Raw genomic sequence first — 144,179 nt, 5'->3', positions numbered from 1 at the left:
TGGGATCCCCTGAAATATGTCATAGGCCTGATGCAAGCGGTAACCTCTGGTCTATAAATCTAAAAATACCTGTGTGGAAGAGTTAAAAACAGCAGTTTGTAGAACACTTGAGGTTGGCTGCAGAAACATCAGAAACCACATACACACACACAAAGCTAGAAGAGACATTTTACAGCAAAAAATGACATAGCCTGGTTAAAAAAGGACATATTATTAGTGCCTCATTTTTCTATCAGCACACACTGAATAGGGGCCAAATCTTTTCACAATTCATTATTTTCATAGTTAATACAACTATGTGCCGTGCAACCCTGACGTCTTTATGGACTACAAGGAGAAGTGACGCCAAAATCTGGGGAGGATGCCTCTTCTTTTCATCTCAACACAGGTGAAAAAGCTGAGACTCCTTTTTGGCAGCAGAAGCATGATGATCGTCATGGAGTTGACCAGTAAAACTCCAAAGCAGATGGAAAATTTTAGTCTGCCTCACCCAAACAATTTTTTTCTCTCTTTCAGCTCCTCCATGACAGCCTTGGTAGACTGATAACACTCTGCTCTCCTGGATGGTATGCAGACAGATGCTCTACCCCCCTCCCATCCCACACCTTTTTCCTGTGAACCTGTCTCTGGATCAGAACTCTTAGAGGTTGTCTCCACAGTCACCATTGGATGGAAGACATTGATGAGTCTGGGCTTACACATACACACACATGAAGTCACATAGCACACACAACCTTGGACTCAATGCCTTCTTTGGCTCCGTTACAGTTCAGCTGCAGAGGGTTGATGTGCACGTGCCCGAGTCAGGCTCGATACAGTATTCTGATTCTGATTCTGATTGGTCAATATAGAAGGTGTGGGTTAACGTCACTTCCCCTCTGGGACAGGCCCACTTAAGTTGGACTGGATGGCAAAACAAACCCCACTTAGCATTAAAAATGATCACCTAAAAATGAATGAATGAATGAAAGAATGAGTGAGTATGGAAAAGTCTTCCCGTGTGAACTTTTACAGAAGTTTTTTGTTTTTTTCTTGACATCTTTTTGTTTTATCCCCAACCGTCTTTGGCAGCAGCAATATCTCAGAAAGTGATAAAAAAAAAACGTGTTTTTATTGTTTTCTTTGTCCCCTCATGCTACCTTTTTTTTTATTTTTTTTTATAAAGATGATGCATCATTTTTTCCACACAAAAAGCAGCCAATAGCCATCTGAAGGCTCCCTTTACACAGCCTACAGAGGACAGGTCCCTCTTTCACATCACAGTATAAAAGGCAAAATGGTGGAGTGAAGTTGCTGTGCTTTCAAGAGGGCAGCAGATAGTCACAGCAGTAATTTGGAGTAGGTGTGAATATGAGATGTAATAAAAAGAGTTGTGATCACAACTTTAGTTATTCTATGTGTGTGATTTTTATGAAACTTCTGAGGCCAAAACGTGATTGCAGAAGTCTTCACAGGCTGACCTTTACTTTTGCAGCCTTCAGAAAAAACTGAACTTTATTTAAACATTTTTATGAATATCATATTCATTTTCTAACAGGACTACTTTGCCAAATGCTGCTGAATTCTTCAAACCTCACATTCAAGGCCCTTCTTTGTTTTTTTTTTCTGTGGCTGTATGTTCTGTGTGTTCACCTTCCTCCTCTTTATACCTTTTTCCCTGTAAGTGAGTCAGTTTGACACCTGGATTTGGGGATTATTAGCCCAGCACAGCCTGCAGTGGTAGGAGGCATTTTCAGATGGAGATTAATTTTACCTTTTTTTTATTATTGTTTAATTTTTGCGTTAATATTATAATCATTTTGTGTGTAATCTCCTATGGATCATTTTGTGGACTTTTGTCAGCCCCACAGGGTCAGCTCAGTGTGGGGCAGAAGGATAGGGGGTTGTGCGTTTAGATTTGGTAGTCTTCCTAAAAAGAAATTGACAAATCATCGATTCTGCTTTACAAAAATGCAAACTTACCCAAAACCCCAGCCCCTTTCTACTCTAAGAGACTTCTAATGGACCCATCTAATCCTCAGTGGCTTCAGAGTGCCCCCTCCTCAAGACTGCCACCCAAAAAAATAGAAAGTGCCAGTTGAAAAACTTATTGTAATACTTAGAGCTAAAGTTAAGTCACACTAAAGAAAACACAACTATTGGTTAATAATTACAAAGCTGGAGAGCAAATTCACTCCACCTCATGGATGTTTGATCCCAGACGAGGCCCCATACGTTACTGGAGATGGATCTAACAGTAATCTACACAACAACCCATGGGAAAATCAGAGAGAACACTCTCAATAATCATAGCAAACCAAATCATTAAAGAGAACACTATATCTACAAACATCAAAATCTCTCAAGCATGAACCTTGTCGTGTAATCAGCTCACCTGCAGGGAAAAATGTTCACCTAAGAAGGAGGGTGAAACAGATTTATTTTTGTTAAGACTTTGCAAGGTCTTGCCACTTCATAGTTCAGTAGATCTTTAAACGGTGTATGTAGCCTCCTTGGATGTAAGATCAATACACTTCATCAGTGGTCCCATTTGTTTTAACCTGTGTAATTGGGAGCTGGAGCATGAAACTGGAACACTGCATTTGTCTGCAGGAACTTCTGAAACTGTTCAAAGAAGCTTTAATTAACATTTTTCAGTCTGAAACTAAAAACTGTCACCTGTTACCCCTTTACCACCAAGCTTGTGCTGGTGCTAGTTCCAGGCCAGTACCTGACTTAGCACTGCTTCTTTGTGTTTCCAAAGAAAAAGAACTGGCTCCAGGTGCTCAAAACCGCTGCTTAGCAAGCACCAACTCTTTGCTGGACTAAGCACAGACTACAGTGACATACTGGTGTTTTACTGCGATGCAACGACGTGTCCCCAACTTGGCTCTTTGTCAATGGAAAACCAGCCTGGTTTTCCTGGTTTTGTGATTAGAAACATAAGCACTAGCACCAGCACTGAACAAGCACTGGTGGAAAGGGGGTATCTGTCATGTTAACATGGCCCACACCAATCACCCGAGATTAGCACCATCACCGTGACCTGAACATCCTGTGTGTATCATCTGCATGGTCTTTTCTTTTAATATCAAGATTAAATTCACATGTGGCCTGAATCGAGATTTACAGAAGCTTCTAAATGCAAAACAAAAAAAAATAGCTAATTTTCATTTGTCATCACTGAGATAGCATTATAAACACAGTTCTCATGTTTCTACCAGTTGATGTTGGCTTCATGATGACAGTTGTACCTAACAGAGCTTTGTACTGTTCTACCAAACAGAGATAGATTATCAGTATAAAACACCAGACTTGATTCTTTAATAACCATGGCCACAAGAAGCAGCAATAATCCCAGATAAGATCCCCGGGATATATTTAAATATTGCTCATTTGAAGCACCAATATGTAAGAGAAAGATTAGCAAAGTCATGTGATTTATCATGTCACCTCCCACTAACATTAATTACAAGCCCTAAAGGGATTTCACAGCAGGCTATTTGAGTGTGTTTAACTGATTTTGCAGAGATAACTGGGATCAGAAAATAATTTCTGATTATGCAACACATGACTTAGTTTCATGTGTGTTGTAATGTCTTACAAAATCAGCACGTTTGTCAAGGTTCTTCTTCGCCCTTCTCCTTGTCAGAGCGGACAGGCTCTGTGTGGCCGGCCATGGACGCAGCATCAGCCCGGCAGAGAAGAGGAGAGGAGCCTTTATTGATATGCTAATGCTGTTGTTCATTAGCTGTCTTTAATTAGCGTATGTGCTGCTGTGAGCTTCAGGCTAACTACAGCCACGAACACCTGACCAAGGAAACACAGAGGAGACACACACTTTCCAGACAGTCTGGGACAAACAGGGAGACAGTCATCCTTAAATTATGTGAATCAAGAGGAAAAGAAGAGGAGGAGGAGGAGGACAGGGAGAGAAAGAGGGTAAAAGTTTAGCTTAATAATAAAACAGATTTTCAGAAACTTTAGTTGGTTTTTGTGAGAGGGAGTGACAGCATAGACAAAAAGTCTCTCATTCAGTATTCAGGAAACTCAATCAATCCTCTGCACAGTTTGATGTGTTGCAGAGGAACTTCATTATTTTGCATATTAACCAGGGCCTATGTTATTTGATTTTGGGAGTAGTGTCTCTCGACCGCATGCAATCAACACATTGATGAGCCAGCCTATAACCAGACAGGGAAATCAGCTCCGTAGAGAATGGCTGAAATGAAAACCTGTACTCCGCTCACTATCGATGGTTTCAGGAGCACACTCACAAACACAGTTTTGCATTTCGCAATGATTTATGACCTTTCCTTCCGCCCGATTGAGTTATTGACTTCCTGTCTGGTCTTATTAACAGATGTTTGTAGATGTAAATGAAGGCAAAGTAATGATAACATTTTCCAGGTGCTACGAAACTGGGACAAGAACTTTGCAAAGTGACAGTCTGACTCCAGACAGACTCAGGAAAGGGGAGAAAAACTGCGGACCACTCACTGCTGCTGTATGGTCAAAAAATATCTGCATCCAGTTCTTCTGAACTCTGCTTTAGTTTTTGCCTTAAGAATGTATAAAAATGTACGTCTCACTTACATAATCTACTGATTTCTGAAAAGTGCACACAGAAGAAATGCTAACCTCAGCAAACTTCCAGCCTTGGGACGAACAGAGTTTAGACTCTTTATCTTAATAAAACAAAACAGATAAGCTTTTACAAAAAAACATCCTTTGTGTACTAAATAAAAATAACAATTTTACCAAAAGTATTTGTAAAGCAAGCTGTAAAAAATTGAGTTTATTTCAAAAATAAGCATCAAAACCAAGAGGGGTCAAGCTGCAAACCTCCACTCTCAGCCAACATTTTTTGGAGGCTCTTCTCTGAGACCCCATCCACTGTCAGATGGAAGGGACATAAAAAAAAGAAAAAAAAGAAAAAGAAAAAGAAAAAACAACAACAGCATTTTACTGAGTTAACAAAGAGTTTACAATTAAATGGAATTATGAATTTAAAACCTGATGTTCATTTATTGTTTTGTTACACATAACTGAATGAAGTGTGCCATCTAGTGTCTTGAAGTGGTAAAAGCTATAATTTGAGCCATAGCCTTCATTTAACTTTATTTTGTTTTCCTATTGGAAAAAAAAAAGCCTGTCAGAATTTTGACATTTGGAGTTTTGAGTACTGAGACTAACTTTGATATGTTTTTGCAATAAAAGCTAAAATTCTGGTTAAAAATCAAAGTTTTATCAATATGTGCTAACTGCTAGCAAAGGAATGTAATTTTGCATATATGTACATTAGATATTATCAAGCTAGCACTATTATTTTCCATATTGCTTTTGGTATATTAGGAGATGTATAACATGTTGAATGTATTGAATAGGAGTCTCGGGTGTGTACATTTCTTTGCGTGTCCAGGTCTTCAGTAAAACTTTAAGCGGAAAACCCTGAATCAGAGTTTTCTTGGGAAACTGTTATCTATCTGCGAAGCTAAGATACCTGGGGCGGGAAACAAATGAGGAAGTTAAAATGAGATCATTACAGCAAACGGAGGTGCCCACCAATTCATAATGTGTTATTGAAGACGTGTGTTTTATAAGTTTTCTTTTCTTTATGTAACACTATCAAGGACTCAGGTTAACCAAGGAAATCAAAAGGCAGAACAATTGGATGTGTCTACCCAATGTAACTTTGAAGGCATTTTTTATTTTGAAATTTTTACTCCATACCCTGACGTCACTTCCTTCTGACAGTGGAGAAGTGGAGCCACCAAGAGAGTCGGCTGAGAGTGTAGGTCTGCAGTTGGACTGTCAAAACCAAGCATCAAGACGCTGAGGCTGGCTGAAAGTACCAGAATTCACCAAGCCAAAACAAGACAAGTTTTCAGAGATAAGAAGTATTACCTACCTGGCTCTGTCACAATTGTAAGGACAATAAACAAAGAAGAAACCAATTTTCGAAAAACTAAAAATGTATTAAATAAAAATACAAAAATCCCAAAAGACTATCACAAGAAAAACACCTAAGGACAAAGAGTACATGGACATACGAAACAGTAATGTCTGCGAGATAGTGGTCACACTAAAAATTGGATATCATGATCAAGGGCAGGAGGCAAACTAAACTCATCACACAGGGAACAAGAACTACAGAAAAATGTGAAACACAAGTGAAAAATTTAAAGACAAGGATCTATAAAATACAGCTTAATCGAAGCATAACAGACACCAGTCATATATCATTTCCTATTTACATTGGATACCAGCTGTAGCAGAGCCAGCACAAAATTCCAAGCACATACCAGGATGGAAGAAGAGCTTGATTTGAAAGTGCACTACTTCAACAAGGGACGTACATATAGTGTGATTCTTTTTGCTCTCCTCGAATCATGACATTCACATGTCAATTGAAACCCTTAAATCATGCTAAAGCAATCTTGGACTACACAGAATGAGCGGGTATTCTTCATTGAATGTTGTTAAAAGGGAAATATTATCAAAACTTGACTGGGGCAGTACACCTGTCAAATGATAACACAGGTGTCCTAAGGCAAGGTCAGGGAAAAGAACAGCAAAAGCTTGCTTTATCTTGATTTTCAGTATGAATGTAAACCGTGAAAGCAGGGCCTAACAATCCTTCTGACTTTTTGGGTTTTGAGCAGGAGGTGTCTGAAAAGTTGCTGGGACCTAGACAACTGTTTGGATCCCAAACAATGTGGATAACTCCTAAGCAAAAACATGGTCTGTGTATCAAAAAGAGTGATGGATTCAGCTGACAGTGAATTCTTGTGATGGCCTCGAGACCAAAAAGGGCTTGATTTGATGGTGCACTACTTCAACAAAGAGCAAACATACAGTTTGCTTCTTTGTGTGGCTGTTTGGATACCAAACAATGTGTGTAGCTCTGAGCCTAGAGAACTGACAGAGGAACAGGAAATCTCCAAGCAAAGAGGCACCTGTCCAGCCAGGGATTCAAACCAACGTCTTGGTGTGAGGCAGCTGTGCCAGCCCTAGTTTACCTATGTACCCAAGACCTGACTTCAATGAAACTGTCAGAGGGTTAAAAAAAAAGTGCTTGTTAATTTTCTTGAAATTAGAGTTAAGTGAAAAATCTCTTAATTAAAGAAACGTAAGTCAAATTTTTTCTTCCCTTTTTGGATTTTTTTTTTTCTTTTTATTTTAATTGAGCTCTCGATTCAACTGGGAATGTCTCGGAATAAGACATTCCCCTAGAATTGTCAGGTGCATGTGGTTATATTTAGCCTAATGAGACAGTTTTTAAAGACTGTGCAGTGAACAGCCTCACTACAGTTAAACACATTCTCAACTATGAAAGATGTGTTGAAGTAGAAGTGCTCAGCAGTGATCAGTAAAATCATATCACCCAAGCAATGTCTCTCCAGAGTTATGTGCCTCTGTGTTTTTTCCCTCAGGGGGGCCACAGGCAAAACCAGAATAGAGCCTCAATGAAACCTGGGACTGTGCAGGTTAACCTTCAAATCTGCTATTCACCTAGCAACAAAGCACAGCCTGCTCCATTAAATGTTGACTAGAGCACTTTAAAATGTTATAACTGTCACTCAAGTGTTGAATCACTATGTTCTCATACTCTTCAAAACATGCCTCTGACACCAAACAAAAAGGATGGATGTCTGACAATCCCTACAGATCCCTGACGGAGTGAGACTACATGGAGACATCAGTCCCTGTATAATGTTTGGGAGTGTAATTGGATTTAAACGTTAAGGATGAGTTGTATCTTGAAGTTTTAAAATCAGTCTATACTTATTTTAAATAGGAGGAAGTGTGCTTTTCTATATTAAACATATGGATGGCAACAATTCTGAATGTTCAGACTAAAAGTGAGCAGATTTTCAAACCTCTACATCTTCATATGCTGTAGAAATTTCTGGATCTATCTGTAAACTGATCAAAATGCACTGTTCAAAAAATAGCACAAGATCTTCATGAGACTTGATGGTTCATGGCGGGGTCCTCAAACACCAAGGTCCTCAAACACCAAGGTCCACCGATATTTCTGCCTCCTGAGGGCAGGCCAATCAGGGAAGGGGTTTGTGGAGTGTGGAGCCTTTAAGAGATGGCAGCTTTAACAAAGTGCTCTAGACAGAGGCTGAAATACGGGGTTTCTTAAACAACAGTGTGAGAAAAATAAGGATTTTGTTGAGTGTTCAGGATGTAAGAGCCATATTTATGTTTCTTTCGTTTAGGTTAAGCTGTGTTCACGGTTTGCCACTCGGTGTTGCTGTATGACAAGTGTAAAAAGGACATCGCTACTGTGCAAGGGTGTGTGTTTGACCCCAGAAGGGGCTTACAGTTTTTGACAGCTGTAGTTGTAGGTGGCGCTAGGGAATGTGGCTGCTTGTGTCATCGTTTTGACAATTCTCCATGTTTCTTCAATAAATGGACGTATTACGCTGCTAAACTGATGACACGCCTGCAGAACTTTATTTAACAACAACATACAGCAAAGGTATCAACCTACAGGTGCAACGCGTCAACCTGATTACTCCTGGAAAGTCAAACACCTCAAAAAGCCGAAGTATTAGGCTAAGCTTCTACACTGCATGATATGTAACTTTTTTTCTGTGAAAGTTCTAGGAACTCTGAGAACAAAAAAACATCAGAAAAGATTAGTCTAGAAATTTATCGAATGGATAAACTTTCCCTCTTCTTCGCTCTTTCTCTTTAAAAATTGTTCACTGCTTTAATGTTATCATGGGAAAATCTCGACTTTCCTTTACTGTATGAAGAGTTTCACCTCACCACCCACCCTGGCCTGGTATCAGAGTTAAGCTCTGTGAACTGAGAAACCCATCTGTCTTTGACTGGACTGAATCCTCTCAGTCTGACACCATGATCAGAGCCCAGACATCTCTGATTATTATCTTTCGTTCAGAAACTCTAAACTCATGTGTCTGAAGGCAACAGCAGGCTCCAATCTGCAGCAGAAAGGATGAACATTTTCGAAACTGGTGAAAGTAACAGACCAAATAATGTGTCACTGTGTTTTTACCTGTTTCCCCCTCAATGCATCAAATGTATCTCTTTGTTTTAATGATTTGGTGGAAATTTAGCGTGTGGTATGTTAAATGTAAAACTTTGCCAACAATTTCTGGATGTCTGGTTCAGACTGATGACTGATCCAGGAAAATTTCTCAGAATGCAACGGGCCAAAGCTGTTTGTCTTGTGTTCCTGTTTGTTGCGGTTGGCTCTTAGATCTGGATGCATTACTACCATCTACTGGAATTAGTAAGCATTACACATACAAAATGATAACACAAACAGTAGGAGGTTCGAGAAATAGAAGTGAAGTGGTGCCAAAGATATACCGGCACTTATCATCCGGCAAACTCCTTGCATTTTAATAACTTAGTGATGTGTTTAAGGATGTACCCATAGTTTGTTTTGTACATTTAATATATAATATACTCAAAATCAATAGTAGTTATTGTTGACTTCTTCCACATTTTTTCCCCATATATCTTAGGATATTTTTCCCTTCGTCATTTACTGAGTGTACTCACCATGAACACCCTCACTTGTTAATGAAGCACAGTTGGCCTTCAGTATTCAAAAGACACCTTGTATGTGGTGATTGGCAGACCCGGTCGTTCTTCTGCTCTGAATTTTCATGGTTCTGGATGTGTCTGAAATGCATCACATCCAGATATGAGCCCCAGCTGCACCTAATCCTTCACACTGATGCTGAAGCTAATGCTTGTGTTTGTGACGATAAAGTCAATGATGATTTGTTTGTGTGGGGATGATGTCAAACTTAGTTCTGATTGATTTGGCAGTAAATGTAGTTACTGGTTAGTGCAGATTAGTACCACAGCAAACATCTCTTTTAGCAAAACAAACCTCAGTCGGTCAATAACCAGCTCCCATCATGCACTGAGCAGTTGCAATCTGATTTCATGCTGTGCTCAGAAGAGCAGAACTTGTGTAGTTCGATCTCCCTCTGCATTATTCAAAACTGGTTCACTGAACAAAAACATACAGAATAAAAAGTTTTCAACATATTTTGCCATTTCCACTTGCTCACCATCAGTGCTGACCTCAGTGGCAACTGTTTTTTCTCGCCCCTGTCCCCGTAAAACTCAGCCTGTTTTTGTAGGGTTCTTTTTCTTTTTTTTTTTTTTTACCCTGTTGGAAATTTTTTCCTTCTCATTTTAGCTTATTACAATCTGCAGAATTAATCTGCCTTATATTATCCTATTCATTCAGGATTTATTATAAGGTTGTTGTTTTTTTTTAATCTTTATTGAACACATTGAGTGTGAGACTCATGTACATTACTTTACTCTTGACTTTATACCACCATGATAATTCCAAACATTACTCTAATTACAGGCAGCTCACTTTGTTCCATGGGTTTATTGTCCAGATTCAGTTTGGTTCGTTATAGTTTCATCAATAGCACTTCAATACACACAATCAATCCATCCACTCACTCACTGTTCCATCTGTCCAGTTATTTTTCATCTGTCCAGCCATTCACCCACCCATTAATCGATCTACACTCATCGTCCCATCCATCTGACAACCCATCAATTATCCATCCTCCCCTATTCCAACAATCCATTCATGTATTCATCCATCTGTTCACCTTTCCATCAACCCAACCAAACATACATCCATACATCTACATATCTGTCCACCAAGAAAAAAATATAAGAAAAGAAGAGAAAAAAGTGCTTTATGATTTTGGTTTCTTATTCAAATTATGGAAAAGTAGCATTACTCAAGAAAATAGGGGACAGATTCAGAATATTTATTTTAAGGGGGGGGGGGCAAAACAAAAACATGGGTTTAATATGAACAAACAACATGTCTAGCTGGTGTGAGGTAATTGGGTTTCCTCACTGATGTCTATTCACAGAACTGCACTTTCCAGAAGTTCCAGTTTGGTTGCTTTCTCTGTTTCTTACAGGTCCTATGTATGTGAAATTATCATGCTAGCCAACCTATTAGCTATTGGTTAACCTAAAAGTTGCTAAATGGTGTAAATCCTGTTGGATAGAGGAACAATGTCATGGAGGATGTAAAATGAGTAAAAAAAGCGGGTAAAAATACCTTCTCTGAAAGTCTCTTTAAACCAGAAAAAAAATAGTGGGCCACATTCACTAATACATATGTAGAAATGTTCCTACTCTGTGCTCGAGTTCTGTGTTCACGTAAATGACCCTTTGGATTCATGACACATATACATCAGCTTCTCACCACTGTGCGTATGGTAGCGCAGCGTTTCCCTAACTTGTTTTCAGATGACTAACATTTTTGGGAAAACAAGCCATGACGACCCAACCCAAAATGTCATCTGTAAATTCATTGACAGGATAACTGTCAAAGATTAAAAATGGGTTCTTTAATAATGTTTCTGCATCATCTTACATCTTTTGTACCAGCAGACAGGCCTTACATATTTGACTAATGCATTACAGCTTTGTTGGGCTTACACTCTGGAAATACTTCCATTTTTACTATACGTGTTAGCCTGCTTGCTTTTCAGAATTGTAACCCAGTCATGTGATATTCAGGTCAAGATATTAAGATGCGATGTTCATTCAGAATAACGGTAACAGTACCTGTCCGTGCCTCTTTTTCAGCGTGATGTCACTGCACAGCTGTAACAAATAGTAACAGCCCCGTTTCTGCAGCTGGTGCCTGTCCAAGATCCAGTAGTAACTTTGGACTTACAAACTCAAAGGCGTTTTCAATCTGACCTCAAACCTTTCTTTTGGAAACTAACGATCAAAGTAACTAATGGGTCAGCTCTTTCATATGTGTCATGGTGACACAGTGACAGTTTTTTCCTCTGAGTGCTGTAAAACAGTAGGAAACATATGGTGGTTTGGCTTTGATTGTTTGAGTAGCACCAACTCATGGCTCCAGACTTCTGAGAAACAGTTCCATGTTTCCAGTGACATTAAACACTGTGGCGATGACCCTTAACAATGAAAACGTAACCAGCTATGACAGTGTGAGGAGCAAATCATCATCAGAATCATTGTAAATTGACAGGTGTGTGCTCACAACCTGCAATCAGCAAACGACTGGGCCCCAACTCGTCTACGCAAGGACATCTGTTCAGTGCATCTGGAACAGGCACCACCGGCAACATGCATGTTGCCAATGCCAGACACACAGCTCACTCCTGGCCCCTGATTGGAAACCTTTGCGAGGTGATCAGTGATCAGTTTGCTCTCCTGGTGTGAGGTAGATGGAAACTGGTGTCCAAAAAAACAAGGCATAAGAACAGTCGCTGGACATTTATGTGAACAAATAAATTGGTATGAGTGGACAGTGAAGTGCTCACTTGCCCAGAAAATGCTTAAAGTGAGTGAGTGCAGAAGCACAAGAAGTTATTTCATGTCTCAGTGCGTATTTTGAAACATGCTGTGTGACATCCCTCTATCAGGAACATTGAACTTACCATACCTAGCAATTTAATTAACATCTAAACAGACATTTTAAAATGAACATTATGATGTTTTGAGTTGTAAAACTAAGTCTTTAAGGTTAAAAATTGTACCTATGATAAGGGTGAATATGCGTCCATATCATTGTTGTTTAATACATTTAGTCAAATCACAGTTTTTATTTTTGAATTCTGTTAAAAGGTTTCTTTTTTTACTGAAAGCCGCTGAGCATGTCATGCATTGAGTTAGAAGTGTATGTGTTTACATTTTCGGCGAGAGTTGGTCGTCATTGTTTGCGCGTATGCATGATCTGAGGAGGTTTTACATTTGTTCAGAGAGTAAGAAGAGATTCAAGTTAGAAAATATTGATGAAACACAGATTCGTGCGTCAAAGGTTCGTATGCACAATTCAAGCACAAACTTGAAGGTTGAAGGTTGAATTTATTGTCCCCGTGAGGAAATTCATTTGCAGTGTAGTAAAAAAAAAAACACACAAAAACACAATAGCCATACACAGTCACATACACTGTCCTACTAAAAAAACAGAACTCTGAAAGACAATACAGACAATATAAGAATACAACTCACTGTACATTGTCCATTAAAAAAGAAAAGTACTTCAATAGATAGTCTAACACTAAATGTCTGTGGTCAGACCAGCTGAGTCAGAATCTAAAATAAAATCTGTTTACAAATTATTTCAGTTTATTTAATTGTAAAATCAACTGTGGAATAAATGGCTGCCTGGACCTGTTTTTGGTGAGGGCTGGGCACTGGTATCTTCGACCTGAGGAGAGCAGCTCAAACTCTCTGAACAAGGGATGTTTTGAGCCTGAAAGTATTTTTTTCGGCTTTGTCCAGGACCTGAGGTAAATAGATATCGTGTAGGCTGTTCAGAGTAATGCCTTGAATTTTGCTTGCAACTGTAACCAATTTTCTAAGGGAGCTCTGTAGCGCCTCTGTTAAAGCCCCATACCAACTAACTACGCAAAAAGTCAGAGCGCTCTCAACAAAAGCACTGTAGTTAAAATACCCACCAAGTATTTTAAGCAATTCAATAAGATATGCACTATATTCCTGTGGAATGGTAAAAGGCCCAGAATGCGTCTTGGCAAATTACATCAGCCAGTTGAGAAGGGTGGCCTTGGCCTCCCTAAATTACTATTTTATCATTATGCCTGCAGCTTCAGGCACCTAGCACAGTGGTCACTGCCCCCTGAAAGAGCTCCTCCTTGGTTTATTATGGAGCAGTCTGTATATCCGTCACGCCATTCTCTCTCATGTATAACAGCTAGGTTACCTTCTGATCTCAAGACCCATCCTATCATCTCTCACCTGCAAGATGTGTGGAGGAGGGTCTCCTGACTGTTCAAAATTAACCCTTACTTAAACTTATCAGCCCTAAACCCTAAACCACGTATAGGAAATTATATGTTAGTCTGGAAGGAATGGGTAGCGAGGGACATCCACACCCTGGGGAATTTATATGAGGGCGGCACATTGAAGTCTTTTGAGGGACTTGCTCAACACTAAAAGTTACCAAGAAATCAGTTCTAGAGATATTTGCTGCTGCGACATTTGCTGGTGAGCACATTCGGATCTCCTCGGCTAACCCCCATGGGTGTGGATCTCCTGAAGCACGTCTTGGATCTGTTTGCACGGGATCACGAGGCATCTAATTACTATGCCTTGTTTATGGACAATGACTTAGATCGTAGCAAGATAGTCACAGCTCTTAAAACAGTTTGGAAAGGGACTTGGGTTTCACTTTTGACTAGGATGAATGGGACATGATCACAGGGATCTCTAAAACGGTATCCAGGGATATTAAAACCAGGTTGATACAATTGATCGGCAGGCAGATAATAATGAGGGGATGGAGGTCTCAAGAAGGGCCTTCATTCATTAACTGGCTTCTGGAATTAAGTAAAGCTGCTGTTTATGAAAAGATTTCTTATAACCTTGTAAATGGAGGTGGAAAATATCTCAGTAAGTGGGGCAAATACTGAGATTTTAACTCCTGGCAAACTGTGGAGGGAGGACATATACAGGGTTAGTTATTTCTAATCTCGTGGTGAGGGACTGGACTGACCGGAACTAATGGCGTGGAGTGGTTTGAGTTGCAGGGGCTGCAGCAGTAATGTACACATCTTAGTCCCCTTGGGAGGCTCTGACCTGTTCGTTCTGTAATAAGCTGTTTCTTTTTTTTTTTCTTTCTTTCTATATATATATATATATATATATATATATATATATATATATATATATATATATATATATATATATATTTATTTATTTATTTACTTTTTTTCCCCACAACGTTTGTTAGGCAGTGTGCTTATTTGTTTTTTCTGTTTTATCATTCTGTTTGGTCTTTTGTCTGTCACTTAAGCCCATAAGTGCAACGGCACTGCGGGTGGGTTGTGTATGTCAACTTAAAAATTGTTCAATAAAAGTTTAAGTCATAAAAACAAAAGCACTGTAGAACATCTTCAACATGGTTTTGTCAAGGACACCAGTTTCTTAAGAAAGTATCATCTCTGTTGGCCCTTTTTAAGGATTTGGTCAGTATTTCTGTCCCACCTAAGTTTATCGTCCAAAACCATACTTGAGTTTGAAAACAAACTTGAGCGTACGCACAGTCTGTGAATGAGGCCGAACAGGGTGGAAGCATAACAGACACAGATCTGGTGTGAATCCAGCATACTGCAAACGACTGGTCTCAGTATGCCAATTTAAAGGACGTCCTATGGATCCTGTCGACTGCCTGTCAGTCAGTTGCCACCAACTAAGTGAGCAGTATTAACCTCTTTAACTTACTTTGATCCACAGGTAGAGCTTGACTGACTTTTGGGATGTAGTTGCCAGCTGACAGCCTGATTAGCAGCCTCTTCAGGCTTAACTTGTCAGTTGTCACTCAAACTTGACAGATTTCAGTGATGTTTTAATTCTGTGTGACACAAATTACTTCCTCAACTGAAATGTGTCATTCAAAAGCGGGGTGGTGTTTCTTCCGTCACAGCAGCAGCAATAGCTGTGAAGAGCTGCGTTGATTATAAGTATAGGTAGATTATAACGGTAACATATTTACCACAAACAGTTACTGAATTTAGAGCACACAATCTGAAACAGCTTACACTGTGGTACATTTTTAAACCAAACTTTAAGATGCACTGTAAATAAGTAGAGTTTGATGGACAGAGCCCAGAATGTCCCACCAGGGCCACCATAGCAGAGAGTGACAGCTTCTGTTGAAACTTCAAAATATGCAGGTTTCAGTAAACACTACGCAGTTGATATCCTGTTATTATTTATGCATATTTGTGCGTTTGTTGTCATTCCTCTCATCTGATTGTCACTTTCCACAGATGTGTTGTGTTGTTTTGTCATTCACTCTGTTGTGGACATGCTGTGAGAGCCCACAGCGCGTCATTTACTCTGACAGCCTTTCCTCTGTCAGCCTTCTCTTCTATCTTCCTCGTCTCTTGTCCCTGCTCCTCCTCGAGGCCACTCCGTATGCAGAAGAGACGCTCATGACGGTTTTCGCTGTGAGCGGAGGTATTCTGTGATTTCTGATTTAGCTTTGAGCTTCTGCAGATGAAGGAGCCCGCCATTCTCCCTGAAGCCTGACAGCCCTGTTAGGACATGATGAGAGGCTCAAAATGCAGAAAAGACCAACATTTTTCTGTCATTCTCTCAGACAACTGAATCCAGACATTCATTTTATCTCAGGAAACCTGGCTTTGTTATTCCTCCCCTGATTCCTTCCCTTCTCTTCTCCTCACGCCCCCACCTTTTTTCAGTAATACATATACATTTAAACATGAGTCTGCCTGATTCTTTGGGCACTCTCACAGTAGGACACCAATCAGTGTGATAATCAAAACATGTCACCCTGAGGCCTTGTTGCTCAATGATTAGAATTTTCTTTTCTTTCCAAGCCAAACCATCGCTCTTCATTCCTCCTCTTTTCCCTTTTACTCTCCATTCATCCTCACTTTGTGTCCACCTTTGCAGTCAAAACCTGCTGTTATAAAGGCCTTGAATGAATGTTTCAAGAGGTTGGTGTCTCCAGCTGCTGCTGGTCACAGAAATTTACGATGAAATTAACATTTCACAAAAAGTTTAATGAGAGACACGGCAGAGAAAGGAAAGGAGGAGTAGTTTGGAGAGTTAGAAACAGTGTCAACGACAGTGCAGAGATTTTACTGAAGATAGTGAAGCAATCACACCAGTGTTTGAAGTTTGCAGAGGCCAGATCTATTCCCAGATAAACTGGATTAAGTAACAGATAATATGTGAAGCTCTCTGATCTCATAGTTAGATATACATGGTCTCCAAACATCACATTACCAAGAGAGCCCAGGCAGAGTCAGGGTGTGAGCATCAACATGCAAATGAATGCGTGAGACGTGTAGATATGCAGTGTTGGGAGGGTTACTTTTAAAATGTATTCCCCTACAGATTACTGATTACATGTCCTAAAATGTAATCTGTAATGTATTCTGATTACTCAAGTAAAGTAATGTATTCTAAATACTTTTGGATTACTTTTTGGATTACTCATTCATTCATTTCTCATGTCATCTCATTAAGAGTGTTTATGTGGGACACTGAATTTCTTTTTCTTTTGGCACAACACCGGTATGTTGTCTACGGGTGGATTTTAGAGACCAAAAGAACGAAACGCGAATCAATCTGACGGTTCTGAACTGTAAAATACAGACAATTCAAATCCCTAGTGCAAAGTAACAATTGTCTCTATATCCACCACCGCCCTCTCTCCTCTTCTTTGCCTGCATTTCAGGTAGATTTCAGAACGAGCATATATCTGCAAGCAAAGTTGGTGGAGCACCTGGCTGTGATGTTACTGCCGCTGCTTTAAAAACACAAGTAAATTATTAACCATAACTTTGGTTTTACTTGGCCTATCAACACGACTTAAAACGTGTATGCAGTTTGAAACGGAGCATCAGCAATATTTCAATGACTTGGAAAAAAAATCGCAAACTACATATTAGCTAGCGCTAATTAGCCTACTCACCTCAAGATGCTTCTTCAGTTTTGGCATGGGGTCCCTCGATGCTGAAAGCAGCTTCGTTGATGGTAAGCAAAGCTTGCATTGCACTGTGATGTTGCGACCTTCTTTCAGAGGTTTGTAGGTAAAATTTTCTCTAAATTTCCATGCCAAAAATGTGTTTTTGCCCTCTCCCTTGTTGTTCGTCTCACCCTCTGCCATTGTTTTCATTTGGTTGTATGTGGAACATGTATGCGCATTGACTTGCAGCGCACCTAATGCCACCTGCATCCGCCCAGTGAAACCTGCGTGTGGTGCGGTAAAAAGTAATCCCTACAAGTAATCCGTTATTTAGAGAGAAATTAACTGTATTCGAAATACACCAATTTCAATTGTAACTATAACAGAATACAGTTAATCTTCTTTTGTATTTTAAATACGTATCGCCGATACATGTTATCAGTTACTCCCAACTCTGTAGATATGTGACATGGGCCTTGCTTTTGGCATGATGCATAACTACACATTATGAAACTGTCTTTCATTGGCTATGTATGTGAAAAAGAGGCAAAATGTAAAAAGTGGGGGGGGGGTATTTATCAGTACAGTTATGTAGCAACGTGACATCAAGCAAAGTTGTAGGAGCCTGCTACATGTAGCGACATAGTCAGCCCAGTGCTCCAAAGTATCTGTAGGCTAATGTGGCAACACGTAAACACTGTCAGTTTGTGAATAGTTTAGTAGCAATTTATATTTAGCACAGCTGACAGCCCGGTGCTCTATGACAAGGGCTTGACATTAACACCGGCCAAATGCGGGTGGATTTCGGCAGTGGCTGGTAACACCGCCACTCCCACTGGCCACTTTGGCGGGTTGAATTTTATCTCAAACATGGAGCAGAGAGACAAGCAAAAAGATGACTCTGATGATAAAAGCTCTGAGGAAATTTAATTTACCTCTCCTTCATTGTCATTCTCATGAAAAAAGAAATGATTTTCTGATTACAATCGTTAATAAATATTTAAGCAGACAGTGTCTCTTGCTGAGTTTTTATCAGTTCAATAATCCTCTTTACCATTTTATTATAAGCAATAACAAACAACTATTTTAATTACTATGCCGTAAAAGACTGCATATTTTCATATGAAAGGAGCACAATGTTACACACAACTTTATCAAAGCTGAATACCTGATTAAGGACCTGTGGATTTTAACATTGATGTAGTCTTATTTTGAGTGTGCATAGGGGTCATTTACATTTAAAGAGGTTGTAAATCTTTTTTAAGTAAACTTTAGCATGTCATCATGGGCTTTAATCATATTGAACATAATTATCCAATAACAAATTGTGGCCAGTGAAAATAATGAGTGGCTAGTAACTCAGTGATACCACTAGCCTCAGTGGCTGGTGAGCAAAAAAGTTAATGTCAAGCCCTGCGTGTGTAACATTACTGAATCCTGGTTAGTTATGTCCTGCCAGTCATCTACCAAGCAGAGCTAACGTAGCCTCACTCTTCATTTTATTGGCAGACTCTAAAGTTTAAACAGACCACAGACCACTGTTGACTGTGGGTTGGAATGAACATTATCACAAACAGTTTAGCCCCTGTGTTATAGAGTGATACAGCCTGAGTCTGTATCACTCTGTATCACTGTACCACTCTCCCAATTATTTGTCTTCTGCTCTTTTGTCCTTTTTCTGTTTGACAGTTTGGCTCCTGTGTCCATCATCACTACGAAATTAGCCATATAAATTGTTTTAGCAGAGAAAAAAAAAACAGATCTCTGTGTTTTATCTCTTCTTTCTACTAAACTTTGTCAACCAGCGTGGTGTTGTCATAAAGACCTAGACGGTTGAGAAAGTCATCAATCCAGTCCTGGTCGACCAGATCAATACGCTAAGAAGTAGCAAATTAAAATAGCCTGTAACCAGCAATATTAGTCCTAATAATCTCATTTTAAAGTGTGGCATATATCTAGAAGGGAGACTTTTCAAGATCACTTTCAAACTCCTCACAGCCCCTTTAAGAAAGTAACAGCACAACATGTTAGAGCAGATCTATTAATATCAACACATTTGAACCTGTTAAAAAATGTAACCTTTTAAGTTATGACAAGGGCTGGAACTTGAAGTCAGTTTTCAACAGTGACTCCGACCCTTTGCAGAATGAGTTTCAGCTTCTTCTCTCTGGACAGAGATTGTAGAGCTTGGTCTTTAAAAAGCTGCATACTAAATGACTGACTCTTTTGAACTGTGAGTCTTGAGCATATCATTCCTGCTGAGGATGGAGCGCTTTGTGAATAAAAGACGAGCAGGAAAACACGGTTGATGTGAAAAACACCTAAGGACAAATCAAAGTGCCTTGGGAAATAATGAGGCACTGAAAAAACTGAAACTTATCCATTATTATTACTTCACAAAGCTTACCATGAACTTTTTTTTTACCCCAATCGGCAGATTTCTTATTTCATATTGCAAGTAATTCAGGTAAGTTTCTAGACCTGTGAGGTAAATGCAGCTCATATTGTCTAATGAAACTGTTTTTTATTATTAAAAAGAAGAAAAAGTTCCTGGATTTCAGTTTTTGCTGTTGCCATGTAAATTCTCTCAGTTTCCTATTCACATCGCTCTGTCTTCTTTTTGGAGTCAGGCCTCTTCAATACACTCTACAAGAGAAGCATTTTCAACAAGGCAGCACAACTCAGCAGAACACCTCTCTGAAATTAACAAGTCTTGCACACTTCACTGATTGTTAATTCTTTTTTTCCCTAATGACAGTTGTGCAAACAAGGGAAAATACGTCTTTAAAAAATCTCATAAAACTAGATGTGCGAGTAACTAAATACATTTTCTTCAGTTACTGCGTAGCTTTGTCTTGTTGTCTAACTTTATTTTTATTTTTTTTAAACAACGACCATTGCTTGAAAACTTTTTGTGGGGAGTTTTGTACCTCACCTCATTTTACACCAGTTACAGCAGGAAGGCTCCAAGCTGTCATCAACAGTATGCCTGCAGCTGATTGGCTGACATCTATAGCCCACCAATCAGGTGAACATGTATAGAGAAGAACACGCTTCTCGTGCAGTTGGATGGTCAGCATTAGCACCAGACAACTGCTAAATCCCCAAGGCATCAATATTTTCATTCACATTTTAATATCTTCCAGATTTTGTCCTTTTTGCTTCATAAGTAAGATTTAAGGGCTGCCCAGTGGCGCAACACTTGCCACTGCTGCTTTGCAACAAGAGGGTCACCAGTTTGAATCCCAGTTCAGCCAGTCCAGGCCTTTCTTTGTGCATTACCTATGTTCTCCCTGTGCTCTGGGTAATCCAGATTCCTCCCCACATTCCAGAAACATATTGTTAAGGTACCTGTTGAGTCACCTGCAGGTGTGAGTGTGTGTGTGAAATGTTGTCTGTCTCTGTGTCAAAACTGTGATTGACTGGCGACCAGTCCAGGGTGTACCCCTCCTCTCACAGTAAGACAGCCAGGAAAGGCTTCAGCCACCCGTGTCCCTGAATGGGATAAGTGGTAGAAAATGAATGAATAAAGTAAGATATATTCCATAATAAGTGGTATGTAATGCAAATTAGAATCTTGCTCCATTTCTGTAAACATGACCCTGATGCTTAGACGAGTCCCATTCTGTGTGAATAATTTATTCCTACAGCTAAAGAACAGCTTTCTCTGATTCCATGGGCAGCATATTCTCATCAGCCTCATTGTGAGACAAATTAACATTAATGTGAACATTTCCAGCGAAGGTAACGTTTGGCAAGGTGAAGAAGACTTTTGTAGGAATATTTATGAATCGTCATAAATATTCATTCAGCTCTCTTTCTGTAGACGTAGCAGTTGATGCAACTCTTAACATGAATTACATAAATGTCTCAACTTTACGCATTATGGTTGTAATCACCGCCTCTTCTGGCTGAAGTGACTTTGTAGAGATCAGACGCTCGCTGTTGCTCTAACCAGCTCTGCTGTTGCTGTCTCCTCTCTGTCACAGATGGTTGGGGTCCTGTAACTTCTCAGGCCTCTTTCACATTGACTGTAACCACCAAGTTCTCAAGACTAGCCTGGAATGGCTGCAGTGTGTTCTGATTTTAAAATCACTTAGATGTTTTTAACCCAGTCTGGGTGAAATGTGTGAAACTCTTAACTGGTGATGTGTGATAAGATTTTCTCAGATTTTTTTTTCTGCTATTACTGTGCATCTTCAAGTAAAGACCAGGACCTTTATCTATAATCACTGCTTACTCTAGAAGTAAAATACTTACTATCTGCTGAGTTGCTGGCAATTAGGTTGAAGTTGCCATAAATCCAATTATGCTGAAATTCTTCAGTGGTTGTGATTACATTATTATTACATAAAAAGAATTATCCCTGTATGATTTCTATGTCTAAATAAATTTAATAATCTAATTTATTAATCAAACTGACTGAGGCCCCTTGTGACCCAAGTGTCAAACAGTGGTTTTATTTTGATTTATTTTGGTCCCCACCTGTGTATAATGTAAATGTAAATATGCTTTATTTGTACAGCCCTTTCCAACCACCCATGGGTGGACCAAAGTGCTCTACAAAAGATTATGTATAAAAACAATAAAAAAAACAAGTAAAAACAATAACTAACAAACTAACCAAGTACAAGAATAAAAGCAAAAAATAAAATAAAATAAAATAAAATTTGATTTAAATGAAATAAAATAAAATAAAATTAATTAATTTAAATTAAATTCATTAAAATTAGTAAAAGTGTCACCACTTTACCAGGTATCAAAAGCCATTCTTAATAAATGTGTTTTCAGTTTGGATTTAAAATGGCCCAGGTCAAAGATGAGATGCATTTCTGTGGGGAGCTTGTTCCAGATGACAGTCCATCTCTAAGAGAGCAAGAAATGATCCTCCCTCTTCATTCACCAGCAGCTCAGTTCAAAGACCACTGCCACTGAATAACCTCCAGACTTGTGCCAATGCACTGACGGTCACTGTCAGCCCAGACACAGCGCTGACCAGCTGCTTCATGCGTGCAACGATGGCTCCCCATGGCTTCAAACTTTATTTTTCAGATACGGCCACTCTGCCGGCAGCACGGGTTAAATCCTCATTTAAAAAGGGCGGTTTGCACCTGTAATTGATTGCGCACGCAGTCTCAGTAGATCACCTGCAACACACCCACAAATAGCACCTGTAGTTTTTCAGTTTGTATATGCACTTCAGCACTCATTATTAGGGATCTTAGAAGATCAGGCCCGAAGTGCAAGAAAATTATGGATATTTTTTAAACTGTAAAACATTTACAGCTTCTAGGCTAAAATAGCACAGTACCCCTCTTTAAGGCCTGGACCACACCTATATGGATATTTTTTGACTCTATATCTTTGTTCTCATTTAATAAAAGAATCTCTTTCCACACCACAGAAATATCTCTGTCCATACAAAGAGGCAAAACTGAAAATGATCGCCTCTGAAGCCTGCAATGCCATGCCTAGCCGATAGGTGGCAGGTTAGCAAAATGTGAAAACCACAGAGGAAGAATGTTATGAGCATGTGCTGTCAGAAACAGGAAGAAGACGCAGTCAACGGAGTAAGGAGATAGCGAAAAAAACAAATACAAAAACATTTTGTTCATTTGTAGAGCTGTAATGAGGGCAGAAAGTGCAAAGAGCACAGAAATAGGGCAGTAAATGTCGGCCATCGTTCTTATTGTTGGCAACCGTTACTACAGTGACTTGTTGCTAGGCGCTTGACATCGTGCCAACACCAGCTTCGTTTAACACCACTACATGGAGTCACTCAACCAGATATTTTTATTTTTCTTCACTTTTTTATCTGTTTTAGAAAATCTCCCTATCATGTGGGTGAAATTGCCATGTTCGTGTGGTTGAGAGGCCCAATTGGACAGAAAAATGTGCGTTTAGGAATATACCCATATTCCTGTGGTCCAGGCCTAAGAGTCTGCCTCCTAATTTAACTCATCATGTATGTGAATAGACTGCACAAAGCCCTGATAAAACCTGGAAATTAGCTTTTATTCACTGCTAACAGGCATGATCAGGATTGGCACCCACGACTGTTAGGTGGGTTTAGACCAATCTGAACCTAATATTTAACATATTTGATTAATTAACCGAACAAAACTGAACCTTGCCTTTGCCTGACTTAAGGTTTAATCAGCAGGTTGATTTAAAACGTGGCTGTGCAGTGTCCATCCACCCATGACAGAGGACTGAAGCTGTGTGAGTGTTTCTAGTAAAATGTTGAAATTATCACTTGGATAAAATTCACAATTAAAAAATCCAGAAATGTTTTTTTTTTTTTTTTTTTTCTAGCTTTACAACATGTGTATGGCTTGCTCTCAGAATAATAAATGGATTTCAACACAGTTTGTAAAACTATGCACCATGATCCTTGTTTAATAAAATGACAGCTAATGACTGTGACTTTGGAAATGCCATCGTGAAAGGTTTGGAAAAAGAAAAAAATGACCTGTACCTTTTCCCTTCCAATGTCTATTGGTTTTTGAGTGGAATAATAACTGTTCCAGCTTCATAGGGTTATGGATGTTACAGAGTGTGGAGTCATGTGATAAAAATGATAATAACAGGTGATATTGATGCCAAGTTTCAAGGTTTCAAAAGCTGGATGTGCTTTCAAGCAACCTATTGAACAGTACTAACAATGTGCAGGTATATGTGAACATAAATTATATTTTTATTTTCAGCATGAAGGTACTTGGACATGAATGTATCGTCACAACCTTGCATTATTGGGAAAATCAATGAACCTTGAAAAATCCAGAAAGCTCAACACAGAAGCTTTATTCATAACCGAACCACGAGTCTTTTGTGCAGTTTCATCCTTCCTGTCACTGTGTGTTGTCTCAGATAAAGGGCCGCCTTTAAACCCTCTTTGATCTTCAAGGAGACTAAATAGACATCACACACACCTCCTGCATGCTACTTAGCATCTCATGAACAATGGAGAGTGTATGAAAGAGGCAGAAGGCAAGGCAAGTTAATTACATACATATTTCACTCACTGTTCGTTTCAAAGAGCAGGATCAGAACAGGAGGAAACAATGAGGCGAGATAAAAGCAGCAAAGATGAAGCCAATGGGTAAACAAATCAGCTAAATGTTCAAGAAAATGTGACAGTAAATGCAAAATTCAACAGCCTCGGTTTAAGAGCTGAGACAGTAACAGGGAGTCAGATTTCACTATTTATTACGGCCGCGTGAGACTAAACCCTCATTTGTCACATTTTATCTCACAGGGAAATAAGGCAGTGTTTGACTCAGGGGTTTTTATTGTACATACAGGTATGAGGTTTATTTTTACCCTCAACATGTGGGTAAACAAGCTGCACTGCATTTCAGTGACACAATGAAAGCACAACTGGAGGCCTGTGCTCAGCTTTCATGAGCCGAGGCTGTCAACGGGCTTTTTGGAGAAACCTGAGAGGAAGAAAAAGTTGAAAGTTTCTGTTGAAAGGAGATGAATACTTTATGATTTTCAAGGACTCGTAGGCCGTACAGTGAAGAGACCTGAATCAGTCACTTTTTCATGCTGACGTTTTTTACGACGCTCGTTGTTGCACCCCATGTGACATTTTCAGTGGTCGGTAGTCACAAGGTAAACCAAATTGAGTAAAGCACTTGAGCACAGTATTTCAGGATCTGTTCTCAACTTGAGTTTTCTGTTAAAACTTTTCACTCCTCTACATTTCTGTTAAAGCTTTCATCTCTGTCACCTATGCCCAGAGTCACCTGATGAATTCAGAGTGAAACTGTTTTGCAGGTTGTTTGTTTCAAAGAAAAACACCCACACACTGTTCGACTTGCAAAGAATAAATATTTTAATTGTGCAATGTTTCGGTCCTACACCTTCATCAGGCAAACAATTGGATTTTTAGATGGAGCGTGTTAAATGTGTGTGGTTTGTAAAAGTGGTTTAGTCATGTCTTCACACTGAGCATCTTGATGGTTGCATGTAGAGCAGATGTCAGACAGGTCAGACAGTTTGTGTTGTGGTGGTAATACTGGTGACAGCAGAGCAGGATGGTGATTATCCACCTGAGCGCCCAAATTACTTATGCTTGAAGTTTTCTTTTTTAAAGATGAATGATTTGCTTTGCACAAACTTCAACACTGCTACAAAAATTCACTGTCCAACCTCAGAGTGGATGTAGAGGAATGCAAAACATCTTTTCATTCTAAAAGTTAATAAAAGTTGAATTTGCTCAATAAAGCACAGAGCAGAGTGGGAGAACAATGAAGATGCAAGCCATCCCACAGGACAAGTTCAGTAGCCTGTGGGGTCCAAAATACAAACATTTATACATCCAACGGCTGCCCTTTAAGTAAATGGAATGTCATACACAACTCATCCAAACGGTGTACAATTTTTTTCAAGAAAATCAAAAGTTAAAATGCAAAAGAAGTACCTGCTTCACTTTTAGAGTGACTAGCTTGTTATTGAAAATATTTTTTGTAAAATGCAGAAATTCATTAAAACAGGCTCATCTATTTAGTTTTAATGACATTTTGAGTTTCACTCATTATATCTGAAGTTATTGTTCCTAACCAGAAAATGAAGCTTAGCAAAAGTTCAGTCAGGAAGACTGGGTGCTCACACTCTTCTGTTCCTTCACTCACTCTTTCCCGCTTCTCTCTATCAGCTGACCAGGGGGTGTGTCAACTTTTCTCTCTATCTAATCACAGTGACTCTGCTTCAATCGTAAGCCAATCATTCAATAGCTGTCAAAAATTTAAATGCCATCTCTTCTGCTGTCAGCTGTCTTTCAGGTAGGGGTGGGCTATACCGGAAATGTTGGTATCGATCCGATACCAAGTAAATACAGGGCTAGTATCGCCAATACCGATACCGATACAGATACCGATACCAATACCGATACTTTTTACATGAAATGTAATGATCATTGAATAATTTTGTGATTTTGTCTTCAGTTGGTTGATTATGATTATGATTATAGTAAAACTCAGCGCAAAGATTTTTGGCAACAAAAATGCTTTTTTTTTTTCAACTAACCACAACAATAGAACAACATTTTAAGTGTAGGAAAGTAATAAAATAATTATTTTACCACAATTGTTAAGGGAAAAAAAAATCAAAGTTGCTAAATAACAAAAAGTTCCCTCCCATTTGCACAAGCGGCAGACGTAGGAAAGTAAAGTAAATTGCTGGACGACATAATTCAAAATGCCATTGCACCCCCTACATTGATTATTTTGCTCAATGCTTTATGGGCTCTAACCACCAAACTTTCTTTGCATTTATTCATTAAATCTGTTTAAAACACTTTCTGGTGTATAAGTCTCTCCTGATTCAAATGTATCCAGTGGTATCAGTCATCCATTTTTTCTAACTTATCCACAACAATTTAATAATATTCTGTATGGTTTATAAATGTCTAGCTCTTTTTAATGTGGCAGTAGAAACTTGATGAAAGACATGAAAGCTTATTCAAGTCAGAATCGAGGTCAAAATCTGTATGTCTTTTAATTTTTTTTATTTTTATTTATTTATTTGCTGAAGCATTCAAGAATGCATATGTGCTTATAAAAGCCTTTTGGCCAAACATCTCTTGCTTGAATTGAAGGAATATTTGATGAGGAGAAAACCGTCATTAGGCCATGACCTTTGTCCACCACTGAACATTCTCTCTGCATGTGTTTGTAGGCCATCCCCAACAAAGCTGGGCTCTTGTAAAACTGGTCAATTATGATGAGATTCTGTGTACAACTTCAAAGACCTGCTGAGGCCTCAGTTGGATAATTGGATTGGTAATTAATAGTTAGTATGAGTGCATTGCATGTGCACAGAAGAAGACACACTTCATTAATCATTTAGAGGAAATTATTTTTTAATCACTGTCATTGAACACACCAACATAGCACAAACACAGGGCACACACACCAATGGAGAGATGTTCACTGAGGAGGCTGGACACAGAATGCATCCTGTGCTGATGAGGGTGGTTTGCTCCTCAGCTGTGCCTGTGAAGTTTAAAGTGAGATGATATCCGAGAACACGCCAGCTCTGTTATTTTCATCTCTAGCTCTGTTCATTTGACTGAGAGCTCTCAGCCTTCAACATGGAGCAGAACTGTTCCTGTGCTTCTCACAATAATGATCCTCTCTTCATTCATGTTGGGCTGTAAAACCATAAATCTGTTGACCCCTGGCCGGGCTGCACTCATTACATCAGCTGGTTGTTGTAGTAAGGCAGAATATAATCTGGTGTTGACTTGGTATATTTAATTTTAAAGGCCAACCTGTAGTTTTGATGTTTTTTCAGGACCTGACTCAATGTACAGCTTAATCTATGCTGTGTAAAATGATGCATTCTTGGACCAGCACCTCGCAAAAATGAACTTCCCAGTCACCAAAGTCAGATTCAAGTTGAGCATGGTGGTGAATTCATTTTCATGTTCAAGAAACCAGCTGAAGATGGTCTGAGCTTTGTGACATGAAGCTTTATCCTGCTGAAAGTAGATGTGTACACTGTGGTCATAAAGGGATGGACATGGTCAAGCAACAATACTCAGGTATACTGTGGTCTCACTTTATACTAACTTTTTTGCTTTGTTCTGATTCAGGGGCAAAAATTTAACAATTGTTGCAGTCGTCACTTGGTTCGTTGTGTGCTCATGGCAAAAAGTCTATTGCAGTCCAAAGTTGTAGACCAGGGATAAGCAACCTTTTCCATGACTTGTGCCACTTTCAAATACACTCATGCCTAATATGCCAAGACTTACTTCTTTCATAAAATCATGGACAGTTGATAAGAAAGTCTCCTTGAATGGTTTTCCAGCTATGCAGTAAGAAATGCTATGACTTTCTTTTGTTGCCTGGTTTTTAACAGTACAGAAAGTTTTGAATGTGTTGCTTTGTTTTGCATACTTTGCTAACACTGTTTTACCACTACAAAAATGTAATTGCAAGCTAGCAGACTGATGTCCTAATAAATTTGTGGTAACACACTTGGAAGACACATGTGTACCCTTATAATGTCAATCATTTAAATTTATTGTTTAAAGTTTTTTGTTAAATATTAGCATAGGAACATTATTTGTGTGCTCAATTTCTTCAATGTCTTAGCTCCTTCCACCAGAGATGCATGGGCTAGACACCAGGAAATGAAGAGAGGAGAGAGGATGGAGGAGATTTGTTTTAGCTCAATGGGACATCCTCTCCTCTGGAACGTCACATGAAGTGACGTGTTTCATTGATGACGGCATCAGCTGATCACCTCTGGATCATCCGTCAGTCAGCTCTAACAGCTGTTTGTGTGTCTGCACATGTGCGCTGTAATAACTCTGATCAAACATAAACAGTAACAGATTTTTTTGTTCCTTTAACCCAGTGTTTCTCAATGTTACCCCAATCCAACACACCCGATTCAAATGATCAGCTCGTCATCAAGCTCTGCTTGTGCCTGATAATGAGCCATTCATTTGAATCAGGTGTGCTGGAGAGGGGTAACATCTAAAACATGCAGGGCAGGGGGGCCCCAGGACCAGAATTGAGAAACACTGCTTTAACCTGTTAAACACACGTTACCATGAAGAAAACCTGCTCTCTGTTTATTCTGTGTGCTGTTTAGAAGCACAGGGATCACTTTACTTTTAAATGTGTAATTGTGAGGTTATTTATGAACCATTTAGCCCTTATCTACATCTGATCGTGAACTCTGAAACTTATTAATAAAACCCAGTTTATTGTGTTTCAGGAAGATAATATTCATTACATTTCAGTTTTCAGTATTAATCCTCCGATATATGATTTCATGATGGCTGTGTTCAGTATTTTCTGCTTTAAACTCACAACAAACACTTTATCACAAGAATTATGATCCGTTTCCGAATGATCCTTTGCCTGTTTTCAGCTTGTATTTTCTCTCTTGTTGAACTCTGTTGTGTTTGTGAAGTTTCATGTAGAGAAATCTGAGCCGCTGCAGCGTCCAATCAGAGAGTGATATTGCATGTGGGGGCATGTCTGTCAGTGAAAAGGCTTCAGCAAAGCCAGCTCTTGTGTTGCCTCGATCATAGCTCCTCCAATCAGTCTCCTCCATCCTCTCTCCTCTGTCCTCCAAGCACAATTGTCACTTTGGGACAGTCTTCAAAATGGTGACTGTTAAAGTACTTCCAGTGCCACAGAGGAGATAGGACAGAGGAGGCATGAAATAACGCATTGAGACGCACCCAGTGTCTACTTGATGAAATGCATTGAGTTACTGCCACATGATTGGCTGATTAGAAATTCTTGTAAAGGTGCAGTTGAACAGGTGAACCTAGTAAAGAAGACATGCACATTTCTGACCCATTTATTGCAAAACAACTACAGGAAAAAGCTGCCTCTCTTTCCCTTCATACTACATAATGTAGTGAACCAGAGAAGAGAGAAGTGGGAAGGGAGAAGGCTCTGGGTAATGTGAGGTCAACGCTTGAAATGAGGCTTTCCAGGTAATGTCAAGCTGTTAGTTCTTCAGTTGTTGTAATGAAGCAGAAAATCTTACCATGGTCCTCAAAGTAACTGTGTGTGAGTAAGTTATTTAAAAACACATGTAAGCTCTGTCCATTACTGGAGCCATCATCCAGCTAAAAGCCTTAGGGATCATCTCAGAGGCTACATGTGGTTGTTTTTACCATGGGCAGCTGGTTGAATAACAGACTCCAGGTTATTTTTATGGTTTTAATGGAAGGCTCTGGAACCACGAGTGCTTCATTTGGCCGTGTGATTACATTTTAATCAAACTTAAATGTGCTTCTTTAATCTCAAAGATATTAAACACAACTTTATTTATTTATTTATTTTTCTCTATAAAGATAAAATCTGGTCTTCAAATTTTCTTTTTGTGCTCTAAATTTAATTTTAAAAGGGGGATGTGGGAGGTGGTGTTTTAATCTCACCTGTTTGCAGACTGAGCTGAACTCTGTTGACAAAATAAAACATTCAATATCTGCAACATTTTCATGTGGTGTCATTCTCACTGAACCAAACCGTTTAGACGTTTAATTAGAGTCTCGACATGAGGGGGACAGAGCAGTGGAGACTCTACTCACTCCAACACACACACACACACACACACACACACAAACACACACACACACACACTCTCACCAGAGAGGACTGTGCAGCAGGCTTACAGTCTTGCTCTCCTCTGAGTCTGAACGAAGCGTTTGTCCCTCAGATTAATTGTGGCCCACTTATTTTTAATTAAAGTTTCTTTGTGTGGCTCCGTGCTGGTAACGTGGGAGTAGGTGTTAAGTAAAAGGAGTCTGTCCTTGTTCTGTCACTGCGCTTTAATCAACACGAGCTGACAAGATTTGGTCGAGTTAACCAATAGTCTATTCAGTGCTTCTCGGAGTAGACAGTGGCCTGCAGCATCAGCTTTTGTCAGGTTTTGTTGGAAAGTGAAAGAGAAGTAGCTAAAGAGTACAATATGATAAAAAAGTGTTTTGTCAGTTTTTATGGATTAAGAGCTCCTTCGTGCCTGGGAACTTATCGGCTTTCTAATTCCTTTTGTATAGAAGAGGCTTCGTTTATCCCCTGTAATATTGTGTTCTCACCATCAGTGAACTGAGAGAAAATCGTTTCATTTCTGAGAAACCAGACACTCCGGCAACCTGAGGACATCAGCTGACCTGTTGGCTGAAGAAGGTGTAGCTCAGGTGTCTGACATTTTTGAAAGGAGCTGGCCCGTGTTTATTATCACTGCTCTGTGTGCGTCAGAGAGACTTCTGTCAGGGTCACTCAAAGATCTTTGGCGCCCCCTACCAGCTAACACAACAGGAGAATCTCTTGTTCACCTTTCAGGAGTGATTGAAAGCCTCACACACAAATAAACCCAAGCATTCTCTAAGAAGAGGTGTACAGTCCACTGAGGTCTGAGCAGGACTAGATTCTCAGGTTCTCTTTGAGCTGCTAAATGTTACCAGAAGCTCTCAGCATTTAGTTTTTTTTGTTTGTTTGTTTGTTTGTTTGTTTGTTTGTTTTTAATTCAGTCACTGTTCCCTATTAACATTTCCTCTTTTACTTTGAGTCATTCATTTTCATTTAAACTGAAACCTTAAGCCCACTTCACCCAATTTTAAAGTCTCTGAATTGACCATCATCAATCTTAAATTGGTTTTAAAATTCTTTTATTGTAGTCTCTCAATGGTTTTACCTCTTCTTATCTATTGGATTAGCTGTGACTTTAGTCCATCATTTTATTCTTTCAAAATGTTATTTTGGAATTTTTAATGCCTTAACCAGAGGGGATGGTAAATAAAGCAAGGAGAAGGAATATTTTTATTTCTTCTGTTATTTATTAACTTATTAAGGTCAAATTTTACTCTTGTTTTAAAAGTGAAATATTGTCTTTTTTGACACTTGGATATTTTTTTATTTACTTTACCAATACCTACCCTTATACCCTTGGCTGTGCCCCTTTTTGTTGATTAATACATGAAACACATGAAATAATGGTCAAAATAATTTGGCTCTTTTAGCAATAATTAAATGTTTGCACACTTAATTGTATATATATATATATATATATATATATATATATATATATATATATATATATATATATATATATATATATATATATATATATATATATATATATATATATAAATGTAGATTGGGGAAAATAAGCATTGAACGTGTCAACTTTTTTCTCATCACATTTATTTCCAAAGAAAAAATCACAAGTTCAGGTCCATAAATAATAATTATGTGGAATTAAGTGGGAAAAAAGTATTGAACACACCATGGAAAGGCTTTATACTCTGGCAAGGAAATGCACCATAACACCTGAAATCTGTCAGTAATTATTACTTGAACTTCCAATTAGTGCAAACCAACATCAACTGGCCTAGAGCAAATTGATGGTCCTATAATAAAGGTTGTTTTTTTTCCCCCAAGCAGTTAAATACAACACACCTCATGATGGGTAAAGGCAAAGAGCTCTCTGAAGACATTCACAACCTGATTGTTGCTCAGCATCAGAATGGAACTGGTTACAGACTTATATCAAAGCACCTGAATATTCCAGTTAGCACCGTTGGGACCATTATTCACAAGTGGAAGAATTAAATTGAATTGTATTGATTTTACTTTGGTCATGTCAGCACACTTATACAACATCACACATTGTCAATAGATGATCACATTGTACATGTCCGAAAGGGAAGACAGGAGAAGCAGAGCTTATCTAGTACCACCTTACCACCAACAGGCCACGCACAGGAGCTCCTTGCAAAATTTCTGACCAGGGAGTCAGAAAGATAGTCAGAAGAGTACTCAACAAGCCAAGGACCTCCCTGAAAGTGCTCCAGAAAGACTTGGAGGCAGCAGGTACAATTGTTACAGAGAAAACAATAGGCAATGCACTCTACCGTCATGGCCTCTATGGACGCTCAGCCTGCAAGACTCTATTCCTCAAGAAAAGGCTCATTGAAGCTGGTTTAAAGTTTGCTAAACAGCATCTTTACAAGCCTGTAGAATACTGGGAGAATGTTGTCTGGTCAGATGAGACCAAAATTGAACTTTTCAGCTGTCATACTACATACCATGTTTGGAGGAGAAATGGCACTGCACATCACCCAAAACACACTAAACCAACAGTGAAGTTTGGAGGTGGAAGCATCATAGCATGGGGTTGTTTCTCATCTCATGGTATTGGCAAACTTCATATAATTGACGGAGCAATGAATGGAGCCATGTATCAGGAAATTCTTGATATGAATTTGCTGCCATCCACCAGGATGATGAAGATGAGACGTGGCTGGACCTTCCAGCAGGACAACGATCCAAAGCACACCGCAAAGTTGACTCTCAAATGGTTTCAAAAAAAGAAAATCAATCCGTTAGAATGGCCTAGTCAATCACCTGACTTAAATCCAAATCATTTGTGGAAAGAACTAAAGAAAAGGGTTCACCAGAGGGCACCAAAGATTATTCAAGATTTAAAGACAGTCTGTGCAGAGGAATGGACCAAAATCACACCTGAGCAGTGCGGGCGATTGGTTAAAACATACAATAAGCGTCTGGAAGCTGTCATTGCAAACAAAGGCTTCTCCTATCCTATAAGTGCTGTGATACTATGTTTTATTTCACTTGGCTGTATTAAACTGCCATGGGAGCATTTCTGTGTAGAGTTCACATACTCTCCTCTGTGTAAGTGTGGATTTTCTCTGGCTTCCTCCCAGCGTCTACAAACATGTTCATGAGGTTGATTGGTCACTCCCAATTCCCTTAAGTGGTGAGGATTTCTGTACATGTCACCTGTTCAAAGTGGTAAGGTCCTGACCTTATGTTCTGAGCTAAATTTGGGAGAACCCAAAACAGAGGTTTTAGCCCTCAGACTTGATTCAGGATGCATTTTTGTCACCTGGGAAGGCATAGATTTCAACAGGGGACACATATTTCATGGAAAATTTGGCTTCAATTCCCCATGTCGTACCTCTGCCTCTTTCTTCCCATTATCTACTAACTCTCTTTTTAATGGAAGCAAAATTAAAATGTGCCAGCTATATCTGGCACACTTCAATTTTTTATCAAGCCACCATTATCTATGCCTGCCTGTTTGAGTGGATAAACAGCTGAAAATTTGTGCTGCTTGATTTTTCTCCTGGATCTGTTTTTGTGTTTATTGCTTCCAGCAGTTTCTGGAGTCTGATGTTTGTGTTTGCTGATATAATTGTTAAGAAGTGTGTGTCTCAGACATTATTTTCCTCTGCATAAAGACGTATTTAATAATGTTTCTCTGTGTTCTGCTCAGTGACGTTCTTATCTTTGAGTTTGTGGGGTTTCGGTGTCTGTTTCCAGAAACAGAAAAGGGATGGTGGCTCTTTTGGAGTTTTGACTCTAACATTGACCCTATCTTAGTTTTTCCGACCTCAAAGAATGGGTCATTTGAACATTATCATTATTTCTTTACTTTTTGGTCATCATTGCTAGCTCAGTGTCATATCTCTGTTACATTAATAAAAGTCTTGGTTCCTGATTTGATTGAGTGTCATCGGTGATGAGCTGTAGAAGATGTTCTCAGCTTTCTGTGTTTTCTTTGTGCAGAACATTGACAGGAAGGACAGAACCAAACAGAAGGAAGTGCTTCTGCATTGGCGTCATGTTTCAGTGAAGTTTGCAGTTTGATTGCTTGATAACCTACCATGTGGTTGGCCTCTTGTAATTCACTCATCACGTCACTTCAGCACTCACAAGATCACAGCCAACTTGTTAAAACTGGTTTCTTTGTCTCCAGTTTCATCCAAAAAACCTTGACAAGGAAGGTTTAATCATCAAATTATTTTTCTTTTTACTTTCATTAACTTCATTGGGTTCCTGATGAAGCAGCACGTTAGGTTCGGAGCCCTGACCTTGTGTGTTAAAGAATAAAAACAGCCTTTACACACAGCAGGGCACAGTTTAAGTACAACTTTTATTAATACTGGAATCATCACAGTGCGTTTTGTTACATTAGCAGTGACTAAAGTTAACAAAAAGAGGGTCAATTTTACAAAAAGGAAGACAAAAAAGAAAAACCTTATCATCAGCGACAGAGGCGAAATGACCTTAGAAATCAACTCACAATAAATTAAAGAAGAAGAGCAGAAGAAGAAAGACAGACGAGAGCACAGTGTCTGCAGAGAGGGAGGAGAGGAGCTAGAGATCAGTTTGTACAGAAGATAACGCAGATTTTGACTCTGACACAATGTTCGGATCTGAATAAAATAGCTCCAGAGAAATTACGCCTGTGCCTGTTATGTGAGTTGTGGAGAGATGTCATTGTAGAGCTCGTACAAGGAAGCTGTAGAAGAAGAAGAAGAAGAAGAAGGGAGAGAGCAAGAGCGATGGAGCGCTGACAGTAACACATTCAGTTTGGTTGGAGAAGCAGGAGGCCACTTTGACCTCTCTGTTCTGCATGGCTGTGTGACAGAAAACTTACGACATGTTTCATCACGATCCCGGGGACATTTTCAGCACACCGTGATGTAGCTTTTGAGAATCTACTGTACCTTTGTCATGTTCGCTTCAGAAAAGTGTGTGCAAATGTGTGTGTTTTCAGTTTTAGACAGCAGGAAGGATTTGACAGATTGTGTGTGGGAGGTGGGAGGGAAGGACAGTGGGGGTCTTAACCACGTGTCTTTCTGCAACTCATACAAACACACACACACAAACATACACACACAGTACACATCTAGTATGACCTGGGCAGATGGCTAATGGAGAGGGTTGTACCATGGAGTGTGCAAATAAAAAGTTAGAATAGACTGTAGAATCAAAGTAGAGTGGAAGCGAAGGTGTCTTAAACCTGCCTTCTTTTTTCAGGCCAGTAGAGGGCGACTACACTGAGGGGAAAAGTACAATGCATATTTATGTTGTATTTCAGGGTTTCATTTAAATCTGCAGTTGCTAGAGTTTGACAAGGTACTACCACCAGTCTCACTATCAGGACAGATTAGTTTTTTTTTTTTTTCAGTGTTGTCTGATTACTTTTGTTTTAATATTGCAAAACTAAGACAGCAGAGGCCAAAATGCCAAAAAAGCACTACAGATCATTCGAAGGAATCAAACTCCTGATCTGATCCCAACCAGATTTTCAGCTTTATGGTTTCATTGAACTTCCACAGCTCAGAGTGTAAAGTCACTAAAACTTTGCTCATGATGGATTCAGTCTATGTTTGTAAACCACTGGCTGCCATTGCGGTAATATGACCACTAAATATCCACCTATTACTACTGATCATCTGGCCAGGTAAGTAGCTTGATTCTGATTGGTTGAAACCCCATGACGACAGTTAATAACTTTCACTATCATAAGCATTGCTCGAGGCAAACGGATCACATGTCATATTAAATCAATCCATGGAAAATTGGTTCTGAAAGTTTAGTTTGCAGGATGACAGCAGGGTGAGTAAAACCAGGGTCTGAATTATGGGGGGAGCTAAGGGGATCTCCGCTCCCCTGAAAGGGTCAGGCGCGCTCCTGAAAGCGTTACCTGACACATTCAGGGGAAGCTCTGAAAATTTCAGATTTGTAATGTGCCTGTTTCCGAACTGAGATGGAATTGATTTTAATGAGCCTCACTTGATACCAGAGCTTGTTTCAGTACTATGGATAGCACTGTTTGTTGTGTGTGACATTACAGTATGCTGCTGCACCTGAGCAGAGGCTAAGTTTGCACCTGTGAATTAACTTTCCTCATACCTTTATGGGGGATTTGACCAGCTGTTTAAAACTTACATGCTGCTTTATTTCTGTAAAACTTAAATGAGGGACAATTTAGAGATTTGAGAAAGCTGCCACATTGATCTGAACAGTTGACATGATACGGTTCAGTAAGTTGCAGAGGGATGTCCTGGGGTATTTTTATTGCTTTAACTCTGACAATATTTAAGCCAAAACAACTTTTCTATCTGCAGAGCACACTTTGCAGAGATCTTCTCCCCATGTTGCACTTTGTTAAAGGATTTAATTCATCACACTGTGATTCGAAGTTACTGAAAATTTTAGCAACTTGTGAATTAAACAGAAACATTTCCTAACACTTTTTGGATTGCTGCTACAGTGCCTATATGATATTTTCAGTACAGTATTGGGCAATTGCTGTAGTTATAGTGGAATTTTTTCTCTATAAACCTGTTATTGGCCACATACGGGTAATAAAATATGTGCATACATGTGAGTAAAAAAGTCGCAGTGCACATGGTAAAAAATAGGGCTCCCCAAAGGCAGGGAAGCAGGTGAGAGAAGTTTTAGGTCACAGGTTGCTTAGAGAAACTTCAACCATTAGTGGTGGTGATGACAGCAGCAGAGTTTGAAGCTGTGACATTTTGTTAGTTTTAAAGATGTGTCAAACACAGAGCCCAAAGAAAAAGTAAAGCTGAATGAGGACTGTTTAATTTTAATCATTTTAACGAGGATCACCAGGAATGAGAGTTTGAAGATAAATCATTTTGAATCAATAAACTCATCTTTTACCAATGTTTTATCCACTGTGTTTGTATCTGAAGTTAATAGCCAGGTAACAGTGAAATAATGTATGGTTAGTGAGTAGATATGGAAAATAAAACCCCTTCATGATAACTGTGATTTAAACAGAAGAAGAAATTTAGTTTTTCAAACAGGGAACACTTTTCAATCTGCGTCAAAGTTATAAAAAGGCAAACCCAACACCACCAAGAAGGCTGTTGTCCTCAAAAAATGTCCACATAGGTTCCTAACGATGTGTTCATGCTGCGAGCAAATGCTCTTTGTGGAGGTCTGCCAATTCCCTGTAAATCCAAGTAACCACAGAAACCGAGCCGTGGTGCAAACAGTCTAGAAGTTTACTGTGAGAGAAGTTGGTCAAACTAAATGTTTGATGATCTTCAACCATCAACAGGCAGCCTCAGCTTCTGTTTCTGCCCTACTTTTATTTGTGTCACAGCTGGCAACATGGAAATAACAGCACGTTCAAACCCTCTTTAATCTCTGTGACGTAATTCTTTACAGCACAGAAAGAATATCTCAGAAATTCGAAGAACCGCTGATTAATATTGCAGTCATAGAGTGTTTTTGTTGCCTGTGAGGAATCTTAGTTCTTGAGTGATTGCAAAATGCAGAACCAAAAGTTCACGCCAAAGCAAGCGAGAGGAGAAGCGAGGCATCAAAATAAAAATAAACGGAGTTGCTCAATGCCCCAAAACATTCAGATTTTTACCTAACTCTTCTGTGGTGCATGGTTAAAACTTCAGATGTTATATTTATATATTCATTTCTCCTAATAGGACTTAAACTGAGGCTTTGCAGCTATGTGTGTCATAGTATTGGTGTACCGACTGACATGTGAATGGAGGCTGGTGGTGACCTTTTACTGTACTTCCTACTCCTCTTTGCCCCCCATAATTCCTCCCCTCAGGTGTGTGATCAATAAAATTAAACTGCTGAAAATATAAAAAAAATATTATGTATCATAGATGCAGACAAAAGTGTGTCTCAAAACACCTGATCAAGTTAGTAAAAATGTAATCTTATTCTGAGACTGATTGTTAGCTGTAACCTTCTCGTGTTACTGTTCAGACGTCATTGACACACCCCGACGCCATGTAGTACAACAACCCATTAGCCATTACCTCCATCTGAATCATGGCAGTAATGTGTACAGACACAACAACACACACAAAAGAGGAAACAGGAGATTGAGAAAGCGTGTGAGAGAGAAAGACACAGCTGGGCTTGTATTCACTGTGGAGAAAACAAAGACCTCATCAGAGTGATTCTTCATTAGCTTTGATGGGCTGAGCACAAGGAGACTGCGTTCAGCCAATGGGACTCTCATCTTAACTAGAGTTGTTTCTAACTTGTCAGCTCGGGCGCTTTTGTATGTGTGTGTGTGGCACCAATCAGTGGATGTAGGTATGCAGGGAGAAAAAAGAAGGTGGCATTAATAGAAGGTAATTTGTAAACCAGTCTACCAGACAATGGTGCTGTTGAGTTTTCAAATATTAATCCAGGGGTCGTGGACAGTCCCATAGAACTAATCTGGAAATGAATACATAAATCCTTTGTTAAACTCTCACAGAGGAGTCCAACTTCTTTTAATGTTTCCTTTCTAATCTAATTCTTGTCAGAGACTCTTTGAAGTCATTCAGTCAGACAAAAAAATAATCCCCCATCCCACCATCAGTGAATTTATGCAACAAACTTTGGATAAAGCCAGACTAGTTGTCTCCTTGTGCTTCAAGTGCAGATTGTTGGCAATGCTAAGCTAACCGTCTGCAACCTTCAAATGAGAGCGACATTACTCAATTTCAATACAGCAGACAAGCCAAAGTGGCATCTGTTGAACAACTCCTTCCAGATTCACGCTTTGCAGTAAAGTCTAGTCTATCAACTGTGTCCATTCACTGGCATACCCTTTGCCATAAGTCTGTGTAGTTTTTTTGCAACCCAGGAGCCTCCACACATGAACCTAACATGGACCTCCTCCAAAATGTAACCACATGTTAAAACTGTGTGAGATACAAGCCCTGTGATTGGTCTACAGAGTGGGATCCTACTCCCTGTATTCACAGCATGTCCTGGTTATCTTACATTCATGTTCTACTACTTCTCCTCAAATACTTCCCTGTAACAGTCATTGAATGATAAACAGCAGCATGTACCAGCTTCAATCTGACATATTACCCTCTAAATCACTGCGAAAAGTAGCAAGTAGTGCTGCTACAACCAGGGTGTAGGGTCAATGCAGAAGTATAAACCAGGCTAAAACTCCTGTAGATAACAAACTCAAAAGTCAACAGCACCACAGTCGTTTAAGAAACACGATGGGATATTTTCAACTGTCCGACAAGTCTGTGAAGATAAGGTTGATGTGATGTTGATAGGGTTTTTTTGTAGTGCTTGTTTCAGTTCTTTCAGAGAAGTAAAAAGAGTTGGGTAACACTTTATTTTGATAGTCCATCGGTTGGCACTGAACGGGCTATCAGCAGGTGAGTAGTTGCATATCAACTGTGTATCGGTTGACAGATAACATGACTAGGCAACTGACAAGTAAAAGGTTTCCCTCATGATATCTTTTTTCAGAAAACAATCGTACAGCTGTTTTAGGGGGGAAAAAAGTATAAGTATACTGACATGTTACCATAATTGACTGTTTTTTTTTTTTTTACTTTAATTGGATAGTCCTAACTCAGGTCTACATACGCTTAGTTAAGAATGCCAACTACTAGTTGTCAACTACTATTTAGTTAATATATTATCTATTGATAGTCAATTAATCTAATCAGTAGTTGACAACCAACAGTGTATCAACAGAGTCAGTCATATGATGGGTGAGAAACGTTGGAGATGTGTTGACATTTTACTGTTGACTTTCAACTGACAGATCAATTCAGACGAATCAACTTACAAGATGTTGACGATCTACAGATAGTCAAATGTCAACTAATAGTCTTGTGAAAAAAAATTAAGAGTTGGGATACATTTTTGTAAAATGTTGTAAGACCTTGAAACGCACCGCATAGTCTACCAATAGTTAGTTGGATGTATGTTACTTGTCTGTTGAAAAATGATGTATCTCTGAAAGCTTGTTGAGTGTCAGCAGATGGACTATCAAAAGAAAGTGTTACCAAAAATTGTTGAATGTGTGTTTTCTATTTTGCATTTGCATTTGTATATGCCTGCACATGTAAACTATGCATGTTCCTACAGAGTGTGCTGTTTCTGTTGTAGCTCCTGTTTTGCCCCCACTACTTCTACCCACATACACATACACTCACAGGTATATTGACACATCTGCAGCAGCGTGGTTATTTCAGCTTGTTCAGACAGTAAGTTTAGTACACAGTTAATTCAGCATATTAAAAAAGACACTATTGTTTCATTAGATAACCTTTTGTGCTGATAACTGGGTATCTGAAAGGAAAATACCAGCGTCATATTGTCCACTTTCCTTGTCATTGGATGTGAAAACCATTACACATTTTGTTCCTTGTCTTGTCCTGAGTTGTTTTCTGCAATTTTGAAATAAGCAGTAAGCTCCAGAGGGGAAATGAAGATGTTTTCTGTGGGTAACTGGCAGTGGACTCATTAGTGTTAGCTTGTACTAGAAATAATAACATTCAGCACATACACATTCAGATCAGCAGAGCGTAACTGGTTGCACTTAACTCCAGATTTTACCATCAAAGCGATGAAACATCAAATAGTTTTGATATTGGAGTGGAGAAAACAGTGGTATTTTCCTTTAACGAACCCGCACTGGAACATCATTGTGGATGCACGAACATGAACACTGTCTCTGTATTGCTTTCCTAGACTTCATTCAGTTGCACAACAACAAAGTCCTGACATTGCAGTAGTCGTAACAAGTCAAACATGTACCGTTTGATGTTGCCCCCGAGCTGCGGTACATTCAGCAGACGTTCGTTCGTTTATTCATGTACAGCGTGACTTCAGCAGGCAGTCTTTACACGAACATTTCCACACCCATGATGTGTTTTCTCTTTTAATGAAAGGATGAAGTCTGAGCCCGCCTGCTCTCCCCTTCCACCCTCTCACCCTGCCAGAACCAGCTAATACAACACACACACACACATGCACACACACACTCATACACAGGAGTTCTCCCAGAGACAAAGAAATACAGCATCCTTTTGCTAAAACACTATCGTAGTGAAAGGATGTTTTAGAGAGAAGGAAAAAAAAGAAAAGTGCACGGGGAGAGGGACACATCTCCTCTCTATCTCTTCAAATAAATCATATTTTTGCTCTTAAGCCACAATTAAGTTCAAAGAGTGCTCTATTCAAGAGAAAATGAAGAAATAACAACAAATGTTAGAGCACTGAAGTCACCAGCTATGTTCAGGTCACTGCTAGAGTGCGAACAGACGAGTGATGAAGAGTTCACTATCCTACATTTCAACAGCCAGACGAGGACACAGCCACACTCACTCTCAGTCCACTCATCCTACAACCATATGTTACACAGCTTAGTAGTTTGTGTTATAACTCATGTTTTTCCTCATTTACATAAATCCAAAGTAAGACTAAATATTAAACAGTACTGTGAAATGAAAAGAAGACAAACGCAATATTCCTTGAAATTCTCTGACAAACTTCTTTTTTTTTTCTTTTTTTCTTACCAAATCTGTGCGCCTGATTCTCATTTACAAATACAGCACATAGAGTAGGTATTGTCTGAACAGGCAGTGAAATGCTCATTCCTCGTGTATTGTCCCCTCTGTCTGTTTCTAAAAGTCTAATTCAAGTCTGCCTACTTCTGTCTCCAGCATGTCCATCAAACTAGGTTCACCTTCTCTCGCACCCTAATGTCCATAAATAATCCTCTAACAGCTGAGTCCTGAGCCGCACTGGGGTTTATTCTGTTGACAGACATGATCATTGGAAATACTTTAAAATGTCTATGTCTGAACAAATACTGGTGCAGAAGTTGGGAATTTGTTGGAGCAGCTCTTTGATAACCAGTGTTGGGCATGTTTATAGACTGTAAAAAAAAAAAAATGGACGTCATCTTGCTCAGCTTGAAGTGAGTTCGCCTTGAAAAACTGCTCTCCCTGGTGACTGGCTGCAGTGTAGGTAAAAAAATCTGTCTCCCCAGGCATTCCAGATGGGCTATGGTCAAACTCTGAAAAACTAATATACCTGGTAGAAATGTTTCTCATGTCTAATTGGTGTGGTGATTTGAAGATACCATTTCGCTTTTCTGAAGAGTCTTTGTTTTCAGGAGTTAAAACAAGGTTTTACGTCACATTTTACTGTTCTCCAGTTTTTTTTTTCTCGGGCACTGTAAAATATGTGGGGAGGTAGAGTCAAGAAATAATAGGACTCTTGAAAGAAAAAAAAAATATATATATATTATTTTTGTCACCCAGATCCACTCAGATTCTCCTAGAATCCTACACAGACTCTACTGTTCTGACTCTGGCTGCACAACTGCTACCAATGGCTGCGCCTGTGAGGGGGCATTTTGGCTTCAAAACTGTACAATGGTAAATGGTGGAGCCACGCTGTCCACTCTATATACAGTCTATAGACATGTTAGGTGGAAAAAAAATCTTTAAAATACTTTTTACACAGTCGTGGAAGGAGTTTGTTTCAGTTTATAACTGACAACAATGTCGCTTTTTTACGGCAAGAGGCAAGAAAATTCACTGTCAGCACTAAGTTAGCTAAAAAACGGGGTACTATGCTATATACGTGTGTTGTGGAAATCTCTGAATTTTGTCTGTTAACAGCTCAAAATGGTTCGTCCTGATAACAGCATCTAGATTCATGAGAGTGTTATTAGAGCTTCACAAAATCTTAAAAAAAGACCTATTGACATGGAGGAGAAACAGACTGTTGACAACACCAAAGTCTCGACATATCTATCATTTGTTATGATTTGGTGCTATATAAATAAAGATTTATTGATTTTAATGATTGATTGACTGATTGATTGATTGATTGATTGATTGATCTCGGCCTTCAACAGACCTCCAACAGACTTTTTGTAATACTGGTTTTTTAAAACACCAGTGTGAGACAAGTAGGGATTTTTTTTAAGCTGTACATTATTCAAAGCTACTAAAAGGGACACACTACCCCTATTTTGTGTTAATGTTATCCCAGCATGTAAATCTTTACATTGCATTGATGGGAAAGTATGACTACCCAACTCTGATGATCAAATTGTTGCTCAATGCTCAAATGGTCTGCACCACTTCTCTGTAACTTGTTCTTAGTTAACACACAAGGTCAGTTTTGTTGTCCAGTTATGTTCAACTGTGCACTTTGCACCTCATGATGCAAAAATACACAGAATTGAAAGGACAGAACGGATTTTCTAATCTGTATTTAGGCTTAATTGTAAATGACTAGATTTTATTTTATAGTGAAGGTTATTGTATGCAGGGGTCAACAGTGAGTACACGCATTCCTCTTTTATGTAAGTTTAATGTTCATCTGATCTACTTCTTGTGACATCAGTGCAGAACTTCTTGTCAGCATGTTTCCATGATTGACAATTGATTTGTCAATGTCTAGATTTGTAGATTTCTCTCTCCTGCCATGCATGAAAGACTTTGTTTACTGTGACTTAAAGTATTGAATATTTGTACTGAAATTATTCAATACTGTGCTTCTTTCTCTCGAAATCACACTTAGTGTGGATCAATGTAGATTTCAGACAAAATGAAACAAGCTATGGTGATTATATAAGCTATATTAGAGGAATGTCACGATTTAAATGTCAATTTAAGGTGTCAGGGAAATGCCCTCTGGGACAAGTCACCTGTTTGTAGTAAAGTGACACTTTTTAAAGCCTAAACCCAAACAGCAGTCTGACCTGTCCTTGCACTGTTTTATTTTTGCATCATGTGTTCAGACCCTCAGACATTAATACAACCAGCCCAGTGAAAATCTTCAGTACTCTACAGTGATGGCTTGTAGGACATGACCAGCGCTAACATCCAGTCCTTTTGAAGTTAAATATTTTGATCTACTTTCTTGTCCCATCCTTCGTTTCATTTCACACATCACTCCAATCCTACTAGACTTCATCACTTCCTCTTTGTCCCTTCCCCTCGTCTTCTTCTTCAGCAAATTAAATAATTATTCTTCAGAATGCAATCCTAATGGCAGCCATCTCTCTCACTTCCACTCTCCCTCTCTTACAGTATGACTACAGCAACCCCTAGTGGCTATTGTTCATACTTTAAAAACCTATCAAAGTGCTTCAAGTATTCGTGTTTGTTTCTTCAGCAATTTTGTAACCCATGTCCTCCTCCGGAAAGAGACAGGGACAGAGAGAGACTCACCAAGACTAGGCGAGGCATGGATTCACAGTCGGTGTGTAATTTAGCTTTCCTGATGATTGCCTGAATGTGACACAGGAGGAATCTCCAGTCCCCCACTGATGCTCTTCTCAGAAACAAGAAAATAAAACACATTTATTGCTCCATTTCTGATGTAACATTTTTTCTCTGGTTCTAGAAAATATATATGAATATATCTATACGCCTGGATTACTTCTCGTAACTTCTTCGACAGTGGTAACAAGGTAAATGACGTCACGATATAAACAAGAAAATACGCACACAACACACAGGAGAAAAGCCCTGCCCTCATTGGGTAACCAGCTGTCCTGCAGCAGAGCTCTACCCACCCCCCTCGCACACACACACACACACACACTCTTACTCACTTGCTTCCACATACCTACTTCTCACACTGGCTCACGTGCATACACATTAAACACACACACACAAGCACACACTACACACAAAGAGAGAGAGAGGGGAAGGGGGCACTAGCATGGTTCAATGCCAACAGTATTTTTTAAAGACTCTTTTACATTAGGATGATCCAGAGGAGTCCTCTGGCCTGTTAGCTCCCCATGCTAATACCAAAGCTTCAGTTCATTGGGCTAATAAGTACAGTATGTCACTGCTGAGACAGCCTGGGTTCAAATCCAGCTGGTCACATGGCACTCAGGCCCCCCCCTCTCTCGGCTGTCCTTCAGTCATCAGTCCTTCCTCTGGCGTTCGACAGTCGGGTTAGTTGGAGAAGAGGATGGGGAAGGGTGTAAGTTGGCAAACAGAACCCAGTCTTTCTCTCTTTCTTTGCCATTTTTTATCTTATCTGTTTTTCCTGCGAGTCTTTCCGTCCCTGGGTGGAGGTGTAGAGAAGACAAACATGCGTCCAACACACACTAGTTATAGTGGCTGTCTAGGAGCCTGTCAATATTCAGTATTTAACTCTTAATTGTCAGCATTGGTTAACATTATTAATGTTATTATTATCATTATATTATATATCTTTTACTCTAATGATGTCTTTACACTTATTTTTTGTGTATGTTTTTGTTTTCATTCATCTTCTGTTATATTAGAGCTCTCCCTACATGGTTAAGTTTTTGTGTACTAGGCGGTTGGGTTGCACCACACCAACACCTGACTCCCTATTGGCTGACAAACTTCATCCTCTTCCAGGTTTTCCTCCAATCACAAGATGCGTGGGGCCGATCGGTCATTGGAGACGGTTTTGCGGAGGCGGACTCCTCTCCTGATGGTGGTCAACATGTCACCGGACCCCTCTGCTCCTTCTGTCCCAGAGTCGGCAGGGCCAGCTTGCTGCAGGGCGGGGTCATCGGGGAGAGCAGGGAAAGGAAACTGACCCTCTCCGAGAGCATGTGCACTGGCTACCAACTCCCCAATCTTCTCCACTAGACTATGTCGATTGGCTGCAATCATCTGCTCCTCCTCTGATCCGGCTCCTGAGCTGGCTCCCAGCAAGAGGCCCCCATGCTGCTGGGCGTAGACCTCCAACGCTGCCCCCGAACCCCAGGCAGTGTTAGGAAGGCTGAGGCGCTTTGGTGACGCCTTCACATAATCAAGCGCTCCCTGTGCATCGTCCACTCCAGTAAAGAACACACACTCCTCACTGCCCACACGCACAGGCACACCACCCACATGAGCTCCACCTGCATACCCACCTCCACCTGCACCAGGTGAGTGTGAGTCTCCAGGAACAGTGGGGGTCTTTACAGGCACAATGGGTGGTCGGATGGGGATGGGCCCTGCGTTGGACAGAGTGCGTCTCACACCAGGTTTGGTAGATGGGGTTCTGCGGATGGTGGCAGTGCCTGGAGTGCCTGATCCCCCTCCACCAGCTCCACCTGGTTGTCCTGGTATCACATGACCTCCTGGACCTAGGACCCCACTGGGAAGCCCGGCTGTGCTGGCAGGTCTCTTGGTCTGGATCATGCGGCGGTAGTTCTGGGCGATGTTGGAGTGGCGAGGGATGGTGGAGGACTTGTCAAACTCTGTCTGCCCATCGGGAACTTCAGTGTCTCCGTTCACAGAGTAGCAGTCATAATCTGAACCTGATGACAGGGAAAGGGAGGTTCACATATCAGCCTTGGGTGGACAGGATCTCAAAACTGAATTTTGGAGAATATACTGAGATGAGAAATTTCATCACAAAGGCAACAATCTGTGCCCTTTTTTATTGGATTAACAAATTATTTGGTAGGTGTACTGAGATAAAGGTCGGCAGATTGTGACAGCTAGCTCCATTACAGAGCCTGATTAAATATTATTCAATGCTGTCTACATATTCTCATCACCCAGCTGCTGTCAAGGAAAGTGTCAGAGTACACCTGTCACATCCTGATCCTGCTGCCAGGATGATTAAATGGATGAACTATTTTGTTAGATTGGTGAAACTTCTCTCTATGTCTAGCTTAAGTAAAATTATGCAGTTTGCAAACAAATTCTTTTGACAGGTGAGTCCAGAAACAGATTTATTTCTGTGCTGCTTTTGTTCACCACAGGGCAGCTTCCTTTCTTCCATGTATATTAAATATACTGATGACTGAAGAAGTTGCCAACCAGGAAGACTCACTGTGATATTTGCCTATGGTACGGACATTTTTACCCTGTTGCAGGGTTTGTACAGCACATGGGCCCAATGTTGGGTCACTTGTCAGAAGGTGTGCTGTCTCATTGAAGGCCAATGTCAGCTAAAGATAAACATTCGTTTGGTCCAGTTCACCCATTTATAATATAATCAGGCATGAAACACTAAAATGAATTCAATACCATTTTATAAAAAGTCAGATGCTGTTTGAAGGAAAATAAAGATTGAGTTGATCACAGCATTTTAAAAAACAGACTCTCAGAAGAAACATCTTGATATTCAGAATACCTTTGCGATGTGATGGTGAATGCTCTGACAAAGTTTTTGCCCAAAGGGGTGTACTGCAGGGCTCTGTATTTGGCCTACTTTTATTTACTGTGTGGGGCTAATGGTTTCCGATGCTATATTCAATTCTTATTCTGATGATTGTTGTAAGCTGTTGTGGGGTAACCATTGACTGCATAAAACATGGACATAGCCTCTGCAATGTCAGCTACAGGGCGCCCGTCAGTCGTGTGACCCGAGCTGTGTCACTGATTGGACAATCAAACGATCCTAATAACTTCTAAGCCCGGAATTAGAAATTAAAACCACTCACCATACAGTGTGTGCCGATAGTGAAATCAGCCTTTTAGACCCAAGCTGTTTTTGAATGAGGCTGTGCATGTGTTTTTTAATGCAGTAAAACTCTGTTTTTATGGCTGGGTGTGTACCGTATTTTCCACACTATAAGGCGTACCCAAAAGCCTTCAGTTTTCTCAAAAGCTGACAGTGTGCCTTATAATCTGATGCGCCTTATATATGGATCGATATTGATTAATCATGGCTACCATAGCTAGGGGGCGTCGTCGGAGTAACAGCGGTAAGCAGTAAGAACCTGTTAAGAGGAATTCTGCTAAGTGCTAACATTAGCTCACAGGCTGGCCCGGGCTTCTTCTCTTGTTTATTGTGAACAATAGACAATTGAGCAATACAGCGCCCCCCAAAGGTCTGGCATTTGAACTGGTCTCTGGAAACGGCTTTTGTGGATGGCAGAAACAGCTTTGTCTTTACAGCGCACTTTTTTTGAAAATGGCACAGAAAATAGTTGGATAGGAAAATGTGCGGCTCCGTGTGGATGTGGCCTGAGTTTGACTGACTTATCTGACTGTTTTGTTGACATTCCCTTCAGCGCAGCTCTATCTAGTGGATGCATAACGCAACCCCAGCCACTACTATAGCTTCTATTCTATGCGCCTTATAATGCGGTGCGCCCTATATATGAACAAAGTTTTCAAATAGGCCAGTCATTGAAGGTGCGCCCTATACTCCGAGGCGCCTTGTAGTGCGGAAAATATGGTACGTGACTTTTGGTCTTTCTGCAGCCAGCCTCGAGCAGATTCTCAATGCATAGCAACTTTTAGCACTTCTGCCCAGGCTTCATTTTTACTAACTGGATGTTGCCCCTTGGGGGTAACTTAACTCCTTAGTTACCCCCAAATGATCTTAGTTATTTAGTGCTTGAAGAATGTATTTGATTTTCAAAATAATATGAATGAGATGAAACTTTTACTCATTTAAATGCAGGTAAGACTAAGCACATGATGTTAACTAGCTTGAGGGCTAGGTCTCATGATACATCAATGCTGATGATAGCTCATGGAAAGATCACAGAGGTAGTAACCTCTTACAAGTACCTGAGCATGTGGAATGATAAATCTTTACATTTTCAACAAATGTATCTTGTTTAATGTATCAGAGCGTCAACTCCTTTTGTTTTGTTTTGGATCGTAGTGATATTTTGTACATGGATACCTCTGCACATTGTCTTCATATAACTGCTTCAGCTAACCATGCATCTTTGAGGTTCATTACTAGTTTGACTGGTAATGCCGTGCTGTATTATGGGTTTGATGGCCTTTTCTGGCAACCCCCAGACTGATACATTGGTACACCTTCATTTATAAAGCAAGTCTAGCCTGCTCTCACACTACCTGTGTGTTTTTATCACACAGAAAAGTGCTAGAAAGTATTTACTGCCCTCCAAGGAGTGCTCTCCGTCCTGAATGAAAACAGGGAAAATTGGGTATTCTGCACCCTCAGCCTGAAACTTATTGCAGAATAACTTGAAACCTTGAGGAGCTGATGTTACAACATGTTTTCAAACCTGAAGTAAAACACCTTGAAGCAGACTCTTTACAATGTTGTTTTTTATGGAATGAACCTGGTAAAATAAAGCTAAATAGAATAAATTAATCAGTGAATAATTCAGCATTTTCTTTCATGTATAGTTTGTACCTGAACCTGAATCTATACTTTTGAGTAGTTTTCAAGATTTAACCAGCTAAAAAAAGGTTTACCTCAGAAAATCTACAGTAGACATAATAAAAGTAAAAGTAAAAGTTTCTATTGTTGTACTTTGTGAAGGGATGGTATCCTCGGAGCAGGACGGGGTTGTGGTCTCTGTGCTGTAGCCGCTGGAGTACTGCAGGGAGTCTCTGTTGCTCTTTTGCTCCATACTGAGTCCTCTGGTCAGGACCATGGCCAGGTCACTGGCTGCTGGAGAAACTTCCTCTCCATGCTGAGAGCGGAGAGCGAAAGAGAGAGAGCAGAGGTTTTATGACTCTTTGTTAATTAAATTGGAGAAATGCAAGAAAATTGTGTAACAATGAGCTTAACTCAAAGTCAAAATGAGAATCAGCATGGGCAGCTGACTGGCTCATGACTCACATTTAAAGACAACTTTAAAACCAAAATAGTTTTCCCCAAAAATAAGTTATTGGAACAAGTTAACTTATTCAGTGGTGCTTTGCCCTGAGGCAACACACCACTTATCTGATTTAACTGCAAATTTGTAACAATATGTGCATGTATATGAATCAGTAAATAGTATTTTTTGTTCGTTTAAAGACATATTTTGACTTGGTAAGCTAACCAAAAGAAAGGTTTTTTTTGTCATTGCTTCATGGTGAAGTTTTGCTGGGGCAGATATTCCAAAGAAGTGGGTCGGTGATTGCTTAAGAGAAATGAATCAAACCTTACTAAACTTTAACTTTGGTCATTTTTTTATGATATCAGTCAATTCATGTCAACAGTTTTCAGTTGATCATCCCAGCCTTTGATGTTGCTGGTTTTTCAAACTTTTAGAAGGATTGGGAGAGCTTTGATTACAATTTAGGATGGTATTTACTCCAGGAAATGTGATGAATAATTTAAGCAGGTGAACAGAGCATATGGACAAAAATAATCAGAGAACATTTTGAGAAGATTTCACGCTGCTGAAAGACATTTTGGATGAAGTAGACAGTAAAATTGTGAAATAACTAATGGTTTTTGTGTAATAACTGTAGATATCAAAAATATAAATGATCAAATATTACCCGCTGTCTCTCTGTTTATGTGACTTTTGGTGCCCTCTGTGGATTATGGAGTCAGAACACTGACAGTAAGATTTGGTATTGAGAAAGAAAATTGGCATTTTAAAAAAAGTTGAATTGAATCTAAAACGAGGATTGGCACTGTAAAATGTTGAATTAAAAAAAACAAAATATAGACATTAAAAAAACACAATTTTTTGAGGATTTTTTATGTAGTTTTTTGCAATGCCAATATTCAGATGTGTTTTTACACTCTTTATTTATTTTTTGAGCATCACTGGTTTTCAGTTTCAATTCCCTTTCTTTCAGTTTCAACTTACTGGCAGTGTTTTGACATGGATGACAGGGGTGGCGGAGCTTGGAGCATGATACGCGAGGAGAGCGGCCTCTGTCAGCTACCAGCAACTTGTAACGCCTGCGGTTGTGAATTCCCAAACCGGCAGTAAGTCTGTTTCTCTGGGTCTGTATTTTTAGGGTTGGGCGAGTACGCCATTTTCTATGCTGCCATCCCGCTGTCGTCCCTCTCTGCTATCTGGTGCTCAGTGTCTGTTCTGCAGTCCCACACACTGGTCTCCTATGAGCTGATAAGGGGGGATACTCCAGGGCCAGTCAGAAAAGTCAATATGTGCACACACTTCATTTAACACCAGATGCATTAAAAAAGTGACCCTGTCACACACAAATGGATCTAGAAGACTACCATTTCGGCTCCTGTATGGCAGCTCCAACCACTGTCAGTCACGTCTGTGGCTGTTGAGGAGCTGGCTGTACCTGGTGTACTGCAGGTAAACATCAGGGCAGGTTATTTTAACTCTTTTTTTCACCATTTCGACTTTAATTTCATTCTTTTTCTACTTTGATCTGGACATTTCAACTTTATTCTCCATCGACTTTAATCTCAACGCTACCCCATCAAAAAATGAAATATCACCACAGACGGCAGCGTAGAAAATAGTGTTGCCTCACTTGATCCTAAAAATACTGATCCAGAGAAACAGACTTATTGGCGGTTTAGGAGCTGGAGGTGAACTTGCATTCATTACTGTCCTGTGTACGATCACAACCGCAGGCGTTACAAGTTGCTGGTAACCGATAGGGGCTGCTCTCCTCACCTGAAAACCTGGAAGCGTGTTCTTGCGCACCCAAGCCCCACCCCCACCCATTCCCTTCATGTCAAAACACTGCCAGTAAGATGAAACTGAAAAAATGAGAAATGATACTGAAAACTAGTGATGCTCAAAAAAAATTTTTTTTCCAAATTTTTTTGACCAAAAAAAACATCTGAATATTGTCATTGAAAAACACATCATGACATAAAAAATCCTTAAAAAACAGTGTCTTTTTAATGTCTGTATTTTGTTTTTCAGTTAAACATTTTACAATGCAAATCCTTGTTTCACATCTAATTCAATTTTTTCCACAATGCCTATTTTCTGTTTCAATACCAAATCTTACTGTCAGTGTTCTGACTCCATAGTGGATAAAGTACACGGGTAAGGAGTATCAGCTTAACCTCTGAGCCCACAGAAACAGTCCAGACTTTGTTTGACACTACAAAACAAAGTGAGCTGGACAGGAACCTGGCAAGCAAACATGTTAAATCTTAAATCACCCAGACCTTCTGAACACATGGGCCCCACTTGTAGAAGTCACTCCCTCATCCAGCGTTACCTTTGCAGCGATGGTAGCCGGGGTCATCCTGGATCTCTGAGGGTCATCAGGATGTGCTGATGGACCAGCGTATCCCTGTGCGCTTGGGGACCCCTCGCTCTCCCTCAATCTGTCCAGAGGCTCCTTCCTCCTCTGAACTGCTGCTGCCGCCGCCACAGGCTGCTCATACTGACCTGCTTTGGACCAATCCTGAGGAGGCGAGTGAAGTTAATCAACAGAGAGAAGCAGGAAGCATTGACACAAGAGACTTGTCCGCTCTCCAGCAGTTTGAAGCCCTTCATCTGAGTGCAGAGAGAGGGGGCCTTTGGGGGCAGGGGGTTGTGTTTGTGTGCGTGGAAGTTTGTGTCATAGGTGTGTGTGGGCAGGGGGCCTTTTTTGAGCCTTTGAAATTGTTAATGATGATGAGTTTGACTGGTTAACGCGCTACACCCTGCTCAGTTTTGACCAATCTCAAGTGGGTCGATTGGAAAACTGGTGAATGAGACAGGGGAGGCCAGAAATCAAAAGGCATGCACACACAGTGAGCGAGGATGACCACTTTGTGGAGGCAAAGCAACGTGGTTATGGATGAGACGACTTGGTGACAAAAATTAAAAGAAAGAAAATTTTATGCATTAACTGCAACAGAAGAGAAGGTGCAACCGAAGCAATGGAGGCAGATGGAGAACAAACCTTCCAGATAGGAACCTTTGATGTGGGAGAGGAGGAGCTGGATCCAGGGGGGCAGATATAAGGTGGGGACGCAGGTACAGGAAGAATGACAGAGAGAGGCCTGGGGGAGCCAGAGTGAGAGAGAGCGGGGCGGAAGGTAGCGAAGGACGTGCCAAACTGCGGGATGAGAGACACAGTCACATCATCAGAGGAGAGAAGGACAAAGACTTATACTACAACGGAGAGAAAGAAAGACACAGAGACAGAGAGACAGAGCGTTCACTGTGGCAGGGACCCAGGGCCAAACACATGAGAACATGAGCAGCACATGTACACTCACGCATTTGACTGCACGGACAGACGAGCAGAACAGATCTGATGGCAGAGAAAGCCTGTAGGGATAAATTAGTAACTGCTGGATGTGATTCAAAAGACTCTACTGAGGACTAATCTAGTTAGTCTAAGGAATCTAAGGTCAGTGATGCATGGAAATCTACATGTCACTGATATTTATGTCTTTTTGTTAGAAAGGTCAGATGACATGTTTGTGTGCATTTCCAGTCCAGATAGATTTGATGTGACAGCTTCCACTGCATCTCTTTATCCCACAATAAAACCAGTAGAGCTGAACAATTAATCGAATTGAAACCGACATCACAATGCAGTCGAATGCAATTTACAAATTGCAAAGGCTGCAATTGAAAAAAAAAAAAAAGTTTCATGTTCACAGACCTGGAGGAACCATAATAACTTGTACTTGTTCCCCCTGTTGGTTTTTCTGGTAAAAACCCTGTGAGCTACAGAGATCCAAACAGTAGAATGACTGGCAGAGCTCTACCCCTTGTTCATTTTATTCTGTATAGTTTGTTACTTTGACTGACAGCAGGAGGTCAGAAAAATTTTAGTGTTTCTTTTTCTTTTTCAATTGAAAGTGCAGGAAATCATTGTTTATATGTTGACAGTATTGTTTGTCATGTTGGTCATCAGATAAAATGATAAAAAATAAAATAAATAAAAAATCTCCAAAATCGCATGCTGAATCGCAATATTAGTACAAAAATATTGCAATTAGATTATTTTTCAAAATCGTTCAGCCCTTATGACATTGCATCTTACTTCAGAAACAAAACTTGAAAACACAACCCTGTAATAAAACCAAAGATCATAGCAGCATATGTTCTGTTTTGGTCTATCTCCTCAAGTAAAAGGTTGAAAACTGCAAGAAGTGCTGTTTGCTTCTACTGATAAGACCTGTATTTACACTGAGGCCTTTGAGGCTTACATCGAGGTCTCTTCTCCTGAGTCTCCATGTCTTAAAAAGCTTGATCATAAACGTCAATGATGAAGCATTGAAAGTGCACAGTTGTCCTGTGGTGAATACAGGAAATATGGCCCTGCTCAGCGGACTAATCACAGGGCTCACATCGTAATAGGCTATCCATACCCATGCTGTTGATACAACGCAGTAATATAAACCAGGCTTTAGTCACTATAGTTTGCATTAATTTCAACACTGTAACAAATATTAGTGGTAACACCTTACTTTAGAGGACCGCAAATTTCATCGCACTTGGGTAAGAAAGAATTATACAATGTTTTTTCTTATTTCTCATGAAATTACCCCCGGAATTTCATGAGAATTTGGTGAAAATTATCATATAACTTCTTTAAAGAAATGGTCACATTTATTGTCACAAGTCACAGTTGGTAGGTTACTCTTTTTTCCAGTTTTTTGAAATTTACTCCAAATTGCAAGGTAAGAAGGTGGCAACTAGCAAATAATTTATTTGAAATTTTAGAATTTCTAGAGGTATCCCAATGTTTCTGCTATTTCCAGAGAAGCAGGTAATAGCTGCTTTGTTCTTGAAAACAGAGATTAGGTTTATTGTTTCCTCTGATAATTACCTTTGAAATGTTAAGTTAATAGTTCAATTTCCCAATAAGCAGTTGATAGTTAGCTATTTGTTATTTAATTTCACCAAGTTCTTTAGTACTGAGTTTGTTGAGATGCATAATTGAGATCACATGCAAAATGATAAACCTTTATGATTAGACCTCTAATGTTTTACATGAGACAACTGAAGGCTACAGATGTGATATTCACCAAGAGTGGGGTTGTAAATTGGCCTTACCTGATTGTGATAGACACTGCAAGTACAGGCGCACTGCAAAACAGAATCTGTCCAGGCACAGTTGACGGCCTTGTTGTCAAATGACAGACAAGTTCACTTACCTCATGTGCAAATTCTGCTTAATTGGCAAGCATTCATTTAACTATAACTGACAACTAACTTCCACTGATCAGGCCAGTAAAATTTCCTGCTAAATTCTGCAGAGCTGACATGTAAAGTGAGTTGTTTTACCTTAATTTCTGACTAGTTTCACCAAATTCTCATGAAATTTTGGGGGTAATTTCAAAGAAAAAAGAAAAAAAATTGTCTAATTATTACCTCAGTGCGATGAAATTTGCAGACCTCTTAAGTAAAACGTTACCATATCAATATTCAACTTTATGAATTCAGTTAATTGGACACACAGGCCTTACATTTTTAACTATCAGTTTTTTTCACTAACCATCATCTTGTGTCACCTTTTGTAAAGTGTGTGTTGACTAAGTAATGGTGCTCTTGTGGTGTTGTTGTAGAAGTGTTAACTGTGTCCTGAAGGTTCAATAACTTTATTTGTTGTTGTCGCCTAAAGTTTTAAGTTTTTTTTTTTTTTCTTTGATTGGAGTAAGCATTGTCTACATATCCACTCATTTCTTCGGATGTGGAAAAAAAAGAAGGACACAGACCAGCCAGTATGGATACAGTCAGCATCAGACTATAGACTTGTACTCAGTCACACTGTGCAGAAAAAACAAACCACTAGCTACAATCTGTATCATAAATAAACTAAAATATCTGAATTTAAAGTTTGATTAATGGACCAAAGCACAGAGTTGAGCAGGAGAAGACTGTGGAAGCAAAACATCCTGCAGGAGAATGAGTCTAGTCGCCTGAGGGATGCAGAGTCCAAACATTTGCAATTATGTAATTATGTAATTATCACCAAAGTTACTTTAACGCCATATTCACTTTATCCAAACATTATTATTGAGTGTGTGCATCTGCAACAGGGTTGACTCAAAAGATGAACCTTTGTTATAAATATGTGATGACTGCTAATTTTTGGAAAACAAATGTTCACACCATAAAAGGTCATTTTAGCTCTCAGTTTTATTACCATAGACATTAGGTTAAATGCAAATTAACTACATACCATGCTTTTAAATGCTGTTCTGTGTGTAAATCCCTGCTTTACAAAGCACACTGTTGATGATAATAACAAGCGAAGTAAAGGATATGATGCTGGCCTTGTGAGCGTTAGCATCAGAGATTAAATCCATGTCTGTAAGGTGTTGCAGGCAGAGGGAGGTGACTTTTTTTTCCCACGAGGTCATCCCGACTCCAACAATGATACAATGCCGTTTGTGTCTAAACATCTCTATCTATTCTTTTTTTTTTTTCTTTTTTTTTTTTTTTAATAGAGGTTTAGTTGTGGTGAAGCCCACATAGAGGAGTAGGAGGGGTTTCTCGGATATGAAAATAAAATATTTTGATTCTCTGATGAAGCTGGTGTGTCTCTTACAGAAACTTCAATTGAGAGAAAAAACAACAAAGCAACCACACAGTTTGGTGCATTAACAGAAATCAGAAGTCTGTGATTGTTTTGCACCTTTTGGTGTTATTTCAGGATTCAATCTTGGTTTTGTATGTCTCTCAAATTAGAGATGAATCATACACTTGTTGCTGTCAGATGGCTGTAGAGTGTTCGTCAGCAGAAGGGGAAGACGTCATATGTGCAGCCTGTCATGTATAATACATGATGCTTGACCTGAATATTTGTCTAAACTGCTTTAGTGCGACCATTTTTTGTCTGCTTACAGATAGACGGATTTGTGAGCGACTTTAAAATCTGTATGTAAGACATGGGTGGTTAAAATCAGGACAAAAATATTCATTATGCAGGAAGCCCCAAAACAACTACACCTCATAACTCAACACCTACATCTAAAATGAGCCATTCAAACTAAGGTTCAGAGTTTATTCTGTCTGCCTTGAAATCTTGGTATTGGCTGAAAATCTACACCACATGTTTCAGGTTCAGTTTGACCACCTGTACTACTAAACTATTATCTCCTGTAGCGCACATTATTTATTTTGTTGCCAACACCACCACATAAAATCATTCCCTGCTCCAGAGCATACCAAGCCTCTATGGAGCAACTATTGTCTGCTTGCCGTCTCCAGCTGATGTGTAAAAATCCATTCAAGGCTTAAAATGAAACTTCTGCCACCCTGATAGCTGTAACATATAATTTTGAACAGCATGTTCCTTTGTGTAATGACTTTTAAGCACCTCACTTATCACAGCTGGTTCCACATGTAGCTCTGTGTCACTAAAGATGAAATGTAGTTAGATGTTGAGATTGAGACATTTTCCAGTAGATGAGCAGAACAGACTACTGTATTTCAACTGTAATTAAATGATTTATATTTTAAGGATCCTAAACGGTGCATTAACCCCAAGGTCAGGAAAAGGTGGTTATCACAGCTGGATGTTTACCTATTTTCCTTTTTGCCTTCTTATTCGTTTCTGTTGTCTAAGTGGGTCCCAACTTTCATACACTGATGTATTTATATGCATATACATGACTGCATACCAAACATTTACCTTCTCCTCTGTGTATAGTTCCCCTGAAAAAAAAGTAAACTGCCTGGGTATGATTAATATCAAATTCAGGTGACACAGGTGCTGACATCAGACACACAAATGTTTGGGTTTTGAATCCTTAAGGCGACTAAACTCATTTACCTACTGGATGTCTTAGAGCTGGAGCACTCTCCAACTCAGCTCTGTGCTTTTTGTTAGTAAATAAAACATCACATTTCTGAAGTGATCCAGCTTTTTTTAGTTGAGTTATTGTGCTGAGGAGTGCACAACAGCTTCTCAGCGTTGTAGCTTATTATGCCTTAAACCACAAACTGAATATGACGTTTTGGGATGCTAATCGTATCGATGACAACTTTTTAAGGTGTAGTGTGTAGTATTGAGTGACTGTTAACTAAACTGACTCAGTAGCAATGGAAAATGATACTAACAAGTATCTTTAACTAGTGATTTATCTGCTGAATACAAGGTCTATGAATTTTCTTGACCTAATATTTGAAAGGCTAAAAAGAACATAAAAGCAGGTGCTACATTAAAATGCTAAAACAGCTAGCATGGGGCTGATATTACACAGTCTGAATAGCTCATTTAAAAATTAGAGCTGCCTCTAATGAAGCAAAGAGCTAAACATGGTTTGGGGGGTGGCCACAGGGTCTGACCAATAGTCTGTATAACACATGGAGACAGCTTCGGTGACATCAGCCATCCGTTTCTCATACAGAGTTTAGAAGCCTATGGTCAAAGGACACCATAATGGTAATGCTGAACTCAACATGGCTTCGTTTGGATGAAGTAAAGAGGACTTTTACCTTTTTGCAGACAGCTATAAGGTGTCTACCTGTCAACAATATTTATTAATGGAGTAAAAATTGTTCCTTTTTTTGTCTTGGTGTGTTCGTGGTTTCTGATATTTCTGCAGCCAACATCAAGTGAACTCCTGAAGAACTGCAGTTTTTAACACTTCTACCATTGCTTAATGTTTTTACACTGGATGTTGCTGCTTGGGCTGATCAAATTGCAGAGGTAAATAGGCCAACCTCTTTCTACCCCTGATGTTCAGTTTCCTGACATAACTTAAACAGAATTTCTTGACATTTAGGACATAAATATAAACTTTTGTTCTCCTGTAGTTGACGGATCATAATTTACTGGATAAACAGCATTCATTGTTTTTTTGTTTTTTTGTAAAACTTTGGTCATGCCAGGGTAGTAGTTAACAGTAGAGTACTTACAGTGGTAGGGGAGCTGCATTCACTGACTGACTGGCACGTTTCTGAGGCCTCTGATGACGCTGAGCTGGAGGATTTCTACAGCAGGCAAAAAAAGAAAAGCAAAATATCTTTCTGATGTGCCTTCAGCGTTTTGTATTTGCATGATTCCCATGCTTAATTTAATTTTTAAAACATCAGGCAAAACATGCCGGTGAAGTCAGACAGTGATGGTCAAATTGGAATAGGTTTATTTTGAGTTCACTCAATTCAGAGGCAAACACAGATCTTCATGAGTGCCTTCGTACCTGGCTTGTGATGTCTGAGGGCATGGGCGAGGGCGGCTTGGAGTAGATGTTTGCGTCCTGGGACACAAAGCCTGAATCATGTGAGGACACACTGCTGAGGCGGTGAGCGGCGATGCCCCCGGGTGGCAGAGGCTGGTGTGGCAGGCTGCTGCGGTAGCGAACGGAGGAGGAGGAGGATGAGGTGGGTGAGTGAGGCTGGGAGCCTCCACCACCACCAAAACCAACACTACCGCCTCCCCCTGAGGAGCGGGAGGCGCTACTGTGGGCGCTGTTGACGCTGCTGCAAGGGGGGAGGAGGAGGAGGAGGAGGAGGAAGGGAGTGGAGTGAGGGTGAGAGGAGGATGGAGGAAATGGTGGTTCATGAAGGACAGTAATTGGAGAAATGGCATGATTTAGGAACGCGGTTTTTCAGGAATGTTGATGTTGGTCATTGGAGGTGTTAAAGATGTGAGGATGAGTTGGTTTTATATGATTGGTTTGCGATGGGGTGAAGTTCAGGAATAGTTCACATGAAGTTGTTTATTCATCCAGCAATGTGACAGTCACAGTTCAAAGCGTTAAAGAGACCCAGAGATGAAAGGAAATCCAGGTAACCACATAAACACCCCGCAGGAGAGAAAGAGGGCGAACCACACGAGAGCACACAAACAAGAGGTGAAGGAAGAGACAGGCACAGAGGAGGATGTGTGTGAGGGGTGGGGGAGAAAAAGAGGGAGAGGAATGAGGAGGTGAGGGAGGAGGGGGGTAGACAAAGAGTGTGTAAGCTCATGAGGAACCAGTGCTCTCTCAGTAAACACTGCAGGCAAAAGGATGTGAACTGGCATGCTTTGAGCTTTGCCTGGAGGGCGACAGAACAACACAACATGCAAACACTGACAGAGACAGCTCCACACAAATACACACAGAGGTTTCTTACAGACAAAGGAAAATGGAAATGCTCCTTTGAGTTCACTCTTCTTGTCGTCTCTATCTAAGACTGAGAGTACCCCCAGCTTTACACCTTGTACCCTACTGTAAAAACCGTAGAATAACTGACTGTCGTTTCTTCGAAGGCTCTGTGACGACTGTTTTGTGCAGTGACACCTGCCAGAATCAGCAAGTGTTTTTCCATGGTAAAGACTCTGTTTCCCATGAGCACTAGCACCCACTGTCGTAAAGATATTTTTGTTTTGAAGCAAATGAATTGAGAGCACATCTTCTTTACTTTGATACATCTTAGCAATGATGTGATGTATTCATGTGTAATTATGTAGCACTACTAAAATAACCTCACTCTTCATTTTATTGATAGACTCTCAAGTTTGAACAGACCACTGCAGAATAACTGCTTACTGTGGGTAGGAATGAACATTATCACAAACAGTTTAGTCCATGTTTCAGTACGTACTCTATCACTCTCCTGTTTAGCTTTCTTCTGCTCTGATGTCCTTTTTTTAGGACAATCCAACTCCAGTGTCCACCATTACTAAAAAATTTATCCAAGAAATCAATTTTAACAGAGATAAACACAAATGTCTTTTCTCACTGTTAAACTTTGCTGGCCAGCTGAGTGTCATCAATGGATTTTTGGTTAACATGCAGTAAATGGATAAGTGTTCTCCTGGCGGAAAAAAAAAAAAAAAAAAAAAAAACTTTGGCGCTGATAATCTTCTTTTAAATTGTGGATAAATTGTGGATAATGAACAGGAAAAAAACAGTTTTGTAATTTGGAATTTGTTTGGCTTTTGAAATAATAAAACTGAAAACAGAACCTGCATCAGAGTGCTACAAAATGTGAGTTTCATATTCCTTAAAATAAAAAAGGGGATAAAGATTGTAGTAATCATACACATATGGTGTCATCATGTTATCCTGTATATATGCAAAAGACAGTAGCCGCAGCTCTTAGCTTCATCGAGTAATACTTGTTTTGACTGATGTAAAAAGGAATAATGTAAGGGACTGATCCCATGCTAGCAAATTTCTTCTTTTTTTTTTTTCTTTTTTTTCTTCATGAGAAAACTTTCACTTTCACTCTTCTCCTTTCTCTGTGTGAAGACTGGTGCAAACATTTAAACCCCGGGATGAGTGGACAAACAGTAAAATGGACAAGCATACACTGACAGACTGACAGTCACAGTGAGACACTAACATCACAGTCAGCTCCTCTTTCTGATGCTCACACTGTTTATAAAACAAGTTTATGTCTGTGTGCACATGTGTGTGTGTTTGTGTGTGTACCTGCACATGCTGCTCTTGCGGGATCCAGAGCTGCTGGGGGATGAAGGAGGCGTCTGATAGGACCAGCTGTAATCTGAGCCCTTCAGGTCCTTGATCACCTGAGAGGGAGGAGAAGAGGAGGAGGCTCGGAGGTCTGTCCATGTTTGTTTATGTCATTATTTATGTTCTGCGGTGGAAGACATCAGGATGATCAAGTTGACATAAAAAGTTCTGAAATCTGTTGGTGTACTAAGGAGGATAGAAGGATCTGAAGAAGAAAGTCTGTGACTGCTGTGTTTTATTTTGTTAGTTGATCATCACTGGTATGTTTTAGGTAAAAATCAAACCATAATTTCACAATTCAGGATTTAATTTTCCCAAAATGAGCTCAGAGTTCAGAAGTGAACCACATGAAGAGCAATTTTAATTGATTTCTAAGTCATATATGGTTTTGTGTGTGTGTGTTCCCACGTTGTACCTGTTCACTAGCTGGGGGCAGTTTGTGAGGGTCGGTTGTGAGCACAGTGAGGTCGTCGATGATGGCCTGGAGGTGGGTAATCTCTCCCAGCATGGCGATCTCTCCATTCTAAAGAAACAAGGTAGAAACACAGACTGACTTCATGCTGCCCCGTCTGTCAGTGAATCATGGTTTTCCCTTTTTCTTTCTAAAAAGAAATATCCCAAAATATCCCATTTAACAGTATCCAAAGTGAGATTTGCAGCTGCACCTTTAGAACAAAACACATACAACAGAGAGTGACCAGAATGCTGCACCTAATTTATCGTTTTTGATTATTTAGAATTAATTTACAGTTAGTGCATTTTCCCTCTCAACCCATCCTTTTATCCCTCCCACGCTCCACCCAGTCTGCATCTCTCCTCCCCCCTCTCCTCACCACCACAGGCTGCAGGAAGCCAATGAAGGTGCAGAAGCGGCCCCTCTCTTCAACCAGAGCCCGGCGCACCGCCTGCTTCTCCGTCTCCTCCATCAACAGACACATGTCTGTCACGTCCTGCATGGCACTGTCCAGCTGAGGCTGCAGGTCCCCTCGCCCTGAGGTGGAAGGGTACACAGGCGGTCAGAGAACAGACATTTGAGGTAAAGGAGAGTGACGTACGTGACTGAGCGGAGGAGAGGAGAGAGTGAGGGATGGAAGAGGAGAAAATGAAGATGGAGGCACAGAGTGTTAAATGGAGAAGACTGTGAAGGCATGACTGTTTCAAAGGCATGTTTCTCACCTTTTTCTCATAATGCTCTGTTTTTAAGAAATGTTCAGTGAGACAAAGGTAGTGGATACATATTGTTCATAGTTTAAACTCTGCGTAGTTTATCCTATCCTGTCAGTGTATGAAAGTATTTCATTATAAGTTATAAAATCGACCCCTCAGACAGCAGACTATGGGCATTGATAAGATTTTATTGATATCAATGCCCGTATCGATTCTGCTTATCGATTCTTTTTTTTTTATCAATTCTCCTATCAATTCCTTCTTCTCCAGTATTGTTTAAAAAGAGTAACTGTGATATGCCTCTGCTATGAAAGTTGAAATTCTACTCTGAAGCCAAAGTTATACCAATGTATGCTAACCACTAGCGTATTAATGCAATTTCTCCTATTCATTAGCATCAAGCTCGCGCCATTTTGTTTACTTTGAATGTATTGAATAGGAATCTCTTGTGAAAGAGTAAAGTAGATTTCTTTGAGTGTTCAGTTCATCAGTAAAATTTCAAGCTAGAAATCCTTTAACAGGGTTTTCTTGGGAAATGTTATCTAACTGCTAAGCTACAAAGCTGCGGCAGACTAGTCACATAAGGTCCTGCAGCTCTGGCATACTGTAAAGAATTGATAAGAGAATCGTTAAGCACAAAGGCTAACAATATCGATTGACTGAAACATTTCTTATTGATTCTCAACATGAACCAGTTTTTGATTCCCAACCCTACAGCAGACAAACTTTTTTCCCTCCTCTCCCAGGAGCTGGGATGGAGGTCGTACATGCTAAAACTCAAAGGTCTGAGCTTCAGATTTGCAGAAACTAAAGTCTAACACGATATGACCAGACCACTGAGGAGCTTCCGGGGCAATTATTTAGAAATATGTCACTTTTTATTTGTGAAATCCCTCAGGGGGAGCAACAACTGTGACTTTGTTGGAGTGACTGACTTTAAGTTAAGAAGGCAACGCCAAAACATCCACACTCTTCAAAAAGCTGATGGAAACTACCGAGGCTAACTCTGTGCAACTTCCCCTTATGCTCAATTTAGCATTTAATGCCCGGTTAACATAAATCTAACAATTCAGCTGCTTTAGATAATAAAGTAATGAACTTTTTGGCCCTTTTTTGAGAATAAGGAACAAGGCTGAAGTCAAACACAAGTGTGACTGTAAACCAATGGATGCTAACATGGGTAAACAGATCATTTCATTTAACATTCTCACATTGCCAACTTATGGAGAGAAGCTCAGTCAATCCAAAGGCTGGTATCCATGTTGTTTTTAAAACTTGGGCGAAATGTCTTTGAAAGTAGATCACAGTATGTGAGCACATGCTTTTCCCACTGTGCCTACATCAAACACCCTGACAGTACAGAGCCCAAACACGGCTAATGTGTGTCTGTCCTAAAACTTGAACGTTTGCTGTAACTGATTACAAAAGTGACAAAAGGTCATACAGCAGGTGTGTAAAAAAAGACTTTGAGAAATCTAAATGCTACATCCTGTTGAGAGGAAGAGGAATGTGTAATGCACTGAGAGTCGATATGAAATAAATATTTAGATTTTTACATTATGCTCATAAAGCCAGCACAGATGACTGCAGTTTCACAGAGAGAGAAAAATAAAAGAGAGAAAAAAATAGGGAGTCATGAGAACAGAAGGAAAGCCTGCAGAGAGACTATAAAGCTAACAAGGCTCCAGAAGTCATGCAGGAGTCAAAGAGCAAAAAGTTTAACAGCATCGTGCTCTGTCGGAGCTGAAACTTCAAGACAACAACAGCTTACAAAACTAAAAACCTATATAAACTAAGCCCCAATCTGTTTTCTAATGGGAGGCATCTCTAAGAACTGTAGTGTTGTAATCTAAAAGTTTTACATAATGAGACAAGATATCTTTGGGAAAAAACAACAACTCTGGGGTCAACAGATAGATATCAGGCACTGGTGGTTTCCACAATCTTACATCAGTTTGTGCACCACAGAAAGACCTCCAACTTTCACTTTGACACTTAAAATGTCATGTCTTCATATTTCTATCCCTCCAGACAAATACAGCTTCAGCTTTCCCTAATAATGCTGCCATTTTTCTGTATGCCAGACATGTCTTCCTGATCTCTGGGCTCATAAATATTTTTCTTAGGAGCAGCTGCTTCTGTCACTAATCAAAACACAGGGAAATTAAGTGCTGCCCTGCAGTTATTCTGACACACTGGTTAAAAAACTCCTTATTTTTGAATGAATGAATGAAAAGTATGATATCACTGAGGTCCAGGAGGAAAATAATGTTTGGTGCTTCATGCAACCTGCAAAAAATCCTACTTTGTTTTAATCTCAAGGAACCTGTAAATAGATAAAGATCATAAAAGCATATTTTAAGAAACCCATTACATTTAAGATGTAAAAGAAACCAATCAAGAAGTGCAATGGTCTCAAAAGGCCAAAGACAGAGGTATGAGCAGGTGACATAAAACACCTGGTTGTCTGATGTCCAGGCTCCAACTAAAAGAACCCAAAGATACAAGCAGGTATGGAGGATTGTTGCCCGTCTCACTGATGTATTTCGAACAATAAATGTACACCAATGACCTCTAAGTTTATGAGCACCTGTAAAATATTGTTTAGGCTCCCCTCGCTTAAGTCAGAGCCAAAATAGCCCTGTCCTGACGAGACATGGACTCTACCTGGGCAGTGAAAGTGCAATGTTCAATCCAGCACAAAGACATGAGAAACAGATTCTTTATAAGTCAAAAGTTTTGAGTCTTCATGTATCAAACTTCTTTGTTAAACTCCACCTACATCTGGGGAAATCAATCCACACATTGATGTTCCTCCAGGAACCCACCTCCTTCTGTGTTCCACTTCTGATGCTCATGTTCTTATTGTTGGCCTCTTCAGTGGTTTTCAGGACTCCACCATGAGCAGCCTTCAGTGGAGCACCTTGGCTGGGGATGGGTACCTTTCACATTTAAAACGATGTGGTACCGGTACCTGGCAATTGGTACCAGTACTCAATGGTACCAATTTTCTGGACTTTTTTGTGCTTGCGCAGTAAAAAATATCAATTTTTTAATAATTAAATACATATTTTTTCAACTTAACATATTTATTCTTCAGTATAAAACCTTGTAATGCTGTGTTCATGGCCAGTATGAAAATGGCCCATTCTTCCATTCCCTCACAGTCACAAGGATGCATATAGGTACCTCAATATGGTACCTTTTGATTTTATGTGAATCGGTACCCAGTACTTTTAACAGAATTCGGTCGGTACCAAGAAAAGTACCTAATAAAAAAAAAGAAAACCAACCTTGACTGCCCATGATCTGGTCAAAGTACACCAAACTCCTCTCCTGAGACCACTCTTGGTGAATCAGCGAGGGCTGAAAAGATTGTAGCCTAAGTAGGAAGGAGTTTAGCCATAGTGATGGAACTTGGCATTAACTGACGCTGATGTAGTGTTTAAGGACTTTGAAAAGTAGAACAAGACACATTTTGTAAATAGGGATAAAATTTGGCACCGTGGTGTAAAGAAATATCTGCAGAAAAAGGGGTTAATCCCCAAGGACATTCACGCCGACATGGTTGCTACATTAGGGGATGATGCTCCAGCTTTATCAACTGGAAAAAAGTGGGCGGCTGAATTCAAGAGGGGTAGGGAGAGCCTTGTGTCATCCCCAAGGTCCAAACCTAAGAAAACATGACCGTGTTGAAAAATAAACCATGCCATAAGTGTTGGAAAATGTTGAATTTAATGCATACCAATTTTATCACCATGGCATAACTCCTTCCTTGTCAAGCTATGAACTTTTCAGCCCACCCTCATATACTGGCCCCTGCAAGCTAGGGACACTCTACAGGAGCTGAAGTTGAGAGATGTGACCCAGTTGTCAAAGCAGTGGTTCCCAAAGGTGGGATCAGGTCATCAAAAATCACTTACACTTCAATATTTAATCCATTATTGTAAAATATATGTAGAAAAAGTAAAGTTAAAAGTTACATAAAACCACATGAGCAAAACAGAAAATCTTTTATCCGTTTCCGCATTTCCCCCAAGGAAACAGCGAGATCTTTCTTTGTTGTTCTCTTTTTGGATTGGCCTATTTTTGTGTTCCCTAGCTGGAGGGAGGGTGTCAAGGGTCTTTTTTTGGTCGCAGACTGAAAAGTTTGTGAACTCTTGCTCTAACCATTACATTTTGCCTCTTTTCGAAGTCACTTACACCCTTACCTTCATTCATTTTTCCCGCCTCAAACATGTCAACTTCAGAAAATAAATGTCTGCTGCCTTACAAATCCCACTGACTGATCTGTGCTGCCTTTGTAAAGAGACAGTAAGGATATGACTGATTGATGCATGCTGAAGACAGTTGTTACAGACTACTTGTGGCTTTCGAACATGCAGAGTTGGGGAGTAGCTCCTTTTGCTAAGAAGCTAACTTACACGATTAAGACAACTACAATTTCATGAACGCAGAGTAGCTGAAGTGAAATGTTGGATCAAATGAATTGAGCTGAGTCTTCTCTACAAACATGCTGCTATGATAATCTAGAGGAGAGGTTGCAAATGAAAGGGAAAATAAATGAGATGATGCAGCAGAACTGTAGCGCACGACAGGCTGATACTTACCCTGCAGCTCTATAACAGGGGGGCAAATACCACAGCGAGGGGGGAGACAGAGAGACAGCAGCAGAGAGACAGGGGGAGACAGCAAGTTGGAAGCAAAATAAGAGAAGAGGGGACACAGAGAGAGAAAGAAAGGGGGGAGAGAGCAGAGATAGCAGAACTCATTGTTACGGTTAGTACAAGGAAGCCATCACAAGACAGCCACAGTGCCACAGGTTAGAGCAAAAACAAGACAGCTGCAACCAAAAACACAAGAACGAATAAAAATACCACTAAACAAAATAACACACTGCATCGGTTTATTACTTTACAGGTAAATAGATCAAACAAATGTACCCATAACATGTCTTTTGGCATTCACATTTCACATGGAAAAACATATGATTAAGGGAGTGAAATAAATTCAAAGTGCCAGTTTGGATTTTACTTTGCAGACATGTTGCTTTTATGTGTTGATCTGCCCGGCAACTGAAAGGAAACTGCTTCAAAGAGAAAGCTCTAATTATTGGTTGCTACATCACTGAGTGAAGTATTTCAGGACAAATGAGAAAAGACCTGCAACACTACAGATCTCCATTAGATGGCGCCAAAAGCCTGTAGTTTCTTCTTCTTCTTCCTGTCTGTGTTAAGTCTGTGGCTCCTGACCTCTAGAATGACTCAACTCTCTGTGTGAGTGTTTTGGCACTGGATGTAACCGCTGAATTTATGAGTGTGTTTTGTGAGGCTTTAATCATCAGATACAAACCGTAAATCAGCATCGGATATGTGTTCATTTTCCATTCACCCTCAGCTCCAACAATAACAGATATAAAACTGGATGTCCTGATTTATCCAAAGCTGTACTCTGACAAATGTCAGATCTAACCTTGTCTGAGTTTCCTCCCACAATGCCCTCTAACCTCTACAGTATGAGAGCTGGTCTGCTGGACTGCTGACTCTTACCTTTGCGAGCCTTCTTCTGCAGCTTCATGGTGTCAGATGACTTTTTCTTGATCTCGTGGCGTGACCTCTTGTACTCTGGACATGGGATGAACAGAGATGCTTTAGTTACAGGAATGCAAAGCTCTCTGTGTGACCTTTTTTTATCTCATATTCTCAATGGCCACCTACACAGGAATCCTCAGAGAGCTCACAGAGAAAACTTTGACCAAGACCATGTAATGAGATCTGGCAAGGCTATACCAAACAGCCATACTTACAATACACATAGCAGGAATACATGACTTATTGTGTGTTTTTTGCATCATTTACATTGCTAGTTTATATGTAGGTTGTCAATAAAGGCAACATAATTTAGTGCTCCCACACTGAGAGGACCAGCACATTGGTCTAGCAGTCGCTACATGCTGCTGAACCCCTGTAGTGGCAAACGGCTGTCTTACACCACATGCTGCACAACTATCAGCATATGGCAGGGCCACTGTGTTGTATGCCATTGGTCACCTTTTGATCGAGGCACTGATAAAAATAGCTGCCAGTGAAGGAAATCGAAACATTATCTTCGTATGTCTCATAAAAACATGTTTCATTTAAAAAAACACACAGCAAAAATCTGCAGTGCTTCTTACTGTACTTCTGTGATGCTGGGACTCATATAAAGATGACAGTGCAGGATGACATTCCTCATACACTTCAGTAGAAAACCTTACATTTAAAGCTTTAGCGTTTGTTTTAACTCCTTTGCGAAGCAATTTAACCAGAATTGCATAATGTTCTGAATTTTTAACAATTGCTCTTGTAGAAAGCTACTTAGTTTCAACACTTTTTGAGTGATAAATATTAGGGCTGTCATTTTAACGTGTAAATTAGATTAATTAATTAAAACGCAAATTAATGCGTCATAAAAATTAACGCAGATTAATCTGGATCCCAAACCCGCGAGGCGTTCAAAGACGCACTTATTTTCAAATGTTGAGCATTTACAAACCGTTTATCCTACGTGAAAAAAGTGGTATTCTCGTCAGATTGTCAAATTTCCGACGGTCCCTGAATATATCACACCTAGCAACATACTTTAAACGGGGGGAAGAGAGAGCGCTGTTAAGGAGACTGCTGTCCACATCTCGTTTATTCACACGTCCTTTTTGAAAATCTACAGAAAATCAACCGTATACTCTAGCTCAATTCTGTAAAAAACAGGTAATTCTACACTCTTTACTGCATCAAACAAGCCCTGAATGATCGAAAAATGTCTTGTATTTAAATCTAAAGAATTCTTTGAAATTTTCCTTCCAGCTTCCTGGTGTCATGTTTCAGCTTGGGGCTGCTCTGCACCAATGAGCAACAGTTTGTGTGTTCAGGGCATGTAAAACTGAAAATACTTCACTTTTCTTTGATCCAAGACTTGAAAAAAGTGTTTTTTGTACATAGTTCCTCACAGTTTTTAGCCTTTAGCCCTGGTTCTCCTGACCTCATAGAAGTATAGAAGTTCATATTACAGTGAAAATTGAGTCCACATCGAGTTAAAATGTGAACAGAAGCAAAAAACGTCCTAAAAATCAAATCAGCTTATCTTAGGTGCAGGACTCTATAGATTTTGTAAAGATAGAACCATAACACTTTTTTAATTTGTTCCTTATGCCTCAGGGTACCTAAACATGTGTTGTATATATTCCCACCTTATTTTTTAAATGTTTTTTAATGTCTTTTAATGTAATTTTAATGTCCTGGAATTCAAATTCTTTATTTTGGAACCTTAAGCAGATATGAGATTAAAATGTGATTAATCAGATTAATTGATTACAAATCCTGTAATTAATTAGATTAATTTTTTTTAATCGCCTGACAGCACTAATAAATATTATAGTTGATCAATAAGTTGGAATTAGAGTATTTTGTCTTGAATATTCACTTTACATGTCCCTCAGCTACAAAAATTCAGTTCATCAATAAGTCTTCCAGCTGTGAAGATAAAGGGCAAGTCCCTTTATGGATAAGCATCACAACCGCAGATGGTTTTGTACCTTTGGCATGATCTTTATCCAGCTGGTTGGCAGTTTTCTTCCAGTCCTCAATTTTGTCTTGAAGAGGAGTGATCAGACTCTCCATCAGAGCGCTGTGTGAGGAGTAGAGAGACAGAAATGTGTGACACATTGTGACACAGCTCAGCAGTAATAAGTAGCAATACCTTGTGTTTTTGGAGGTACGTGTGCTTCAACTGAGTTTGTGTATTTGCGTCAACTTTCACCTATGTCACTGGATTTCCTTCATTAAGTGTGTATTCCAACCAAAACATTTTTTTTCATATTGAGGTGTATGGGAAATGCTGGCTCAACCAGACTTCTGGTCGGCCTACTAAGAAGGGAAGTTGAGGTGGGCATTTTAATCTCACTAACAGCTTCATCATGCCAGCCTGTCAGTTAAGTCAATTGTCTCTAATGATGAACTGGAATTCTTGATAAATTGTAAACTTATGAGTCACAAATACATTGTATGGAGAAATGAATTGTTCACACCAAGTTTTGTTTTTTAGACCAGGGTGTAAACATGCTTTTGTGCTGTAAAGATCTGTTTTTGAATGGATGTGTATGTGCCTTCTTAGGCATTTAGAGCCAGCCTTGGGTGAACACAAAGTTGCAACAGCTGGTCCTAAAATATTGAGCCTATGCAGAAGTGAAGAGGCACACATCAGTTCAAAAAATACAGGTAATGGTACATAGATCTTTTCCCATGTTGCTCATTTTTAATACTTGATGGATGCAGAAACTGCAATAGGGATGGCACAAACTACTAAACTGTTTTCATAATACTTTTAATACTGTGTTTGATTGTGATTATTAAAATTCAATACGTGTATACTGGAAGACCAAAGTAACATCATGGCATAATATCTGTAAGTTTATGGGTTTGTTTTTTTTGTTTTTTTTTCATTTGCAGCTGTAGCAAAAAGAAGGGACTTTCTGCTTTCCCCTATTTCAAGTAACAGTCCTTGGTGTTAAAACTAAACTTGGGCATATTTTCAAACTTCTATCTATTTATTGAAATCAATCCAAACGGTCTGTTCTAAAGATAGCACAAAATCTTACAAGATCTCATTGAGACTTGCTGAAATGATCATGTCTTCACACAGGAATGTACTGACTGGTTCATTACACATTGGAAACACTAAGTTCTGCCCATAGCTTGACTCCTTACTGGCCTCTAGAGGGCTGGCCAATCAGAGGGAAGGGGGTTCAAGGAGCATGGTGCTTTAAAGAGACAGCAGCTAAAATGAAATGTTTCAGGCAGAGGCTGAAACAATACTCGCTTTTTTCGCTGTAAACCATGTTAACCTACAATGGGGGTAGACAGTGCCTATAACTTTTTCTCTTTCAGTAGTAACCTCCATATTCTGACTGAAAGAAAAACTGTTAACAGGACAGAATTGGCAGAGGAAAACATTGCTTGGTTAAAAAAATAAAATACACAGTAAGGTTGAATCCTGGAATCGCATCATCATATAAATTTGCTCCATGTGTTGCTCTTCATAATTATAGTATCTATGACACTACACCGCCTCTGTACACACTTGCACACATATGGGACAAAATTGCAGAAACAGCATAAAGAAGACGTGGAATATTATGGAACATGTGCAAAGCTTGTCATTGCCATTACCACCATAGATCATTATCATCATCATCATCATCATCATCATCATCATCACCATCATCATTATCATCAACATCAGTGTGATGACATTTGCCGTGGAAAAGTCATTATAAAGCATGGAGAATGTAGGAAAGTCAAACAATGGTTGAAAACAGACTCATGGTGAGACCTCTGGAGTGGTGTTATGTTGCGTGCCAGTGGTTGTATTCATTTACAGACGTCGGAACATGTTCAGACAGAAAATGTTCCTTATGGAATCCATACAACTGACAGAAAACCTCATAGATCTGGTGTTCTATTATAGCCTTAAATATGATGCTAGTTTGAAAATACAACGCTCAGGAGCTGATGTGACGATGAAATAATACGTTGCCACTGTTGAGGATGCAGTTTTCAGGGAAAAGTATGCATCTCTCCTTTATTGTTCGATATCACAACTTTGTGTGTGTGCTTTTACCATTCCTGTACAAAGAAAAATGAACCCAGGTTTCAAGTGAACAAAAGACAAAAAAAAAGAAGGGGGAGGAATGGATAAATCTGAGGTTATTAATCTTACTTTGTGAACTGGCGAAGTTTGGCCTCAATGCTGCGATGCCTCATGCACATCCTGGTCAGAGCTGAACCGATGTCTCTGGTTGCTCCTGGAAACACAAAAACAGTCAGGGTCATATTGTTAAAAAACACAAAAAGAGACAAAGTGTTCACAAACAGGTGCTCCCAAAGAGGCTCTTTACTGTTTCCACAGAAAACCATGATCAATATTTACGTTACAGCTATTAGTTTGCTGCATGAAGTGTTCTTCTTCAAACAGATGAACAATCAAACAGCTTTTATATCCTCTTACATTCAGCTTGTATTTACACAAGGCCCTGAGCTTCCTCTCCAAGTCTACACACTCCTGCTCCGTCCAAATAAAGAAGTGTCTCGTGAGTGTGTGTTTGAGTAAGAGCCAGCCGCTCAGGGACCCAGATTTGTGAGCTGCTAACCTGCAACTGTAAACACAGGTCTATTTTAAGACAAAGTAGGTCCCAGTGGAAAAAGCTGACCCCAGTTTAAGTCAGTTTAAATGATGGCAGACACGGCTAACTTCCAAACAAGGCACTCAGAGCTGCTGCCTCTGCAGTACAGGTGGACGAGCCAACAACAGAAACATGATCACAGCTCCTCTCTAATGCCATGTACTTAAAGACTCTGCAGCAGACGTAAGGCTTTTATTGTATACGGTGCCGGGAGAATACCATAATCACTGCTGCCACAGAAATGTACACACTGGAAAATTCAGATTAAACAGCAGCCGGATGGGATTTCCTGCACAGACAATGTTTATCATCAGGACTTAGCTGGGCTTACAGGAGAATGCAAAGAGAGCAGAGGAAGTGCAACATTACTGTTTTCAAGACAGAAATAAATCCAGTGTTAGAAAAAAAGATGATAAGAGTATGATACCTTTTTTAAAAGGATTCATCAAACATTCAGAGTGAATATGATTCTACTTTGTTTGTAACACCATTTACAGAAAATCCTGTGTACAAAATAAATCCTACAAATCTGTTTCAACTAAGCTGAAGATGGCTTACATTAGCTGCCCAATGATTGGACTTGTATATGCTGCACAAACTGATTGTAAGTAAGTATATGATGATATGACGTATCTCAATGTGTTTCTGATAGATATGTTCATTTTTTGATGCACCACATCTTGAGTAACCAGAAACTCATGAGATAGAAAGCCAACAAGTTTGGGCAGACTGTATGGTCCTGACAGGATTACTTCTAACATCTGTGGTTATTTCACTCCATTACCAGATCAGATGGAGCCCAAACATGGCAGTAGCTGTACTGAAAATGCTGACTCCTGTAAACATATGACTGCTCCAAGGCAAAAGTGAGGAGGTGGAGTTTAGACCAGCTTGCTGTCCTGTCATATATAAGCACTGTCAATGATAGCCCAAACAGTATATTGGAGCTGAATGCACCCTGTACATATAAGCATCTGAACGTGGGTGTAGACAGGCCATTTGCAGTCACATCTACAGTGATGTCACTCATTCCTGGATGGTTGAAGTAGCAATACTAGGGTTTAGCTGCTGTGACATTTACGTCCAAGATGCATTCAGGAGCCATAAAAGTATCAGAAATTAGATATACATGTAGTTTAGCTTCTCAACACAAATGTGACTCTGCTGAAGGAAACAGAGAAACTAGCACAGACACGTTTTTTCTGGTTCCTTCACTTCCAACTTTCAGTTAAAATCCAACCTCACTTCTTTGCAGTCACTTGTTTTTAAGCATTTAACATTTTTATCACTGACTTTGAATTAGGGCTGGGCGATCCATTGAAAATTAATCAAAACCTGCAGTTAGAGCTTCTGACCAACATGAAACTGCTGTGTCGATTATTTTGATTCCCTTGTTATTCTCTCTCTGAATTTATTTTTTCGCAAAACCTTTCCACTGTAGCTGATGGGTGTTTTCATTTCCACTGCTTCAATAAATACCCCTTAATAGTGCATGATCTTTTCTGTTCTGTTACTAGATTCAAGGATAAACTGAGTTGAGAGTGGGATAATTGGGAAATATTCAAAGTCAAAGTAGAAGGTTTAATCAATCGTGATTTGGATTCTTGCCGTAATCGCCCAACCCTACTTCAAATCCCTGCTCACTTGAATAATCATTATGGTCCATATATAATTGGTACCTAATAGACATGCACCGATCGATCGGCTGGTGATCAGCAATAGGTGATCGGCTCATCCTTACATATAAAACTGATCTTATACACGTCTTATATACGTCTGGAAAGGTCCGACAGCCAGCCTTTGTTGCTTTTTGATTTTCAATAAAAAAAGATCAGAACAATGAAGGTATATGCCGTCAGTTATTGAAAATCAAATCAGGCTGGTAGGGTTTTTTTTAAAGATCGGTGATCGGTGATTGGCCAGAAAATTGTGATCAGTGCACACCTTGTATCCACAATTTTGGAGGTGTGAGGAATCCTGTGTGTGATGTTAAATCCTGCCAGGATTTGTGAAACTTCAGGCTTCTTTCCATTTGTCTTTACATACGATAGAGGGTTATATTTGCTATCTCATGGTTACAAGCACACTTCACTTCACAACAGGAGATAATCATGGTTTATGTAGACTTCAGTTTACCTCGGGGAAAATTGAGGAAAAGAGTCATTCCTTGAGCAGCAACATAAAGGAAGAAAACATTAGTTTTTCTGTACAGGTGAGAATGGGGCTGGCATTGTGATGGGAAAGGTTTATACTCTGAACCTGTCTCTGTGTGATTGTTGTAAGACTGATATAAACTTTCCTATTCCATGGAAATGTTACTCACCCAAAATCATGATGAACAGTTTTTGATTTTAAAACCATATACAAAAACATGAGCTCTTGTAACTACTGTGACACAAAATCTGAATCAATGAATTATGTCTTCACTCACAGATAACCAGCATAACAAGTTCAGTGTCATCCCCACAATCAAACCAGCAACCCTCTGACTGAAGGCACATTCTCACACATATTACCCAATACCAATACACTCTCAAATGTATTGGTACACCACACACATATACACACACTCTCATAGGCTTGTGTGCCGTTCACATCCAGAGAGAAGTGTTCCATTCATAATTAACAAATTCCTCCCTCACACCTCCTGTTCTACCCGGCAACCATTCATTAAAGCAGAGACACCCTCCCCCAAACACACATATACACACACACACCATGCAAACACACACCAGGCACACACACGCACGTACACACATGCTTCAAGTATACACCATGCATGCCGATCAGCTGAACATCTGAAGCTGTATCTGAGCTGTGTGATGTTTAGAGTGGGATCTGAATTAAAGACTTGACTGAATTAAAGAGTTGGAGAGGATGAAGCACGGACACATGATGTCAAGAAAAAGGAAGAGAAAGATGGAGGGAGAGTGTGATATTTCTCTTTTATAAGAGGAAGAGGATTGGGAAAGAAGCGCGAGAGGAAGAGATGGAGAAGAGAGAAGAGAGCATGCAGACGAGAGGGGTCGCTTCACACATTTTAATGAGCTCAATGCTGGCCAGAGAACCATGGGACTGGAGTCAGAGCCAAGTGTGTGTGTGTGTGTGTGTGTGTGTGTGTGTGTGTGTGTGTGTGTGTGTGTGTGTGTGTGTGTGTGTGTGTGTGTTAAATCTACATTTATGATGGTCCTCTTCCTGTTTGTTTGTCATTACCCGGCCTCTCAGACTCCACAGGAGATCAACAACGAGATGAGGGGCGGTACATAACACACAGTACCCACATCTGGAACACAGCTACTGTGTGCACAGTGTGTGTGTGTGTGTGTGTGTGAGTGTGTGTTTATTTGCTCCTTGAAGAAATCAACATGTTTCAGCACTTTATTTGGGCCAAAAGAGGCCAAGCACTGGCTTAGTCCATGTTTGTCTCTTGAAACGTTTCCCATACGACAAGCATTTCTCACACTGAATGTGAAATAGTTGTTCAAAAAATCTGGGGCAGTGATGTTGGTGTTTGAATTTGGGGGTAGAGACAGTGTTTGTTAAACTCAGATGCACTGTAACAGTATTTGCTGTGTTGTCATCTTCAAAGCTATCTTGATTTTGAATCTGGGGCAAAGAAGAGAAAACTCTCACTACTCTTCATCTACTCATCAGTCATCCCAACTTTTCATTAAACAATAAATAATGGGGGGAACAAATACTACTGTTTCTTGAAGCCTTAGCCTTTTCAAGTCAATTTCCTATTTGGGGCAACAGCAGCTCATATTAGGCATGAATTTCTGAAGTTACAGGTTAGAAAACAGTGTCCCTGCTTCAGTTGGAGTGTGCAGTGGGCTCAATGACAATGACATCACTCACATCTAGCCAAAAAAGCAATGTTTGTTCCAAAGCAAAATATTTTGTCGTCAAAAAAAGACATAAATGTCTTTTTGAGCTAGCTGGCATTTATTATCCACTCACCAATCACTTAATTAGATATTTCCATTCAGCTGCCCGTTAACCCTGATATCTAATCAGCCAATCACAAGCAGCAACTCAATGAATAGTCACGTACTGAAAACAAGCTGCTGGTGTTCAAACTGAGCGTCAGAACAGAGAAGAAAGGTGATTTCAGGGACTTTGAACTCAGCATGGTTGTTGGTCTGCATATCGGACAAGCTGTTGATCTACTGGGATTTTCACTCACAACCATCTCTAGGGTTTACAGAGAATGGCCCCCAAAAAAGAAAATATCCAGTGAGCGGCAGTTCAGTGGGAGAAAAATGCCTTGTTGATGCCAGCAGCAGAAGAACACGCCAGGTGACCCTCCTGTCAGCAAAGAACAGGAAGCTGAGGCTACAATTAACACAGAGGGCTCTAATTTTGTAGACCAGGCGCAAGTGCAGGTGCACCTGCCCTGCGCCGGCCTTCGCCTCGCGGACAGAGCATGACCAGCGCACTTTGCAAGTTTCCAAGAGAGGCGCAGTCAAGGCCCAGAGGAGCGCAGAAGTGTGCGTCCACGCCTCCTTCCGTGCAAGTGGCAGAGAGGGAGGAGAAAAGTCGTGAGTGGGTTTAACACAGCTGATCTCTGTCTTCACCAATCAAATGAGCGCTTCTCCTCGCCTTTAAATGGCCTACGGCCGAGGCGCAGCATCTGATTGGTCTGAGTGATCCCCAGCACCGCGGTGTGCTGAAAAGACCCGATAGCGGAGATGGTCAGAGCCGCTGTCCCTGCAGCAGGACAATGGACAGCGGGGCGCATCTGAGGACACGACGCGCGTCACCGTGTGGGCCAGCTCCTGGGACAGATTTGATCTGTTCCTTTGTCATTAATAGGAGTACAAAATGAAGAGACAGTTACACAGCTGGCTTATCCATTCAGAATACTTTTGATCCACCTGCACTCCTGGTTTGTCATCGCGTGTGCGCACGTGTGCGCCTGTCACCAAATTGCAGCTGCGGAGGGTGTTTTGTGCCAAGATGGTTGGCTTAAGAGTTTGGTGTTGACAACATTAAAGTATGGATCCACCAGGCTGCTTGTGTGGTTAGTGGCTAGTGAGGGTACCCACCACTATGATGGGGGTTAATGCATCTTAAAGAAGGTCCCATGACTTAGTTAAGTCATGTTTAGTTAAGTCATAGGGGGATGTGGAAGTTGGGCAGGAGTGTCAAGACAAAGTCTAACTCCTATTTTGCTCTTATTAGCTTTTTGATAATTTGGTTATGCTAGACAACAATAACAACAAAGCTTAAGGAAGGCTTACAGCCAAGGATTTGTAACAATTTCACTATGGCTCAGCATCCAACAAGTTCTGTCTGTTTCCAATGCAAATATGAATGCAAAAGTCAAACTGAAGGCTTCAGGTTGGAGTTTATACAGCTTTACAATGCCTGTGGAGGACAAAATCAGAACAGTTCATCTCATTCCCTCAATAAGAGTGTACAATAACTGCATGAGACCTCCTAACTCTCTATTTATCTGTTTATCTGTCAGAAAGGAGGAACTCCCTCTTGAGAAAAATCACTTCCTTCCTTTTCCTTCCTCTATCTTTCTCTATTTTCCCTGCTTTTGGTGCATTTCCTGTCTGCAAAGCTTCATGAAAAACATGTGCGTTTGTGCTGAATTTCATGTGCCTGTGTGTGTTTCTGTGCATGTTCTTTCATGGGTGTGAGTGTATGGATCTGTGTGTGTATTAGTAATGAACCCAGATAAGCTACTGAAAAATACTGAAGTTATAATCTGTAACTGTAGCTTCACAGATGTGTCAAAACCGATGTGTTTTTATAATGAATGACTTATTCAGTATTTGGAAAACCTAAAGAAGTGCAGTAGAGGATACATACAGGGCTTGGCAATGCTCAGGTTGTGTTTCACAGATTTAGCCAAAAAAGGCAGGCACTTAAGAAAGGGGTGATGAGACAATGGACAGAGTGTGTATAACCTCGCCTACATTAACGGCTCTACCTCCACCTTTCACAGCATTCAGTTTTCTTGTACATAGAGCCTTAATCCATGTGATTGCAGTATAATGTATTAAAGCGTTCTCCACCCTCCAGACTCTGTATCATGAGATATATTTCTGGTTGGAGTCAATGCCAGGTTTCAGAGCAGACAGAGTGTTGGCCTGTCTCATGAATGGTGGGATAGCTTTTCTTCCTCGTCACTTAGCAACTGACTAAACTGACAGGTTTGTAACGGTTTCCATGACAGCGCAGATCTTGGCCTGTTGCTAAGTGCAAATCAGGATGTTTGTTGCTAAGGTCAAATTGTCTGCTGCTACGGAAACAAGTGTCTCAGCTTCACTGGGAGAGAAAGACTGAAGAGAGGGGATACCACACACACAGTATGCACATTGAGTACAATCCAACAGCTTTGTAGATCAGGATTCAGACAGTCCCTCTGTAGTCCAGATTTTCAAGACAGTTGACTAGGCTTCAGTTTGAGCACGACTAAGACTGGAAAATGGACTCGAGCATCTTTATTCTATCAATGTAAATATCTTTGATAATATTTCTAATGTAATTTGACACTTGCAGGCTTCAAACCTTCACAATATGGAGACTTTATTCTCCCCACACTCTATATCCCACCTCATAACTGCAGCATCACATCTGTTTCTGTGTTTGGGCCAGGTTAGTTTGATGTTTAGGGTAATGAGACCCAAATGTGACGACTGCAAATGACCGTAGCAACAAAGCAAAACCTTCAAAGCACATCCTTTCTCCCTTAACCTCTCTGACCTGTCACGGATTACCTGTGCACCATCACCACTCATTAACTCTCTCAATATGATCTGTTAGCTGTAAGGATAGTCAGAGTATAGGCAGGTTAGACAATAAGTAGCATTAGGTTATCAAACTCTTTACTCTTCAAGTAATCACAGAGGCTATATGCAGTTCTTTCTGTGAACTCTGTCTAACACTACTAGATTCTACAGTCTAACGCTGTAAAATCTGTAAAACAGCTTTTAAAGCTGAATGTATTCATGCCAGATCAGCAGTTAGCATCATAAAATTGTATAAACCAATTTATACCACACCATGTTCACACTGCATATTCAATCTGTTGCTATTGTTCAAGTCAATGCTCCAGTTTACACAGGTAACACGACCTATGCAGATGGTAAATGGACCAGTACTTACGTGGCACTTTTCTAGACTCCCTGGCCACACAAGACTCCTTCATGTATCCACACTACATTCACACACTGAGGGTAGAGACTTCTCTTGCATCAGTTTTAGCTAACACATTCATACCATCAGCATACACCTGACCAATAGAAGGAGTAACTTAGAGTTCAGGGTTTTGCTAGGTCTGGGTCCTTTCAAGATGTGTGTGGTGAAATGTTGGGAGTTTATAAACTGCTTCAAGAGTTATTCATTACGGTACTGGGGCATTGCTGCAGCCCTTGTTTGGCAAAGCAGCTCTCATAATGGGGATTTTATTATAGAGTTTTTCTACTGTGCGCTCAGAAACACCACACACATTTACTCTGTTTGAGATCGCTAAACTTTCTCTTTGTTTACCTGATTGACTCATGGAGAATAGCTGCTTGTGTGTATTCTTGTGATAAAATCTCAATTTCTACCTCTGAAAAATGTTTTTCTTGATCTTCTCTCAGTCACACCGCTTGCCAGGTTTATTGCAGTTTATGAGTGGTAGACATGCACAGTTTGAGATTGTTTGAAGGGGTTTTCCATGAGGTTCCCCTTAATTATGACTTAATCTGCACCTGCGTCGATTTCATGGTCTAATTAGTTAACTGGTTGATTATTCGCCATCGTGCACGCAGCTAATGCTGCAGCCTAACAGGCCGTTGCATAACAGAACGTTAGGACTAATAGTCTCATTTGTTAAATGACTGAATATGGGCCCTGATCAGCACTGGTGTATCTTTCTTTAAGCACTAAGTTTGAACAAACAGCTACCGCTCAGAGTATCTGCCTAAACTCCAGCTAGAAGTTTGCGTATTTCCAATTGTGTTATTTTCACCTGGAGGTTCAGACATGGGCAGATGTTTATTAATATTCAGTGTCATTGCAAGTGACATGGATTAAACAAGGGTCACCACAATGTCGTCCACATGCAGATACATGCTGCAGTGACCATGATTTAAGGTGAAAGACTTGAAAGATTAAGACAAATCAATACACTTGGAAAGGAAAAAAAAAGATGATTTGGGCAAAAAAAGAGCACAGAGTCAGGGATGACAGTACTTTTGTGTCTCAAGCGGCAGAACAAGGAGGGAGTCTCAATGCTAGAGCAGGTGAGGCTGCGGTTGCCAAGGTTACAGACGTCTGCAGCAAACGCCCATCTGTTCCCCTGACACAAGCATCTCTGCGGTGACACAGCAACAATAAGAGGAGGGGAGAGAGTCAGGCAAGAGACAAAGAGGGGCAGAAAAAGAGGTGATAAGGAGACAGATTAAGGAGAGGAAGACAGGCAGCGGCAGAGCGACTGCAGCAGTAACAGAGCCAGATAAAGCAGAATTATTCATGAGGCCTAGATTCTCTTCCCACTATGAAACCGAGTGTGAGACTGAGCTTCCCAGACAACCAGGCAGACAGTCGCTCTGACCAAAACAAGCCACCACTCTCAGATAAACCAGGACCCACACACACTGGAGTGTGTTCCTGAGTAAATCGTGCACAGCAAACCTCAAACACCACATGCTGCAGGAATGCATTACAGCATGAAACACTATACTTAAGCATTAAAGCCACAGGAGGACGCGGTTTGGAGGGACTCTGATCTGGTGGTAACACTGTGAAGCTTCACTACATCAACTAAAATGTAGCTCGAAAATGTCTGAGCCAACCAGAGTGCAGAAGAGGAATATCTCTTTACAGATATTTCCAGCTCACACAGCTAACCTGAACCATGGTGCAACATATCACAGCTCCACGAAGACCAGACTGTAGATTTATATGTTTTTACAGCAAGAACATGAATTTTAGATGAGCTCATGGTGAGTGTGCTTACATGTCTGCACTCTGCTCGGATCAGACACAGGAGGAGGAGGAGGAGGAGGAGGAGGAAAGCTTTCACATGTAGACGAGCCAGGATACTCCAGTTAGTATGATCACTAGAAGGCATACTGTAGATGTTTGACCAACACATACCTGCAGAACACAATCTAATGGGTTTTATATTAACTTTTAAAAGACCTAAGATGTCTCGAGGTATTTTTACAACAATTTCATTTCAGTTTTCTTTTGTTAACTTTATGATAAATCAGAGGCTCTTATTTGCCTTTAATGCTGTGTGTGTATGCTTACTTTGGCTAGGAAAAATATTTGTAAGTCTACTGGAAATATTTAGAAGAATTTGAAAAAAGTGTCATGATAAGGAGTTTTATCACACCTCCTCAGGAGAAATGCATTGATTTAAGAAAGTGATTCCCTCAGATGAGCAAGTACTACCCAAAATTCCATGCACAAAAACACATAGCCCAATAATAATCTGTACAGATTCATAATTTGGATTGGATATTGAGTAGAAAATGGTTTGTCATGCATGCATATTCCAAGACTTTGTGCACAAACTGAATTTGAAACGAAGTAATTCAGGTTTCAGTTTGAGTGTAAAAATGATAAAATCTCTCCCCGGGGATTAGCAATCCATTCACACAGTGTCTCCATGCTGACCACTGACTATTATGTAATTTAGCTATCCGTGCTTGAGCTCTGCCTATGAATGTAACGCTGCATCATGGTGTACAAGCATGTTGGCTGAATTTAACTTTAAAACTTTTTTTTTTTTCTATAAAAGCTTAAAAAGGAAAAAAGAAAGAAAGAAATATTTTAACACTGAATGGCAAATTGGCAAATGTCTCTTTTTTACTTAACCTGGCACCACGTGATATTGGACTGATCAATCAACTTGTAGAAAACAGTGTTAGCCATATGATTTCTATTTATTTTAACAAATAGATATAAGACAGAAAAAAGGGTAACAACATAGAGTTTCACCCTCAGAATTTCAAATTCAAAGACTGAAAAATAAAGAGCGCGCACACACACACACTCACACACACACACACACACACACACACACACACACACACACACACACACACACACACACACACACACACACACAAAGCATGCCAGCTTTGACCCCAGTGCATGACATCAGTAGGTCATGGCAAGGTCACTTCCTGTCAAAACATATCTCTCCGCCTCCTCCTCTGTTGCCATGGTGATGGCGGAACATGATTGCAAATGACAGCTGAGCTTACATAGATCATGTGTTTCCATCCAGCCATTTGCAGGATCTCTGTTCATTTCTAAGAAGGCATTTCACCGTCATGTTCCGAGACAGGTTAAAGTCTGCACCTCTTTTTCCTGCTATTTGTCGCTGTTTGTTAAAACAGTGGGTGAGAAACTACTTCTTATCTGTATCTTGGCTTAAAATAAACATTTATTCAGTTTTGATGGTTGAAATGTTGTATCTGGTTTGCAGTATTAGTTGAACTTTACTTCCCTGTAGCTCTGTGGTAGCACAAATATGACTTTGACAACAAACATTGCTTCTATACAGCCATGATGGAGAGAGACACGCGGGGTAAAAATTGGTTTTACTTACACACAAAATATTGATTTTAAAGCACTACCATTATGTTGCTTTCAAATGCAACTACAGCTATTTGCATGAGTGAGTTACATGTAAACTCAATTTATTTCTCAATTGAGTTCTTGGCTCAAATGCCTTGAATTCACAAAGCATTCAACCCTTTACTCACTTCATTTGCTCATTCACAAGAGTTACCATATGTTGCATGGTGGCCAATTAACATTGAGATTCTCAGATTTTTGTATAAGTTAATGGCTCTCCTGTTTTCTGTGACTATCTGTTTTAATAGAAACAAGAATAAGAAGGTGCTAGCTCATAGGATAGTGAACAAGGAGGTCAGATTATCTACTAAATTAGGAAAACTGTCTCGCCAGCTATTTATTTTACCAAAAACATAGTTGAGATAATTGTACCATTCACGTGGACTAGCTTAGGTTGTAACCTGCTAAGCTTTCTTGTAGGTAACTTAAGTTTAGTTAGGGCTTATTTAAATTTAGGTAACTTGGAGTCTCAGCAGGTTTAAAAAGCACCTTTTCCTGCACTGTTTTATTGCAAATCACTCATTTTTTAATTCAACTTCTTAATATTAAGCCTTGCTTGGTTTTTCACAGAAAGCTTCCTCAGTTACACATCACGCTGCAGAGTTTGACCCAGATGCTGAAATGAACCTGAAAGATCAATGTTCTGGTCCAGACTGGATGATTTTCACAGTCACTCAGTTCCGTCCTCTGTCACCTCAAACAGCTTTCAACAATTATAATATATCTGAATAAAAATCAAACCAGAAAGTAGAAACAATCTCTATATCAGATTAATTTGTTCATAGTTAAAGAGGATGACTTGCTGCCCTCATGATAAGTCCCTTTTACTGCCTTCAAACATCACACAGTCATTGAGATGATAGCTGGACATCAACATATCTGTTGTACTGATGTTTCAGGTTTTTGAGTGACAGAAAAGTCAGTGACCCATTGACTCACCCACAGCTAAAGATACTGTTCTCCTCTTTGCAGCGAATCCAACTTTATTCTCAGAACAAATCCCATGAGTCATATGCTCTGTGAATCGGAAAATTAAGTGAAATTCAACCATGACATGTTATTTAAATGTGTGTGCCTGTTATGTAAGGGAGGAACCTGCTCTGACTAAGGCTGTATGACACTTTCTGTTCATTAGTTTCAAAAGAGCTGAGCCAAAACGTCTCATAATTTAGTGTACTGAAGCTTAAACTGAACTTCTGGAAATGTGCAGTGACTGCAGCTTATTCAGCCCTGATTATCTACTACAAACGCCTCACAGTATTTCAAATACTCTATATGGTAATCAGAACTTAAAGCTTTGACTTCATCTATTAAGCTGAAGAATATTTTTATTCTTCTTTCATTTTAAGTTAAATTTTGGCACATGACATACAGGAAGTGCAAGAACTTAATGAATGTATTGAAGCTCATTTCAGATTGTGTTAAACTGAAATCAATCATACGCCTCAGACACAGAGAGTTTGATATATTATAAAGGCCTGGTACCACCTGCAGCAAAATCAAATAAAGGCTTCAGTTTAAATCAGAAGATTTGACATGAATGAACATTAAATGTGATATGTTTACTGTTCTCTGTCTTACATGTAGTCATCTGGAGAAAATGATCTTAGTTGTGTTTTTGGTCTTGAGCTTTTTCATCTCTCTTGCATCTTGAAAATTCTGTTCTGCTCTGAGTAACTCTTCATCACTGCTCCAGGATCATTAAACAAGCAGAAAAAAAAAGATCAACATCACAGAGGAAAACCACTGCTACAAAGCATCAGAGCCCAAACACCCAGGCACACATGAACATGCTTCACACACATGCTACAGAAAGCCCAGAGTCCTCAGACCCATTAAAGATGCAGGATAGTGTGTTTCAGTCAGTGTGTTGGTGCAGCGGCTCAGAGTGGAGTCAGCTGGGCCTGGGAAAGCATGCACATTCTCTGGCTTTGATTACAGAGGCTTTAAATCTCTTTTACACACATACACACAGAGACACACAGGAATATACAAAGAGAAGTTCAGATACACACTCCCTCCCCTGAGACCCACACAGGGCTGTAGAACAGGCCTCCAGACAGGGCATATTTACTGAAAAAATGAGGGTTGTTGGCAAAGGCTAGTTTCTGCTTCTAAAAATACACTGAAAGTGAAAACGGTCTGGCCAGAGTGAACAGTCATAACTCAGGGGAAGGGAAAATGGTACAAGAGAGAAAGAGAAGGGGAACATGAGGTTCAGAGGAGGACTTTAAGGTTTCCTCGGATCTGTCTGTCTGATTTTTGGCCACTTATTATTCAAACAAATCTTTGGCATTAACATGTGGATAATTTGAGGTTCTGAGAAGCGTGCACGTCTACCTTTCCCAATACAGGGTTCCTACAGCTCAAGGCAAGTTAAATATAAGACTTTTTAAGACTTTTTTAATGACGTTGGAAATCAAATCAAACACTTTTTGAAATTTCACATGGTTTTTGAAATTCAATTTCAAATTTAATTTGCAATTCTGCTGCCATAATCAATTTTCCTAAGCCATTTTTTGGAATTTTTTGCCAATTTTTCCTCATTTTGTCTCTCTCCAGGCACCCTAGGTAGAACCAAGACATGCGTCTGCTTTAAAAGTTCCTGGCGCAACCACATCGCCGTTTTGTTAGTTCCGCTATTGTGATTACGCAATGTTGCCTCGAGAGTAAATCAGAAAATTATTTAGAAAAATAGATAAATGTTACTGTAACATTTTTTTACTTCAAACTAACATACATCTTACCAATGTGTTCAAATTTTTAAGACTTTTGAAATTTGGATTTAAGACTTTTTAATGCCAATTCAGGCTTTATTTTTAGAATTATGAATTCAATGCCTTTTAAGACTTTTCAAGGATCTGCGGGAACCCTGCAATAGAAGCCATGTTATATCTCTGCAGAAGGTCCTGTTCAGACAACAAGAGCTGTTCCTCTAGCTCACAACTGGCTGAAATCCATAGAGGCCAAAAACACTAAACAAAGTAATATTTTTTCGGATACAATGAAAAGCCAAGTCCCTATATTTCCAAAACTTTTTGATATGAATCGAGCTACACTGTATGACTATTCTTGATAAATTAGAATGTACAAATCTTGTCAGGAGCAGGGGCTTGGATTCTGCATCCCCATGTTTCAGCTGTACAGAATGGACAAACTTTATTGTTGATGCTCAAAACTTGACAAATGGAGGATCATACGTATTATGCATCACAGGAGCTTCTTGTCCACAGAGTCCATCAACAGGGGAGGTGAGCAAGGGAGTGATGGAACCGAAAAACCGACTAAAGCCTTCAAATTTAAGCGTGTTAACCATGATTATTTTAATTTATTGTATTTTATTTTATTATTTTGTTTTATTTTATTATTTTGGGGGTTTTATTTTGTTGTATTTGATTTTATTTAATTAGTTATTTATTTTATTTTATTTTATTTTATTTTATTTATTTTATTTTATTTTATTTTATTTTATTTTATTTTATTAAGACAAGAAAGCTTGCATTAACTTTTCCAGTGGCTTGGACAATCATGGACATCATGTCCCTCTTTAGGGCAGTGGTCCCCAAAGTGGGGTTAGGACCCCTGAAAATTACAAAACCCTTTCCAAAACCTAGAATCTAGTTACTGCTGCATGTTTCATCCAATATTGTAAAAACATGAAAACAACTGCATTAAATTCTGATCCAGAATCATGCAGATGTTTGATCTGTTTTCCACATTTCTTTGTTGCCACAGGACCCTTGAGATGAGAAATTCAGGAAACTAACAGTATCAATGGAGGCATATTATTTAGGGAACACAGCAATATGTGCACACAGGTTGTCTATCTTTCTACGGATCAGATACATTAGGAATCATACGTCTTTTCCCTTTGTTATGTCTTTTTTTTTCTTACAGACAAATCAGAGACTAATCTAAAGCCATCCACAAATCCACAGGATATTTTAAATCAATTCAATCATCTTCAAATCAGTACATTTCATCAGCTTTTTTAAAGATTTAATCTGTCACCTGGCAATAAGTCAAACATTGTACAGTGAGCAACTGGTAATGCCTGTTAGAAATCAGACAAGGCAAGACCAGTATGCAGAGCAGACGTTCAACTCTCCATGTTAATGCAACAATGTATTATTTTTACTCCTCTGAAGACTCACTGCATTCAGTCTCTCCTGAAGCTCCACAGAGTGGATGAAGACTGCTGTCAGGGTCAAAGAACCATCCTACTTTGACCTTCAATAAGTTTCCCAAACATCCTGTCCTTCAACGTGGAAAAACAATAACCACATCAGGGTATAGAACATCAGTGCAGGATAACTCCAACACTCAACCAGAATCAATGGAAAGGAAAATATAATTGAAAACATTTGTGCACCTTTGCCATCACTAATTGATGTGCTAGCTTTCGTCTCCTGAGTTAAGACCCTGAAGTCTGAACATTAGTCCGATGTCTACTGTCAGTTCATCTGAAGTTACTCATCCTGAGAACATCTCGTCCATGGATGTAATCTGAAGAATGTTTGACTGTAAACACTCCTGTTTAAACAAAGCTGCTGTTTGATGGTGGTGTAGGAGGCAATGCTTCTGTTGAGCGGCTGATTTTCTGAGCTGTCTGCACTTCCTGACCTCTAGAGGCTCCATGACACATGATCCTAAAGAGCTCTCACTACTTTGGCAAATACTTACATGGCCTCTCTGTATAATGTTCCAGTGAAAGGTTATCTGTGCAGCATATTTCTGTCTCCATTGGTATGTTCATGTGTGTATTCTTCAGTATCATGTGTCAAATGGTCAGTGGGCTCCTCCCCTGCTTTAGCCCAAGAGGTCAATATGACCAAGACTTTATGCACAAACAAGGATTGGCTTTTACCACTTATACTACTGGCCTTTTACAATTTTTGTTTTTACCAAAAAACATAACCAAAGAATGATGAAAGACCCATTTTGGTTGCTCATAAGTAAGCTCAATCTAGTCTCAAGGATCCATCCAGTTATTGCTATTGTAGTCATGTGCTTTTCTCACACAATAACTTGTTGTGAAAATCAAAGGATCTGTGTTGAGAAATCAACAGTGAATTCACAAATGCAGCCTGCAGTTTCAATTGGAAGACCGTGTGTGGGTTCAGTTAACAAAGGCTAACGAAAATATGCGCTGAGTCCATTTTTTAAAAGGGCCAAACCAAGCATCCATCAAGGTGAACAGAGAGGATCAAACCAGAAAGGAGGTCAGGCATGAGAACAGCATATACTACTTCATTTCAAAATAAAGGCACTTCTGACGGATGAAATAGATACATACTCCATGATGATGGATATGCTGTAAGCAAAAACACATATATATGAAAAAAACTGTATAGAAAAATTTATTGAAAAAACACATATCTGTGATCCATCTTGACCACAGCAGGACTTTTAATAGGCATCTGGTAACAAACCCCCACAGTAGAGCACCTCCACTGTCAGTGATGCAATTTGGCATAGCAATAACACTCAGAGACAATGGGTGGGTGGCTATTCTTCAATTTCCAAAACATTAAATAAAAACAAAAAATAAATTAAAGCGTTTAAGCACCAATATTGCAGTTCATTTTTCACAGTTCAATTATTTTAAACTTTATTCAAACAAACAACTGATCAAGCCACCAGTTTGACATCTTTTTTCTTTTGTTTTTTTCTTTTTTTTTAATTGAGCTTGTATGAATATTTGCAAAAAAAAAAAAAAAAAAAAAAAAAAAAGGTCAGGTAACGTCTTATTTAGTTATGAAAAAAGAAATAAAAAGTGTCAGGTTTGTAGAGGAGATTGGCAATTTAGGTAAGAAATGATACCTGAGTGATATATAAAGACATTTCTGTGCAGCATGACAGAATTTGGTTTAATCCTAATTTTGTCACTAGGTGTGCACCAATCACACTTTTCTGGCCGATCACCGATCCTAAAAAAGCCTGACATGCTGATTTCTATTTCTTATTTTTCATAACTGACAACATTTACCTTCAATGTTCCAATCTTATTTTATTGAAAATCATCGAACAATACCTGTGAAACAATGAAATCTTAATGTTTTATCTTAAACAACAAATAAAGTGTCCTGAGTTTTAGGTTTCAGTGCAAAAAGCAACAATGGCTGGCTGTCAGACCTTCTTGGAGGTATATAAGATCAGCTTCATATGTAAGCATGGGCCGATCACCAATCACCAATCCCACAAAATTAAGTAAATAGCACAGATCGGTGCATGTCTAGTAAATACAAATTTTACTCAGAAGTATATTGCAAACAATTTTGAGGAACTAGAGTAAAAATTGACTTTAATTCCAAAAAGGAAATATAAACCACTTCTTTCATGAAAGTTTTTATGCGTATTTCCAGTCCTGGAGGTCAAGGTGCTTCATGCAGAGATAGCTGCCTGCAGCCAGACTGTCTTGGGACTTCTAAACTTTGTCTGAAGGTAACAGCACAACAAGAACTTACTCATGAATATTTAAAATATTACTTAACTTTTTGATTATGCAGCTCAAAAAAACCCACAAAAGTCAAATCATAAATTCAAACTGAGCAAGCACTCAAAAAAATCATTTTCAGTGTTTCTGCATCGGCTTCGTTTCTCAAAATCAGAGGTTGTCACTTGTTTGCAACCACTGCAGCCACCAGCTGATGGTCATTAGAAAAATTGCAAGTAAAAGGCTCCATCCATTTACATTATTTTCCATTTTCCTGTTCAGGGCGGTAGGCGGCTGGAGCCTATCCCTGATGACTTTAAGCCAGAGGCGAGGTACACCTTTGACTGGCAGCCAGTCAATCACAGGAGACACATCGAGACAGACAACCTTTCACGCACACACTCACACCTAGGGACAATTAAGAGTGACCAATTTAACCTGATGAGCTGGATGGATTGTGGGGGGAAAGAGGCAAACTCCACACAATGAGGCCCACCAGGCAAACTGGGGATCAAACAGGCGGCTAGCGCTAACCGTTGTGCTATTGTGCAGCCCAGCTCAAAGCAGGCTCAAAGCAAACAGTATATTAACAGGATGAAGTTTTAACATTTGAGTCAAACATTTTTCTCAACATGCACTCTGTGAGGTGAAGGGCAACGAGGAGAGAAATGCTCTCTCACAAACACACATCGCACGAAGCCTCCAGGCTGACGGCTCATCCTAGCTCTCTTACACAGAGGTTTGCATGTAAAGCACAGAGAGAGGTCTGAAAACAGGGCTAACATACATCACCAATCCCTGTGTGGAGAAGTGTTCACATTTACACCAATTACACACAAAGCACACGTTCAAACCTCCCCAACAGAGCTGCAGCACTGGAAGTATGGAGACACATTCTCACACCGGCCTAATAGCATTCACATGTTAACATGCACAATGGTAGCTGTGTATACAGATGGTATCAACTGTAACATGCAGCATACCATCTGCATGGAGGGATCATATGAGCTGCTTCAGGGCAGGGAAGAGGTCTGTGCATGTGTGTCATGAGAGCAGCAAGAGGAACACGACATATGCTAGTAAGTGAATGTTAACCTTCAGTGTTATTCTGATACCTGTTTCATCTTTCAGCATCACATCCGGCGGAGCATCATCCACATGTACACATGGGTGTTAAATCACTGCATCCATTTAACAGTCTTATTCTTTCATTTAATTAGAAAGCCATGCTGTCAAACCAGGGCAACATTAGGTTGTGCTGAGTCACACACTGCAGTGGTCTAAATATAGCATTGTGGGTAATGTAGTCTGAGCATCATGTATGCTCCTCTGCCTTTTTGCGCACTTCTGACCCCCAGTGATAAATCATTACAGGGCACCAGACTGCAGAGGAAGAAGCAGGATGAGAGGAGTAACATTGATTTTTAAAGACAGACAGTTCAGCAAACAAACACATGGACAAAAATATCAGAACAACACACCAGCCTTCTGTCTGTGCTTATCTCACTATTTCACACTTCAGAAGGTGACAATGTTTCTTGATGAACACTCACATCCTTTGCAGTCTGGCAGACTATTTCTTAGAAGTGCTTTCACTGAACTCAAAGTGACTCAAATAACATCGCTGGAGCTTCACCATGAATGAGAAGGTTTGTGATGGTCAGAATAAAGCTGTAGTCAGGATGTTTATATTAGAGGAATGTGGGAAAAAAATCATTGCCAGTTTATTTTTCTTCCTCAGCTGTTAGCTGTAATCAAAAAGATTTAATTTCTTGAGAGCAGGATGGTCAGACTGAAGCAGTGAATTATGCAGAGGTGACTTAATGTATTAGTTCTGACAAAACCTAACTGTAAACAACACAGACGCAGGAGTGCATCATGAAGGACTGATGAAGCCACAGCCAATACACATATCTTACAATACACACACAGTGTATGATAGAGAAAGAATACACTGTTACAACGTCACAGACAGACACAGACTGTGACAGTTTTACCAATGAAATACTGTATACACTTTGTGGGACTTTTGGTGTCATGTCTCATGTGGGAATTTTGAGACTCCACTCACTGACACCATGGCTTAACCACATTCAAATGCAGGGGTCACCTTCATTTTGAGTATTATGATAATTACAAGAAAAAAGTTCCCTACCTTCATTGTTTTGATAATCAGGCTCCCAAAAGTTAACTATCAAGTGTTTGAATGGTTTTACTTCCTTCATTAAAAATTGCTCTTTGTCTTTATTAGGATGGCTCAATGAACCTATTAGAACAGAGAACAATACCAATAAACATAATGCATTTTGCACACCTAAACCCAGATAACTCAACAGAAACAAATGGATGTAACTCCTTCACCACAAATCTCTCCACTGCACACAGACTTCCCTCCACCACTACTTTTTTTTCTCTCCTTAATCTTTAGGAGTGAACAGATTCTGACCAACAGACTCCTCACTCGAACCAGGAGGGAGCTCTCTGAATTTGTTTTAAACTAAAATGCATTAGAATTATAAGTAGACCTAATTGGCAAATATTTGTTGTTTTTTTTTAGCTGAGATGACATTACTGTTGCTGTAGATTTTTTTAAAGGTCCCATATTATGTAACTTTTCAACAAGTTCAAATAGGTCTCAGAGGTCCCAGGACCGTCAATTTAAAGTTTTTTTGCCTCAAAATCCAGTTATTTTCTGGACTTTAGCCACTCTTTAGCCTCTCCCGAGCGCTCCTGAGAACAAGCTGTTTCTGTGGGCGTAGCTCTAAATGATAATGAGCTGCACTGTCCACGCCTCCTTCACAACTTCTTCAGTCATACCAGTTTGATCCAGAGTCTGACCCAGAAGTAGAGGTGCCTGAAGAAATCCAAACTCTACGGCTGCAGCAGGACATTTCTGAGTGGTTAGTAACAAATGTTATGTGTCTTGATATGCTGCTGCAGTTACCATCAGGTAAATAACGCTAACGTTAGCAGCTTGGTGCTAACCAGAGTTATATGACCATACCGAGCAGAAAGAACTGCATGCAGCCTGGACTGTTAGTTTTTTGAGACGGTACCATGAGGGACATCTATCAAACAAACTAAACTGCAGCAGTAACACACACATTAGTGGTGACTGTGGTCTTAGCGTCCATAATAACAGCCGAGAGTGCGTTCGCTACCCTGTAGCACAACATCAGCTCCACTGAGGGCTTCAGCAACAAGTAGTCACATCCGTCCAAACAAAAGATAACATTGTGTGTATAAAGCTAGCTTCACATGAAGTGGACTGAACTGAAGCTCAGCCAAACTTAAGACTGGTTGCTCAAAAGTTCAGAAGTCAAGTTTCTTTAACCCAGAATCCCAAGCACTTTCTGAGCGTTTTTTGCTTCTGTCATATTTTATCTCATTTTTCTCCATAAAGTGTAGTGCAGCACCCCTGTAGATTCAGGATAACCATGGCTTTATGCTGATGTAACTCAATTATGTCTTTATGTAGTGTAAAAAAAAATAAAAGCTGTAATTCATTAGCGTATTTGAATCCACTTGCGCGTTTGGGAAACAGAGGGTTAAGATGCTTTGATTCCGGATGCTTAGAAAAAAAAAATAACTTCAACCAGTGGAAGGCTATGCAACCAGTGATGCCAACCCAGTGACTTTGTTGCTGTATTGAGCAAGTTGACTAATTAAGCAATGACTAATTTTTAAAAAAGAAAAACAAAAAAAATTGTGAAAAATCTAGAAACTTTTTCTGGAGATGGAGACTCTTGACATAAAAGCATACTTAATCTCCTTCATTACAACCAGCCACATGCAGCAGTCACTTCTAGCTGCAGGTTGCCTATTCCTAGCCCAGATAAAGGAAGATGGTTTTTATTTTGACATTAAATTAATTAATTAATTAATTAATAAAAATCAGCTGAAGAAAGTTTATTTTTAGTTCTGAACATATGTACAGTGTTTCTACTGGCTTTTTGTCTCTCCTATGACTTAACTCCTGTCTCCCACAGCATCCATGACACTTACTTGTAAACGTCCAAGTATGCAAATTTGGGATGACATCTTTCAATTACTTCCAGGACAGTCACAGACAGTAAGCTGTTTTCCTTACTGAGGAGTTCACAATGCCATGTAACGCTGCGTGCATGAAACAAACACCAGAGTGTGCTTGTACCTGGGTAATACTTGCACTTAAACAGTTTAGCTTTAATGCTACCTCAGCACTGTTCATACTCAGGTAAAAACACCTTCTTCCAAGAAACTCTCAGAGCAATAAAATCCTCAACTGTATTTTATCATCGAACAGACTTTCAAACTTGTGTTTGTGTTACTAAAACTGGACTTTGTAAGTTGTATTTACTAATCTCTGACAAAACACAACCAATAACCGCTCATTCGGGCTGTGAATGAGTAAAGGATCCCTAAAATAAACAGGAGAGATGCTGGATGTGAAGGTAAGAGCAGAGATGAGATGAGGCTTTTGTTCCAGATCAGTCATGTAACCGTATCAAAAACGAGCCAGCTGCAGTTAGTGCATTTCAAAAGTGTGTGTGTTTGTGTGTGTGTCTGTACAGCTGAGCCAGCAGCAGCCTCACCAGTCATCACGCCTGGCTGATGGCTGTTAATGCTGTGGATTAACACCTAACCTAACTCACCATCCCTCTCACCCACTTTTACACATGCACACATACAGACCCCCTCACCCCCAAACACGCACACACACACACACACACACACACACACACACACACACACACACACACACACAAAGTTACAAGCTTACACTTCTCAGTCCAGCCTCTTGTCTCATTAAACAGGACTTGGCCTCAGAGCAGCAGGACCCTGAGCTCAGCTTCCCATGCTTACAGAGTGTGTGTGTGTGTGTGTGTGTGTGTGTGTGTGTGTGTGTGTGTGTGTGTGTGTGTGTGTGTGTGTGTGTGTGTGTGTGTGTGTGTGTGTGTGTGTGTGTGTGTGTATGTGTGTGCAACAGTGCATGTCTTGTGTTGTTGACCTCTGGGACAATGCTGCTCTGTGACATCAGGAAATGTCCTTAGAGAGCTGCCAGAGCCGGAGAGAGGGATGAACAGGAGGAGAAGGAGGAGGAGAAAGAGCAGAGGGGCAGAGAGGATGATGGGAGGCAGGATCTGATGAGGGAATCGTGTTGGGAGGTGAAAGGGAGCAACCGAGGGAGGAGAGGAGCAGCAATTAGGGTGAGTGATGAGATGAGAAGAGAGGAGGAGCTGGAGAGGAGGAGCAGGAGAGGGGAGCTGCACAGGGCAGGAAGAGGGAGCTGTAGGGAGGGAAAGATGTAGACTGTAGCTGAGGCTTAATTAAAGACAATAATGTTGTTTGTATCCCTTCACGACATCAGGCCCCTCAGGCCTGGCCCAGTTTGAGGAGGACCACGGCTGAGGGTGGGAAAAACTGGAAACAGTAGGAAAGGAAAAAGAGAAATCTTTAAAGGAGAAAGAATGGAAGCAAATACCAGGAAAGAAAAACGTGGAACACATACAAGAACGGAATAATAGATTGGAAATGAATGCAGAGTAGAGAAGTTAGAAGGAAGGTAAATTTGAAAGACAGGCACTGACAAAGAAACAAAAATAAAGGACTCAAAAGACATCAAATAAAGAAAGGATGAAATAAGGGAAATCAAAGAAAACTTGGATAGGAAGAACATAAAGAAGAAAAAAGTTTGGAAAAGAAAACATGAGAAAGACTGAATAAGAAGATACACAAACATAAACAAAGAAAAAGGAGACACAAAAAGAGAAACAGACAAAAGCCAAAATACACACAACACAAGAAAGAAAAAAAAGACAAAAGATAAAAGAAAGAAAGGGGTAATGACAAAAAGAAAAAGATGGAAAGAGATACAATAGAAGAAACAAAAGCAGAAACTCAAATAATCACAACTGGTCGTTAAATAATGATTTCTACTTGAGCAGCAGAATCACAAACACAGTGACTCATACACTTCAGACAAACCACACTAAAGGATTTTTATACTCGTCAGAAATATCAACAACACACAATTCAAGTTCATTGCTGCTTCTTGGAAAAAGTCATAATTTATCTACATGTAAACATGAGAGCTCCACATCCTCGAGGTCCTCGGTCATCAGAGTGAATCAATGACTGGCTTTTACAAAGAGGAGCACTGAAGGTGAGGGGTAGGTCTTAATATAACTACTCAACTCGTGATGTCACTAAAGGTTGATTTTAATGACGTTTCTCCTACAAATCATCTGGGGGTTTTTTTCTTTGATGACCTCTTTCCAGAGAACTTAAGCCACTGATTGTTTTCATAAATAAAAAACCTGCAGATGAATCTTCAGAGCTCAACCTAGCTCTGTCATAGATACACATGAAAACACCAAATCCTGCACCCCACAATCACAGTGTGTGTTAAACAGGTGTGCTGCATTTGTTCAGTGGGGTCCACTTTAAAAGGCAGCTGATTAAGCTGTGAATTAGGTCATAGCATGTTCTGAGAGGTTATAGTAAGGTCGGTAGCTGACTAATCCTCCTGCTAACCCGGTCATGTTGGGTACAAACCTCGGTGTAACCACTGTGGTTGCATGATGAGCCCAGTCAGATCAAAAGAATCTCCATCTGACCGTGAAAGCATGCTATCTGTGAAACGCAATTAAGCCATCTCGCTCAGATTTCTCCTCTCCTCTTGGCAACAACATGGCTATTTTTTCTCTGCCACCACTTCCAGCTCATTCTCACACGCACACACACTCACACACACACACACTCTCTCCCCTTGTTTCCAGGCAACCATGCTCGTAAATGTGATCCTGCTCGCCTGTGATTGGCTGACGAGAAGGCAGATCCATGTCAGAGCTAGAGCTGGAAAAGGGGAGACACAAATGTAACACACACACACACACACACACACACACACATACACACACACACACACACACACACACACACACACACAAAGATTACAGAATATAACAGGACAGAAATGTTCTGAGCAGATTTTGTTTCTATGACTCTTGTACATTCTGTTTTAAAGCAGCTCCACTGATCACTGCTTATAGTGTGGCTGCGTGTTGCTGCAACATACTGAACCATTCATGTGTGTTTATTTGTGTGTGTGTGGTCACAATTGCTTGGCATGTTCTGTCCCAGGGCCTCCGTGTTTACACACATACCTTTGAGCTACTATGCATGTCAGAATTGCGTGTGTGTGTGTGTTTGTGTGTGTGCTTGTGTATTCGTGGAAGTACTGGAATTAAAAAGCAGGTGATTTTGCAGGGAGGTGCCACGCTGCAAGCTGAATAAGGGAAACCACTCTTGCTGAGTTGCATGTGTTTGTATGTACAGTGTGTGTATGTGTGTGTATGTGTGTGTGTGTGTGTGTGTGGCTGTATTAACTTAAGCGGCCTCACATGTGAGTGTAACCTTGCTTCCTCCCACACAGGGAGTCATCAGTGCAGCCAGCGTGGGGTGCTCTGCCAGGCCTGCTAGTTAATGATGGGGTGTTGAGTACTTTTTATTACATTAAATGAACACACACACACACACACACACACACACAGACACACACACACATAGATTTAGCAAAGAGGCTATGAAGCAAAAACAAAATAGCAGAAACACTTTCTGATACCGTTATAAAAGTATGGGACTAAATATTGATATCCTAATAAATCATCATCCTGATCTGTGTGACACAATAATCGATATGCAGGGCCAGTATTGATAAATTAATCAAATAGCTTGACTTTCCACATCACTAGTTTATGACTCCATGCAATGGCACCAATGAAATGAATAAGAACGTGAACAGCAGCTTATGACCGCAGAGGAAGTTGACAGCAGCTTTAAACCAGAAAAAGACAGCGGGACGTCAGATAGTGTCAAAAAAGAGGTAAAGTATTGCTCAAGTCGCTTCATAACAAAAACAAAAGAGAGACATCTGTAACAGCTCTTACTGTTTAGGCAAGAGGAAAGTTAAGGGATGCACTTAAGATTGCATACTGAGTCTCATTTATCTTACTGGAACCTGGAGGACTTCACCTGTGGTGGAGTCCCATACACTAAACTTGCATTTTACTAAAAACAAGAGGGGAATGTGTTTCTTTGTGCTGTACAAGAGTGTGATGTACAGGACTTATAGTCATGCTTATTAGTAGATTTTTTCTCACAACTTAAGCTGTCACAGGAAATAGAGCACAGTGTAGTTTGAGCTGGCCACAAAGTCGGACAAAAACATTGGCTGATAACATTTAGCCACCAATCAGCAAAATGTGTGTTGTGGTAAAACTGCTTTAACCTGCCTTCTCTTGGTGCTTCCCCTCCAAACCCCTTTGTAACCCACCTCCACCTACTGCTCCAGCTTCAGCTCCTCCTTTTATGTTGTTTCTGATTTTACCAGTTTCCTATGTAATGTCACTGATGCTCGTTCCATTAAGTTCTCGGAAAAGTCTTTGCTGATGCTCTCCCCGCCTTTGCTTTTCATATGTGCACAAGAAAGAGAGTTTAGGCTAGGGATGCCCCAATACCGATCCTGGTATCAGGTATCGGTGCCCCTCAAAGCTGGATCGGTATTGGTGGGAAAGGGGCCGATTCATAGTGCCAATCCAGGCAATTAGTTCTTTTTTCACTGGCGCTCTAAGCTACTTGATTTAAAACGTTACCTTTGATGCACTTTTTTTTACTGCATTACCAGTCTATAGGGTATAAAAGTTTACATTTGAATACATTTTCTGTACATTGTGAGGAATTCTTTTTATCAAACTAGTGCTTAACATTTGAATATTCTTTAGTTAAAAAAAAAAAAAAAAACATTTACTTCATTTTTTTCATCTACTCATTTTTTGCCTTTTACCCAAAACATTACCAGTCTTATTCCACAGTAGGGCATGCAGTTATTTAACACTGGTATCGGATTATGATTGGTATGGACTGATACCCAAAGCCAAGGCATCGGTATCGGAACCAGAAAAGTTTGATCAGTGCATCCCTAAATACCATGCCATTACATATTGCACTGTTTTATGTTTTACTACGTTGCCCACTGTATCAGTATGGATCGGGTATTGGCACAATTAAATTTTCATCAATCTGATCGGGATGGAAAATAGTGTATCTGCCCATCTCTAGTTTAGCCGTGCTTTTCCATCTTCAGAGTTTGGCTCCCAGAACAGAACTGTACTACTAAGTATACACTTTTGCATAAAAAGAAAATATCTTAATTAATTTGTCTGACATCTTTGAAGTGTTTGATTCAATTGCAAATCCAAGAAGACTTCATTTATGTTCTGTTCATCTTTCCACAATGAGACTCAGGACAATTTCATCTCACACTTGGTCTCATATTTGACATGTATAGCAACCAATATAGGGGTACCAGAAGCTCAAAACAACAAGAGTCAGTAGCGACAGCAGAATAAGCTGTTTGGCATATGTCGTATTAATGTACATTTTTTGTGGGCTCAACCCACAAACTCAGCTACACACACACTTTCTAACTGCATCAGAATCATTGTTACAACAGTGAGAAGAAATAATCCACTAAATTTCCTTTAGAATCAGTCATCAATCAGCTCCTTTATATCCAGCTTGTTGTAAAGGTAGTAAGATACTGATGAAGACCCACCTTCACCAACTGTGTTGTGTGGTCTGAGCTTTAAGCCCTTTGCACACCAGCAAATATTTTACACATTATCTATTTTTTCCAGCCAACTGTTTTTCAATGCAAGCTTTATCACCAGCAATGATTTTGCTGAGGTCAATTTTTCAAAAGTTTTGATTGGGACGTGTACACATTCAACCAATCAAAACACTCATAGTTGACACACATACCAGAACATTCAACATGGCGGACCAGTTGCTTGTGTTTGTGTCCAAGCACCCGTTTCTTTACCACAAAAGACATAAAAACTACTAAGACAAAGATTATTAAGACATTTGGAGGAGTTTGCTCCTGATGTGCATAGACAGGTGCGTCAAAATACAGCTCAGAATTTTTTGCAGTTTCATGCCGTGTATTCACGTCCCCGTTGGTGTGCAAAGGCCTTAAGTCTGAGTCTCTTCAGCAGATCTTCACCGTCCTGCTACTGAACACTTCCTCACACAGTTTGTCACAACGCTCCTCTGTCCGTTTTCTGTCTTTATCGTTTGCTTCTCGTCATCGCCTCACAAACATGAGCCCTCTGTCTTTCCATACATCCCTCAATCCCTCTGTGGTCTCAAACAACCCTCGACTGTTGCTCTGCATTATTTCATTATCAGTCAAAGACTCTTACTGCATTCATCCACAATCTACTACTGTGCCTTAAATCTGGGGTTTCTTTTTTTTTTTTTTTTTTTTTTACCACAGCTCAGTGTCCTCTTTGTGCCATGTTTTAAATGTGCTGTCTGTTGCAGATTTAAACACCAATAAACCTCAAGTTTACATTCCTGCCTTGGTAAAATGACCATGAAGGACTGGGAGCACGCTCTGGATCACTGGCAGTCTCTGTGTTACACCACTGGTGTTATTGTGGTGGTGTTTCTCAAAATCAAGACCACATTTCCCATAAACTTCATAGCTTCCTTTCCCCCCAGCACACTTCCTCCGGCTTCAGAGAAGGAGATAAAAAGCCAGAAATGAGGTTTCCGGCTCTTTCTCCACTTCCTCCATCTGCACTTCAGATAAACTTTCACAGTTTATCTGAACTTTCTGGAAACTTTTGTTTTTGGTAGAAAACAATCAATCTGATTCTGTATTTACAGAAAAAGAATGTGTCCATGATTAAGTGAATCGTGTGTAATTACAAACCATCATTCCAGTGCACGAGGAAGGTGCATGTAATGAAAAAGTCAGACTTTACTTTTACTCACATGACTATAGCCTGACCCACAGGCGTTGGGTTTGTGGACCCTTCAGCCATGAGAATCAACTTCATCTTGCAAGAAATATCAAAGTGGACGTCAATTTTGATCACATATGGAATGCAACATGACTTCCATGATGGAGAGTATTGCACATTTGCCTTCCATGATGTGCTGATGATGACCAGATGAGAGCTGCATGTTAAAAGAAAACACAAGTAAAACAGACAAAATAGCCTAGTAAAAGAATAAAGAAGTTGGTGGTGCATGACAGAACAATAAGAAAAAAGAAAAGTTTACAGAATGTACCTTTACGATGTGTTGTGGAACTAACAAGGTAGGGTGAAACCGGGGAAAAGTTGGCGAGAAACAGCAGAAACATTCCAGCAATGTGTGGTGAGGAACTGCGTACCATTAAGTCTGTTGGTCAAGTCACAGAACAAATAGTGTACCCCAGCCCAACCCTTCCTTGTATACTAGGATTAGCTAGTCTAATCTCTTCCTTACACTAAATTAAGACCAACAATACAAATACACAGTAGTGTTTATTTCATGGATGTCGTATTAAACTAAATATCTCCAATGTGCACAGGATTTAACAGTATTGTGACATGTCATGTCTCATGCTTTGGGCGCACGAGCAGGACTGTGATTAGATATCCTGCTCCTCTACAGTTGAACATATAAAAAGTTGTGTTATACATCAGCCCGGTGCTTCTTTTTAAAGACAGAAACCTGAGTGATGGTTTAAAACTCTTCCACACTGTGGGATAACTATGAAGAACCAAATGCAACCTCCTAAGAATATGACACAATGCTGAAGTGCTAATATCTGCTGTTTCTCAAGTGTCCACTTGAGGCTGGCTCCAGAAGTACCGGAAGTCACATACACACCAAGCCAGAAAAACTGTTTTCAAAGCAGAAATTAACCTATTTACAGCCTAGTTCAAAAAACGTCTCCTGTCTGAGTCGCTGATTTTATTACCGGCACCCACTGTACGGGGGGTGAATTTTTTTCTAACGCTGCCATTCAGAGGATATTAAGATCAAAAGCTCGCCCAATCAGAGGCACAGCTCAGGGTCACATGAGCGATAGTTCACATGACCCTATCGTTGTACGTGAAGCCCTTGCCACTACCAATATGGCCGGGATAGCCGATGTGCTTCATTTACTGTTTCAGACACAGACAGGTGACGTTCATGTTTGATACAGTCTATGTAAAGAACACATAGTTTTTCATTTTAACATTCAATTAAACCAAACAATACCAATCAGACATCACCAAACAGCTAACAGAAACAAATGGTATGCACAAGACAACAGCATCACATCCTCGAAAACCTCATTTTCAGCTGCTGTCTTGAATTCAAAATGAGTTTTGAAGCAAACTTCACTTTAAAAGGTGTTTGTTCCTGTTCTAAAATCATAGCATCAGTAGTTCTTTCATTATCATTACTAATCACAGGTGATATAACAGAGCCCTTTCGCGTCATGACATTCATTTCAGATGATATTTAGCTTTTTATTGCTGAAATACAAAAGTTGTCAGTTCTAATTACACCTGTGATTATATAATTGAAAGGTGAACATGTCCTCATAAGTGTTACTTGAAATGAGCCTCAGATGAAGTGATCACAGAAACAGCCAGGATCTCCCCACCTTCTTCTTTCTTAATTTAGAAACATGTAACTATGTAATTGGTTCTATATTTTAACACTTGTTCTTGTTAGAGAATTTTGGAACATGCATCAAAGTAATTAAATCACTTTATTGAAAATCCACATTTGAAAACCAACCGAACCTGCTCAGTTTACACTCACTTATCTCACGGTCTGAAGGATGAAGAGGACGCAGCTCTGTTTTTGCACGCATGACAGCATGCATGCATATTTAAGAGTCTGTATATGTGTGTGTGTGAGAGAAAGTGTGTATTAATAAGATTTATGATATTCATTATAGAACCCTGTAATAAGATGCAGGCAGGCAGTCTGGCAATAAAACTGCAACACATTCAGTAACATCAGATCATCATCCTCATCATCTCTGCCTCTCACACACACACACACACACACACACACACACACACACACACACACACACACACACACACACACACACACACACACACACACACACACACACACACACACACACACACACAGTGGCACTTTACTGCTGTTCCGTGTGCCAACTGTGCATAGTGAGAGTCCTGGGAATGACCCCAGTTTTACTGCTGGTGCTGCTGCAGAGAGGTAGTGTGCAGAATTTAAAGAGAAGGAGACCGAGTTAGACTCAGAGACATCGGCTCACACTTAAATTAAATGCTGTCAAGAGAATAAAGACAAGAACAGCAAAAATAGAAAGATGGACCTCAACTGTTTCCCTTTAGTGTTACAGACCTCTGTGGATCGATTTAGGACCAATGATTAGTCCGACAAACACACAGTATGTGCCTCTTTCCCCGATGGTCATCACCGTCTGAGTTTTCCAGACATTTATTTGATGTCTCCCAAAACATTACATGATATAAAGAGACACAATTTGTATTTCATGTTCAAGACATGTTTGTTACATTTTGTAATCCCTCACAGGCTTTCACAACATTTTAATGGTATTATAATGCAATTACATGGGACAGAGATATTATGCCTGCAGGGATCAGTGTAAAAGTAGAAAAGCAGAGTGGTGGTGGAGAAGTTGCAGTGGAATCTGGGTACAGACCTTTTGAATGTGACATCACAATGTTCGCCTGTGGATAGAAAAAGGACATCATGGCTCCTGAATGACCCCTGTGTGACTCTTCCACATAATTCTCAATGGTTAACAATAATAATCTAAGTACTCAACCATGATTATCTAATGTGCAGTGGGCTGTACTAATAGTAGAGGCAAGGCTAATAAAACCTTCTATTGATGACTGAAAGAAATGGGAAGAAGCAGATCACAGCCATATAACAAACAAATAAATAAATAAATAAACAATAGCAGTGAGAATAACAACCTCTTCTGTGAGGGTGTTGTGAAAATATGGACAAAGTGAAGTGTGGTAATAATGTGGTGACATATCAAATTTCACACATTAGTACTTTTTAATGTTAAATCTGCTGAATATCTGAAACTGCACCAATTTATCACAAGGACACTGACAGAAAAAGTTATTGTCAGCCAAAAAGAGTCGCAAACAAGTCAAGAGCAGAATCAAAATAAATCCCACAAAGAGGCACTTCAGAAGAAAAAAGGTTTTCAAAGAGCGGGAGAATTTTTTTTTTGGCATGATCCATTAACATCACTTTGTGTGAACCTTGTCAGACCTTTCATTTAACTCTATTTTTTAGCTGCTCTGAGGCTGACCTGGAAAGTTTAAAAGACAAGAAACAAAAAATGCAAGATCTCACTGAGATCTGAGTTCTTGAATTGATCATAATAAATGCACTTTAATGAATGAATGAAAATAAGTCGTAAGCAGTGGGCTACAGGGTGGTGCTGTGATTAGCGCTGTTGCCGCTCAGCAAGAAGCCACTCATTCAAATTCTGGTTTGGCCTTTCTGAGTGGAGTTTGTAGGTTTCCCTGTGCATGGGGGACCTCTGGACTCTGGATACGCCAATTTCCATCCACAGTCTAAAAACATGCTCATAAGGTTAACTGGTGAATATAAAATGCCCATAGGTGTGGGTGTGCATGTGAAAGCTTGTCTGTCTCTGTGTCAGCCCTGTGACTGGCAACCAGTCCAGTGTGTACCCTGTCTGGGATTGGCTACAGCCACGACAACATGACTGAATGAATAGAAAGATGGATAGTACAAGTAGTAAAATAATGTCTCTTGCATTGGAGGATCAGGGCTACAGCAATTGAGTGAAAGTTGTACTGTATTCGGGGTATGTTAGGAGAATAATGCTGTAATATTACAAGAAAAAAGAATCCTCTTGGTACAGCAGTAATGTAACAAAGGCCGAAGAACAAAGTCATATCGTTACAAGAAAAAAAAAAAAGTTGTAATGTTACAAAAATAAAACAACATTTTTGAGAAAAAAGGCAAAATGTTACAAAATAATGTGCTTATTTTACAAGAATTAAGTTATATTGTTAGAACAATGGAGTCATAATGGCACAAGAATAATGTTGTAATGTTATGAGAATAATATTGTTATGCTATGAGAATAAGGCACAATGTTATGCAGAAAAAAAGAGGCATAACGCTACAAGAATGTCCAATTTTTTTTTTTGTTCTTTGCTTGTTTTTGTTTATTATTATTATTATTATTATTATTATTATTATTATTATTATTATTATTATTATTATTATTATTATTATTATTATTGTTATTATAAAAATACATTAAAATAATTCTAATTTTAGGAGTGGAATGTTGTAATGTAGCAAGAATAAAGTAGTAATATTACAGGGAATTAAGTTATATTGTTAGGATAATAAAACTGTATTGTGAAAAGAATACTGATACTTTATGATAAAAAAATGTTATGGTATGACAATAATATTGTTGAGGTAGGAAAAAGTTGAAACACAATGAAATATGTAAAAGTATACAATTGTTACTGTGTAATTCATGCAGGACTCGCCCAGCTGTGATCAGCTGACAGGCTGATGTTCAATCACTCACCCATCTCAACCAATCACAGCATGTGTCTAACGATAAGGCGGCATATTTAAATCATGTCTTCACTCTCCCTTATCCCTGCTTCCTCTTTGCCACCCGGCTGCTGCTGTCTAAATAATTCCTCCTCCACCCTAGCCTCCTCCTATTAGGGCTCCATGTATGTATCCCATTGATTGCATGCATCCTTGTGAACTGTATGGGTTTTGCTTTGCACTCTGGAAAGCTGGAAACCAGGCTGTTCGGCTAACCCAGGGACTCTGAAGTACTCTGAAAAAGGAGAGCTGTAACACCAATTCCAACTGTATCCATTTGGCAATAAATGGTTCAATGTATGATAAGTGTTCCTGACTGAAATAGCTGAGGATTTACAACGGTTAGGGATGCGAGCACAAGCTGCCTGTTCGTACCTGTCTTCACAACAGATTCAGTTTGATGCACAGTCAGTTCCGAATTTGGATACTTACAACATTTCGGTGCTTGTGAGCTACAAGTATTTACAGTATATTTTAAATTTAAAAAACTTAAACCTCTTAACATTGCAGCTTCATTCCAGTAATTTTTGTAACCAATCCTATGTGATACTTTCTGTTATTCCTTCTGTTGTATTAACTGTTCTGAAACAGCCACAGAGTCTGTGGTCCAACTCTCCTCCAGAACGGCCGCTGAGATCAATGAACCTGGCAGCTTAAAACCACAGATGGAGGAGCAGCTGAAATTGGAAACTCAATCTTCAGTGTGCTAATTTAACAGCTTTTCAGCATTTTACAACGCAAAAAAGAGTCACGCTTTACAGCCAAGACAAAACAGGAAAAAAATCAGACGCGTTTTAATTTTTTAAAATTAAGGACAAACTGTTTGTCTAGACTGGACATCTGTGACTGTGTTATACTGAGACTGATGAAGATGAGAAGTGGAAAAAAGTGTGTGATAAATAGGTCATTAACATGGCACACACTTGCACACAAACACACACACACACAGACACAGTTCTGTGCCCAGGGGAGAGGGAGTGTGTGGGTCACATGAGGGGAGAGCACATCTGAAAGTGAACTCAGGTTCACCCCTCACTAAGAATCTCACACACACACACACACACACTTGCACATTTCCTCCTGCTGGATGTCACCTACTTGCTAAATCTCAGTTTCACACACTCATGCACACACCACCCCTCTGAGGAAAAACTGTTTCTGTCACCCACTTAACTTCCTCTTTCAGCTTTAGAGGAAACTGAACGTATACATCAGATACTGAGCTGGAAACAAGGCCTGGCTCTGATTCAACAGGAGCAAACACAAGTCCTGCCGTACTGTGAAGAATTTTGAATAACCTAAAGTACTATAGATTACATTTCACATGACTTTTCATAATCTAGATTTAGGTTGAATATTTACCACATATAACTCAGTTCTTTCTTCCTGAAACTTGAGAAAGCTCATGTTTTCTAATTTGTGTTAAAAAAAACATTGCTTTATTTCTCGAGTCTGTTTCCTACTCTGACCTTTTTAAGATGGTCAAAAAAGAAAAGATTGACAAAGTTTGTGAGTTGCAACAACACTAGAGGTTCATAGAGGCTGAAAGCATAACAATGCTGTGAGCTAAATGCTAATATGTCAGGATGTTAATATGCTCATATGATGATGCTAGCATGATTACAAGGCACAATCAGATAGAGTTCATGCAGGTGATGGCTTCCTGTAAGTTATTTTCTGTTTGTGTCAAAGATTACTGATTTAATCACTCCATAGTCAGACAATTCATCCATTTCTCTCCTTATCAAGGATCACGTCAATACAACGAAAAGGTTAAGCAAGAAGACTCCAAATATTCCTTGAAGGCCCTCTTCCTGACCCTGCCATGAGATAAGCCCAGCCACAATGAGTAAGTCAGCAATTAAAACTTTAAAACTTTGGTTGCTCACAAATCACACATCTGTCATGTCTCCGTAACAAACTCTTGCAAGATCCTCTCTGAACAGCTCCAGTCACAAACATCTCCTACTAACTAGACAAACAAAACGTTTCTACAGGTATCTGTTTCTGTCTGAGACTGTAAGGGATTCTGGGAGAATCTGAGTAGAGCCGGGTGACAAAAATCATATATATATATATATATATATATATATATATATATATATATATATATATATATATATATATATATATATATATATATATATATATATATATATGTATGTATATATACATACATGTGTGTGTATATATATATATATATATATATATATATATATATATATATACATACATACATGTGTATAATTTTTTTTTTTTCTTTCAAGAGTCTAATCACTTCTTGACTCTACCTCCCGGTATATTTTACAATCCCCTAAATATATGGCAACAAACACCAGAGGCCCCTAACAGGCCACAGAGCTGTCTAATCAGAGTGAAAATAAAATACAAAAAAATACACAAGAACGGCAGCTGTCAATCACTGTTAAACGAGATGCAAAGCCTTGTTTTTGACCTCTTATAACTAATGAAAAAGAAACTTTTTCTAAAAAAAAAAAAAAAGAGGACTTGGATACAAGGCAGCCAAAGAATACCTTCAAGTCACCACAACGATTTAACGTGAGAGAGAGAAGGTGTATTAATTTTTTAAAAATTTGACCACAGCCCATCTGGAATGACTGGAGCGTCAGATTTTTTTCAACTTATACTAGCCACCAAGGGGAGCAGTTTTTGTGGCGACCTCACTTTGGCCTTCAATTTTTTTACAGTCTATGGTTACAGATAGGAGTCTGTGCCCACTTCGGAGATGAGAGAAAGACTATCAAACTATCACAGTGTGATAGGGTTTCTCATGGGATACCTTGGACGTCATCTTGATAGTTGGCTGTATTATCAAACAAAAGATCCACACTGACTACTGCTGACTCAAATATGCATTTCTAGGGTTTATTCCTAAGGCAACTTTAGCTTCAAATCACACCTGATCCATTTGTCGTCTGTTTCTGCTCTGTCAGGGCATCAGAACTGATCTGCATTGCAGTCCCAATCAATGTGTCTGTTGCGTTCTGGCCGTGTTTCAGATCTGGTTGTAGCCCTCTGTATCAAATTTTCAAGATTTTTTTGTTAGATACTGCGGCAATCAATTTTCACTGAGCAGGAGCGGGGCAGGAAGTTGAGCACTGAAACCACATTAACACACCTGACTTTCAAAATGAAATTCCCCATGTAGTCGCAAGATCATATTTAACTGCAACAAACCAACACAATGATCAGTGTCAGTTCAGGAATCACAAGGTTTGAGTTTCTAAAGCCCAGTGAAGATTATGCCATGAATGGGGCATCAGTATTGCAGGTTTTTCTGTTGCATGTCTCATGAGGTTGACCCAGGTTTTAATCCAATCTGCTTTCTTTACCTACTCTGTTCCCTGTCCTTTCCTTTTTAACTGAAGGCAAAAATAAATCCAATAGTATCAATAAAGGATAAAAAAAGACCAGAGGAATGAGGAGAAGCTCATTACTGAAGTGGAAACCCTTTCAGAAAAAAGGAGGTGAACATAGATGTGAGTTTCCATGGTTTGTTTGGGAGCTGTCAAAACAAAAGCTCCTTTTTTGTATTTTAACAGAAGCATGTTGGTGCTCAGACAGGTGTGATGGTATTTCAGTCCCTGAAGAAGTGAGTAGAGGGTTGTGATGAGATACATTTTTTCCAACTTATGTCTTAAAGGGACGGATTCAATCATTGATTAAATAAGACAAAAAATGCAAAAAGCAAATAAAATCCAATACTTCAGTAGTTCTCCATACTGATATGATCATCTCTGCTTACAATCCCATCTATCTACCCAACTCCTGAAAGGCTTTTAATGATCCATTCAACCCCAGACTGGAAGTATTCATCTTGATTCAGAGTCAGTTTATTTAATGGTTCTGCATTCTGCAAATATGTGGCCATAATAACTCTCAGAAACCTCCTGAGTATGATCATCCGACAGCTTTTTCATTCTTTTTACTCAGCTGATGAATATTCCTCAGTGAACATAAAATGCAGTTGTCACGCTAAATGGAAACACACCCAGCGCAGGCACATAAATAGAAGAGTCAGTACAAAAGCAGAGCGCAGGATCATCAGTACCCTTTGGGCTTGCCTCACATACACACACACGTACACACACATGCTGTAATAAGCAGCACATTGATATAGAGAATGGCAGGAAGACAGAGAGCATCATTATTGGTGCCGTCTTCTGCCTCCATCCATTTAACAAATCTATTAGAGAACATCAGAGACTGAGGAAGAGCAGAGCTCTGTGCAGCAATGTGACAAATGGACTCCAGCAGGAGTGACTCATCAGTACAGAAAGTACAAAGAGCCTCTGATGCACACGCTGCATCTTCGTGCAAAATCCGTTTATGTTTTATTTTAGACTTGTGTGTGTGTGTGTGTGTGTGTGTGTGTGTATGTGTGTGTGTGGCAGGGGTAGCAGCATATGTAATGAGCTGACAGAGCTCAGTGATTTCCTGTCTGGCCTGTAAAAGCAGCATGAGCCTCTTCCTGCATCCTCCTCTGTAAGATCCCACCTGGGGCTACACACACATACACACACACACACACACACACACACACACACACACACACACACACACACACACACACACACTGTCTAGCAGCTGCAGCTAATAATATACAACAAGAGGAGAAGTCCCCTCTATCACAACCTTAGCCGTCTCTTCCCTTCGTGTGCCACAGCGTTCAGATGGCCCTCAGTGGGTGCTGAGAGTGTGTATGACCTTCTCAGCTCTCGGCCCACACACATCAGAACCAGAGCCCTGCTTTAGCCCACACATTCAATATCAAAAGTGTCAAGAAAAGGCACCAGATCCAATCCAATAACCACAGTTACATCTGAAGCCTGTTCTCACTCCAGCACGTCCGACACAGCAGCTCATTTAGTGCTCAACACTTTGAAATATGATGCTGCTGGCTCCCTCCTCGTGTAATTTTTGGTGCTGTTCACTGGCTTTTCATATGATGATTTCATTGATTTCAGCACACAGCAGCTAAGATGGACAGGAGGGATGAGTCAATAAAAAATAAGCTTGCACCCAGGATGGGGTTAAAATCCTGGGTAAAAAACAAGCAGCAACCTCTGGTTTAAAAATGTGATAGCGAAAGCATAGAACAGCATAGCTTAAAGTCCAGTTCTCACAAAGTCAATGCTTAGGACTGTGTTTTGACCTTTTTCTGCTCACACTACTAATAAAGGACTGAGTGTGTAAAACGTTGCTGAAGAGATACCAATGCCACCAAACTTTGATGCACAGACACAAATCTGGAAGTGAAAGTTCATTATTGCATGACAGATAAAACTCATGACGTCCAGTCTCAGCTATTTTCTAATTAACAGACATGATGACCTGACAAAAAATGTCAACAAACAACAGCTTCAATCCAGGAACATGTAATGTCCACTGTACAGTCCGGCCCCACACTGATCCATTGCTTTAAGAAGTCTAAGAAAGTCTCTCCTCCTGCTCCACAGATACCATGTGTTGGCTTCTTCATGTTTGTCTGAGTAAACACTGCAGCGCTGATGCTTTGAAGTCCCTGAACAAAGTGTATCTGGAGGCTGCTGGAAACACTTTCATCAGTCAGAGGGGAATTTAGCCGAATGCTTGATGATATCGCAACCACATTCCTCACAGTGCCGCCGTGTGGAGGCTACTCCAGAGATGCAATACCAGAAAACACAGCTGTGTATATTTCCTGAGCTTATACACACACACAAGCAAACACACACACATGTTGCCTTACCTCTGGTGTTTGTTGCCATATCTGCTACCTTCTGAAAGGCATCCAGGAAGGCCACAGCAGCCAGCACAGTGGTTCTACAACAACAAAAAACACTCATTACCGCAGATAGAGTCTGGATCGCTGAATAATCACCACCTCCACTGGTTTGTGTGCTCAGTGGTGCAGCGGTGGGCATTAAAGAGGGGGTATTGTGCTTTATACTGGGTTTTTGGACTACACTGTCCCCCTGTTAGCCCTGCAGTAGCTTCACATGGCTTACAGTTTAAAAAAAGAATCCCTTTTTTTTCTCTTAATGGTGTTATTAAAACATTTATTTCAGCCTCTGTCTAAAACGCTTTGTTTAAGATGCTGACTCTTTAAGGCTCCCTGCTCCACAAACCCCTTCACTTTGATTGGCCAGCTCTGTGGCCTAGAAGAGGCAGAGCTATGGACAGAGCTTGGTATTTGAGGCCCATCCTTACAACATGTCATGAATCAGTTGAGAGGTCTTTAAGTGATGGCCTCATTATTTAAGCGAGTCTCATGAAAATCTCTGCTATTGTTGTATATTTGATCAAGGCGTGTTGATCAGTTTACAGTCAGATTCAGGGATATAAAAAAAAAAAAAACACATAAATGTATAGCTGTTGAAATTTTGTACACCTTTGGTTTGAACATCCAGCAGTGTTTCATATACCCATGCTTCAAAGCAACGAATTGAGGATCAAAACACCAGTTGCAAACATCTCTCCTGAGAAGCACATAAGGAAAAAATAATAATAATGAAAGAGATTTAAACGAGGACAAAGAGTTTGCCCCTCTGATACCACATTGAATCTTACTATCTTAGAAAAGTTAACATATGTCACCAAGGGGCTGATCAATATTTATATGCAAATGGGGCTGGTCCAAAACAGGGGGGGGTTCCCAAACTTTTTTTGGAGCACTGGGGGGGCCATAAGTTTTTTATTTTGGCCTCAGGGGGGGTCATGCAACTCTAATTTGTTACGTTTTGTATGCTTTTTTGTTTGTTTTCCATTCCTATTTTACTCAGAGGTTTTGGTTTATACTCCCCTACATAAAGTTACCCTGCATGGTCCTCAATGGTATTTCCCCATAGACTGTATTTCCCACTTGTGCACACGTCACTTTCATAGTGGCATGTTTATCCTCGCGTCACCAGGCTTGAATGAAAACAGTGGCCAATGGACATGCTCTCCAGCACCCCTGGTTTGATGCAATAGTTTAATCCAGGGTGATTTGATTGGTCATAAAGTACAGTGTGGGTCGTACCAAAGTATGACAAGATGGCGCGCGCGGGTAGAAACAAGTTTGGAGGAGCAGAACTGTATTTTGTTGTTCGTATGACATTGCAGCTATTACCGGTATGTTAAACACTGAATGTCTCTTTAAAGGAGCGCTTTGGAATACAACAAGAGGACACAAAATGGATTTTAGCGGCTGCTACGGGTCCATTTGGTTTAAAACACAACACTGTTCTACAGCTGGGAAGGTAGGAGAGAAAAAATCTCACACCTGACAGTTGATAATGACAGCTTTTATACTCACAGCTGTTTATTTTAGATACAAAAAATATAGCTCCCAGTCTGTCTTCATTTTGCAGTGTCAGAATCAATGGAAGACGTTTCCAGATTTAGTTTCACAGTAGCTTTGTGAACTCAATACTGACCCCACCTGGCAGAGAAAGGTTTTATAACGAAATAATGGGGAAGTCAAATACGGTGCTATTTATTGTTGGAAATCGTTATCATTATTGCCCTCTTTACTGCTGGTGTGATTATATACAAAATGTTGTTTATGGTTGGGGGGGGGGGGCCTTCATGTTTCTCCAATCCCTCAAGGGGGGGGCCATGACGTTTTTTTTGGACTCTTGGGGGGGGCTAAGGAAAAAACTATACCCAGGTCCTATTAAAATAATGATCAGCCCCTAAAGAAAACAAAAACACTGGCGCATCACTGAGTTTGGTAATTTACTCATTACTGAACAAATACATAGATTCTGCTTGTTTGTTTTGTGGTGTTGTAAAAGAAAGTTACCGGAGCTGTGAATGCAGCTTGGTGGCCTTGGCGCTGAAGTCCTCCCACACAGGATAAGAGCACTGAGGACACAGAGACAAAAACACACATTAATACAGACAGAAATAAAGAAGAAGCAGGGTAGGTATGCTCAGTTTGATCATTTCACTCTGGTTCTCTGATGAACAAACAAACAAAGGCTCATTCACACGCTGATACATGTACAATGAAGAGATGTTTGGGCATCTGACACCTCAGCAGAGCTTGGGATATAAAAAAGGTTAATTTCCAAACTTTGTCCATGCCAGGGCTTAACACAATAATCAAAGTAAAAAATCAAAAAACAAAACTTCAATTCCAGAAAATAAAGAGGGAAGCACAGAAGTTAGAAGATTTTGAGTGGCTTCATTTCTGCATTTGAGGAGCAATCAGCTGACACGACTGTTGATTGTTTATTAGATTCATTTTAAATTAGTTAAGTTAAGTTTCCATGCATTGCTAAGTACAATGGTACCTGGACTTAGGAGTGTCCCAACTACAGAGTTTTTCAAGATGCAAGCATCTGTCAGCCATTTTATTTGCTTTAAGTTGAGAGCTTAAGTTCAGGTTACGAGCCAGCTGCAGAAACTCCACCACTGGTGCAGAGAACGCCACAGAGAACACAGCAACGCCCACCCAGCATCCTGTGCCTCACTCATAGACTTTTTTTGTTTTTATTTTTTTTTGGCTTTTGTGCCTTTAATTAAATAGTAGAGAGGACAGTGGATAGGGCACCAAACAGGGCAAAAGTGGGTAGTGACATTCAGGAAAGAGGCCACAGGCTGGAACCTGGGCCACCTGCACAAGGGCAAACCCCAACTTTTACCACTAGGCCATCTGCGCCCCACTCATTCACTTTGAGCAGCTAGCTTGCTATTAAAACATCAATGTTATGCTTGCATTTGTCCTTGCATTTATTTAGCAAAACTTTCAGACTTTATTTAAAAGAAAAACACAGAAAAACGTGTGTGCAACATCACAATTTCAATGACACTTGCCTAACTCATTTTAAAAACATTCTGTATGGGCGAATGAAACAGACCTCATGGGACGGGGGTTTTTTTATTGAAAACACAGCCTTTCTCCTCCACCTCTGTCAGCATTTTCTGTACTTTTCTGTGCTTATGGGAAAAAAACATTTTTTTTTTTTAATAAAATCTCTTTTTTTTAAGTTCAACATATTCATTCTCCATTATATAACCTTGCAATGCTGTGTTCATGTCCAGCATGGAAAATCACCTACTCTTCCAGTCACAAGGATGTGTTTATGAACCTAAGCATGGTACCTTTTGATTTTACATGAATCGGTATCTGGTGCTTTTAACAGCATTCGGTCAGTACCTATAAAAGCACCCATCCCTAGTCAGCATTAAGTCATCTGATCTACGAGGTAAATGCTGTACATTACACTTGACTTCTTTTTTTTTCTTTTTTAATTTAGCATTTATTTAACCAGAAAAACCTCATTGAGATTAAAAATCTAATTTGCAAGAGTGTCCTGGCCAAGACAGGCAGCAGCACATGTACAAAGTTACAGACATAAAACAATTTCAAACGCAGATACATACATATTATTGCAGTACACTTTATTGTTATGTGTTTTAATATCATATATCTTATATAAAGGATTTCCTTTTCTTATCAAAAACTAAAAAAATAACAAAAAGGGGTGTTTTCAGAGGATCAGGAATGGATTAATGGCAATTCAATTTGTTCCAAAGGGAAAAGTAATCCGTTATTGATCACAGGAGGAAATAAAATCATAAGTCGAGGCACCACTGTATTTATAACTGAAGCTCTGGTTAGCTCAGTGTTAAAAAGCACAGAGCCAGAGGCCAGCGCTCAAATCTAAACCTCAATTCACCCCTCACCCTCATCATCATTATCATCATCATCATCATCATCATCGTCGTCGTCGTCGTCGTTAACAGTAAAGGTTTGAAAAACAAATATACAGCCAGATGTTCACCACACTCTTTGTCTCCCTCTGCATCCCTTCCCCTTTACCAACGTCTGTCATGAACCCATTCCAACGTTCTCTTTGTATCAAACCAGAGCCACACACCCTTCATCCCACTCCCTGCTTTACACCCCGTACCCGGCTTTATCAACCTTCCTCAACCTCTCCCTTTATTCCTCATAACTGCAGCTCCCCCTTTCCTCCTTCTCAAGCTGTCTCTATCTCCCAAAACACACACACACACACACACACACACACACACACATGCATACTGTATACACAGAGCACTTGACAGCTGCTGGCATCAGGCAGCATCAAAGGGTTCAACTGGAGCAGCCAGGATCACAATTCAAATCAGTATCTCTAATTGACGCTGCTCGTCTCTTTTTCTCTGACATGCACACACACACACACACACCTCAGTCAAATTACATTCCACTTGATCCAAGTTACCCTTTCACCCTGCTTCATGCCTGGAAATTGTGTGTCCAGGGTCGAGTGCTTTTAAAATCTATCATGACTCCAAAATGTTTTTTACAGCAGGCAGAAAGTGGTGTGAACGAAAAAAGAAAAAAGGGAAACATAAAGAGTGTTTAAAAAAAGGCAAACCTGGAGCAGAGAAGAAGGAAATGTGTGTGTGTGTGTGTGTGTGTGTGTGTGTGTGTGTGTGTGTGTGTGTGTGTGTGTGTGTGTGTGTGTGTGTGTGTGTGTGTGTGTGTGTGTGTGTGTGTGTGCTTTGGGTGGGGCATCCTGCCGTGATGTCAGACTGGCACAGACAGTGAGGGCTGTGCACTCTTTGATCTGGCCTGTTTGATGTGCTTTAATTTGGTCTGAAATCACAGTCCCATTTCCCCCTTGGTACGGAAAGCTACCCCCACTGTGTACCCCCCCACCCCCCACACATGAACACTCACACACACACACACACACACACATACACACACACACACACACACACACACACACACATACACACACACACTGCACCCTTCCTTTGCAGGCTGTTTGAAGTGCCCCATGCAGCTTAAGTAGTGTGGATAAGAGATAACGCAACATGCACGCCTCCTCCTTCTTCTCACACACACACACACACACACACACACACACACACACACACACATAGACTCATAGAAAATATGAGCAGCTCAGCATCTCATTAGCATATTTTAGACATTTCAATCGAGTAAAGACGCTGGTGGCAAGTGACCCAGTGATGAATAAGGGTGTGTAGGGTCATGAGTGTGTTAGGTTACTAAACATGCAGGCTATAGCTACAGACACACTCTGTTTGCAGGCTGCTGAGGATTAAAAGAAACATCTTAAATGTGCAGGACTACTTGATACATTTTTCAGTGACCACTCACCGAAATATATTGAGAAAATGTCACAGGAGTTGGAACGTGCAGCATCATGATTATTCAGCAGTAATCCTCATGGAAGTGTGGTATATTTAAATATAAATCTTAGAAAATCATGAAAGTGATCCTAATAATAATATCAACAAAAAATACAGTACACTAAGGACGCTGTCACACTGGCCAATCGTGCCGTGCCTAAGCACACTTCAGCCGTAAAGCACATTTGGAAAGGCCAGTGTGACCGCAACTGTACCGTGCTCAAGCACGATTCCCTTCCGTGCTTCGGCACGCTTCGAAGAGGTGGGCTTCGGCACGGTTTACTTCATGCACGAGCACAAGCACGCGGACAGCGCGTGCGATCCATTACGTATAATCACTGCGAGCGCATCTCTCGACAATCATTTTAAACAAAGCGGGGGTGTTAGAGGGCTGTGTCGGGCAAAAACGACTTAATATAAGTCCAAAAGTCTCTAAAGTTGTCGCAGTGCTCTCTGTGTCTCATTGTGCTGACTCTGATGAGATCGCGCTTCATGTAAACAAATGCTTCACGATGACGTAGGTGGTCTGTGCGTGTGTCTGATACCCGCTAAAGTCTGGTTCATATAGGGGTAGTGTGACCGCCGGCCGTACTCTCCAGCTGGGGAGCAGCGCTGCAGGGGGGCAATCGTGCTCAAGCACGGCACTTTTGGATGGCCAGTGTGACCGCGTCCTAAGTATACTACTGTATTGATGTTTAGTAACACTCTTAGCTAGCCCCCCTTAGCAATGAGGTCATTTGATGTTGCAACTTTTTCTGTGGCATCACTCTCTCCTCTGTGTCGTCTGCACTACTCCTTATTATGTACGCTATCTGTCAAAGTTTTAGAGCACTCTTTTGTTCCAGTGTTTTATTAAAATGATATGTTTTAATGTCTCATTGCACTCTGATAAAAAAGTATTGAACAAAAGTTGACCTTAAAAAAAAAGTTGTGGGATCTTTTTTTTTTTTTTTTTACCTGAAATGCTTTCTAAACTTTAAACTCATCATAGTATCCACCTTTAGCAGACCTAACAGCTGGACACATGCCTGGCATCCTTTCTACAATGGGAATCCAATCTTCTGTTTCAGCAGAAGTCACTCCAAATGTTGGCCATTTGTAGGTTTGCTTTCACTCTTCTGTTCAGTTCATAACCAAATTCCATGGACAGCGGTGTTTCACCCAGCGCTAGTTCCAGCTCTGCTTTTATACACACAGAGATGTTCGGAAGGAGTCAAGGAAACTTGGGGTGCCAGTATTAGAATTGGTAGCACCAACTTTCAAAGTCTGATCACTCTCGATTGCTGCAGAGCAGCTTCAGGTTGTTAAAGGACCTTTTTGTATCATTATAAAACATCTATTATTTTTCAGTTCTAGGTAACCTTACCTTTTTTCTCAACCTCTGGCAGTTCAGCACTTAACCTTGCACCATTTCAACCTATTCATTGTACATGAACTGCTTGAACTTTAATTAAAAAAATGGAATTATGTGGATGTTCTGTTACTTTTGACTGGTAGCGTTAGTGAGGAATAGAGAAAGGAAAAGAGTCTAATCAGTATTGCTTGCTTCCTTGAAATGTCCGTACCATTTGAACTTAGACAAGACAAACTTTACCTAACCTGGGATGTGGTGGAATGGGAGATTCTCATCATGGATGTTCAGCCAATAAATCTGCGGCAACTGTGTGATGCTATCATGTCAATATGGAGAAAAACCTATGTAGAATGTTTTCAGCACCTTCTCTATGAAACCAAGAATTAAGACAGTCCCGTAGGGAAAAAGGGGCTCCATCGTGGGACTAGCAAGGTGGACCTCATGAAGTAACAAATCAACATTTAGACACACTCAAACCCAAGCTCCATACAGAACTGATCCTTCCTCCAGGGCAACATTGCAAACAACCACAGAACCAGTAGTAATGGTTAGTCTTTATCAACAACCACATGAGGTACTGTTACATATCCACCAAGTATATGATTCATATTTGATTGTTCACTTATGGTTCACAGTTTTTTCTTTGGGAAAGAAAGAAAGAAAGAAAGAAAGAAAGAAAGAAAGAAAGAAAGAAAGAAAGAAAGAAAGAAAGAAAGAAAGAAAATGTCATAATAGGCACTGCACAGTGGTGCAATGGCTAGCACTGCAGCCTCACAGCAAGAAGGTACCGGTTCAAAACCCAGCTTGGCCGAAGGGCCTTTCTGTGCATGTTCTCCCCGTGCATGCGTGGGTTCTCTCCGGGCACTCCGACTTCCTCTCACAGTCCAAAAACATTCTCATCAGGTTAATTTGTCACTCTAAATTACCTGTAGGTGAGAGTGTGTGTGAGAATGGTTGTCTGTCTATGTGTCAGCCCTGTGATTGACTGGCGACCAGTCCAGGGTGTACCCCGCCTATTGCCCAATGACAGCTGGGATAGGTGCCAGCCACCTGCAACCCTGCACAGGATAAGCCGTATGGAAAATGAATATGATAATGATAATTATAATAAATTTTAACAATCAAGACCTTAAAATCTTGTGATGTAACATGACCTGGCCTTTGTTGAACGAGTATATTAGCCAATAAATTGAATCCTTAATTGGGGTAAAGAGGAAAAAAGTTGAAAAAGTATCACTGGTAAGGCAATTTGACTTTTCCTGTAGCCAGTGGATTCTAGTGGAAAATGCTGGCAGGGTGAGGAAAAAACATGGCGTTCTCTGGATTCTAGGCAAGGAGAGAGAGTTTGGCTCATTCCCTCTGTCAGTCAAATCAGTTTGGTTGTGTTCACTCAAGGATTGGACCGTTTGTTTCTTTCTGTTTCACACGAGTATAAAGATTTTTACTAAACGTTTCTTTCTTTTTAAAGCCAGCTGTGTCCATTGGGTGACTTATTTATTTCACTGTCATTTTTGCCAACAGTATTCACCTGAAAGAGGAAAGCTAGTCAAAGATGTCAGGATCTGAGGTCATCAAAGCAAAAACCTGAGCTAAAGCTAGCAGCAGCTCAGCTTCTAAGGTCTATTTTTAAAAGGACAGGCTGATTTTCTTTTTTTTAATCATTATTTTCTTCTTTAAAAGAGAAAAGTTCTGTGGATGATTCATGTTACTTTGAGATCCTTGTTGAAGCTGCTCTGCTATGTGAACGATGATTCAGCAAAACTCAATGTGAAACCCATGAACTGGGGTTAACTAGGGTCTGAACAGACTCAGATTGTGTTTTTTTGGGAGCAGTGTTAATACCACAAACAAAAAGAGCAGACATGAAAGAGATAAGATGAGCTGTTCTTTTCACAGCTGCTTTAAGGACAAACTTAAAATGCTGCAATAATAGAGGTTAAAAGCTCATGGCCGGCAACCTTCGTGCTTCACAGGAAAAAGTGTCTGCGTTTGAGAGTTTCTTCACCAGAGAGCTGAAGAGTGCCACCGTATCCTCTGAGCTCATGATTGTTGGAGGGGGAGCATCGTGATGGCCGAGGGGCACAAACGTCAGACACAGAGCGGAGACAGTGAGTGTGTGAAAAAGCTTTTGGATTGTGTACAATTACATCACCACTTCCTGTGTCACTGAAAACCTCAGCAGGGCATGCATGAGCGCCTCTAACACACTGAGACCCACACATATACACACGCATTCAGATTCAGACACACAAACCACTGCTGCAGCTCAGTGTAAACACGCCTCTTTGCCTTCTGACACGCCTCTAGCATGGTGAATCACATAATTATCCATTCTAATCCATTATCCATTTCATCTTCAGTTTATGGCCCAAAATAAGAGAAACAATCAATAATTCACCATCAAACTTCATCCTTTCTTCCTCCTTCACACCTCCTCTCCTTCCTTCTTCTTTTGTTGTCAGAATAAAACCACTGACAGTGACCAGCTGTTGTACTGCTGATCTCAATCATTTCCACTGGAGACAGACGTATAACAGGCTGTAACACTTACTGTCTAAAAGTAGAACTAATTCTATTTTTATCATAATGAGGAGATGCATAACCTATTTGATTACATGCTCTCAAACTTCATGATTCCCTTGATCCTACAACTGCAGCAGTAATACAGAAAGCAGAGCAAAATTGATTACAATAGTACTAATAAAAAAAATAGGTAACACTTTACTTAAGAGGTTTGCAAATTTCATCACACTTAGGTAATATTTAGACAAAGTTTTTCTTATTTCTTTGAAATTAGCACACGACTACTTTAAAATAATGTTCAAATTTATTGTCGCAAGCCACAATTGGTAGGTTACTGGGTTTTTTTTGTTTGTTTTTTTTCAGTTTCTTTGAAATGTATTTGAAACCAAAACACAAGCCACCACAAAATGTTTTTAGAAGTATCCCAACGTTTCTGCTATTTCCACAGAAGCAGGCGATGAAAAGCTGCTTAGTTCTTGAAAACAGAAGTTAGGTTCATTGTTTCCTCTGATAACTTCCTTTGAAATGTTAAGTGAATAATTCAATTTCCCAATAAGCAGTTGATAGTTAGCTCTTAGTTATTTAATTTCACTAAGTTCTTAAGTACCAAGTTTGTTGATATGCATCATTTAGATCAGTGTTTCCCAATCCTGGTCCTGGGGACCACCTGCCCTGCATGGTTTTTATGTTCCCGACCCCAGCACACCTGATTCAAATGATCAGCTCGTCATCAAGCTCTGCTCCAGCCTGATAACGAGCCATTCATTTGAATCAGGTGTGCTGGAGTGGGGTAACATCTAAAACATGCAGGGCAGGGGTCCTCCAGGACCAGGATTGGGAAACACTGATTTAGATCACATGTAAAATGATAAACCTTTATGATTAGGCCTATAATGTTTTACACGATACAACTGAAGGCTACAGATGTGATATTCACCAAGAGTGGGGTTGTAAATTGGCCTTTCCTGATTGTGATAGACACTGCAAGTACAGGCGCACTGCAAAACAGAATCTGGACAGAAGTTATGTGTGAATTTTCATCAAATCCTCATGAAATTTCAGGGTTAATTTCAAAGAAATAAGAAAAGCTTTGTCGAATTGTTACCGAAGTGAGATGGAATTTGGGGACCTCTAAAGTAAAGTAAAAAATATAATTTGTTTCTAAAATGGTTGGCAAATTTGATTACTGGCCCTGCTATGACTTTTAACTCTAAAAAGGGTAGTTAAGTTCAAAGGCCAAGTGACCCCCAACAATCAAACTTGGTTAAGGAAACGCAGGAAATATTGGCAATAAGCCAAATAAGTTTGAGATGTTTTCCATAAATGTATTATTTAGGAAATAAAGAAAAAGTTAAACTCAGCTGCCCTGTTGCTCCCCCTTGCTTCAACATCTTCAATGGCTCCTCATTCCCCCCAGAACCCCCAAACACCACTCTCAATCTCACCACCTTCGATTATCAGATATCAGCAACCTTCTCCTGTCCCTCACTGCCGTCACCACCCCAACACTCTGAACTCTTTACCTCCAAACATCCACAACTCTGACTCACTTTGCACATTTAATAAAGAACTTAAACTACCTTTACATAAAACCCCAAGAATGCCAAACTTCAAATCCCTCTGTTACCCATCCCGGACATTAAGACAAGTGTCTATGAGTACTTAGAAAAGCGGTATGTATGACCTATCAATTATGATTAATATTTTTGTTATTATGGAAAAAGTGATAAAGTACTGCAAACACTAAATAATAAAGAAGTGCATAATTCCTCAGACATCTGTGGGGGATAAGGAAGGCAGATAAATCCCATCACAGGAAGAAATCTGATAACATGAACAAAAGGCAGCTGAAAGAAAAGATGTAACAGACACAGAAAAAGACTACAGCTAGCTAGCTACTAGGGATGGGCATTTGGAATAAGTTACTAACATCTATTCAGTCAACTATCCTAAGTATCCCTTCACTCCAGTCACTTTCTACTGGTTTCTGTCATCAGGGCTCCACAACAAATGTATGGCATGTCAATGAGTCATTTATCATGAGCAAGGTTTATGGAATGATGTGTTGCTGTTAATTTTACTAATATTGTTGGTCTGTGTGACAGCTCTAGGCTTAGGGATGGGTGCCAAATTAGGTATTTTTCTAGGTGCTGACCGAATTCCATCTGTAGTACCAAGTACCGATTCATGTCAAATCAAACTGTGTAAAACCGAAAACTGGTATCGTTGAGTAACAAAAACCAATTTACAGGAACCAGGCATCGGTATCATGTCATTTCAAATGTAAAAGGTACCCACCCCTACCACACCCTCATGTCTTTGATCCAGTGACATTCAGAGACCTTTCAATCTTCTTCTACTCTTTAGATAACAATACCTCATCTCTCCGACATAGCAATAAACTGTTTGCCTTCTACTTCTCTGTTTTCTCCATTCATCCTCAGTTTCATGTGGTCCTGACTCTGGACTCGGGGTCACTGTCAACAGTTCTCTGTCCCAGTTCTCAGAGCACCACCAGTCCACCCAGTGTGCCGAGCACTCCATTGAGAGCTGCTCTCCAGCACTCACTACAGTGGATGAGAAGCTTACTGTCTCCTCTCGCTCTTTTGTTCCCTTTGTTTCCTCCACAGCAAGACAGAAAAACAGAGGAAATCCAGCAAGAGACACAGAGGGAGCGAGCTAGTGGTGGAGGCAGGAGGGAGGGATGTGAGGATTAGCCCGATTTTTTTGTTGTATAATCGAGCCAATTCACACGTTAAAAGAGAAACGCAAGATGCAAACAAAAGGCCTAATTTCACAGAGCTTCATATGCGTAATTGACTGGCCGGGAGTTTTCATGAAGAGGATCAAACACATTTTATCAACGTGGAGGACGGATGTATAACCCACAGGGAGTAATGCTACATATGATCTGTCTCCACTTCACACAGGAAGGATGGCTCTGTCTTTTGTCTGCTCTGTAGTCAGCTCCACAGTTACAGTGACTCACGCTCACTTACAATCTGTAGGTAGAGCTCATTGTCCTGGTACAAACAGGCTTTAAATGGTGACACTTGTAATGGATAAATACACAAATCTTCATCTTTTTGAGCCCAGCTTTAAATAACTGATATATACAGACCTTTTTTTTTCTTGTTTCAAATGTATAAACTACTCCTGTCACTTAAGATGATACAAGCTGCATTCATTTCATTATAAGTTTTGAAAAACCACAGAGACAAAAAAAGACATACCAAAAAAAAAAACTTTTATGACTCCTGCCATTAGACAGCTGAATTTCCCAAGGCTGCACGCCTGAAAAAAACCCAAAACCCCCTCTCGGTGGGGGTGTAGGGCATGCAGCATTACTGTAGAGGGGGCAGAGGGGTGCAATCAGCAGATACACAGTTAGTGTGCAGAAAGCTTTTCACTTTTGATTTAGAAAGTTAGTTCAACAATTTTGGCATTCTGAGGGTTTTTTTTTTTTTTTCAGGTGTGCAGTTACTTTACATGATTTACAGCTTAAAGAAATACCTATTTTCCTCACACTCACATGTGTGCTTGAAAAAACTCTTATTTCAACACTCCGAAACACTTCTTCCTAGCTGCTGGCTCTTTAAGGCTTCCTGCTCCACAAACCCCCTTCTCTCTGATTGGGCAGCTCTCTGGAGGCCAGGACTATGGGAAGACCTTGGTGTTTCTCCAGCACTCCATAAACCAGTCGAGAAATCCTTATGCAATGACTTCTTCCTTTCAACAAGTCCCGTAAAAAATGTAAATATGTCATTAAGAACTTGTAATTATTACAACATTTGAATATGTAGAGGTTTGAAAATCTGAACACATTTAGTCATTTATGACAATCCAGCATTGTTACTTTATACCTCTGTTTAAAATATGAGGAGGCACAATACCTACTCCTCAAATCACTTTCTTGTTCATGTGATGGTATTGTTCTGTATCATGTTTCAGTTTTATGCCATCAGGAAGTGTTGTTAATATATCTATGAATCTCTTTTGAGTGATGTGACATCTGCAATAACCTGAAAAAGGACTACAGGTTAAAATGAGCCTTATGGGTAAAACTTTCCATGGGTGCTGCACTGAAATGGCTACAATGTACTGTTCCTTTAAGTAAATAAATGAGCTGAAGCCTTGACTTTGTACATACATTAGTTGCAATCAGTTGCTTCTTACATGCAATTGCACTTTACACTCCCGTAAAAGTCAAAAGGCTCAAGCTAAAATTTTGATATTCTTAAGAACTGAAACATGTTAAAACATCATTTGTACTTTTAAATTCATGTCTCTTCTGCACTATCTTTTGATTTAAAAAAGGGAAATGCAGTGTAATGGCAACAATACGTAAAATGAACTGATGAAGCTTCTTGGACAAGAGGGGAAACGTCTTCCCAACCCTACACAGTCCAGTTGCCTTGTTTTTCCAGTTCAGAATCATCATGACCTGGATGATTGAGAATCCCCATTGACATTTTATGAGCTTCATCCCTTCAAAACCGTCCGTCCTTTATTATTCATCAAAATGCATCCATGCTTGATATGACTTCCTTTGCTTGGTTGATAGAGTTAGAGGCTGTTGGATTGGTCTACTCAGCTCTACATACACAGAGCAGCAAACAGGACACATATCTGACATGCTAAATGCCTGTTTAAATCACAATTATCTTTAGAGCTCAGTCAGTACGTCTATGGTGCAGAACAACAGGTGATTGATTAATGATTAGTGAATCTATACTCACTTCAGGGCTGCAGGGTGGTGCAACGAGTAGTGCTGTTATCTCTCTGCAACAGAGTTCAAACCCTGAGCCAGGATCAGGAGCCTTTACTGTGGGCGTTTTGTAAGTCCAGGCCCTTTTTAAATACTGTGTCCTCCTCCAACAGTCCCAAAACATTCAGGTTAATTTGTGACTCCAAGTGGCCTTTGGGTGCAAGGCTGTTTATCTCTTGGTGGCACGCCTGAATAAAACTTAATAGGAAGACGGTTGGAGAGGACTCAGACAACAATGTAGTTTCCACCAACCACAACCACATATTATCCTAACTTCAGCAAACTCCTTAAATCTATGTTAAGTCTTTTTTTGTAACTATTTTTATTATTTACTTCATACATCAGTTTTTACATGCGTTTTACATAATGAAACATGCTGTTATGAAGTTCAATGAAATAGTGATTTCACAGTCATGCCAAGTCAATCATTTCTGAGTTAAGTATACAGAAGAGGAAACAGAAGCAACCTTGATGCATAAATGATGAAGAGCAGCAAATGTTTCCAATCTGAACAAAGTGACAAGGGGGGACCAAACCATCTGTGTGATGTTGTGTCTCTGAGCTGAGAGACACAACATCCCTGCGCCTGAGACACAGCTGCAAGGCCAGAGATCCTAGAATCACTGTCAGAGAAACATCTGCCCGGTGTGATGTCTGCAAAAGGCGTACATATTAATGTCATGTCACATGACAGACAGGGGAATTAATGGGTGAACATCATGAGTTACTGGATCATGCCACTGTGTCACAGCAGGAGTATTTATTTATCTTTTTAGGTGGACATGATATTATTCAGAGGACAGGGCATAGTGTAGAGTATGAACCTGAACGAGGGGTGATGAATAATACGAAGCGCAGGAGTGCTGGCTGGGATCATTTGGCAGAAAAAAAAATAAAGTCTATTTGAAGTTGAGAATTCTGGGGTATTCTGCTTTCCCATATTTTAAACATTTATACAAAGCAACAATACTAGATGTACATTCTAAATGTGTGCAGAATTTCAAAACTCTGTGTTAACACATTTTGTTGACACATTTGATGGGCAGACCTTAAACACCAAGGTCTCCCTATATCTCTGCCCGACAGGCCTCCAAATGACTGGCCAACCAGAGAGAAGGGGGTTTGTGGAGGAAGGAGTCTTAAAGAGACAGCAGCTAAAGTTAACCATTTCAGACTGAAGCTGAAATAGGAGTGCGCTGAAAGTAGGGCTGGTGGAGATGATTTGGATTCAGTGAGACAGATGAACAGTATGAAAATGTGTTTTTGATATAGAATGTTGAAAACCTGTTTCCTGAATGTTGTTGCGCATTTGGGGCAGTAATAAGGGGTGCTCTGAGCACAGTGCGGAAAGTGCCGTCAGGATTTAAAAAGAAAATAACAGAGAAACAGGTCACTCCCTTCCTTTTGGTTGAAAGCAGTGGCGGCTGCTGGTCAGTCAAGGAGGGGAAGCTCATTTTTTCTGGTCTACATCATAAATTTGTTTATTTATTTAAAAGTAAATTCTACCCTCCGTTCCTTTTCAAGAAAGTGATCTGTGACCCTGTCATACTAACCAGGTGTTTTTTTAGGGATTTTACCAGCAGAGCTAGGCTGCTTTAACGGCCTTGGCCCATTCTGTTGCGGGTGTGAGACTTGAGCCACTTCAAAAAGGAGAAGCTCCTCTCTACACCTGCAGACTGTAAGTGTGAGTGACAGGGGGAGAAGCTCCGCAGCTGTAGCTGTAGCTGCTTATTGGTGAAAAGAGAGAGAATCTTTTAACACAACACTTGTCGTTTTTAAGCAAGGTAAACTCGCTGGGGATCGATAAAGCCTCTGGATCAGTCCAGAACAACTGAATGTACAACTCAGAAGATGCTGAAGATCGTTGACTGGCTCATTTCACTGTCAATCAAAAAGGGATTTGTCCTTAGACAGATCATCCAATCATCACGCAGAAACCCAGCGTCCAGGCCAGCCCACTGCCTCATAGACCCCCAGAGACGCTGAGCGTCCGATGGGCGGGACAAAGCCCAGTGTTTATCCAATGACCGTCCAGTTTCCACAGTGGAACAACCCACTCTACACTTCCCCGCTGAAGTTAGAAGACGCCCAGCATCCAACTGTGTTAAAGTGCTGAGACGCTGCAGGGATGAATGAGAAGGAGGTAGAGCCAGTTACCTGTGATAGGTAGCTGATTCTGAACAAAAGATGAAGAAATTTTAGCGCATATTTTATCAATGAAATGTTCACACAGCAGAACATATCAGCACTTTTTTGGGGACATTTGAGGGGAAGCTCAGCTTCCCTTTCAGTCTTACAGCAATCGCCAGTGGTTGAAAGTGTATCACCACAGCCAATCAGAAAAATCATATGGTTGCTAGGGGTTTTTGGGAGTGACAACGTCCGTGAAAGTAGGTTTTAATCTATTTGTAACTTTTTAACATGTTTGGATCACATTGTTGGTGTGTAGTAGAGTGTTGAGTGTGTACTGTAGTTTTTGTGTTTTGTGTCAGAGCAATGAGGCAATTCATGGTAATTATTCTGTATAATCTTGTTGACACCTGATGGTTCTGTAAATAGTTGTACAAAAATGCCAGGGAATTTCCTGTTTTAATGCAAATAGTTAATAGTACTTTTAGCTTGTTACAAATTAGCGTTTGAAATTTACCATTTATATTTGCATTCTAGATTCTAAGAAATGAATTGTTGCAGGGTTGTGGTTTCCACGTTGAAAAAATGAGATTTTTTTCAAACTCTGATTTTTTCAACAAATTTAGATCCAATGTGTTCATACATCCAAATGGATACAAATAAATTTTAATACACAGGGACAGCACATATCCTAAAAAAATCATCCAGATACCACATCTTAACGTGTACATATACTGCTTACTTCAAAACCTTTAACCTTCTCCACATCGACAAAATCATGCGCAGACAGTCTGACCCTCAAAGGGAAACATGGGTAAGGTCATTGTTTTCAGAACCAATGAGTGTCTCATACACAGCTATAACTATTCAGTCATGGATCATGAAACATGCATAGAGAGATTTACACACTGAACACACAGCAGAGAGATATGAGACAAGACTGAGACGAGACCATCAGCGTGAATTTTCATTGGACGCTTTGTTTCCCAGCAGCCATCAATCACTGAGGCTTTTATAGGTATAAAGGTGTCATTTAGCTGCTTCTTTCCTCTCCTCTGCTGGGCTGGAGTTATTACTATCTACACTCCTCTAATCCGGTGAAAGGGTGTTGATGCGGCCTGAAGCTGCGTCCATCAGACCACTTAGACTAAGTGACGTCAAATGTTACTGTGACCCCCAGCACTTATGGAAAATGTATGCAGAGCTCCGGTGGAGAGGAACCTTGATGCTTTGAGCAGCAAGGAACCAAACGCAGGAGAAGAAGCATGGGCCTCAATATCAGCACAAGGAGGAGGAATTTGTAAAGTGAGGCTGGAAAGTTGCTAGTAAGATTGAAAATGTGTCAGAAAGTGACCTAGCTGAACAACATGGGTTTTGTAGAAATGAAGCTGAGCTGAGAGGACAGGCTGCTGGACTTCGCATTTAATGTATGGACTTCAAAACAACACTGGTGATAGCAGAGGCTGAGTGAATCAGTGAAAAGCAATGCGTAGGAGATGTTTTAAATATTTTCAGCTTTTGCACTGAAGAGGCTAAAAAATAATAACTTATTAAAGCTCTGCACAAAATGTGACCTTTTTAACCAACATAATCTAAAAATAAGTCATGGATCACAGGTCAGATTGGCAGTCTAACAGAAACAAACTGCCAGAATGTATCAGGGCTAAAATAGGCTACTAGGTGCTCATGGGAGTTGGGTGGTCAAGTCCAGCTGGGGCATCATGGAAATAACAGTTTAATGAGTCTTCTGAGCCAAGACCCCAAAATGAGCCCAGTGTCAGTGGAAAACAGTCATTGTTGTTTTTTTCACTGGTTGAATTTCCTGTGGGAAGTTTTTATCTCTTTATGGATCAGGTTGACATCAACAATGATGCCTCTTTGATATGCAGAAACAAAAAATGACTGTCAGACACAAAATTGATGTTTTCTGTATCAGTGTATCATTCGTTCATTCCATAACTTCCAGGTCACAACACATCAAAAATGATACAAACCCAAAACAAATAGAACAAAAATCTCATGATTATTCCATTCTCTCATATTCTATTTTTAATTTCAAAACAAAATCAAAACAGCAAAAAAAACAAAAGGCTGTTTTTCGTTTTCAGATTTTTGATTTGAGAACAAGAAATGAAATAACAAGTCGTTATTTGTTTCCGATTTTGGATTTGAAAACAGATATGGAATGAACAAATGATACACTGATAATTTTGCTTTGTGATTAAGAGCGCATGAAACTAATGCAAGAGGGTGATCTTCCATCATTTTTTTGTTTTCCTTGCATTTTTTGCAATGTTTTTTTTTTTTGCATTAAAAATATTGGTAAACCGTAAATGGCCTTATACTTTTATGCTGCTATTCACATTCACCCTTTCATCCATCATCCACACACTGGTATTTCAGCATGCAACTGCAGGTGCTGGTTTAAAACTACCAACTGTCTGAGTATCTATCAGCTACTAAAAAGCGCTGATCAGAGCAGTTTTCAAATTTACTTTATGTGTTTGTTTACAAACCCTCTGCTTTAACCTTTGGGCAACCTTGACATCTGTACAGATCTACACATGAACCAAATCAGAGATATTAAACAATACAACATGAAGCTCTGCAGGCTGCACAGCACCACAGCAGCTCTGCTGAGAGACAGAGGCTGTCAGTGGTGACAGAGAGGAGGGGCAGAGTTCCTTTATGCCTGAATGCAGATGCTTCATTGTAATTTTTTTCTTCTCCAATTTTCTCCACAGCTGGGCCATTCTGCTCAACTCCACAGCCTCCACTGGAAGAAGAGACGGGTGTTTACAATCAAATAATAATAAATTATCTCTCATAGACACAGTGTTAAATCCAATCCAAAGAAATCTTTTCACAATCAGGATATATAGAGCATGAAGAAGATTTTCTGCTTATTCAGAGCTTTCTTTCTGAGATGAACAAGAGAATATTGATTTGCCACAGTCATTGTCATTCTGTGTCTGTGGCCTGTTCATAATGATCAGTGTGTTTTACAGTGAACAGCTGAGTGTGATGAGAAGGCTTTGACAGCTCTGACAAAAGCTTCAGTGAGAGAGGCTGTCTTGGCTCGCTCCCAGCAGCCTCCACGCCTCCCTCCACTGGTCCTCCCCATTCATCAGAACCGGCCCTAACGAGCCCCGGGGCCCTAACGACCTCAGAGATTTTAACGAGCTCTAACGAGGGAGTCCTCCTTAAAGCGTCCTACGATTCAGCTGGCATGTTGGCACCTTCTCCGGCTGGACTCAACAGCATACTTTTACATGGCTGTTTTGGGAAGGAAGACATCTCAAGGTCAGAGTCATCTGATTTCTTTCAAAACAAAACCCTGCATGTCAATGAGGATAATTATCCTTAAGCTGAAGACACACAACCTGCCCCTAGCTCAGTGACATTAAAAAACACTACCTTGATTCCTTCTTCACCTTGTAGAACACATTTTAATTCAACTTTCACCTTCAAATGAATGTGCTGAAAAGTCTTTGTTATAGGAAACTTTATGGATTATCACATCTAAAAGACTCAGGATGGTGCAGAGTTTGGATATGTTTAATTCAATTTCTATTGCTTGTATAGTTCTATCATTGCAGGAAGCCTCAAAGTCTAACCAGGAAAGAATAAGTCACAGACCAAGGCCACCATACCGACTGTAAAACCACCATCAGTAGTAAGCAGGGTCGCCACCTTTGCCACCTATCAATCCTGTCCTTTTGTTGTTTTTTCTATAATCATGAATGCTACTGGTTATCAATAATAAATGTCTGTTTTCTTGATGTATTGGTAAGAAATACCCATTCTGAGAAATTATATCCAGTAAAACACTGTGTTTAAAATCTCATTCTGTAGATTTTGTAGGAGGATAAACTTTTCCAAATTAATCACATTTTGTTAGTAAGATTCCTGTATCTTGAGATGCTTCAGGTATGAAGAACTGTGGATCTGACATTTGTTTGTCCTGATTTTGCAGTATTATTACTCTCTAGCCGCATGCTGTTGCATGTCCGACAGGCCACCACCAAAAGCATGCAACGACAGATTTACTGTGTCCTTTGACATCATTTCACTCACACTGTCAAGCCATTCATTTGAACTTTCCCACTCACGTCCGTGTTTGTGCATCCTTTGCTTTTCAATCGGGCACAGGGCGGAGTACCAGAAGCAGCCACAGACATGGACATGTTTGCTTCTGATTTCCTGTGACTTTCTCTCACCCAATTAATGATGAGCACTTATTCCACGCTCAAAATCAGCCCACTAACTGATGTTCAATTTGCATCCTGTATTGATTTAAAACGGGACGAACCGTTTGAGTGTGAAATACAGGACGATTTCATATTTTACAGGACAGGTGGCAATCCTAGTAGTAAGTAATACTACAAGCTTCTTTACTAAAAAGTACTGCATTCAAGGTAAGCATCAAGCCTTACTCACAGGTTATCAAAGCTTACTGATAGTTCAGTAATGTTGTTGCCTGCCAGCCAAAGTACCTCTGCAGTACCCGTAAACCTGACACATCATCACACTTTGACCTATTCCTTTTGCTCCAGGATACACGAATGCCCGGGTCTTCAAGGTACTTCAAGCACTGCATGGTACAAAAACTCAAGTTTCCATAAAACATACGTTACATTGGCTTCAAGTCAGTCCCACTTCCCTGCAGTGTTCCCAGCATGAGGACCCCAAGTGTTCCCAGGCCTTGTGAAATAATTTCAGATTACAGCGACAGTGTCCTGGTTCTCCTCTAAGGATGAACTGATCCAACTTTTTAAGTCCTGAGGATGACACCGATACCTGTGTTTTGGGTATCAACAGATACCACTGATCTGATCTTATCTGATCTGATCCCACAATTACTTAAACATTCTCCATTATTTAATATGAGGGTCAGACTGAGTTATGTTGTGGCAACTGCAGGATTTTCTAACTTTACAGCCAAAATAAACTGTATTATTATTTGATGGGATTATCCCCGTAACCCCTCTGTATCGGACTAATGCCTATTGATGTATACTCTACACATCACATCAAATACATTATGTTGCAATCAGAGGGTCATGAACTTATTATTGTATAACTTGTTTAAAACTGTAACCATGTGCTATATTCAAATTTACAATCTCCACTCAATTTAGCATCTTTAAATATGCAAGAACAAAAAAAAACCCACGTTTCTTTTATACGATTAGAAATAAATTCAGACAGTACCAGGTTATGATTGTGTTCATGTGTGGTGAGTAAATCAATATCACTAACATGAAATACAGTTTTAACTGTAAGCCTCAGCAGTTGATAAGAGAAGAATTCATATTCTCTGCACATACTTAAAGCTGCTGTCAGAGTTGTTGGAAACCCAAGTGAAAAAACAAACTGCTGTAGCTGTCATGGTATTTTGGCTCTGTGTGGAAGAAATACACAGATTCCAGTGTTGATGACGTAACACACACACGGTTGTTTAAACACATACACAAAAAAAGAAAATTTTACAAAATGCCAAGAGGACAACATCTTCCCGCACCCCTGAATTCCAAGACCTTCCTTCGTCTTTGAGGGGCAGAACCACCCCACAAGAAAACTCATTTTGCCTCTTTGATTCACAGCTGCTATAGATCACAGATTAGCTGGTGAATCTTCAACGCAGTGGTCTAGTCTAACACCTGCATTACTGCTAAACACTCACTCAGTCTGCACAAACCACTCAACTGCCTGCTGTGGAGTCACAGACCGTTTGCACCAGTAGAGCTTGCACACATCTTTTGCACTAGTAGCACGAGTTGACCACTATGGCAAAAAACTCAATACATCAACTTAAGTTCTGTTTAAGGCTCTTTGTGCCTCTATTGAATCAGCTGTTTAAAACTTTTTTTTCATCATGGGGTTAGCTAAGTTGAACTTAAAGTTATGTCTTTCAATTAACCTAATGGAACCAGATGACATAATAAATGTAATTAAAGTCTATGTCAATGTTTCTTCATTTGTTTAGAGGAGGGGGGAGGGATGTTGGAGAAAAAGCAGGTCCCACTAATAAAGCTGAAGATGGTTTTGATTGCAGTTGGCTGCCTTTGTGCTGTTCGTGCTCATTTTGGCTCACTGCTGTGGTCGTGGCTTTTTCTCTCTTTATAACAACAGTGTTGTGGTTGAAAGCCCCCTGGACCACACAGACACAATCACACCATAGAGTGGACTAATGAAACACTCCCACAGAGCATCTCCAGTTCTGCAGCCCACATGGCCCACAGGCAGGGGACATCATTGTCTCAGGCCTTTAAAGGGCCGGACAACAATGGACTGTCTCTGTGAGGACACTGAGCACTTTACTTCCAGGTCTCTTGGTTTGTTGATGTTGTCATTTTTCCAGTTTGCTGCTTTAATGAGGAGGCAGATAAGTCTCAGATAGTGTTTCCTGTGGAACTTCATTGGTTTATTTCTCTGGTGTTGATATGGTATTTTCCCAAATATGGAAGAAAAAACAAACAATTACAACTTTCTTGAAATGTCTTGAAATGTCTTGATTAATGAGGTGATAAATGAGGTGTGTGTTTCATAAACATATTCATCAAATCACATCACTCTCAGTAGTTTGCACGAGAAGTACTACTATGTTTAATAAGTTCATAATAATAAGTGCTGACTAAAAATGGTAGTCATATGTCCAGTTTAAGCTATATAAACCCACCCTTGGCTGGCTGGGCCTGTAGCTCCAGGACTGCTTCTTTGCTTTGATATTCTACTAGTCAGAACTACCAAGTTGGAAGTCAGCTTTCTTTTGCTACAGTAGTATGTAACCATGCAACCGGAGCAATGGATAACCAGCCCAAACATGAGCACGCTAGCAAACCTGAGGGCTTGTGGTGCTAGCTCGGCTAATGTTAGCGACATATGTCCAACCACCTTCACCTACAGGCTCTTGAGACCCGTGTTCAGCAATGTTTTCTAACTGGTTACTTATCTAAGCACTTGCCAATCCAATGACTAATTTTTTAGGGCTTGCTACTTAGCTAGATACATTTTTCCCTGATAAATGACATTGAACTTTATAAGTAACTACCTGGAGAAGTTTTGGTAATGTACTAAAAAGCAAAGAGACTCAATCAATCAATCAGTATATCAAAATGCATGTGGGGTCAGTAGTTCATCGACCTGTCACCTGCATCCTCTTTACCTCTGCCCACTGACACAAAAAACAAATGTAAAAGCTTCAGACACCAAAATGCAGATTTTGGAGGAAAAAACAAGAAGCTCCTAGGTGAAAAAGGAGCTGGGAACATGTTTACTTTGTGTACAGATTAGTCCACCTTTAAGAGCTGAGAACATACACTGAATGTAAAAAATAGCCAATACTCTAAATGTATACAATCACATTATTTCACAAGCTCCAAGAAATTTGTGGATTCTTTTTTCAGTTTTTTACAAGTAGAACCAAATCAAATTGTTATTAATATAATTATAAGCTTGGTCCCAATTAAATATTAATGTTTCAGGGTTAGATGGACATTATTTAGAAATTTAGCCTATGTTTCAGCATTATAGTAAAGTGTCACACAAACACACTCCTTGTCCCACATGTGGCTTCTAAGCACCTGGCCTCCCTACCTGTGAGGGCAGTAACACCATACACAGATGAGGCTGTGTGTTTGTGATGTTATGTGCTAGGTCACATACTTAAAAGCATGGTAAAAAAAAAGTTAGTATTATAGAATAACTAACACAAACTGTCTCTTCTCCTAGATCACTATAACTGAGAAAGGACAGTTTTAAGATCCTCTTCAAAGGAAAACAAAAAGTTTGAACATTAGAAGCAGCCATTGCAAAAAACCCTTGTACTTTAACACCATACAGTCAATCTCAGGATTCCTCTACAAAGTTTGTGTTTATTTTGGATCTAGTAGACTCTCTCAGTCTCAAATGGTTGAGAATATCTTCATGTAATGCCTAAAACTGGAGCTGCAGCTGGTTATTTTAAAATGATTCTCCTCTAGTTGACTCTTGCCAAGTGTGCATTACTGCAGGAGCTAAAAATAAAGTCTTACACTCCATGTTTAGTCTAAGCGGATGGCAACTTCCAAACTTAGACTGTCTGACTGATATTTAACTCTAGATGTTTTCATCAGTAAGACTAAAAAATCAGTGTGCCTGGCATTTATGCTTAATCTCAGCGGGAAAAAAATCAAACTTGCTGTTGGAATTTCCTTGATTTCTTCGCGTCGACTCTGTGTTACCAATGAATCTGCTAAATTCACCATGATTGGTCATTTTAGAATAGAATAGAATAGAATAGAATAGAATAGAATAGAATATATCTTTATTGTCCACCAAAGTGGAAAATTGGCTTTGGCTCACCAACACAAGAGACAGACAGCACTAAGATACAAAAGAATGTCATACATAAAAACATATATGAGACACATTATAAAGGTTAAGGTAAAACAAGACCTAGTTAAATAAATTAATAAAACACGATATTTAAACAGTTCAGGTCATTTTGTTTAACCACTAGAAAGAAAAAAAAAATTAAATCCGTCTTTCTCATCACCTAATTCAGTAACTCAAACATCTCCTATGTTGGCATGTCTCTTGAAACAACAAAGTAACACCAGAATCACATTTATTTCATTTTAACACGTTTTCTAACACATTGATCTCTGACATGGCGTCAGCATTGACTCACCACCATCTAAAGCTTGCAGCATCTCCGAGGCCTGAGCAACCGTCATCTTCTCAACTGATCCTTTGTAGACATTTTATTAAAACTTTCTTCCCATATTGTTATCCTTCAAAGCTGTCCTACTGTGCAAAACAGACTTGAACTGGAATACTACCAACTCTGATGGATCCCATGGTTAATGTCTAGGCAGCCAAAAGATACATTTAAAAAATGACCACTTGTGGAGAATAATATAATACTCAATCTACCAAAGTGTGATCTATATAAAACTATTTGCACTCAAAAGTATAGACACTTATAGAAAAAGCCAGAGACCCCAAAGCTCTTGGTTTTCTATCAGACTTTGTTTTGATTGTTTTAGTTTTCTGTGTTATATTCTTGCTCTCCTCTTTTGGCACGGATGCTCAAACAGAAAGACACACAGTGAGCAGAATGAAATTTGGTAATCAGTTTTAGAGGAAAAACTCTTTAAAAACAGCTCCATGTGCCCCCTTCTCCTACACTGTCTCTGTTTTCATCTATTATTCATGTGCTTCTTAACGGCCTTCATGTTTATGTTATTCAGCTCTCTCTGATATATGTGGGTCACTACAACCTGGGCAAAAAAACACTACTGCCCTAGTCTGGGTGGATGAGTTCCTGAGTCCCTGTGGAGGCCTTGAATGAATGTCAGTGAGTGGATGAGATGCATTGAGTCATCCGCCTCAGAAAAACTCTTTGACTAAACAGGAAACAATGTGGCTTTAATCAGTGTTTATAGCTCACAAAGAAGAAGCCATTTGTCTGAAGACAACAAATGGATTAATAGTTTTTCTCTAATGGCTCTCAGAAAAAAAACAGGCTGAGAGCTTTGTTTATTCTCTGGTTAAAAGGCCTTTGAAGACAGTGAGTGCAGAGAGACATCAACAAATACAAATACTCAATTTATTCCCCAAATGATGCAGTTTTCAGGACCAAGCCATGTTGTATCCTTTTATTAGAGTCTCCAAGCTAGTGCATTTTTTTTTTTTTTTTTTTTTTTTTTTGTTTAAAGAGGTTGTTTTTTCTCAAACACTAATACAAAGTCACAATGCTGGATGTTTACTCTAAATGTGTGCATATTTTCAAGGGGGCTGACCAATCAGAAGGAAGGGGGTTTGTGGAGCAGGGGCCCTTAAAGACACAGCAGCTAAATGAAGGCTTTCAAACAGAGGTTGAAATGAGGGTTTTTTTTTAAACCCCACAGAAAGCAAAATATGTTGTTGTTGTTGTTTTGTTGTTTTGTTGTTTTTTTGTTTTTTTTGTTTTTTTTTTTCTTTTTTTTTTGTAACTCATTTAAAACTACTGCAGCATAAAAAAAAGAATCACAATACCCCCTCTTTAAAAAAGTTAGTAGTTTTGCTTAGTAGTGGCAGAGACACTAGCAAGTTTGAGTGCATTTTTACACTTACTTTTTTCATTTACAAAAACTTCTGAAGCCTTGAATGTTGTGCAGTTTGCTGCTAATTATAACCACTGAAAACTGCTAGCTACTACCATAAAAATTGGCTGGATCTTTTTTTGCTGAGTTGCTGCATCACGAAAGTAATTCTTTGCACTGGACAGATACTTCTTGTTTCAGTAAGCTTATTAATGTACCCTTCCCTATCTCAGCAGCATGATTTCTCTGAAAACAGCTGAATGAATGGGTAATACAGGAAGCATGTCTATAATAATAGCATATCTCAAAGACCTTAATCAGTAGGAACTTGTTGTTTTGTTGGGTGTTTCATGATGTAAGAAGCTCTCCTTTCTGCACATGAAGAACAATTCACCAATATATCACAATATATAATTTTTGCCATCAACCTTGAGGAGGGAAAATGATAGCTGAAAGCTCACACCTGAATGGTCACTGGCCATAGTTTTAAACCTTTTTTCTCTGGATGTTACTGTGATGATGGAGGCACAACATTGCAGAGTTGGACAGTAGATCAGTGGTTGTCAAAAAGTAACTTAAAGTGATTTCTCTTCTCTTCTCTTTAATTTTAACTTCCAGTAGCTAGATAATAAACCACTCACTGCTGTAAATGATGCTGGAGTTGTGTTAATGCATTACTTGGTAACATGCTACTTACAACCAAGGTGGCCACTGTGCTACCTCTCCTTTGTAACGTTGTTATGTGGTCTAATCAGCAGACACTGGGGTGGGAACATTTAAAGGCTGTTGTCACCTGTTATATGTAAACCCCTCCAATTGGCCGATCAAACTAACCCAACAGTAGGAATGGGTCCCTTTTACATTTAAAATGATACGGTACCGATTCTCAGTACATGGCAACCCGTAATGGTCATCAACAGTACCAATTTTCTGTACATTTGTGTGTTAATGTGACAAAAAATATCAATTTGTTTAATAATAACATGTAAATTATTTTAATTTTGACATATTTATTCTTCAATATATAACCTTGTAATGCTGTGTTCATGTCCAGCATGGATAATCTCCTACTCTACCATTCTCTCACAGTCACAAGGATGCATTTAGGTCCCTTAACATGGTACCTTTTGATTTTACGTGAATCGGTACCCAGTACTTCTGACAGAATTTGGTCGGTACCTATAAAAGTACCTGATTCTGTACCCATCCCTTCCCAACATCTGAAAAAAAAACAGCCTGATGTCACAAGAATTAGTACAAAATGAAAAATTTACCTCGAATGACGAACACAACATGTACGTCGCCATCAAAGTAAACTATTACTGTGTTCATTTTAAAATGTACGACAATGTCTACAAAAAGACACCATAAATACTCCATGTATTTTTATTTATTTCAGCCTGAACACCTTATAGTATTTCTGCGCTGTATTCCTAAACTTATACATAAAGTGAATACATTTGTCAGTGAGCTATTAACTGTTTTGTTAACCATATTCCAAATGCAGGCAGTGACCATGTGGGGTAATGTGTGTGTCTGTGTGTGCATGTGTAAGGGAATCATATTCTATGTGTAGACTTTCTGCTCATCTGCATGTTAACTTGGTTGGAGCTGTACCTTAACAGAGTAGTTATTTCCTAACAGATATTTGTTATTTTCTTTTGCTTTACATCAAATTGGTCTACTCAGCCAAAGGACAATAAAATCTACTGTGGGTAGATTTTACAGCACCCAAGTTGCCAAATTCTGCTGGAAAACTGCAAACCTGGCAACCCCGCCTGCATGTTCATGTTTGAAGGAAGATAAAGTGAACTCTGCAGTCTGCCCGTGTCAGCAGAATGAATTCATGCTGTTCAGAAAGCACTTTTTCTTCCTCTTTCCCCATCATCTTCCTCTTCTTCTTCCTGCTCCTCCCTTCCTCTTTCTCTCCTCTGAAGATCATCCACACAGTTCATCCCTCTGGGTGTGTATGTGTGTGAGTGTGTGTGTGCTTCATGCATAAAAGGAAAGCACAGTGAGTTGCAGAAAAGGTCTGATGCCAGCAATGGCAGAACATACAGTAAACAGAGCAATGTGTGGTCACTGTGAGCAGGCTTGAATAGATGTCTGGTATAAAACGCTCTCGCACACTCATACAATAAGTTGTGTATTAGTGTGTGTTCATGTGTAGGCGTTCTGTAGTTGTCTGCCAATATGTATCGCTGGAGGCTATGTCTCACTACTTTCTAGTGAATCACATACACACACACACCCAGACACACTAACATACACTCATGCTCACACACTCACAGGTCACTCAGGGGTAATATGAATAGACACAGAGGTCATGTTCACGGTCAGCTGGCTGTATGGACCGCTGGTTTCTATGCTGACAGCAGTAATACGATGGTTCAGAAGAACATCTTTTCTGGATTCTTTAACAGCAGCAGTGAGGAAGGAGCTTTTCTAGTTTGATGATTCATAGTTTATTTAAAAAAATAAAGAAATAAAAAAAATCATCTTCACACCCAGAAATTGCTGTTTAAATATAATGAGCAGAGTTTGTTGCTCCAAACATTTGCTCCAAAAAATGTATCCTCACATAAGGCCAAAAACAGAAAAGAAGTTTTAAATGAGTGCACATATATGTATAAAGTTGATATGTTAAAATGTTAAAACTGCTTTTACTACCATCAGTAGAAATACTCAGTTCATTGTGAGCAATAACAGCTGAGTGAGCTCATTTTAACTAAGTTAAACTCTAATTTAAGGAGAATTCCACAGCTCTCTTTGGATAAGGGCTGGATACCATTTCAGTTTTATAGGTTCTTGATCCAAGTCAAATTCCACTGATTGATTCCTGATTTTAATTTTAAAGGGTAAAATGGGTGAGGTGAATATTACAAAAACAAGATTTAGCCTGCTTTGTGACAAGGATTAAACATTAATCTTTCTTATCAGGATGGAAAAAGGACAATTACAGACCTCAGTTATTAAAAAAAAGAGAAAAGAAAAACACATTAGAGAAACACAAACTATAAACCAATGCCATAGTATGCATTTTGCATAACTTAATGCTGGTTACAAAGTAACAAAGGCATATAACGTCTTTGCCACAAATCTATCCACTTTCTCCTCCTTCATCTCTAAAGTGAACACTACCTGACCCACAAGAACTCCTTGTAGGAACCAGGGCCTGAAGGGGAGCTATCTGGACTTAAATCTAACAAAATTAGACGTGAAACACATGTAGACATAGTTTGTTTACCTCTATTTAAAAAGTGAAGCTGTGTTTCTGCCTAAGTGTGACAGGATGTTAAGCAGTGGCAGGAGCATCTCTTTGAGGAGGAGACTGTAGCACATCAAAGACAGCATCTCCCCAATTTAATGAAATGTTGAAGCAAGTGTTATAACAGATGCACACAGCTTCACCATAAACTGCAGATGAATGTTGCGGTCCACCATGATCCTCATTCATTTATTCATTCATTTTCTGCACCGCACGCACACAGTCACACCTACGTACAATTTAGAGTGACCAATTAACCCGATGAGCATGTTTGTGGACTGTGGGAGGAAGCTGGAGAACCCAGAAATTTGGGATCAGTCCCTACACCTACTTGGGAGTCTCGGGTGTTGACTGTGCTAATTTCAGGTTGGTACATGCAGCGTATGGATGTTAAAGGGAAGAGCATGGTGTGATGCGATCTTTATACAATGACTTTTATCCTTGAATTAGCAAAAGAAACTTAAAACATGTCTTAGTTTGATCACAGTTAATGTCATTACACTTAGTTATAAATCATGTACTGGATTGATTAAAACAAAGCCCAGTGCACAATCAAAACCCAGGCTGCTTTTTATCCACGAGAGCATCTGCTCTTATACTTGAGCTGAGCTGGAATAATGAATTGAACTCACGATGTATCCTACAAGAAGTATTTTCCATTTGGTCTTGATCTTTTTAACCCTATAGTGCGTTCTTCTTGTCACTTAACAACAGTAGTCCTGTGTCTTCTTTGGCTGCAGGGTCATTATTAAAATGTAGAAATTATCTGTTTAATTGTATAATAATTACTTGTCTATGGTTTGCAGGGCTAACAGAGAGCTTGATGTGTAAAGTAGAGTGGCACAGTTTGAAAGATGAGGAATTTTAACAGGCAGAGGTCTGATAAAAAGATGTTTTCAGGGTGTATTATGAGAAGTGTAGGATACAGTGCTTTCAAAATATCAAAAAACAATGAGGCTTTATCTTTGAGTCAACATTGTAAATGTAGATTTTCTTTGTTCATACCTTCCTTTGTAAAATCTTTAATTATATTTCTTTTTGTTCAAGAAATATTCTTTGATTTATGTCACAAGTGTTGGATTAGAATTAATTTAATGCCTGGGATTATACTTGTCACCTCCTCCCACATGTCTCACACTTTCAACAAAAGCCAGTAATCTGTCTTTAGGAAACAATGAGCTTGAAACAGCCCCTACACTTACATTAAATTATCTACAGATGTTGTCAAACCATGCAGATTAAAGGGTAAAGGTCTCATTGTTTTGTATAACAAGGACGTTCCTGCAGGCACTATTGCAGAAACGCACAAACTGGTGCTTCCCATGTCACGGCATTATGAAAATGGATTAAAAACATGAACAAATTGTGATCTGTAGAGCAGGATGGAGGAAGAGAAGAGAGGAGAAGTGGACTGGCCAGCAGACTGAGAGGCTGCAGAGCTACAGGGGCGTCTGACAGGCAGACATATTGACAGACAGCGTTTAATGGATGCTTACATCCAGAGCATCTCACAGCAGCAGACTGAACACACTGCGTTTAACATGGGTGGGTATACTGGTCCACTAGAGCCTGACAGAAGCCATTTTTGAGCAATGGAGCTGCAGAAACACTGACTGGCAGACAGACGGACATACAGGCAGACAGGCGGATTGAGGGGGCAGACAGACAGGCAGGGAGACTGGGCGTCTGACGGCTGCTCGGCTTCTCACGCCTTCATGTTTTGCTGCCTGATGAGCCTGACAGAAAATCAATGACGCTGCACTCTGAGGGAGACGCACAGTAACCATGAAAAGGGACGATACAGCGAGGCTCAACGTGCATCAGTCCTGTCTGCGTGTCCTTTCACACAGCTGTGGGTCAAAATAAGACGATGTCGAGCATCATGGTGGTGGGAAAGCCTCTCAAACCCATATCCACAGAGGTTCATATGAAACACATGTAACGGAATGTGTGAAAGCTTTGACGCATGGGTCAAAACAGAGGAAATCTCATTTATTACCAGAGGCCTTTCTCATAAAACCATAGGAACTGATGTAGTGGCTGCCAATTTGGGTACCAAGGAGCTCCGGCATGAAGGCCATCAAACCAAAGTGCGTATCACCGCTGAATCTGCAAGAAGCACTGCTAAAACAAGGAGAACACAGCGGGCAGTTGTTTTTGTTCCCTCACTTGTGCAGAGAAAGGTGAGCATCATCTCAAGCATCCCCAGGAACGGGTGCAAAGACGTTTACATGCGCAGCCATGTCTCCAAGGGATGGAGGATGATGAGGATGATGAGGAGGAAAGGGGTTTCACACCGGCAACCCTCCACACCATGTCATTGTAACCGAGTCACCGCTGCTGAATCAAACCAAAACCCCCATCAGCTCATGAGATGATGCACAGAGACATCAAAAACACGTATCTCAACCCGAGACTGCTGCTCCATTATGAAGAGGGGCACATGTGTAGAATAAACGATCAGCGCAGTCAAACGTGAAAAATCAAGCTTTTATTTACCTTCATGTCGTTGACAATCGCCTGGAATAGACCCCCGAGGGCCCCGCATTCCTTCTCCACGGTCTCCATGTTTGCCAAATCCACCATTCACCGGAATTTACAAAGCGCGCACCAACTGCGCGCTACCAACACCCAGCAGGGAAAAATGCAAAAATGTATTTCCACAAAATCGCGACCCGGCTCTCCGGTTTCTCCTCTGACCCAGGAGGGAGAGCTTCACGGGGGATGCAGCGAGATGAGGAGGGCTGAAGAAAAGAAAGGACAGGATCTGCTCGCGCTGCGGTCTCTTCCAAACGAACGGAAGATGCGTTACCAGAGAAAAAAGATGGTCTCTCTCCCTCTTTCTCTGTTTCTCCCTATCTCTCTTCCTCTCTTTCTTTTCCCTCTATCTCTCTCCTTCTCTCTGCCTCCGCAGCTCCGGGTCAGTCAGGCGGTGAGTCGTTCAGATGGTACCGGGGACACCGCTCATCTTGGCGCAGCCATCGCTACGCGGAGTCGTTGGGGACGCATGTGAAGGCAGCGGAGAACCGGAGCGGTGGTTCGCTGTGTCTGTGTCAGTGCGTACGTGCATGCATGTGCGCGGAGGAAACGGCTGGCTGTGATTGGTGCAGAGGCGGTGGGCTCAGCGGTGCGGGGAGAGCAAGCCAGTAATACGATCCATGCAACTGCAAGGGAGTCAAAAAAAGGAGGCAGGACAGCCCCGCACGGCCTGTCACATGGCCACACGCGCGCCCAGACACACACGCATAGTTACCAAACATACACACATACAGCGTAGACCACCAGGGGAAGAATGAGCAGGGAGCAGGGGGTAAATGTCAAAAACATTCAGCTACCAGTGTGTGTGTGTGTGTGTGTGTGTGTGTGTGTGTGTGTGTGTGTGTGTGTGTGTGTGTGTGTGTGTGTGTGTGTGTGTGTGTGTGTGTCCTTCCTAAATAATGACCCTGAATAGGCAGTTTTGTTTTAAATATCACTCCAGTGACCC

The 144,179-nt window shown here is 40.0% G+C and overlaps 1 protein-coding gene across 2 annotated transcripts; it reads right to left on the bottom strand.

Moving 5' to 3' along the window:
- Nucleotides 1–34,890: 34,890 nt before the first annotated feature.
- Nucleotides 34,891–143,846, bottom strand: LOC141788241 (protein MTSS 2-like). 2 transcript variants are annotated; one of them, XM_074667122.1, is made up of 14 exons: nt 143,195–143,846; nt 113,209–113,270; nt 111,172–111,245; nt 72,460–72,544; nt 70,277–70,368; nt 68,256–68,330; nt 62,373–62,530; nt 61,955–62,062; nt 61,498–61,595; nt 59,278–59,557; nt 58,994–59,068; nt 52,398–52,586; nt 49,768–49,930; nt 34,891–46,834 (listed from the first exon to the last, which is right to left on the bottom strand). In XM_074667122.1, exons 1-14 carry the CDS (start codon nt 143,279–143,281, stop codon nt 45,954–45,956), a joined length of 2,427 nt encoding a protein of 808 aa, XP_074523223.1. In that variant the 5' UTR covers nt 143,282–143,846; the 3' UTR covers nt 34,891–45,953. The 2 variants fall into 2 exon arrangements, with proteins under 2 accessions (XP_074523223.1, XP_074523224.1); XM_074667123.1 differs by having other exon boundaries at nt 59,278–59,425.
- Between the last annotated feature and the right edge of the window lie 333 nt (nt 143,847–144,179).

Source organism: Halichoeres trimaculatus, unplaced genomic scaffold, assembly GCF_033239565.1.
Source record: "Halichoeres trimaculatus isolate MK-OKI-2021-1 unplaced genomic scaffold, fHalTri1.1 fHalTri1_scaffold_3, whole genome shotgun sequence".
Taxonomy (NCBI): Eukaryota; Metazoa; Chordata; class Actinopteri; order Labriformes; family Labridae; genus Halichoeres; species Halichoeres trimaculatus.
The sequence above is the reverse complement of the archived record's forward strand: the minus strand, read 5'-3'. Positions and strand labels throughout refer to the sequence as shown.

What these genes read in the sequence shown, in the direction of transcription:
- LOC141788241 (XM_074667122.1), bottom strand. Translation starts at nt 143,281, where the DNA reads ATGGTGGATTTGGCAAACATGGAGACCGTGGAGAAGGAATGCGGGGCC. An exon ending in GGATAAAGATCATGCCAAAG is followed by an intron (nt 68,331 to 70,276) that starts GTACAAAACCAT and finishes TCCCATGTCCAG; the next exon opens with AGTACAAGAGGTCACGCCAC. An exon ending in GGATACCATCCCTTCACAAA is followed by an intron (nt 46,835 to 49,767) that starts GTACAACAATAG and finishes CCCTGTCATCAG; the next exon opens with GTTCAGATTATGACTGCTAC.